Source organism: Acinonyx jubatus, chromosome D3 (assembly GCF_027475565.1).
Source record: "Acinonyx jubatus isolate Ajub_Pintada_27869175 chromosome D3, VMU_Ajub_asm_v1.0, whole genome shotgun sequence".
NCBI lineage: Eukaryota > Metazoa > Chordata > Mammalia > Carnivora > Felidae > Acinonyx > Acinonyx jubatus.
The window spans coordinates 22,216,295-22,360,473 of NC_069392.1; the positions used below are offsets into that span (position 1 = coordinate 22,216,295).

Consider the following 144,179-nt stretch of genomic DNA (forward strand, 5'->3'; position numbering starts at 1 on the left):
TTAGCGCCACTGATGTTGACTAATATGGTGATTAGCTCTGCTGAGTGGAGGTCTCACCACACCGCCTGCCATGTAGGCCTGAAACACAGAAGCTGAAAAACTCTGACAAAGCAGAGGAGTGGGTGTGTGAGCCCTGGGAGGGGCACTGGCTACAAAGGGACATGAGAGAATGTCTAGAAGGGACAAAAAATGCTCTAGATCTTGATTGTGGTGGTGGTTACCCTGGGGTAAGGTTAAAAAAAAAAAAAAAAAACCCACTCAAATACTTCTTTCCCTGACAAACCCTCCTTAATGTACTAGTCCAGGCCCTAATCACTTTGTTTCTGGGTTAATGCAAAAGTCTCCTGGTTGATTTTTTGTCTCTGAGCTCTTCTCTAATTCCTCCTTAATGTGCCCATGCTCACCCCCTCTGGGACCCCTTCAGTAAACAGGCCTAGAGCAGTGTATGTTGCCATTTGTTTAATAAAGAGGGAAAGAAATGAATGTGCATATGCTAGTATGTTTACTTATTTGTGCCTAAAATAGGTCTGGAAGGATATATGAGAAAGTGGTTACATTAGTTACTCTAAGAGGAAGGGAACTGGGTGGCTGGGGACAGGGTGGAAGAGATGTTTTTCATTATATAGTCTTTTGTTCCTTTTGAATTTTACATCATGTGGATGTATTACCTAATCAGAAATAAATAAATAAAATGTAGGAAATAATAAGAACCCTGCCAAGTTCATCTATTCATTCAACAAATATTTACTGGGCACCTACCACTTACCAGGCATATAGCAGAGTTAACGTGTCCATAGCCATGATTGTGTTTCATCAGCAGGATCCTTCATAAACAGTGCGTCACAAGCCCTGTCTGCTTGGTTAGTTTTAAAGCTTGCTTATAGGAGATAGAATGTGCACTGGTTAATTACAGTGGTCATGGCTGGCATATGATTTGGGAAAAAACAAGGTCAGGGTCAATTATGCTACAAAGGATCTCCTTCCATATACTGAAAAGACACAAAAAGGTACAGAGTAGCAAGGATATCAGATAATACCTCATAACTAACATGTACTGAGCATTAATTTTCTGTGTGCCAAACATTCTTCTGAGTACTTTACCTGTATTAACTCACTTAGGTCTCATAATAACTTTGTAAGGAAGACACTATTATTGCCCCCATTTCACAGATGAGTAAATTGAAGTACAGAGAGAACAAATGACCTGACCAGAGTCACACAACTAGTAAGTAGGATGACCAGGGTTTGAACCCAGGTGATGCCTAACTCCAGAACCCCCTAGTTTTAACCTCTTTACTGCTTTTTGGGAAATGGATTTATAAAATCTCCCTTTGCTCCAAAATATCTGTTGAAATTCTATCATTAATAAAAGTGTCATAGAATTTTACAGCTAGCAGAGGCCTCAGTATGTATTGGATTCAATTTTTATCCAAAGGAACAACATCCTGGACAACTTAGCTTGAACACCTCTCATGATGAGGAACTCATTACGTCCAGAAGCAGTCACCAGCTGACAGTTCTAATTATTAATAAAAACTGTAAAATGTTGATTGCCTTTTGTACCAGACATTTTGCTAGAGCATGGGGTAGAAATTCTTCAATATACTGGGCCCAAATCTGCCTCCCTGCAACTGCTTCCCACAGGGTCTGTGGTCTGCTCTTTGGAACATGTCATGCATGTCATGCATGTCATGACATCCCCATATATATTTGAAGACAGCTACAAAGTTCTCCTTAGATTTTATTTTTCCCTGTTTATTCAATCTGTTCTCAGATCACATTCCCTAGGTGAGATTCATTTTTCTTATTAACAAGCTTCTGTTTGAAAATGCAAATGTGGGACAGTAGCATATTAAACCTAATCTGATGCCTCCCTGCCACTGAACTGTCTTGAGAGAAAAGGAGTTTCCATCTGGGGAAAGGAGCAGGGAGGGTGTTGAGAAGAGAGGCGACTTGGAGCATGGTTCGACTGCTAGCACAGGTTTGGAGTGGGTGTTGATACAGGATCTCCAGGTGGGCAAAAAGCATCACAGTGATCGTGAGCTCCCAAGACTAAGGAAGGAGACATGCCAAGAGTTAAAAAACAGCAAAACTGATGAACACCTGTTGAGCACTGGCTTTATGCATGCTTAGGGCAGTTAGCTTTCATCACCTTGCTTTAATCCTCACAACAGGGTCACCAGGTAGGTGCCATTATTATCCACATGTTACAGACTGAGTAATATGAGGGCTGGAAGGGGAAATAACTTGTTTAGAAAAAGGCAGTCCAGTTTTGAAGTCAGCAGCCTAAACTTTTCCTTAACTACTTTGATGAAAGGATGATGAAAACCTAACTTTGCCCGCTTACCCCAAAGCTGATTAGTAATTATCCAAATGGAACTCAGATGCCTGAGACTTCCACAGTCTTAAGGGGTTCCGCAATATCCAAATAATGACCCCCAAAAGTCCACTCTTACACCAGGTTTCTGTCCTAAGTATTTGAGTCCTCGAGGAGTGTTCCATGCTCCATCGGTCTGTCTTGGATGTTTTTGACTATCTCAGTGAGCCTGCCTCTCCACTTCTGTCATGATGAAACCCCTGTACTGCTGAACCTCATGACACAATTAAGACCAGACTGAAATGTTTAATGAGGCTTTCCCCGAGGATGCCCTATGGAGCAAGTCTCACGTGCAGTTTCCAGCCAGGTTGCAGGGATCAACCTAAAATCACTATAGGTTTACCCACCACCTCCCACACAGTCAACCGATAGACTTTGTGAGCCCACCACCTCCTACAAAAGTCAGACTCAACAACTGTGACACTTCCAGAAGGTAAAACCTTATTTGCAAAATTGTAGTGCACCCAAGGGGAAGTTACACGAACAGATTAGTATCTCAAGCCTCTCTGTTTCTGGATAGGATCTTGGCTTTACCATTGTATAACCAAAGAGTCCGTTAATTAAGGCCCTAAAGGGTGCCCTCATCCTCTGCAGAAACTGAAAACTGCATAGCAAGTCTCAGCCAGGGCCTCATTACACAACATACAATCACAGTTAAAATATCGCCTTTAAAAAAATACAAACCAATTCTTTCTAAAGAGGATACATTTGGGATAAACAAAGGCATTTTCTCATTTGTATAGAATCTAGGTTCATTCAGTGTGGAGAACCTTGCCTTAACTCTTACAAGCAGTTTGTTAAACCTCATTTTATCATCTGGATATTCCTTCTGAATGATGATGATTATAACTGAGAATTATTTGTACTTTAAGAATCTGTGGAAATCTCCAAAGATCCAATACTATTGGATTTGCAACCACAAATTAACAAATGCTAAGATACATTGAAATTGGCTCTAATAGTGTCATTTTAAAACCATATACAACTTTGAACTTGTGTGAATGCAACTTTGACACTGATGAACATTTCCAGCCTCTTCCTGGCAGAAGTGAGCTGGAGAATGAAAGAACCAGACACCAGAGGGACCTGCAAGAGGGGAAATGAAGGTGTGGTTTCGGTGCTTGGCTTCAAAGGCTAGCGGCAATCATGGGTCTAACCCCATCACTTTCCAGCTAAACCAATTTTCTGTAAAGACAGAAAAACCCCAAACGGCCAATGTCAAATTTCCCCTGCATCATTTTTAATTTAACAATGTCCCAGTTTCCAAGCTGTCGTCATCTAGTCTTTGTAAGTGCACTGATGAACCAAGCACAGGCAGGGGGAGGGAATGGCTAGAGTGTACACCTCAGACTCTCCAGCTTGGGGTCTAAGTTTTCATTCTTTTCACTGAAGTTCTAGCTCCTTGATGAACTTGTTCACCCATTCCATTACTATTAAGGCCAGAAATTAATAGACTAGAGAAAAGATTCTTTTCCCCCTACCAATAAATCATTCAGTAAATAGAATTGAAACCCTCCAATCTTGACAGCTGGTTGCACATATGAGCTCTGGTGTGTATAATCAGCTAGTTCACATTTTCATGGTTCTAGGATCCTTTTTTTTTTTTTAAGATTTTATTTTTAAGTAACCTCTATACCCAGCATGAGGCTCGTACTCACAACCCTGAGATCAAGAGTTGCATGCTCTTCGGACTGAGCCAGCCAGTCATACCTCAGATCCTTTTATAATAGATCTCCTTCCCTGTGTGCCTGTGCTCAGCCAAGGGCATAGGCCCGGAAGCTTCTCTCTGCTGCCAAACACACATGCGCACATGCACATATACACACACACATTGGGCATACACATTCCACCTAGTGGCCTCAATAAAAGACCGTTCCTTTGGGGAAGGAGGGTTGTTAACAGAGACAATAAAATCACTATAGAAATTTTCTAGACAAATTCAGATTCTAGACTTTGATCTTAGGCCAAATAATGAAAATCGTAAATACAGATCGAGAGCCAAATTCCCCTTTTAGACAAAATGGTTTCTCCTGAAATCCAGATTGACTAATTACTCCATATAACTAATTTGTTTTGAGTCAAGGACTCGTAGGGTCTTTGTAAAGCTCCCTTGCGTTCACTTATAATGGAGGTATGCTCACTACCTCAGAAGGCAGCCCATTTCAAAATTTTGGCAACCTGTAGAGTTAAAAAGTTCCTCCTTAAACTGAGCAAGATTGACCTCCCATAGTTTTCACCAATTTGGTCTTATATCTACCCTCTGGAGGGACACAAAATAAACTTAATCCCTCTACTAGACAGCTAATCTCTTTATATGATTCTCTTAAAAGAAATTGTGGTGACTCAGGCTACAATCCCATGAAGGATATAATAAACCCAATACCTTTCCCTCCTCCCTGCAGTGGCAGAGTAAGCCTAGTGAGTATACTTATCATGCTGGGAGAGGGGAAAATGCTCCTCCCTGGCAGGCCTTGGATGAGAGTCTGGCAAAGGGTAGTGCTGGACAGACAGGCTTTCTCAGATTTTCCTCTCTGTTATGATAACCCGCAGCCTTCTGCTGGCTAAAGTACATGTCTGGCCCCAGAGATTCTCCTCTTAGTCTGGGTCAGAGGTCCAGGGTTCTTACGTGTGCAATAGAATCCTGGGAGTTCTCTGCAGGGCCCCACCCTCCAAGATTTTGATTTAGTAGAAATGAAACAGGCCCGGTAATTCCGTATTTTAACAAGCGCTCCAGGTGCAGATGTCCTTACTACATTTGAAGAAACATCAAACTAAGTGAAGAAAGAGAAGTAAAAAAAATACTGTGCATTTTGGTTTTATTTAACTGGAAAGCACACATATTCAACATTTAGCTTATTGAAGTCCTATCCATTTAAATTAAGTTATTAAATTGCATGTTACTAAATAATAAAAACACTTTCAGTCACTTATTATTCATCTAATACTAATCATTAAGTCTGTCAAAATTCCCTCAGAATGAGGGAATGAACAGTCTGCAGGTTACAGACTGATAAACTGAAGTGTTTGTTGGGAAGCATTCAACGTGGGCCTTAAGAAGGGAGCCAGTCTTCTGCATTGCAGCCTATTGCCTGTCTCAGGTTGGCCAACAGAGCAGGGCATCAGGCCAGATTTGAGGAACTTTACAGGGAGAGTACACTTTGGTCCAACACTTGGCTGATCAATCTCGTGATTGAAGTTAACATAAAAATCACACCTGCATAAGCACCACCGCATACATCCATGCAAGTCTGTGGGAATTCTAATAAAGCTATAGAGGGTTCCAGTACACAGGTTACAACAAGTTACAACATTTCACAGTAGTCTAAATACCTGGGGAGTTTAGTTATGCAAAGAAAACCCTCCTTCCTTTGAGAACAGCTTATGTCTTTTCAAAATAGCTGCTGTGGTTCTTTTACAAATATAAAGGCTGTCTTGTCTCTAACTCAGCCTTAAAGTAATGCTATCCCAAGGCAGCCCCAGTAACCTTGTTTTCTTGTGACAAAGTGAACCCATGCTCTACTCAGTAAGTTAGCACTTAGTAAATTGACTAAAAAAGTTGAGCAACAAATTTAGTAAAAGATTTTGGTGACAGGAACTTACTTTCCTATTAAGACACTTCATGCATGTTTGTTGTAAAATAAAATTATTTTAGAATAAATGCAGTGAAGGTATCTAACTTTCATTTTCTGTCAGGGATGAAGACTTTCACTGGTTCGCTGACCTTCCTCTTCTTCCTGGAGCTCTGAGAACTTTGCTGACTGCACACAAAATTCATTCTTTGAATCTGTGAGAATCACCAGAGAGGCACAGTTCAGCAGAGATTTTGACGTCTGCACAAGGCATATACAAGACAGGTAGACCAAGCATTAATCCCTCTAGCTGCATAACGGATCCAAACCTGCTTTCCTGTGGACTGGTTTGGCCCTGCACAGAGGCCCTGCTGCCAGTATCAGAGTCTGGTATTCCAAGTTTCAGGAGCTGAGGTCCCCTGGAGGCAGCCAGTTTCAGGGACAGTTTCTTGGCTCCCTTCAGTGAATTCAGCACATCCAACTCTTAAGGGAACAGTTGTCAAGGTGTGGGGCCAACAAGGAGCAATTAAGGGTCAGGAGAGATCTAGGGCACTGATTACTTTAGAAGCAAATATAATTGAAGTCCCAATTTCAGTTAGCAGCAACATACAGCCTTATCTTTCCTATCATATGTTCAGATTAATCAATTGGGGAGGACATGACCCTTCTTTCTGCTGGAAGAGAAGTGTATATTATTGATTAGAGGGAAGTTGATTAGTGAACCATCATGGATATATATTTTCCCATTGGGCTCGGATTTAGTAAAGATTTCAAAGCTTATTTTTGCTTAACTGAGAGAACAACTGGATGTGTTATAATCTTGCAAACAATCCCTAATGCCTGTAATTCCAAGAAACACGGAGCTTTTATATTTTCCAGCCACTAGATGGGAGGAAAGGTTTTTCAATATCCTCTCTTCTTTCTTTGGTAGGAAAATGGAATAAAACATATTTTTAAGCAAGATTTGTCAGAATATCTAATAGAGGTTTCTAACACCATCCTGTTTTCTGTTATAGATGTAAGTTTTTGTTATTATTGGTATGTTACTACTATAAAATAGTAGGAGTGTCAAGAAAGCACTTAGGTACCATTTAGAACCAAAGATTGGGTCTACAAATGGCTACTTTAATCACTGTTTTTCTTTAGTTTTAGAAAGCATTTGAATTTCTGATCTCAGAAACCACAAATTCTCTTTGGCTTAAACTAAGACATCGATTGTAAAATTCTGAAAAAATAAAATGAGCAGCTCATCAAATAACTGGTTTGTTTAGATATGTAAAAGCATGAAATGGTCTGCACTAAAGGGAAAGAAATAGCAACATAAAGCACAACAACCAATTTCTTTATCCAGGAGATGAATTTGTTACAGTGTGGCTGTAAAAAAAAAAAAAAAAAAAAAGCACTCAGTAAAATTCAGCTTTTCTAGAAATGTTGCTTGGGTATGCTTTCCATTCCAATGAAAATTTCCTCACTTCTATCAAGTCTGGGTATACTGAGAAGAAAGGAAGATGGATATACAAATCCTCAAATGACAAGTTGCCCTGATGGTTTAATAGTATTGTTTTCTTTTTCTTCTTTACTCAAAAGTAAACCAGTTTTATTACAAGTTTCAGAACTGTATGTTTATTGCAGTGAGTTAATCAAAACATCTTTAATAATGTATACAATTTCAAGGCAACCAGTGAGGCCTGGGAACTCTCAATGGGTTTATGGAAAACTAGTACATTCAAAAGCAAGTATGTGATCGGTCAGGGGACACTTTCTAACATAGACGAATAATCTATATTAACTGTATATAAAACAACAATTTATCCATACATTTTTCTGAGTGTATTTCAACTGGCTGAGTTTGCATATATGATGCCAAAGCCAACCGGGCAAGCAAAGGGCCAGTGATCAGGCAGCCTAGACAGATTATCTGGGTGATCTGAGCAACAATGGATGATCATCAAATGATGTCTAATGCACATCATATTATATTTAAACAGTTAGCTTTAAAATTTTTTTAACGTTTATTTATTTTTGAGACAGAGAGAGACAGAGCATGAACGGGGGAGGGGCAGAGAGAGAGGGAGACACAGAATCAGAAGCAGGCTCCAGGCTCCGAGCCATCAGCCCAGAGGCCGATGCAGGTCTCGAACTCACGGACCGCGAGATCGTGACCTGAGTCAAAGTCGGATGCTTAACTGACTGAGCCACCCAGGCGCCCCTAAACAGTTAGCTTTTAAAGTGTTTCTTTTATACGGACTAACAAGGGGCTACTATGATACACTTACCAATAGGGCCTCAGGAGTAGAGTATCTACATATATGTCTGAAAAAAGCCCTGAAGATATGCTTTGTGCTATAGGAGATTTCCCTACTTTCCATTTTTGGCTTGGTAACATGTTCTCCATTTGAGAAGCCAGAGAACAGGTTTCGCCTTAAGCACAGATAGGATAGCTAGCTGACTTGGTGGCAGTATTTGAACAGCACTGGAAAGGGTCCTTTCTTCTAAATGATTCCATTTACCATTTATTCCTTTATTCATTTACTGAAAAACAAATGTTTACTTGAATGTTCTCCCAGAGTTCTGTATTTGGCCATCTTTTCTCCTTATTCCTCACATTCTGCATATGTCTCCTGGGAATCAGTCACCAATTATAAGCAAAGACCTCCACATTTATATATTCAGCCTAGATCTTCCTTTTGAACTCCAGATCCGTGTGTGTAATCAACTGCCTACTAATAGTCTCCACATGGATGTTCCAAAGAAAACTCAAATGCAATGTGTCCAAATTGGAATTCATCATCTGCCTCTCAAAGCCAACTCCGAATCTTTGTTCCCACTCTCTGTGATTCCCCTAGGGGTGTCCCATTGAAAACCCAAGACTCATCCATGGCTACTCCATCATTCTCACACTACCATCTAACTAACCGCTAATTCCTATTGATCCTACCTCCTTAACAGCTCTCAAATCCATCCATTTTTCTCTACTGCCACTGCCTCTACTTTAGCCCAGGCCAACATCATCTCTCCCAAGTACTAAGTCTTGAACTCCCACTACTACTGCTTCTCCAATCCATTCTCCACTCTGGAGCCTAATTTGTCTTATATGAAATCTGACCATGTCAGTTGCTGTCATCCATCCACTAATGACTTCTCACTGTCCTCAGGATAAAGTCCAGACTCTGTGTGGCCCTTGCCTACCTCCGCAGCTTCATCTTGTCCAGACTTACTGAGAGCTACTTGCAGTTCCCCAAAAGGGCCCTGCTCACTTTGCTCTGGATTTTGCCTTTAATGCCCACTCCCATGCCCTGCTTCCCCCTTCATCACCAGGCCCAGGGTCAGCCCTGGAGTTTCTTCTGCCTACTGGCCTTCTGAGATATCTCTATGGTTGCATTCTGTTCTTACCCCTTTTGTGGCATTTACTACATAGTATTATCAGGCCTATGTATCAGTCTGCTCATCCAGAGGATAAACTCCTTGAGGTTAGTGACAGTATCTTAGTTATCTTTTTATTCCCAGTTCCTGATACCTGGCAGGTGCTCTTAAATTACTGGCTGAAAGAATGAATGATGCATTTTTAAGATGAATGTAAGACAAGCCCTGTGCTGGGCACTAGGACAATATCTCTAGCAATAAAAAGATGAAGACACAGGCATTTTCAAGGATCGGGTCTTATAAGGAAGAGGCATTAAGTGCACGATTATAATATAATGCAATACAATATAATAAAAAATCCATTCAATAGCCACAATAGACATCCATTAATTAATTAAGCAATTATTTATTGAGTTCCAGCTCTGTGCATGGTACTGTTCTAGGTGCTTGGGACACATCAGTGAACAAAAGAGATAAAAATCCCTGCCCTATGGATTTTACAATCTAGCTGTGTTACTTTTTGGCTTCCTATTTTCCAAGGACATCTCACTGTTTTTAGGAAATAGACCAAAGTTAATATCTTGGCTTTTTTCCACACACCACCAGTGATTCTTTACATTTCTAGGGAGTGAGAGGGGTCACAGGCTGGCTATAAGACCCTGATGAAAGCTATCCCCTCTCTCCTCAGAATGCTCACACCTGCAACTCACACACTCATCCACTGTGGCAGGCCATTTGAGGGGGCACCCCCGAATATCTCTCAGTTATAATCACTACCCCCCAGGACCTGGCTCTGCCCAGCAGTACCAACCTCACCTCCCCACTTGACCTCTCACTCTCTGCCCTCAGTTTTCTCAAAGCGTACTTCTTCCTGATTCTAGACCTTTGCATATGATGTTCTTCCTGCCTAAAATGTTCTTTCCCCTCTACTTCTTTGTCTAGTTAGTTCATATTCATTCTTTAGATCTCAGATGAAAAATTATTTCCTCAAAGAAACATTCCCTACCTTAGTTCCAATTAAGTTAGGTCCCCTAATCATATGCTCTCAATAGAGTTCCAGGAGATCAGGGACATGCCTGTCTGTCTTGGTCACAACTTGTACATAGTAGGGGCTCAATATATATCTCTTGATGAATAAATAAGTGAATGAATCTTCAAAGAGTACTCTGCCTGCAGTGTAGAAAGGTACTTGAGGCATCAAGTGGATGCAGGGTGATGAGTCATACTGTGGTAGTAGTAAGGGGATAACTTGGGTGACAGTCCAGATGAAGAGAAGTCAACAGTGAGAGAAATATTTAGAAGATAGAGTAAGAAGGATGCCCATATGGATATGACAGTAAAGAACAGGTAGGTAGGTCAATAGTGACTCCCAGTTTCTGGTTTAACTAACTTTATGGATGAAGGTACTGTTCTTTCAGGTAGAGAACAATGGCAGTTTTTAACTTGCTGAGTTTGGAGAACATGTGAAACCCCCAAGTCGACACATTGAATAGGCAGTGGTATATGGAAGTCTGGAGCTCAGGAGAGAGGTCTAGGATAAGGATAAAAACTTGAGAGTCATCAGCACATGGAGGCTAATTAATGACATGGGTGTGGAAGAGTTTGTTTATTGAGAGATCTGAGCGTGAGAAGGGAAAGGGGCCAGGACACAGCCTTAAGGAACTCCAACATTTACAGATTAGGTGGAAGATAAACTAAGAAAGGAGATTGAGAAAGAGAGAGATAAAAGAAGACTAGCAGGCTGTCATGTAAAGAAAGCCAAGGGAAGAGAGTTCTAAGAAAGACTGGAGAAAATAAAAGAGACAATGGTGGTGGTAAGTAGTGTCAGTTGTTGGGAGGTCAAGAAAGATGAAGACAGAAATATATATAATTAATTTAGCCATATGGAAATTACTAGGTGCATCGGATTTGTGGGGACAGAAGTCACCTTGAAGTCAGTTGAAGAGTATATAAAAAGTAAAAAAAAAATTGAGATGGCAAATACACAAAATTTTATAAAAGTCAAGAGGGAGTAACCAACTCACCCTGGGAAATTTAGAAAAGTCTTCTTAGCAAAAGGGGGACATTGAGTGGGGTCTTAAATAATGAGTAGGAGTTCACCAGACTGGAGACAGTGAGGAGGTGAGGTAAGAAAGTCATTCTAGGCAGAAGATTCAGTACATTTAAAGACACTGAATCATGAAAACACATGGAAGGTATATGGGAAAGTGAGAAATGTCCCTTTATTGGCTCTTAGGGTTAAATACTATGTATCCAATACACTCCTGTTAAAAATATAAATACTCCTGGGATTATTACTCAATATGATGTTAGTGTAAATTAACTCATCAAATGGTCTCCAAGTGGCAGCCTGCTGAAAGCAGGGCCTCACAGGCCTTGGAAAGCAGACATAAGTTTCAATATAGAAACAGCAGTTCAGGGTACAGTACTTACTTTGCATTAGGAGCTGGATCTGCGTGGGGAGCCAAGGGGGGAGGGGGCAGCCCCAGGCAACCAGGAAATATCATGAGTACTTTATGTGCCTGGGGTGAGATGAGAGTGCAGTGAATTTTGCTTACTTCAAAATTATTTGTCAGGTCAGATCTCACAAAATGTTTTCTCTTTAGAAAACCAGTCCTTACCAGTATAGATTTATAATCAAGTGTTAAGCATGGAATCTTTGGATTTGGAAGTTCCCAGATCAAGAAATTTTATGGTTCAGAGAGGGTGTGTGCTCCTATAATAAGTAAGTTAGAGCAGTGATGTTAGTTTTGGTTCCTCTCTCTTAACATTTATCCTTTTTTTTTTTTTCACAATTAAAGGTAAATCAACAACAAGTATAAAATAAATGCTATTAGCTCAAATGTAGGTCAAGTTAACATTGATGAAGGAGCAGTAAGAAATTGAATGCTTAAAGAGAACACATACCTCCAACTCCAGCAGAGCTGTGAGCTCTCTTATATGTTGGGAAGTGTCTCATGTTTTATTGGAATTTGTGAATTCATTTACTTTCTTGATTTCCTAAAATTTATGACCAGGGTTCTGGACCACAGATGTCTTTATTTAGGAGGTAAATATGTATTATCCATAGAGTCATAACCACATATTTCCATTAATATCCAAAAGTTATTATATCAGTTCTCCCTTTCTCCATATTTTCTAAAGCATCATATGGCTTTAAGAGCTCTAGGATTAATTCAGTTATTCAATAAACATTTTGGGGTACCTTCTCTGTGCCAGATATAATGTGCTAAGCACTAACAGTACAAAGCTGCTCAAGACATACTACATGTGTGTAGGTCTGGTAGGGGGAAACAAACTGGCTACAGATGAAATGATAGTCATGTGTAGGGTACAGCAGATGTTCCAAAAAGATCTTATTAGCTCTTCCTGAGGAAGCTTGGCAAGGCTTCAAAAAGGATGCAGAGCTTGCACTAAATAGTGCAAGATGAAGAGAAATTCACCAGGAAAATGGCATTAGAAATTGAGTTTGCAGGGAGACTATTCTAGACAAAAGGAGCCCAAGTCCAGGTATATAAAGCAGAATATTTTGGAGAACTGGGATAGTTCAGTGCAACTAATATAAAGGGGATAGTGTGGTGGGCTGGGTCAGACAACATCCTTCTCTGAAGTTTGGACTTTGTACTGTAATGGACCACCATCAAAAGTTTCTAAAAGCAGATTTGTTTTAGAAAGATTCCTGTGGCAGTAGTGTGAATGGTAGACTGGAGAGGAATAAGACAAGGAGCAATGAGGCTACTTCAGAAGAGAACCGATCTGGGCAAAAACAAGAGCAACAAGGAAGTTAGAGAGGAGAGGACTAATAAGGCAGAGGGCTGAGGAGAGAGAACAAATGCCTGAACCCAAACCTTAATATGACTTAATCATTCACTGAAACAAACACAGGGAAGGCAAATAAAGGAGTAAAAAATGACAAAAATTACGTAAGTTTCTGGTAATGGCATTGACCAAGATAGGAAATAGAGGAAGCTCAGGGGGTAAGTGGTGGGAGCATGGTGGGGAGGTTGGATGGAGAAATAATTGACTCTGTTTTCAAGATTCTGAAATTGGAAGTGAGATATCCAAATGAAGATGTCCACCAGGCCATTGATGATGTGATCTGGAGCTCAGGATGGAGGAAACTGCATTAAGAGCACATACAGAAAGATGTATTCACTATGGACAAAAGATGGGATATTACTTGGGTTGTCTGGGTAGCTCAGTTGGTTAAGCATCAGACATTTGATCTCAGCTCAGATCTTGATCTCAGGGTCTTGATCTGAGGGTCATGAGTTCAAGCCCCACATTGGGCTACATGCTGGGCATGGAACCTACTTAAAACAAACAAACAAAAAGATGGGATATTACTTGAGGTCTGAAAGGAAGGAGGTAAAAGTAGATATAGATATGTGTACATTTTTTAATATAGGGGAAGGAAGTTGAATTATCCATATTTGATGGCCATAATTATTTTTACAGAGTTGAATTTAGGTTATCCACTTACAAAGGGAAGGAATTGATTTTGGGTGGTGCTTAAGACACTTAAGTGGTGAAAGTCTGAACAATGAGAAAGGCAGCCAATGATAGACATTTAAAACTAATGTTAATTGTTGCTTAGGTTCTGGACGGTTTTAAGCTATATCACCTTAAAATTAAAATATGTAAGTTTAACATATTAAATTTTTGCTTTTTTTACAAACATTTGAATGCTTACCATAGACCATATACTGTGCTAAAAGCATCACAAATATGATCTCATTTATTCCTTATGATAACTGTATGAGTGCAGGGAGGGGTTTTTATTCCTCTTTTACAGATGTGGAAACTGAGCTCAGAGAAGCAAAATGACTTGTTCAGTTCACACAGTAAGTGAAAGTCTTGAACCCAGGTCTCCTGATTTCAAATTTAGTGCTCCTTATAATTTATGTTTTCATCCCAAAGGGGAAAGTGAAAGTAGGAAATTGCAGGAGATTTCTATGTAGGGTTCAAATCCTTCTATTTTGGGTCATAACCTAACAGGACCTCAAACTAAACACAGCCAAAGCTGAGTTCACTATTTTTCCTTTGTAACCAATTTTTCCTCATGACTTTTCAATTTCTATTAATCACCATTTCCCAGTCATCAAAGGTGGAAAACATAGTCACCTTACATTCTTCTCTCATCTAATGCCTACACAGAATTCTTGTAATGAGTAAATGGAATAGCACAGATAGACCACCTGATATAGCAAGGCATATGCACAAGTCATTCAGTGACTGACAGCTGTTACCATTTCTACTGCCACAGGCATCCTCTACTCCAGCCAAACTGGATTATTGTAGTCGGCTGAAAAATGAGCTGCCAAAAGATATTCCATGTCCTAATCCCTAGAACCCATGAATGTTACCTTATATGGCAAAATGTGGGGGGGGCAGGGATCTTTGCAGGTATGATTAATGATTGTGAGATGGAGAGGTTATCCTGGATTACCTGGGTAGACCCTGCATATAATCACATGTATCCTTTTTATGTTTTTATTTTTTTAATGTGTACTTATTTTTGAAGAAGAGCGAGACAGAGTGTGAGCGGGGGAGGGACAGAGAGAGAGGGAGCCACAGAATCCAAAGCAGGCTCTAGGCTCTGAGCTGTCAGCACAGAGCCTGACGTGGGGCTCGAACTCACAAGCCACAAAATCATGACCTGAGCGAAAGCTGGACACTCAACTCACTGAGTCACCCAGGCCCCCTAATCACATGTATCCTTATAAGAGAGAAGCAGAGGGAAATTTGAACACAGACAAAGAAGACAACATGACCACCTAAGCAGAGACTGGAGTGATGTGGCCATAAGCCAACGAATGCCAGCAGCCACAAGAAGCTAGAAGAGGCAAAGAACAGAATTTCCCCTAGAGCCTCCAGAGGGAATTTGGATCTGCCTACACCTTGATGTCAGCCCAATGACACTGATTTTGGACTTCTGGCCTCTAGTGGAAGAATAGATTTCTAATGTTTTAAGCCACCAAATTTGTGGTAATTTGTTACAGCAGCCTTCTAAAACTAATACAGTTATATTCTCCAAACATACCTCATTCTTTTCCCTCTTCACTATTTCCTGAATTTCAGAAAATGGAAATCTTCTATGACTTATTTTCTGTTAAATTTTGAATAATTCCTTCAAGGTTAATCTCTGTTAATCTCTAATGGTAGAGGTAGGTAGCAAAAGAATTATTGATACCTACTGTGTGAAAGACATTGAGTAAGGCATTGCACTGCAGAGTATAAAACCGTAATATTAATGCAAAAGAATTCCCAAAGAAATTAAACCCAGACCCACATAAAGGACAAATTGTTTACAAACATTTATGCTGTCAGAAAAACACAATTACAAAAACATAATTTGGGGATTTGCTACCTACCTCTACTGTTAGAGAATAACTGTTCAATTACACAGTTATTCATACATCCTAAAGCCGCACTGTTACAGTAGCCATTAGTCAAATGTAACCATTTAAATTAATTAAGTTTAAATCAATCAATATTAAATAAAATTTAAAATTCACTTCCTCAGTTGTATTAGCCACACTTCAAGTTCACATATTAGACGTCACAGATAAAGAACATTTTCATCAACTTTCACAAAAAGTTCTGTAAGACAAACCTCTTTACAGTGGCAATCTGGATATAATCCAAGTAAATAGAAAGTTTCCTAGGGACCATGGTGATAATGGAAATACAGAAACTAAAAATAATTTTTCTTCAAAATGCAAAGACATTTCTTCAAAATGTAAAAATGACAATTTTCCCAAGATTATTTTATCAAGTTAGTGTAATCCCAATCAAAATTCCAATAGTATGTCTGTTGGAACTTAGTAAACTGATTCTAATAGTCACCTAGAAGAGAAAATGTACAGAAAAATCTTTAAAAAAAGAACTATGGGAGGAAAGGAGTTGCCCTTCCAGATAGCAAAACATAATACAAAGAGTAATTAAAACATAATGGTAATAACTTAGAAGTAGGCATATGGATCAGTGATATTGAATAAGAAGTCTAAAAACAAACCTATGTATGTATGGGGCTTTAATCTATGATAAAAGTGGCATTCAAATTAGCAGGAAAGGAAAGACAATTCAAGTAATGCCAACACAATGGGAAAATGTTCTCATATCAGAAAAAAAAATTCCAGCTAGTTTAAGAAGCCTGATGAAAAAGCAAAACCATAAACTTATTAGCTTATAACTTTAGCACTGGAAAGGCCTTCTCAATTAAGATACAAAATGACAAAACCATGGAAAGACATCCCATGTTTCTAAATTGGAAGATGTAATACTGTTAAGATGTCAATACTACCCAAAGACATCTACAGATTCTGTACAATCTCTGTGAAAATCCTAATGACATTTTTGCGTGTGTGTGGAAATAGAAAATCCACTCATAGATTCATATGGAATTTCAAAGGCTCCCAAAATGCCAAAACAATCTTGAAAAAGAAAAACAAAGTTGGAGGCCTCATACTTCAGATTTCAAAACTTATTACAAAACTGCAGCAATCAAAACATGTACTGGCATAAAGACAGACGTATCAGCCAAGGAATAGAATGGAAAGCCTAGAAATCAATCTTCACCTATATGACCAAATGATTTTCAACAAGAGCGTCAAGAGCATTCAATGGGGAAAATAAAGTCTTTCAACAAATGGTGTTGAGAAAACTGAATATCTGCATGCAGAAGAATGCAGCTGGATCCTTACACCACGTACAAAAATTACTCAAAATGGAGTGAAGAGGGGCACCTGGCTGGCTCAATCAGTAAAGTATGTGGCTCTTGGTCTCGAGTTTGTGAGTTCAAATTCCACAATGGAGGTACAGTTTACTCAAAAAATAATAAATAATTTTTTTAAAAAAAGAAAAGCTAAAAAAAGAGGATTGAAGATCTAAACATAAAAGTTAAAACCACAAAACTCACAGAAGAAAACATAGAGGGAAGCTCATATCATTATATTTGGCAAAATTCTCTTAAGATATTGTTTAGACACCAAAACAGAGACAACAGAAGAAAAAACAGCAGTGCCTGAGTGGCTCAGTTGGTTAAGCGTCTGACTTCAGCTCAGGTCATAACCTCACGGTTCCTTGAGTTCAAGCCCCGCATTGGGCTCTGCGCTGACAGCTTACAGCCTGGAGCCTGCTTTGGATTGTGTGTCTCCCTCTCTCTCTCTGCTCCTCCCAACTCACGCTGTCTCTCTCTCAAAAATAAATAAACTTAAAAAAAAATTAAAAAGAAGAAAAAATAGATAAATTGGCTTTATCAAATTTAAATTGTGCCTCAAAGAATACTACCAAGAGAGTGACTAGACAACCCGTGGAATAAGAGAACGTATTTGTAAATCATTATATCTGATAAGAGATTAATATACAGAATATATAAAGAACTTCTATAATTCAACAACAAACAACCTGATTAAAAACCAGGTGAAGGACTTGAATCAGCATTTCTCCAAAAAAGATATGCAAATGGCCAATAAGCAAATGAAAAGATTTTCAACATCACTAATTATTAGAGAAATGCAAATCAAAACCACAATGAGATATTACTTCATACCCATTAGGATGGCTATTATTTTTTGAAAAACCAAACAGAAAGTAAAGTTTTTAGGGATGACATGGAGAAATTGGAACTCTTGTGCATTGGTGGGGGGAATGTAGAATGGTATAGCTGCTATGGAAAATAGTATGGCAGTTTCTCATAAAATTTAAGATAGAATTAATATATGATCCAGCAATTTCACTTTTAGGTGTATACCCAAAAGAACTGGAAGCAGGAACTTGAACAGATATTTGTATACCCATGTCAATAGGAGCATAATTCACAACAGCCAAAATGTAGAAGCAACCCAAATGTCCATCAATGGATGAATACAAAAACAAAATGTAATATACACATGCAATGGAATATTAATGTCATAAAATCAAAGAAAATTCTGACACATGCGACAACGTGGATGAACCTTGAGGACATGATGTTAAGTGAATAAATAAGCCAGTCACAAAAGGATAACTATTGTATGATTTCACTTATATGAGGTACCTAGTCAAATTTAAAGAGGCAGAAAGTAGAATGTGGTCACCAAGGGCTAAGGAGAGATATAGAGAGTTATTATTTAATAGGTATAGAGCTTCAGTTGGGGAAGATAAAACAGTTCTGGAGATTGACAGTGGTGATGGTTGCACAACAATGGGAAAGAACTTAATGCCACTCAACTGTACATTAAAAATGGGTTGCTCAGTTGGTTGAGCATCTGACTCTTGATTTCAGCTCAGGTCATGATCCCAGGGCTGTGGGATCAAGCCCCACAATGGGCTCCATGCTGAGCATGGAGTCTGCTTAAGATTCTCTCTCTTTCTCCCTCTGCCCCTCTCTCCCATTCATGTGCACACTCTCTAAAATAAATAAAATAAAATAAAATAAAATAAAATAAAATAGTTAAAATGATAAATAAATTTTATGTTATATATATTTTTCCACAATTTTTAAAAGTGGCACTTCTCTTAAATTCAAGATGATTTAAATTAAAGAGGACAGGGGCACCTGGATGGCTCAGTCAGTTAAGCATCCGACATCAGCTCAGGTCATGATCTCACAGTCCATGAGTTCAAGCTCCATGTTGCACTCTGTACCAACAGCTCAGAGACTGGAGCCTGCTTCGGATTCTGTGTCTCCCTCTCTGTGCCCCTCCCCCGCTCACATGCGCTCTCTCTCTCTCTCTCTCTCTCTCTCTCTGTCTCTCTAAATAAATAAACATTGAAAAGAATTTTTTAAAAAAGATAACAATCTGAAAGATCTATGAAAACTTCAGATGACATATCCTCTGAACCCTAGGAAACTACTCTAGAGAAACATTTCCAATATGCCCATACAGAGAGACATTCCCTGAAACAATGTTCCTAAGGAAAAGTAAAAACAATCTAAATGTTCCAGTAATAGCAGAAAATTAAAATAAACCATATCATTTTACAACGAAGGAATACTACGCAGTAGTTAAAAAAAAAGAATGTGGTTAATCTAAATATATTGAAAAGGAAAAATCTCTAAGAAGTGAAAAAAATCAAGCTTTAGAAAAAGACAGTATTATCCCATTTATGCTTTTTAAATGTCCACAAATCAAATATATGCACATTTATATGTGTGTATATGTATATACACTATATATACACATATATTTCTATACATTTTGAAGTGATGTCCAATAGAAAAAGAATGGGGGCACCTGGCTGGCTCAGTAAGAGAAGCATGCAACTCTTGATCTGAGGGTTTTGAGTTCGAGCCCCATGTTGGGTATAGAGATTATTATAAAAAAAAAAACTTAAAAAAAATAAAAAGAATGTAAGAAACTATTACAAGCCACATACATAACTTTAAATTTTCTAGTAGATATATTTTAAAAAGTAAAACAAAACAAAAAAACAAAAAGTAAAAAGAAACAGATGAAATTAAATTTTATTTTATTATTATTTAATGTTTATTTATTTTTTTTGAGAGAGGCAGAGAGAGAGAAAGAGAGGCAGAGAAAGAGGGAGACGAGAATTGGAGCAGGCTCCAGGCTCTGAGCTGTTAGCAGCAGGGCTCGGACTCACTCTGAGATCATGACCTGAGCTGAAGTTGGACATTTAACCAACTGAGCCACACAGGCACCCCAATGAAATGAAATTTGAATTGTTTTTACTTAATCCAACATATTGAAAATACTATCATTTCAATATGTAATCAATGAAAAATTATTGGAATATTTTACATTCTTTTCATTTTATACTGTCATCACAATCCAGTATATACTTTACACTTACAGCACATCTCAATTCAAATAATGTAGCTAATAGCTACCATATTGGACAGCACATCTTATGTCTGTGTGTGTGTGTATGTGTGTGTGTGTGCATGTGTGTATTTTAAATACAAAGTCAAAGGCATGGAATATATTTATGAGTAGTTTTTGAATTATCTATGAGAATGTATTCATGTGTGACTTATATAAAGTTATATTAAAAATAAGAAGTTTCGGGGGCGCCTGGGTGGCTCAGTCAGTTAAGTGGCTGACTTCTGCTCAGGTCTTGATCTCGCGGTTTGTGAGTTCGAGCCCCGTGTCGGGCTCTGTGCTGACAGCTCAGAGCCTGGAACCTGTTTCAGATTCTGTGTCTCCCTCTCTCTGACCCTCCCCCGTTCATGCTCTGTCTCTCTCTGTCTCAAAAGTAAATAAACGTTAAAAATAAATTTAAAAAAAAGTTTCATATTAATTTCCTTATTAATTTTGTTAAAATATGTCTTTTTAATTACTTGATATGTTTATAATCAACATGCTTATTATTTCCTCTTTTGCTTTCCTTTATTTCAATATGATGAAAGTTTCATTATGAAACTATTTTTGTTTGTAAACTAGAAAGGTAATAAAGGAACATAAAATAGACTACAAAATAAAGAATATAAGCATAGCTTTCATAATTTTTTATATTACATGGTATAATCATAATATTTTGGATATATTAATAGTGTATTATTAAATTTAAAAAAGAACATAAAAAATCTTCCAGTTTATTTGATTTACCTTTATAAATTACAAAATATTCTAAAATTTTATTAGATACTTTTCAATAGAAGAATATCAGTTACTTTCTTACTTCCAAATGTCTGAGTAATTAGCTATTAATTCTGTGGTAGCTAAAGGTAGACGTTTAAAACACACAAACAGGGATGTCTGGATGGCTCAGTCAGCAGGGCATGGGACTCTTGAACTTGGGGTCACAAATTTGAGCCCCACTTTGGGGGTAGAGTGCTTTTAAAAAAACACAACACATATAAACACACTCAAGCACATACTTGAAGTAATTATAAAAATGAAAAAGTTGTTTCTTGGTTTGTGGCATGTAGGAGGAAACCTACAGGCAATGACATGATGGTGTTATTAGATGTACTAAATTTGACATGGGTTTGCTGATTCTTCAAAAAAGAGATGAAGAGATAATAGATACAGAATTGGAAATGTGATACCTTGCTTCTTATAGATTTGCTATGTAGGTCATTTGCTTGAATCTGAGTGTCTATAAAGTGCTTTAGCAGGTGTTGAAAGTACAGAAATGACTGCAGAGATAGGTCTCATCGAATGTACAGAAAAAGACCACTCTGGTATGAAGACTGTCTGAAATGGAAGGTCTCTATAGGTGTGATATCCAAATCTCGGTTTATAACTGCCTAATCTCATTGGCAGGAAGGAAAGAATAAAGTTGACAGCACTTAGGGACTCTATCCCCTACCCACAAAAGCTCTTTCATACAAGGTGGAGGCAGAATGGCAAAGATAACATTCACTCAGAAGTCAGATTTCCACTTTAAATTGGCCCTGAGTTCACTTGAAGAGAAAAAGAAAAAAGAATACCTCAAAAGAGAAGTAGCTGGATGTTGACAGGGAGGATAAGTTTTATATGAGGGGCAGACACCTAACCTTAATTTTTTTTTTTTTAATTTTTAAGTAATCTCTGCCCCCAATGTAGGGCTCAAACTCATGGCCCTGAGATCAAGAGTTGCATGCTCTACCGACTGAGCCTGCCAGGTGCCCCCTAAACTTAATTTTTATTTTACTTTTCCAGCAAATGGTGAAACATTTTCAGTTTCTAACACAAAATAAAAAGAATCATACCTCTCTTTCTGATCTACTTTTATTTTTTTTAATATAGTTGAATCCTTTCAGAATTTTCAATGGCATTAGTTTAGTTAACATATAGTTATTTAATTTCCTGCTTCCACGTATTTTGTTTTGTTTCTCTATTTCAATAACTAATACAGTCATATAGTACAAAGTTTGAAAGGTAAAAATAAGGGTATATAGTGAGACTCTCCCTACTACCCCTGAACCACTCAATTCCTCCTAGACGGCAACCATTGTTAACAGTTTCTTGTATACCCTTCCAGAAACTGTTCTGTTTTCATTTTGAAATCACTCAACTGTTGTAAAATTCCCAATGTCATTATCTTCCATTTGTTTTACTAAAACTGGACCAAGTCCTGGCGACAGTAAGAGTACATGAGGAAGTGGAGGGTTGTGACCAAGTAATAGACGTATCTACAAGGTCACTCCTGGTCTACTATCACATGAAGGTGGGCTTTCTTCTTATGGCCTCCAATTATCTTCCCCATCTAGACACCACAAGTTTTCCTCCTGACTAAAGGAAACGAAAGAGGATCAAAGAGTGGAGGGGTAAAAGAGGAGAGTAAGGAAAGCAGAAATTCAAGGTGCTGTGCTAAGTGCTGCTGTGGTGATGGGAGCAATAGGAAGGCATGACAGGAATGGACACTAGTGTTTCAAGGTAGTGGGGAACACAGATATGTAAACGATGAACTCTAACCAACTTCTAACACAGGTAGGATGAAGTAAGGGCTAAATAAAGGTATAAGCAGCATACTGTAGGAATGTAGAGGGAAAAGAAGAATAGGGGGAACGACTTCATAAATTAGCCCAGGGCTGGTTGAGCATGTCTGACAAGCTTCTCAAACTGCACACGTTTTCCCTGACTCATGAAAACCTAGAACTGGGAGAATGCCAGACCAGTGTGCTGCAGCTCAGTCAGTAGGGAAGTCTTTCGGAACCAATATGGAGAGGAAGAACTTGGCACACGAACAAAAATGTTAAGGAATAATAACAAAAGTCCCACTGAAGCTCACAAACTGGTCTTCAGTTGTGAATCAGAGGAAAAAACATGAGCATTTTCAAAAGCTTTCCTAATCAAGGATGCCAGAAATTGCTCACCTCCAGGGGTTGCCATTTACATTGTTGTCTATGTTTTAGGTGTCCTTGGAATTACACAGTGCACAATCAATACAACTATGCATGGCAACCTGCTAGGGCAAACACCAGTTTTTTGACTACCACTTTCTAAACTTTCTAAGCCATCACTAAACTTTTACTTGAGTTACAAGGTATTCCCTTTAGCTAACATTCCTATGACAAGAAAAAACAAACATTTAGAATATTATGAATATATTTTCTTAAAAACCCAAGGTTGTTGAGTATAAACTGCAGTGTAGCTATGCTACAGAATTTGGCTAAATTATATACCTAAAGTATGACATACTATACATATTTTCCAACCTATAAAGATTTTCCATGAGGGGTTAGGGCTGCTCAGTTTCAAATTAAACAACAGTTATTTAGAATATTATTTCGAGTGGAATAGTATTATTGTTGCAGGGCATCTGGCACACTTTTACTCTGAGGCATTTTGAATTTAATGAGTAAAAATTGAAAGTTTCTCTTTATTTTAGAAGAATTTTTCTGATTTTCCCCCAGTATCTCTCTTTTCACGGCTATTGTCTAATTCAGTGATGTATAGACAACCACCAATTTGGAAAACAACATGATTGTTGGGTCATATAAAAGAATTAAAAAATGAGATATGAAACTGATTTTTGTGAGTGCTTAAAGTTATGCCACTATTGTTCCTAATTCCTGATTCTAATATTCCTGATTAGGAAGTGTCTACGTGAAATCAAGAAATATTTATTGTCATTAGATATGACTGTGTTTTGTTCTTCTTGTGTTTTGCAATTAATTGTTGAGTATGCAGGAACTGATTTTTTAAGGGGTGTGTGTGTGTGTGTGTGTGTGTGTGTTTTAGTTTGTGAGTATTGAGCTAATGCCTGGTGGTTTTTAGAATTTAGCCACATGTTCCCTTTTTGTGGAAATATTTATTCTGGGGATTTCCACTAAGGGAATTAGAATTAATTGAGCTCTTTTCTGGGGGATAAAGCAGCTAAGGCCATATTTCTATTAGTGCCTTTTTTTTCTTGCCCTACACTAAGAGAGTGTTTCCACATACACAAGACTTAATCTAACAGGTTCTCATGGAATATTACATATGTAAAATAAGATCATGTATTTAAAAATGTTTGGCACCCCTATCTGGTATATGTTAATCACTCATGACAAACTGGATGTATCTAGTTGATTTTGGTGAATATGTGGTTGCTATAAAGAAATGTATCCTGAGCTGGTCAAGGGATTTTTAAAAAATCTAACTAATCTTGGGGTATGAAATGTATGAAGTATCTCTGACAGATAAGCCAGATTACATATTCAATAACAAAGTCTTTCATTTCAAATTTTAACTACAAACTTCTGGTGTTCCTGTAAATCCAACAGTGGAAGATGAACTACATACGCTTGAAAGTGCTTAACTTAAATGAAAAAGGAAAAGAGGAACACAGAACCTAGAGACACTGAAAATTGAAATGCATATAAACAGACATCTTTTCAAATCCCACCCAAGAAGCAATGAATAAGCTTGAAAAATTATTCATCTGGTTTTTTTCATGGTATAGTGCAAAGACTCAGAACTAGGGGGCTGGGTTCCATCACTGACTTGCAAGTTTCCATCACTTGCAAGTGATGGAAAAAAAAAAAGAAAGAAAAAAAAAAAGAAAAAGGAGGGGGATAATATTTGCCATGTACCAAACAGTGATGCTTTGAGGATTAATGACATAATGTCTGTAAAGAGGTTGGAGCTCCTTGGAAAAAAGACACTACATAAATATAAAGTAGTATTAATATTTAGGCTTAGTCCACAATGTGAGACCTGCTTTCTTTGGCTCATGAGGTCATCAGCAGTTTTGTAAGGTGTGCTTAAACACTCACAGAGGAGCTTTGTTAGCTTCCTCCTAAGTGAACTGTAAAGCTAATCTGACCCACCTGGTCAAAGCAGTCACGGAGCCTGTGTTTCCTTTCCATGGCCTCCGGGAAGCTACAGATAGAGTGCTGGGCTCTCTAAAGGAATGAGACATGGCCATGAGAGCACTTCAACAGCATTTAGGGCTTCTCAGGAATGCAGTGGGAGTTTGGGAATGTTTTGACTTAGAATTAAACAAAAGTTTAGTCATATCATATCTTGATTTAGAAGAAAGGCTAAATTCGCCTTTCTCAGACAACGAAAATTTGGAATAAGAGTAGGAATGAGAAAGCTACTTTGTGGAATGGTTAGTTTATATCTGTAAAGGATTTGTAGGCAAACTTGGGTATTTTTGTCCTGGGAACATTGTAGTCTCCAGGGGTTGTAGCCTCTTTGATGGCAATATCCTGACTCCTCATCATGGCTTTGTCTCTGAAATGGTTATCAAGGGCAATCTTGCAGAAGTTTCAGTTCTGAAGTTTCAAAGGACAATCAATTCAATGTAGACATTGCCTTGCAAAGTCTTGTGGTATAACTGAATGACAGAAATCTTATTGTGATGAAATATTTGCATTTCTCAGTTTTAAAAGATAAAATTAATTTTTATTCAAGGGCCTTAGGCATCAGAAACCACCATCTTCAAAATGTGAGGTTCATGAACTTATTATAATCATTAGTGGTTAATAGCGATTCTGAGGCTGTGTCCATATACCAAAACATCTGAACAAAAGATGAAAACAATGTGAGGGAATTTATTTATTTATTTTTTTTGGTGGATGTTTTGTTTTACATTGATCTAGGTTGGATGTTCTTTAAGAAATGAATTTGGCACAGTGCCTGTGTGGATCAGTCAGTTGAGCATCCTACTCCTGGTTTTGGCTTGGGTCGTGAACTCAGGGTTCATGGGATTGAACCCTGCTTGGGGTTCTTTCTCTCCTCTCTCTGCCCCTCCCTCACTCTCTCACACACTCTCTCTCACAATAAATAAACATTTTTTTAATTAAAATTTAAAAAATGAATTTGGCTTCTTGTCCACTGATTTCTATGGTCTTACAAACTGATTAATATTGATAACATATGCTTTGTTAGGGGAAAGGGAACAAAAATGTTATAGCCTTCTCAACTTGTAGTCAAATTTATGCTAACTAGAATGCATTTTCTAAATAAAATATTGACTTTAGTTCTTCTTCTTCCCATCCCTTGATGAACAGTACTGTCTTAACACCAAACACCAGTGTTAGGTGTAGCAGATCAAGATAAGCACCCTGAACAGGGTAAGGGGCAAAGGCCCAGGGCAGGAGGGTCAGAGCCCTACAGCGGTAAGGTGGGTATCTATATGTGTGTGGGGAAGGTAACGAGGATGGGAGTTTGGTTACATTGGAGGGGACTAATTAAGTATGTTAAGCATAATGGGAGCCAGGTTTCTCACTAGTGGAGAAAAGTTACAAATATGGAAAGTGAGAAAACTAGAATGATTTCTATAGTATTGGATTGGAATTGGCAGTATAGGTGTGAACTCGTGGATTTCCATATAGAGACATAAATATAGATGTATGTGTGTGTGCATGCACAGGTTCATACACATAATTTCCAGCTCTGTCCACTGAGGGAGCCCATGTCTTGGCTCCTAAAATAAACTAATAAAAAAGACAGGTGTCCTGGGGTACCTGGATGGCTCAGTCGGTTAGGCATCTGACTCTTGATTTTGGCTTAGGTCATGATCTCATGATTCAGGAGATCGAGCCTTGCATTGGGCTCTGCGCTGACAGTGCAAAGCCTGCTTGGGATTCTCTTTCTTCCTCTCTCTATACTTACATACACGTGCTCTTTCTAAATAAATAAACAAACAAAAATTTTAAAAAACAAAGAAACAAACACATGTCCTTGGAGAAATAGCTGATTCCAGGACTGGAACAAGGAAGGTACAAGATGAGCCTGAAACAGCATGATGTATCAGAATGTTAAGGAAGTACTCAAAGAATTGAGGGGACATGCCAAAGAACACAGAAGCCAGGGGTGCCTGGATGGCCCAGTCAGTTAAGCGACCAACTTTGGTTCAGGTCATGATCTCACAGTTTGTGGGTTTGAGCCCTGCATGGGGTTCTCTGTTGTCAGCACAGAGCCTGCTCTGGATTCTCTGTCCCCCCCTCTCTCTGCCCCTCCCCCATGCACATGCACACACACACACTCTCTCTCTCTCTCCCTCTTAAAAAAATAAATATATAAATAAACATTAAAGAAGATAAGAACACAGAAGCAAGCTTGAAGGGGCTCCCACTGGCAAAATCTGACACAATGAGAGCATCAAAATAAATAATAATAGTAATGGATAAAAATAGGCACCCATGAGTCTATACTGATATAACTAATGAATGAGAAGTCTGATGAGAAACAGGATAATTTACACAATTTCAAAGAACTTCCCTACAAAACTACTTTAAATTACAAAAGGAGGAGAATAACTCTACGGTAGAGAAGGCTGGTAGAAACCACTTTAGTAAGTGACCAAAATAAACATCTATCAGTAATGGACAGATCAAAACCATATGCCATTTGACAAGAAACAATATGTACTCAGCACCATTTCACTGGTATTTTTGAAAAAGATGCAAAGACCCTGAATCTAATCACGAGGAAACCTCAGACAAACCGACACTGGACATTCTACAAAATAACTGGCCCATTCTATAAGAACTTATCAAGTAGCACAATGTATAGACTTGTTGAATCACTATGTTGTACACCTGAAACTAATGTAACATTGTGTGTCAACTATACTTTAATAAACACAAAACAATTATGGGGCACCTGGGTGGCTCAGTCGGTTAAGCATCTTACTCTTGATTTCAGCTCAGGTCATAATCTCATGGTTTGTGAGTTCTAACCCCAAAACAGGCTCTATACTGACAGTGAGGAGTCTGCTTGGGATTCTCTCTCTCTCTCTCTCTCTCTCTCTCTCTCTCTCTCTCTGCTCCTCCCCCACACTCACGTGCGTACACTCTCTCTCTCAAAATAAATAAACTTATAAAAAAACATACACAAAAGCATGTCAAGGTCATGAAAATCAAAGAAAGATTGAGGAACAGTTCCAAGCTAAAGGAAGTTACAGAAATTTAACAATTACATACAACATGTGATGTAACCTGGATCCTTTTGCTATCATGGACATTATTAGGACAATTGGCAAAACTTGAATGGAGTTTGAGGGTTGGATAATAGTAATGTATCAGAATTAATTTCCTGATTTTCATGGTTGTATTGTGATTATGTAGGAGAATGTCCATGTTTCTAGGAATTGCATGCAATATTTCAGGAGTGATAAAGCAACTGGTTCAGAAAATCATTTGTGTTGTACTTGCAGCTTTTCTGTAAGAGATTGTTTCAAAATAAACATAAATTTATACAAAAAGATTATTTATTTTATTTATTTTTTTAAATGTTTACTTATTTTTGAGAGAGACAGAGCGCAAGCAGGGGAGGGGTCGTGAGAGTAGGGGACAGAGGATCCGAAGCAGGCTCTATGCTGACAGCAGTGAGCCCAATGCGGGGCTCAAACTCACAAACTGGGAGATCACGACTTGAGCCAAAGTCAATTGCTTAACCTACTATACCACTCAGGTACCCCAAAAAAGATTATTTTAGAGAAAAAATTGTATATTTTCTTGTTTTTTCCTGTTGATATATGTTTTACACATATAAACAGAATTATTTATATAAATTATACAGAGACAAATATTGTGGAAACTCACATTTATTCTGTTCAAACTTATCTAGTGATTATTTCGAAATGTGTCCACATGCAAATGAGGTGTCAGTAAATTTGGCTTGTTCTTGAAACAGAAAGAAAGCCAGAGAAGTGGGATGAAGGAGTGAAGGGAAACTGACAGGAGCTAAAATTGGGAGCCTTGGGCTAGAGCAGATCAGGTATGACCTAGAAGACCATCGAAATTGAGGTGACATAAACAGATATATATCTTTAAAAGAAGATTCTGGGTGCACCTGGGTGACTCAATTGGTTAAGCGTCCAACTTTTTATTTCAGCTCAGGTCATGATCTCACAGTTGATGGGTTTGAGCCCTGCATAAGGCTCTGTGCTGACAAAGCAGAGCCTGCTTGGGATTCTCTTTCTCCCTCTCTTTCTGCCCCTCCCCTGCTTGTGAGAGCATTCTCTCTCTCTCTCTCTCTCTCTCTCTCTCTCTCTCTCTCTCACACACACACACACACACACACACACACACACACACACAAAATAAATGAATATTTTTTAAAATATAAGAAGATTCTAGATGTCTTGTGTCAAACAGTGCAAAGGCAAAAATGAAAGCAGAGAGAGCACTGCAGGGTACTATTTACTTGAACTAGAGTGGTAGACTTGAGATAGTGAGAACTGGTCAGATTTGAAATATATATTGAAAAGAGAGCTCACTGAACTTGCTGATGGATTAGATGTGGGTTATACAGGAGATGAGCCAAGGATGGCTGCTAAGGTCTTATTAGAGCAACTGGGTAAATGATGGTTTCATTTACTAAGATTGGAAATTCTGAAGATGGACTAATGATGGGAAAATAATATGAATTGTGTATTGGACAGTGGAATAGTGGGGAAGAATGCCTGATTAAAGTGCATTAAATGCCTGATTAAAGAGAACAGAAGGCAGAGAAGTGGACAGAGCAAACATGGACAGTTCTCTTGCAAGATAGATAGGATTTGGTCAATGGAAAGAAGAAAGGCATGCCAGGTAGGAGAAAAGTATATTTGTTAAGATTTGGAGGCAGAAATGAACTTGGTTTGGGGCGCCTGGGTGGCTCAGCTGGTTAAGCATCCGACTTCGGCTCTGGTCATGATCTCGCAGTTCGTGGGTTCGAGCCCCGCATTGGGCTCTGTGCTGACAGCTCGGAGCCTGGAGCCTGCTTTGATTCTGTGTCTCCCTCTCTCTCTCTCTCTCTGCCCCTCCCCTGCTCATGTTCTGTCTGTGTGTCTCTCTCTCTCTGTCAAAAATAAACATTAAAAAAATTTTTTAAAAAATGAACTTGGTTTGTTTGTGACAGTGAGAAACTGATCCAACTCAAGGAAGGGGAACATATTGGGTAACAGTGGGAAACAAGATGTAAAGTGGAGCCAGATCATGAGCAACCTGAAAGCCAGGTAGAGGTGTGTTAACTTGATGTAGTAGGAAACAGAAGTCAGGAGATATTTTAATTAGGGAAGTGATATGATGAAAGTTATAAAGAAGATTAGACTGGCAGTGGTATGCAGGAAAGTGCAGGAGGCTCAAGTTTTGGCAGTAAAATCAGACCAGAAAGGGAAGGCTTGGGGGAATTTTGATACCTGACTAAATAAGGAAAATGATTTCAAAATTCTGAACTTAAGACATTGAAAGAATAGAGTTGATGCAGAGAGGCAGGGAAACTGGGTAGGAAAATTTATTCTAGATGTGAAAACAGGAGGGCAGTGGTGAATAAAAAGACAAGCATACTGGGGGCACCTGGGTTGCTCAGTCAGTTGAGGGTTGAGCGTTGAGCGTCCCACTTTGGCTCAGGTCATGATCTTGCGGTTCATGGGTTTGAGCCCCACATCCAGCTTGCTGCTGTTAGTGCAGAGCCTGCTTTGGATCCTCTGTCCTGCCCCCCCCCCTCTCAAAAATAAAAATAAACATTAAAAAAAAAAAAAGACTAGCACACTGGATTTGACACAATGGTGGGACATCAAAGTGGAAATTCCCAATAGAAAGTTAAAGTTCTGGGGCAAGAGGACCCTAGATAAGACATTTGGGAGTTAACAGCATGCATGTGTTGCTTGAAGCCAGAGATGGGATAAATCCTCCAAAGGAAAGTATGTAGAGCTTGAAAAGTATATGGTCAAAGACACTGGAGATGTTGGAGTTTGCTTGCAATTAGGGGTGGGGGGAGGAACAAAGTGACAGAGAAATGGATGACAAGTCAGACAGATGCAAAGAATGAGAACAGTATAATATCACAGAAATAAGAAGAGTATTTAAAAAAAATAAATAGGTAATATGGTAAAATAGATCAAGAAGAATGAAAAAAAGGAGTAAAGACTGTGAGAGCTATTAATTAAAAAGTCATTATTTATTCTGAAGAGAGTAGTTAGGAAAGTGAAGATGAGTGAAGTGACCAGCTTTCTGAGCCAAAGAACAGGTAAGGAGGGTGCAGTAAATGGAAGCATCTTGTGAAAAATTTGGTAAGGAGAGGAAGGAAAAAGCCTTTTAACTAGGGGGATAATTAGGATCATGTAAAGGCTTTTTTCTACTTAATGGTTACACCAACTTCACTTAAATTTTCCTCCCCTCCTAACTGAGAAGTTTAAAATCTTGCTTTTGAACAAAGTCAGGGGTTATGACACAAAGCATCCAAACCCAAGTGGAGGAATTTGATTTCTCTGTTGTGTTCCTGTAAACTAACAGGAAGTATCTTTTGGACTTTCAAACTATCCTCTACCAATACTTTTTTTCCTAAACTGAGACTACAATATTCTGAAGATAGAGTATGAGTGAGAAGTTTTAAAACATGCAAATATTTTCAGATGTCATTATTATACCCAGCAGCCTACCCAGCTGATGTATTTATTTCCAAGTGGAAAATTATGAGTTTATATTCTCTTCCTGAGACTACTTAGACTTAAATCTTTAAAATATAATTTTGTAGTAGTTTTTTGGTATTATGAAGTGTTTTTCATGTTTATTTTTTCCCCATAGGTGAATTCTATCTAACATTTATTTTTTTAATATAACTTACTGTCAAGTTAGCTAATATACAGTGTATACTGTGTGCTCTTGGTTTCAGGGGTAGATTCCCTTGATTCGTTGCTTACATATAACACCCAGTGCTCATCCCAACAAGTGCCCTCCTCAGTGCCCATCACCCATTTTCCCCTCTCCCCCACCCCACCATCAACCCTCAGTTTGTTCTTTGTATTTAAGAGCTCTTATGGTTTGCCTCCCTCTGTGTTTGAAACTATTTTTCCTCCTTCCCTTTCCCCATGGTCTCCTGTTAAGTTTCTCAAGTTCCACATATGAGTGAAAACATATGATATCTTTCTCTGATTGACTTATTTCACCATATGATCCCATCAATAGATGCAGAAAAAGCATTTGACAAAATACAGCATCCTTTCTTAATAAAAATCCTCAAGAAAGTCAGGATGGAAGGAACACACCTTAACATCATAAAAGCAATATATGTAAAGCCCACAGCTAAAATCATCCTCAAGGGGAAAAACTGAGAGCTTTGTCCCTGAGATCAGGAACATGACAGGGATGTCCACTCTCATCACTGTTTTTAACATAGTGTTTGAAGTCTTAGCTTCAGCAATCAGACAACAAAATGAAATAAAAGGCATCCAAATTGGCAAAGAAGAAGTCAAACTTTCACTTTTCTCAGATGACATGAGTCTACTCTACATGGAAGATTCTACCAAAAAGCTGCTAGAACTGATACATGAATTCAGCAAAGTCGCAGGATACAAAATCAATGCGCAGAAATCAGTTGCATTTCTATACATCAACAATGAAGCAACAGAAAGAGAAATAAAAAAATCAATCCCCTTCACAATTGCACCAAGAACCATAAAATACCTAGGAATAAACCTACCCAAAGAGGTAAAAGATCTGTATGCTGAACACTATAGAAAACTTATGAAAGAAATTGAAGAAGACACAAATGGAAAAACATTCCATGTTTTTCATGTTTAAATGCACTGCATCTCCTTTAAACAAATCCTTGACATATTTATTTTTTTAGAAACATGTTCACTGACTTCTGGGTAGAGATGGTAGATTGACACATACATTTATTTAGTTTCCTCTCCAAATCCCACCAGAATGCTGGTAAAGAGATATATTTAAAGATCAGAAACCCCAAATTACAGAAAGAATAAAAAAGGAAGACAAAAGCATTGAAATTTTGGGAGCTGGAAAGCAGATACATGAAAGATAACTAACATAGCTGGAAATTTAAACCAGCAGCAACGTGAAGCAAAGACCACCCAAATGAACATCAGTCTAAGGGATTTCCAGCATCGTGTACTTTTGGAAGAGGAGATAAAGAGGATGGGTAGAAGAGCTAAAATAAGATCAACTTAAAGACATTTATGAAGTTGAAATCCTCAGATCCCTTCCTCAATTTTGCAAACCAAACAGTTGCCCCTTGCTCACCAAGGTATAATATCGTAAGTTTATTCTCTAGAGAGGGTGATAGTCTTTGGATAGTGGGATATACAAAGCACCCTCCAGGAAAAGTTATGGGGAATTAAGTAAAATTATACATACTAAGTGCAGAGACCCTTAGGCTTCCATCTCTATTTGGCTGCTAAAACACTGGGGATGAACACAGATTCTGAGCACAGGTTCCTCTGACCAAGAGGAAAAATTTTATTTTTTTTATTTAAAAAAAAATTTTTTTTAACGTTTATTTATTTTTGAGACAGAGAGAGACAGAGCATGAATGGGGGAGGGGGAGAGAGAGAGGGAGACACAGAATCCGAAGCAGGCTCCAGGCTCTGAGCCATCAGCCCAGAGCCCCACGCAGGGCTTGAACTCACAGATGGTGAGTGAGATCGTGACCTGAGCTGAAGTCGGACGCTTAACCGACTGAGCCACCCAGGCGCCCCTAGAGGAAAAATTTTAAAATACAGACATTAAGAATTCTCCCAAAGGCCTGAAGTTCATTCTACAGCGAAGGCCACAATCATAACCATCTATAAGCTCAGGGCTTTCTAGTCTCTCCACTCTTAAATATGAGCAGACAACCGAGAACTAACAGCCATTTTCAGACTTCTGAGGAGAGAGAGGCAGAGGAGATGCACGGAGGTAGAGGTGGAAATGGCAAACAAACAGAGGAAACGGACATACACTGAGAGGAAATCTACTTAGAAATAATTAGTATCTTCTGAGACAAGAGACAATTCTTTGAGCACGAACAAAAACAGGATAGTATAAAAAAGAACATTCAGAAAACAGTAACAAAAGGCTCTTAGAAATGAACAGCAATATAAATGAAAACTCAAAAGAAGAGTAGGACAAAAGAGTACGAGTAAAACAAAAGCAAAAGATACAAAAAATTGGAGAGAAAAGATTTTTTAAAAAATAGGGTAACTGCGTAGAAGGTCCACTATCTATTAGGAGATCTAGAAAGAAACAGAGGAATTTGAGAAGATGACATAATTTTCATCAAGAAAATAATTCAAGAAAATTTCCCAAAACTGAAGGAGTACCCAAGTTACCATATTTAAATGGGCCACATTTGTGTTTGAGTGACGAACACAAGTAATGAATCTGTATATATAAAAATTATATATTCTGAATACAAGTTCTTTGTCAGATGTATGTATTCAGAATATTTTCTCCCAGTATTGGCTTGCTTTATCATTTTGTTAACAATGTCTTTGGAAGAGAAGTTTTAATAAAGTACCTTTGTAAAAATATCACCTGATTACATATGTGTGGGTATATTTCTGAACTCTGCATTCTAGTCCATTGATTTATATGTTTATCTTCACCACAATGCCACCCTACTTTGTTTAGTGTACTTTTACAGTCTTGATATCTGATAGAGTAAGTTCTCCAACTTTGTTCTTCTTCATAAGTTTTATGGCTTTTCTAGGTCCTTTGCATTTCCATTTAAATTTTAGACTCAGCTAATTTTAGACTCAGGTCAATTTCTACAAAAGTGACCTGTGGAATTTTGACTGGGACTTCATTGAATGTATGGATCAGTTGAGGTAAAAGTGACATCTTAATCAAGTTTTCCAATCCATGAATATGGTAAATTTCTTTATTTATTTAGGTCTTATTTAATTTTTCTCAGCAGTGTTTTATGGTTTTTATTGTACAGGTCTTGGCATATGTCTTATTATTTCAGCTCTAAGTATTTTGAATTTTTATACTACTGTAAATGGCATTGTAAATTTCACTTCTAATTTATCATTGATAGAATAGAGAAATAAAATAGATTTCTATGTATTGAGCCTATATCCTGTGACCTTGTTAAATTCATGTTATTAATCCTGAAAGACACTAGTCTTTCTTTTTAAGTAGGCTCCACACCAAGTGTAGGGCTTGAACTCTTCTTGAACCTGAGATCAAGAGTCCGATGTTCGACCAACTGAACCACCCAGGTGCCCCTGCAATCCTGGTAGTATCTTTCTTACATATTTCCTGAAATTTTCTATGTATGTAATCATGTCATTTTCAAAGAAATTCAGTTTTATTTCTTCCTTTCCAATGTGTATACCTTTTATTTCTTATGCTTACCTTAATTCACTGACTAGGACCTCTAGTATAATGTACAATAGAAATGGTAAGAGTTGATATCTTGTTTCATTCTCTACCTTAGGTGCAAAGTGTTTAGTCTTTCACTATTAAGTATGATGTTACTTTTAGGTTCTTTTGTAAATATCTTTTAAAAGGTTGAGGATGTTCCTTTCTATTCCTTGTTTTCTACTAGTTTCATTAAAAAATTTTTTTTTAATGTTTATCTATTTTTGAGAGAGAGAGCATGAATGGGGGAGGGGCAGAGAGAGAGAGAGAGAGAGACAGAGACAGAGACAGAGACAGAGACAGAATCTGAAGCAGGCTCCAGGCTCTGAGCTGTCAACGCAGAGCCCAAAGCAGGGCTCTTAACTCACAAACCGTGAGATCATGACCTGAGCCAAAGTCGGATGCTCAACTGACTGAGCCACCCAGGTGCTTCTAGAAGTTTCTTTTTAAAAAATTACACATGAGGGGCAAAAGTAAACATTAAAAAATTAAAATAAAATAAAAATTACAAATGAATGTTTAATTTTGTGAAATACTTTTTTATTAATTTTTTTAATGTTTATTTATTTTTGAGAGAGAGAGCACAAGCAGGGAAGGGGTAGAGAGAGAGGAAGACAGAGAATACAAAGCAGGCTCCAGGCTCTGAGATGTCAGCACAGAGCCTGAGGCGGGGCTCAAACTCACGAAGTACGAGATCATGACCTGAGCTGAAGTTGGACACTCAACCGACTGAGCCACCCAGGCACCCCTGTGAAATACTTTTTTTGCATCTACAGAGGTGATCATGTGGCTTTCTCCTCTATTCTCTTAATATGGTGAGTTATACTGACTCTTTTTTTTTTTTTTTTTTTTTAGTTACCTTGGTTCTTAAATCTTAAACAAACCTTGCATTGCTGGGATAAAACCCATTTAGTCATGATACATTATCTTTTCCACATATTGCTAGATTCAATTTGCTAATATTTTGCTAAGGACATTTGCATCTACAGTCATGAGGGATATTTGTTAGTCCGCAGTTTTCTATTCTTGTAATGTCTTTGTCTGGTTTTAGTATTAGGGTAATGCTAACCTTATGAGTTTGAAGACTTCTCCTTTATGTTCTTATAGAGTCTGTTTAAGATTAGCATTATTGTTTCCTTATTTGTTTGATAGAGTTCACCAATGAAACCCTCTAGTCTGGAGTTTACTTTATATGAAGGGTTTTAGTTATGAATTCAATTTCTTTAAGCAATACAGGTTTATTAAGTTTATCTATTTCTACATGTGTCAGTTTGGTAATTTGTGTCCTTCAATGAATGTGTTTATATTATATAAGTTATCAAATTTATCAGACTACAGTTTTCACAACATTCCTTTATTTTGCTTTTAATGTCTGTGGAATTGATAGCAATATCTTATCCTTCATGCCTGATGTTGGTAATTTGTATCTTCTCTCTCTATTTCTTAGTCAGTCTAGTTAGAAGTTTACCAAGTTTATTGATACTTTCAATATTTTCCAAATTTTTGTATATTTTCCCAGTATTGTGTTGTTATTAATTTTTAATAGAACTCCATGGTCAGAGAAATACTTATTATAATCCTTTCAAATTTAATGACACCTATTTTATGACCCAGAATGTGGTCCAACTTGGTTTTACAAACACTTGTAAGCAATATATATTCTGTAGTTATTGGATTTTGTAAGATTTTGTAAGATTAATGAGGTTAAATCGATTGCTCCATTATTGAGAGAAGAGTACTGAAATCATCAACCATAATTATTGATTTGCTGATTTCTCCTTTAGTTCTGTCAGGTTTTTTTTTTTATTTTTTTTTTTAACGTTTATTTATTTTTGAGACAGAGAGAGACAGAGCATGAACGGGGGAGGGTCAGAGAGAGAGGGAGACACAGAATCTGAAACAGGCTCCAGGCTCTGAGCAGTCAGCACAGAGCCCGACACGGGGCTCGAACTCACGGACCGCGAGATCGTGACCTGAGCCGAAGTCGGACGCCCAACCGACTGAGCCACCCAGGCGCCCCAAGTTCTGTCAGGTTTTGATTCATGTATTTTGAAACTCTGTTATTAACTGTATATACCTTTAAGATTGACTCATTATTTTGTGATATCTCTAGCTCTGATAATATTCCTTATCCTAAAATCTTCCTTGTCTGATATTAATATTGTCATTCCAGCTTTATTACAAGTAGTCTTTGTGTGGTATATCTTTTTCCATCATTTTACTTTTAACTTATCTGACTCTCCATATTTAAAGTGTGCTTCTTCTAAATAGCATATGTCAATTCATTTGACAACATCTGCCTTTTAATTGAAGTGTTCAGACATCTTACTTTTTTAGTTTGATTTATTTATTTTTGAGAGAGAAAGAAAGTGAAAGTGGGGGAGGGGTAGAGAGAGAGAGAGAGGGAGAGAGGGAATCCCAAGCAGGCTCTGCACCACAGTGCACAAACCGTGAGATCATGACCTGAGCCATGAGTTCAAGCCCCACACTGGGCTCCACACTGGGCCTGAAGTCTACTTAAAAAAAAAAAAAAAATCATAAAAGCAACAAAAGAAAACAACTCATCATTTACAAGGGAACCCAATAAGGCTAACAGCTGACTTCTCAGCAGAAACAATGGAAGCCAGTTAGGCAATAGGATAACATCATCGAAGTGCTCAAAGAAAAACTGTCCTATATTCTATATCCTCTATATCCTATATCAAGCAAATCCATATATGTGTAGATTTATATATACATTAAATAAAAACATCCCTAGATTAGCAAAAACTGAGAGAATTTGTTGCCAGCAGACCCATCTTACAAGAAATACTAAAGAATATGCTTCAGATTAAAAGCAACTCCAAGCGACTCCAGATGGTAATTTAAATTGCCATAATAAAACAAAGGACAATGAAATGGTATTGGTAATTATGCAATTATAAAAGGCAGTGTAGGGGCACCTGGCTGGCTCAGTCAGTGGACCATGCAGCTCTTGATCTTGGGGTTGTAGAGTTTGAGCCCCATGTTGGATGTAAAGATTACTTAAAAGAATAAAATCTTAAAAAACAAACAAATAAATAAATAAACGGCAGTGTAAAAAATAATAAATAAAAGGCACTACAAAGGCATATTTAAATTTTTTTTTTCAACGTTTATTTATTTTTGGGACAGAGAGAGACAGAGCATGAACGGGGGAGGGGCAGAGAGAGAGGGAGACACAGAATCGGAAACAGGCTCCAGGCTCTGAGCCATCAGCCCAGAGCCCGACGCGGGGCTCGAACTCCCGGACCGCGAGATCGTGACCTGGCTGAAGTTGGATGCTTAACCGACTGCGCCATCCAGGCGCCCCTACAAAGGCATATTTAAAAAGCAATTATACAGGGATGCCTAGGTGGCTCAATTGGTTGAGTGTCCAATTTCAGCTTAGGTCATGATCTAGCGGTTCATGAGTTGGAGCCCCACATTAGGCTCCATACTGTCAGTGCAGAGCCTGCTGAGGACTCTCTCTCTCCCCCCTCTCTGCCTGTCCCCCACTTGTGTGTACTCTTTCTCTCTCAAAATAAATAAAGCTTAAAAATAAAGTAAAAAGCATTGTATAAAATATGTAGGTAATGTATTCTTCAACCTATAACATAAAGAAATATAATATATTTACCAATATCAACACAAAGAAGATGAGTGGGAGCAAAGCTGCATTGGGCTAAGGAAATGACTACAGATGATAAAGTAATAATTATAACAATGTATTGTTGGATTTGTAACATTAATAGATGTATAACAATAATACCATATAAAGGGGGAAGGTAAACAATAGAACCATATAGGAGTAACATTGCTACATTTCCCTGGAATTAAACTAGCAAAAACCTGAAATTTATTTTGATAAGATGTATATGATAAGCCCCAAAGCAACCAATAAAATATACATATACAGTTAAAAAAAAAAAAACTAAAGAAACTTAAATGCCTCATTAAAAATATTCACTCAATGCAAAAGAAAGCAATAAAGGAGGAATAGAGGAACAAAAAGAATGAAACGTGGAAAAGAAAAAGTAAAATGGCAGGCATAAATCCAACTCTATCAATAACATTAATGTGAATGTATTAAACTTGTTACTAGAGATAATGAGAGACATTTTATAATGATAAAAGGGCCAATCCATCAAGAATATAAAATAATTATAAACATATATATGTCTAATAATATAACACAAAATTACATGAAGCAGAAACTGATAGAAATGAAGAGAGAAGCAGGCAATTCAACGATAACAGTTGGAGACTTCAATACCCCAATTTCACTAATGAAGAGGAAAACTAGGCAGAAGGTTAACAAGGAAATAAAAGATCTGAACAATAGTATAAACCAAGTAGACCTAACAGATACCTATAGAACACTACACCCATTAGCAGAATATACATTCTTCCCAGGTGCACATGGAACATTCTCCAGCAGAGACCATATGTTAAAGCATAAAATAAACCTCAATACATTTAAAAGAATAAAAGTAATTGAAATTATGCTCTCTTTACCACAATAGAATAAAATTAGAAATCAAGAACAGAATAGAATTGAAGAAACTCACAAATATGTGGAAATTAAACAACACACTCCTAAAAAAAAAAACAGTGGGTCAAAGAAGAAATCAAAAGAGAAATCAGAAAATACTTCAAGATGAATAAAAATGAAGACACAACATAACAAAACAAAACACTGCTAGAGCAGAGCTTAGAAGGAATTGTATAAGTGTAAATGCCTATATTAAGAAAGAAGAAAGATCTCAAATAACCTAAATTTGACACTGGAAAAAGTGTAAACTAAATTTAAACAAGGAGAAGAAAGAAAATAATAAAAATTATATTGGAAAATTATTAAATAGAGAATACAAAAACAGTAGAGAAAATTGATGACTCCACAAACTAGTTCTTTGAAAGATCAACATATTTAACAAAATTTTATCCAGATTGACCAAGAACACTTCCCAACTCATTTTATGAGGCCAGCGTTACCCTGATACCAAAACAGAGAAAGACATCATGAGAAAGGAAAATTACAGGGGCGACTGATGGCTCAGTCAGTTGAGCGTCCGACTTCGGCTCCGGTCATGATCTCATGGTTCACGAATTCAAGCCCCCACAGTGGGCTCTGTGCTGACAGCTCAGAGCCTGGAGCCTGCTTCAGATTCTGTGTCACCCTCTCTCTCTGCCCCTCCCCCACTCACACTCTGTCTCTGTCTCTCTCTTAAAAATAAATAAACATTAATTTTTTTCTAAAAAAGAAGAAAACTAGGGGCACCTGGGTGGCTCAGTCGGTTAAGCATCCGACTTATGCTCAGGTCATGATCTCACAGTTTGTGAGTTCGAGCCCTGCATTGGGATCTGTGCTGACAGCTCAGAGCCTAGAACCTGCTTTGGATTCTGTGTCTCCCTCTCTCTCTACCCCTCCTCTGCTCATGCTCTGTCTCTCTCTGTCTCAAAAATAAATAAACATTAAAAAAATATTTTTAAAAAGAAGAAAACTACAGATTAATATCTCTTATACATATGAACATAAAAATCATCAACAAAATATTAGCAAACCAAACCTAAGAACATAAAATATATATTTACCCATGATCAAGTGGAATTTATCTCAGAAATGCAAGCTTAGTTTAATATCTGAAAATCAACTAATGTAATACATCATATCAAAAGAATAAAAAACAAAAATCACACGATCATCTCAATGGATGCAGAAAAAGCATTTAACAAAATCTAACACCTTTTCATGATTAAAACAAACAAACAAAAAAACCCTATGGGGCACCTGGCTGGCTCAGTGGGAAGAGCATGTGACTCTTGATCTTGGGGTTGTTGAGTTTAAGCCCCACTTTGGGTGTAGAGATTCTTAAATAAATAAAACTTTAAAAACAACAACAACAACACTCAAGAAATTAGGAATAGAAGGGAACTCATTCAATATAGAGCCATCTACAAAAAAAATCGTAGTCCATAACATACCTAATGGTGAAAGATTGGATGCTTTACCCTTAAGATCAGGAACAAACCAAAGATGTCCACACTCACCACTTGTATTCAACACTGTAATGGAAATTCTAGCCAGAGCAATTAGATAACGAAAAGATAGAAAAGGCATCCAAGTTAGAAAGAATGAAGTAAAGTGTTATCTATTTGTATGACTTGATCTTATACAGAGAAAATCTTAAGGAATCCACTACTATTAAATCTAACAAGTTCAGCAAGTATATTAGGACTTCTCCAGAAAAATGTAGAATAGGATGTGTATACATATATAGAGAGATTTATTATAAGAAGTTGGCTCATACGACTATGGAGTCTGTCTGGCAAGTCTAAAATCTGCCCTATGGGCTGGCAGTCTTGAGACCCAGCAAAGCCAATGAAGCAATTTTAGTCAAAAGGCCAGCAAGTTGCAGACCCAGGAGAGCCTATAGTACAAATGAAGTCTGAAGGCAGTCTGTCGGAGAATTCTCTCTTGCTTGGGGAGGATATTTTTGTTCTATTCAGGCCTTCAACGGATTGGATGAGGCCAACTCACATTATGAAGGTCAGTCTGCTTACTCAAAGTTCCCTGATTTAAATGCTAATTTCGTCATAAAACACCCTCCAAATACCCTTGACACATAAAATTAACCATCATAGCAATGTTGCAGGATACAAATACAAAATTCAACTGCATTTCTATATACTTGCAATGAACAATACAAAAAATGAAGAAAAACCAATTATACACACAATAGCATAAAAAGAATAAAATACTTAGGAATAAATTTAACAAAACAAATATAAAACTTATCCTCTGAAAACTACAAACATTCCTGAAAGAAATTAAAGAAAATCTAAATAAATGGAAAATATTCCATGTTCATGGAGCAAAAGGTTTAGTTAGTATTGTTGTCAATAATCCCCAAATTGATCTAGAGATCAATGAATTCTCTATGTGAATCCCAACTGACTTCTTTGTGGAAATTGACAAATTTCTGATTTGAAAATTTAAATGATTCTAAAATTCATATGAAATTGCAAAGGACTCAGATTAGCCAAAACAATCTTGAAAAAAGAATGAATTAGGAGAACTAATACCTGATTGAAAACTTACTACAAAATAATGGTTATTAAGACAGTGTGGTAATGGCACAAAGACAGCTGTACAGAATAATGGAATATAGTTGAGAGTCCAAAAATAAAGCCATGTATCTATGGTCAAACTGATTTTTGACAAGAGCAATAGGGCCATTTCAGAAGGAAAGAGTAGTCTTTTTGAATAAATGGTGTTGGGACAACCAGATATCCACATACAAAAGAAGGTTAGATCCTTACTTCATACCATATATAAAAAATTAAGTTGAAATGAATCAAAGATCTAAATGTAAAAACTAAAACCATAAACTCTAAGAAGTAAATATACAGATGTAAATCGTCATGACTTAGGATTTGTTAAAGAATTCTTAGATCTCTCTGTCTCTCTCTCTCTGTGTGTCTGTCTCTGTCTCTGTCTCTCTCTCTCTCTCTCTCTCTCTCTCTCACACACACACACACACACACGAAGCATGAGCATAAGCAACAAAATAAAAATGGATAATTTGGACTAGATCAAAATTAAAACCTATTTGTGTTTCAAAGGACATCATCAAGAAAATGAAAAGACAACCCATAGAATGGGAGAAAATATTTGCAGGTCACATATCTGATAAGAAATTAGACCCAGAAAAAAATAAATAATTCTTACACCTCAACAATAAAAAGACAAGCAATCTAACTTTAAAGTGAGCAAAAAATCTGAATAAACATTTCTCCATGGAAGATATATAAATGAGCAATAAGCACATGAAAATATGCTTGACATCTGTCACTAAAAAATGCAAATCAAGGGCACCTGGCTGGTTCAGCTGGTTGAGCATCTGACTCTTGATTTTGGTTCAGGTCATGATCTCACAGTTCATGAGTTCGAGCCCCACATCAGGTTCTACACTGGCTCCCTCTCTCTGTGCCTCCCTCACTGGCTTTTTCTCTCTCTCAAAATAAACAAATAAACTTTAAAAAATGCAAATCAAAACCACAATAATATACCACTTACTTCACACCCGTTAGAATGGCTAGAATCAAAAAGTAAGATGATAAGGGTTGGTGAAAAAAGGGAAAACTGGAGCTCTTATACACTGCTGGTGGGATTGTAAAATGATGCAGACACTTTACGAGACAGTTTTAGAGTTCAAATAATTAAACATAGAGTTACCATATGACCCAGGAGTGGCACTCTTTGGTACATACCCAAGAGAATTGAAAATAGGTGTTCAAAAAGAACTTGTACATTAATGTCTATAGTGGCATAATTCATAACAGCCAAAAGGTATAAACAACCCAATGTCCATCAATAATGAATGGATAAACAATATGTGGTATATCCCTACAATGGAATAGTATTCAGCCACAAAAAGGAATGAAGTACAGTAAAACCTTGGATTGCAAGTAACTTGTTCTGTGAGTGTTCCGCAAGACAAGCAAACATTTATAATACATTTTAACTTGAAAAATGAGTGATGTCTTGCAATATGAGCAGTACATGATGCTGACATCATATAATCACAATTGAATCAATGGTCTTTCTCTCTCTTGCTACGGGATTGTGGATGATCATCAATGCAATGTCACATTTCCACAAAATCTTCAAAAGGAGGCAAAAGTAAATATCATTGGATAGGTTCCTTAATAAAGTTGCACTAAAAGAAAAAGATTCCATTGAGCCAATAGACAGCAGTGATTCCATTAGTGATAGTAAAAGTCGCCTTACACAATAACTCTCCTCTCTTCTTGTCTCCCTCACACTAACCACGAAGGTTTTCAAAGGTAAGTGCAGGTTAATTTGTTTTTCTTTATACTTTGTATTTTATTTACTATTTTGTATTATAGTATAGTATTGTAATCATTTTTACATGAATATTTTTGGGTTGTGAAATGAATCATCTGAGTTTCCATTTTTTCTTATGGGTTAATTTGCTTTGATATACAAGTGCTTTGGATTCTAAGCATGTTTCTGGAACAAATTATGCTCACAAACCAAGGTTTTATTGTACTTATACATGCTACAACATAGATGAAACTGGAAGACATAATGCTAAGTGAAAGAAGCCAGTCACAAAATACTACACATTGTACAACTCCATTTATATGAAATATCCAGAATAGGCAAATCTATAAAGTCAGAAAATATATTACTGGTTGCTCAAGACTTGAGGGAAAGGAGAAATGGGGAAATATGGAGGTGATAACTGAAGGGTTTGGGGTTTCTTTTTAAGGTGATGAAAATGTTCTAAGATTGTGGCAATGGTTGCACAATTTTGTGTAAATACTAAAGACCATTCAATCATACACTTTAAATGGGCAAATGGCATAGTATATGAATTATATGTCAATAAAGTTGTTAAAGAAAGAAAAATGTTGTAGGGGTCCCTGGTTGTCTCAGTCAGTTAAGCATCTGACTTCTGATTTTGGCTCAGGTCATAATCTCATGGTTGTGAGATTGAGTCCTGAGTTGCATGCACTCTGTCAGTGCAAAGACTGCTTGGGATTCTCTCTCTCCCTCTTTCTTTGCCCCTTCCCCACTTATAAGCATTCTCTCTCTTTCTCTCTCTCTCAAAATAAATAAATATTTTTTAAAAAGAGAAAAATGTGTAAACAGAATCATACAATATGCAGTCTTGATTCTGGCTTCTTCCACTCAGCATAATGCATTTGCAATTGATCCACGTTGGTGCATGTATTCGCAGCTTGTTTCCTTTTAAGTTTATCCATTACCCCATTAAGAAACATTTGAATTGTCCAGTTTTTGAAGATTACAAATAAAGCCACTGTAAACATCTGTATACATGTTTTTGTGCAAACATAGGTTATCACTGCACTTGGTATAATAGCTGTTTTAAAGTCTTTATCTACTAAATTTATCATTGCTGACATTTCTGGGTCTGCTTCTACTGACTGATTTTTTTAAATGTTTATTTGAGAGAGAGAGAGAGAGTGCATGACAAGTGGGGGTGGGTCGGAGAGAGAGAAAGTGTGCATGGGGGACTGGCAGCGACAGAGAGTGAGGGAGAATCCCAAGCAGGCTTCATGCTGTCACCGCAAAGCCCAATGTGGGGCTCAATCTCACGATTTGTGAGATCATGACCTGAGCCGAAATCAAGAGTCGGACGCTTAACCAACTGAGCCACCCAGGTGCCCCATCTACTGATTGATATTCACTGGTTATGGGTCCATTTGCCGGGGGCACCTGGCTGACTCAGTCAGTAGAGCATGTGACTCCTGATCTTGGCATTGTGAGTTCGAGCCCCACGTTGGGCATAGATACTACTTTAAAAAAGTTCATTCTGCTTTATATGTCAATAAAGTTTTACTGGATTCTGGACAATAAGAATTGTACATAGTTGAGTGTTTGGACTTGGTTGTTTTCCCCTAAAAAGTGTTGAATTTTATTTTGGCAGGCAAGTAAGCCAGATCCTTTCAAGGCTTGTTTTTAAGCTGTTAATAAGATTGAATTTGGAGGACTTCACTAAAGGGTTGGTTTAGTTCTACTGCTAAGGTGTAACCTATCTGGAGTCCCTCCTAAATATTCTGGGTTTTCAACAAGGTCTGTCCACGTAACCGGTAATTTTGTGAATATTTCCCAGCGCGGTGACAACTCTAGGAATTGTTTAGCTTACGAATGGGGAGAAAACTCCCCAACAGATTTCTTTGTCCAAACTTATAGAATTTCTAACCACACTTGAGATGCTGAATATTCAACCAAAGACTCAGGGGACCCCTATGCCAACTTCTGGAGCTCTTTCTCTGTATAGGTCCCTTCCTTCGGATATTCTGTCCCCAACTACTTCAGCTTTCTCAAACTCTAATCTCTGTTTCTTCAACTCAGCAAGATGGTCATGTTCTGCTTGTTTTCCCCCTCTCTGTGGTGGTGGTCCCCAGAGTACCTCCTGACAGGCCAATTTTAAGGCTCATCCTGCTTTTCTTCTCTCAGGGATCACAGTTCTGTATTTTCTGTTGTTTAAAATCTGAAAATAGTTGCTTCACATATTTTTCCTAGTTCCCTAGCTGTTCACAGCAAGACAGCAAGTCTGTTAACACTATTTCTTCATGACTAAAAGTGGAATTTGATCATTCTATTGGATTTTTGCTGTCCTGTGGGATTTTTCACATTCTCTCCCATATGAATGAATATAAGATTTAATGGATTGAGTATGAGCTTTGAAGCCAGAGACACCTAGATTCAAATACTGATTCTGATGGTTTGTAATCTGGCAAACTTAGACATGCTACTTAATGTCTATGAACTTTCATTTCTTCAGCCGTAAAATGTTATGCAAAGTTGTTGTTGGGATTAATTGAAACCATGTATATATAGCTCTTTGTGGGCACTTACTGAATGGTGATATTATTTATATAATAGCTATTTGGGAGCACCTGGGTTGCTCAGTGGTTGAGCATCTGACTCTCAATTTCGGCTCAGGTCATGATCCCAGGGGCATGGGATTGAGCCCCAAGTTAGGCTCCACACTGAGCATGAAGCCTGCTTAAGATTTCTTTTCTCACTCTCTCTGCCTCTCTCTCAGGGTGCCTAGGTGGCTCAGTCAGTTAAGTGTCCGACTTCAGCTCAGGTCATGAGCTCACGGTTTGTGGGTTTGGGGCCCAAGTTGGGCTCTGGGCTGACAGCTCCGAGCCTGCTTCAGATTCTCTGTCTCTCTCTGCCTCTCCCTTAAAAATAAATATTTTTTAAAAAAAGATTCTCTCTCTCCCTCTGCTCCTCTCCCTTGCTTGCTCTCTCTCTAAAAATGTATTTTAAAAAACACAGCTATTTTTTTGTTTTATTTTCCTAAACAGTTTTGAATCAGGAATTTGGTTTATCTTTGTGCACACTACCTTTGTATGATGATTCACACATGATAGGCTTCATATAAATCTGCTGACTGAATAAATGTTGATAGCTTACAACTAGAATACTTTAGAATATTACTTTCAACTTTTTCACAATGAGCTTCATGTAGACTTGTTTAAATATCAAAAATGTGTCATTAGGTATAAAGTTTCTTCTTGTTCTAACTTTGGTTATCAAGGGAGGATCCCTCCATCATGCAGGAAGAAGCTAATTTGAGGTCGTGGCTCCATAAAGTATATACATATAACTTCTGTTTCTAGTTCTTCTTTACCACTATCTGAAGCACCAGTCTTCTGAAGTCTTCGGTCTCAGTTTTGAGATCCTAATATAAATGCTAAAAGAATTATTCTCCCTATGATGCCTGGATTTGTTATAAACCATAATCTTTTCTGTTTACCAATAGACAATTTGGCTTCAAATGGAAAACTAGAAGCACATATAAAAAGTATTAGAAAAATTGGCCAACTGAATATAGTTCTAGATAATTAAGTAACATTATTTTTTTCCAATGTACAATTAACTAATCTCAACAAAGTCTTCACTTTGAAAAAAACCCTAATTTTTTTTTTACTTTTATTTGCATTTATGTTATGCAGTTGACTCTTGGACCATAAATTTTTGTTTCTTGAGTTTCTTCTGGGATATCTTTTTCTTCTATGCAACCTCTTCTTCAGGTTTAGGAAAAATCTGCTCTTTTTCAGTAAGGATCATCTCAGTGTGGCAGGGAAAGCTCATGTATGGGTTAACTTGACTATGAGCCCTGTAAGTTCTATGCCATATCTTGGGGGCTTTGTTCACCTGGATATACTCAATGACCAGAGAATCTACATCTAAACCTTTAAGTTCAGCATTACTGTCTACAGTAAAAATTCACCACTCTTTTTGGGTCACTGACTCTGTGTCCAATCCCACTGTTTGGCCTGGGTACACCTACCAACTCCACCATTATAGTGACTGAATGGCACACATTGCTTCTGCAAAGTGATATCTTTCAGATACTTGGTGATTTTCAGATATGCATATCCTTGATGGCCTGGGCAGTTTCACATGTGTTCTTAAAGTGAACATGAAGATTTGAGCCTCCTGATTTGCATGATTTTTAGAGTTTTCTGGGTCAGGTGAATAGCAAACCATTTTCACAGATCACCTCAGGCCACTTACAAGAAGAGAAAAAAAATCCTAATTTAAATAGAACCTAATATTCGTTTTAGTTTAATGATTTTAGTATGATAATATGTATTATTTCAGGCTATTAGAAGTATCTTTTTTTTTAGGTTTATTTATGTATTTTGAGAGAGAGAAAGCAGGAAAGGGGCAGAGGAGAGAGAGAATCCCACGCAGGCTCCGCACTGTCAGCACAGAGCCTGACACTGGGCTAGAACTCATGAACTGCCAAGATCATGATCTAAGCCGAAATCAAGAGTTGGATGCTTAACCAACTGAGCCACCCAGGCGCCCCACAAGAATCTTTTTTTTAGTGTTTATTTATTTTTGAGACAGAGAAAATATGAGCGGGGGAGGAGCAGAGAGGGGGACACAGGATCCAAAGCAAGCTCCGCACTAACAGCAGCAAGCCCAATGCAGGGCTTGAACTCATGAACTATGAGATCATGAGCTGAGCCGAAGTTGGATGCTCAACAAATTGAGCCACCCAGGTGCCCCTCACAAGTATCTTTTTTTAAACAGAACATTTCTAAGTCTTACTCCCTTTCTTAAAATAAAGTTTACTTATTTACTTTGAGGGGAGAGGGGCAGACAGAGAGAGAGAGAGAGAGAGAGAGAGAATCCCAAGCAGGCTCCAGCATGGAGCCCAACATGGGACTTGATGCCACGAATGGTGAGATCATGACTTGAGCCAAAATCAAGAATTGGACTCTTAACTGACAGAGCCACCCAGGAGCCCCACTCCCCCACCACTGCCTTTTTTTTTTAAACAAAACTTATTTATTTTACTGCTAGGATTTAATAATAGTACATTCAAATTGCTCCTACCTAAGGTTACTCACTATACTCAACTTTTCTTCTGCTATAATAAATATCAATATACTTATTTCTTTATGTAAGTGAAACATAACAGATAATTAGTGTGGCTCTTCCCATTAGAAATAATTCTCTGATAGGTTATAGAATGATTCATATAAAAAAAAGAAATGACTTATAGGGCTGTGGGAAATTCAACCAACTTTCATTCCTCCTTGCATGGTTAATAGAGGATAACATTTACATTCTATAACGTAAAACAAAAATTAATTGAAAAAATGTTCCTATTTGACAAAAAGAAACTTTGTGGAAAGGACTATAGCTCCATGATAGAGAATGATGTGTGGTTTTTAAGTCTGAATATTTTCTGTAGATAATGTGCCTTCTCCAACGTTTTCAATAATCAACTCCATTTCCAAGAATCTAAGATATCCTTGCCAACACTACATTGTATCAAATAAAGCATATATGTTCATGAGATGTGATGCTATGAAAACCACCAGACTATACCTCAAAAATGCAAAACTTCAGTTTAGAGTTTAGTAGGAAAAAATATATTCTGAATGAAAAGGTTCTCATTTCAATTCACTTACTGGAATACAAAGAAATTCTAAGGAATTCAGAAAATATCTTTCTAGTCCACACTTAAATGGTACCATTTACTTTGATGCTAATGTAATTTACATTCTAATTTCTCAAAAACAAATCATTTTCACTAATCAAATGTGTTAGTATAAAAGGGTAAAAAATGGGCTTCATGCAGCAATAAAATGCATCTAAAAATGTTCATTGTAACTAAATAAAATGATAAACTATTGAATTGGTTTTTAAGAAATACTTGTGGCTGTTATATTCTTAAAAATTCTGTCTTTAGCTCAAATTAAAAAAACATCATTTGTATGAATTATTTATCCATCAGTTAAATTAATGTGTCACAGATGAGAAAAATATACCATGCTGGATCAAGATTACTAGGTACAAAGGAAAGGCCTAGAGAAAGATGTGTACAGAATATCTAACTATTCTTTCTAACATGGAGGTACAAAGACTCATAAGGAGCTTGGAAAATTAGAAAATTATAGCATATGGGCCCCTATCTAAAAAATTGATACAAATATGAATTCTAAAATAGCTATAATGGTTTAATAAACTAGGACCATCAGTCTTTAAAGTAGATGTGGGCAACATTAGCCCTCCATTTTTAAAAATATGTATTTATTTTTGAGAGAGAGAGAGCACAAGCAGGGGAGGGGCAGAGAGAGCAGAGGGAGACAGAGAATATGAAGCAGTTTCCAGGCTCCCAGCTGTCAGCACAGAGCCCAACGCGGGGCTCGAACTCACAAACCATGGGATCATGACCTGAGCCAAAGTTGGAGGCTTAACAGACTGAGCCACCCAGGCGCCCCAGCCCTCCATTTTTTTTATAGCTGTCTGTACATGTCAGTAATTACTAGAATCCTTTAAGGAGCCTAAGTTAATTATTAGAAAGTATTTTAGTACTCTATTAGAAAGAAGTACTTTTCCCTCATCATTTAAACAGCATAAAATTTAAATAAGATTCCATATCCAATTCCGGAACATGTGTTGATTGTCACAAGATAGCGAGTTCTTTAAAGAAGCCTGTCCAGGGTTTTCTGTCTAGTATATAGATCTATTGTTATCTGTCCAATTAACTACAACAGAGAAAACAGGCCCAACTTCCCAGTATACTAGGAGGTGCCATTGTGTTTGTGTGCCCTTCCTTACTAGCTAGATATTAAGCCCAAACCATCGCTATTAGGAAAGAAGACCTATCCTGAGGGTGTTGCAGAGGTAGATAAAATGATAAGGACACATTTAGGATGGGGTTTTCCAGACAGTTCTATGTAACCCTGTTTTGTTCTAGGATTCCTTCTGGGCTCTGTGTTCTATTTTCCAAATGGAGTTAGGTTTTAAGAATTCTTATAACTTGAGGCACCTGGGTGGCTTGGTCAGTTAAGCGTCCAACTTCAGCTCAGGTCATGATCTCCTGGCTCTGTGGGTTTGAGCCTCACATTGGGCTCTCTGCTGTCAGCATGGAGGCCACTTTGGATCCTGTCTTCCTCTCTCTGCCCTTTCCCTGCTTGTGTGTGTGCATGCTATCTCAAAAATAAACATTTAAAAATAAAAAAAAAAAAGAGTTCTTACAACTTAAAAATTTTTTAAATTTCAAACCTGTGTGCTTTTATCATTTCTGAATTTACTGCCAAATTACAATCTCACTTTTACATTGTTCCTTGGATCTTAAGGATCGATCATACCAGAAAATGAATATTTGTACTATTCAAATATTGAATAATTTCAACTACTGATGAAAATTCTTCATATTTCTTTTTCTGTGACTGAGATAAGGAATAAGATGAAAAAGAAAATTGTGTGAAAGAAATTTTTTTCCATCTTATAGTAGTCTCACAACAAGATCATATGTTAAATTGCTTCTTTACTATAGATGACTGGTGAAAAAGCAGTATAAGCTATTTGATCAAAATTTTGTAGATTTTCTATTTTAAAAGAAAATTTTATGATGTAAGAAAGTTCTTAAAAATCTTTGAGTTAGAGGGGTGCCTGGGTGGCTCTGTCAGTTAGTTGAGCATCTGACTTTGGCTCAGGTCATGATCTCACAGTTCGTGGGTTCGAGCCCCTCATCTGGCTCTGAGCTGACAGCTCGGAGCCTGGAGCCTGCTTCAGATTCTGCATCTTCCTCTATCTCTGCCCCTCTCCCATTCGTGCTCTGTCTCTCTCTGCCTCTCAAAAATAAAGAAACATAAAAAAAAAAAAAAATCTTTGAGTTAGAGGTTACCAAAAGTAGAGATTGTAGCAAAGACATAGAATACAGGGAAAGGTATGGAAAGTTCAGTATTGGAATTACAAGTCATAAAGACAGAAGTTCTCTACTATACTGTACTTTTCAACTTGTTTGGAACGTCCTCTGCCTTAAAATCTGCCAATTAAAATATAATTCATCCATAAAATCACCAATTCAATGAAACCTTCCCACACAGTGCCAATTTATCTTTATTTCTGTATCATAACAGCACAGGCTTTGGAGTCAAATTGCCTTGATCTGAATTGTGGCCCTGCTACTTATTCACTGTGTATGCAGTCTTGTGCTAACTTCTCTAAGTCTGTTTCCTCATTGCAGGGTAATAATAGACTCTACTTCATAAAATAACTGGGAAGATTAAAAGTGACAATACATGTAAAGCCCCGAGAACAATGCTCTGTTGTTAGTTAATATTATTTCTATCATTCATATACTCTCCATTATTATTTGCCATTATATTATGTAGGTGTTGTCTCTTCAGCCAGAGTTACCAAATGTAGAAAATATATTTTGTACACTTTTGTCTTCTTTACAATGCTCAGCAAGGTATTGCTCTTGATAGGAATTCAAAAAACATCCCAGAGAATCTTAGCATGAAAGGGATCTCAGAGGTCACATAAGTTTAACTTTTCCCCTAAGTCATGATTTTTCTCTTGCAACACCCTGGAGACCATCATCTATACTCTATTTTGAACACAGTGTGTGTGTGTGTGTGTGTGTGTGTGTGTGTGTGTGTGTGTGTGTGTAGTGTGTGTGTGTGTATGAACACAGCTGGCGACAAGAGTTCACCTTTCTCAAGACGGTCAGGTTTATTAAACAATTGTCATTATTAGAAAATCTATCCTGAGGAGGTAGAGAAGCTGGCAAGCTTCTAGAAAATGATTTGGTAATACTCATTAAAGAGCTGTGGAAATTTCAGACTCTGTAAATTTCACTCCTGATACCATATCCTTAAAAAACAAGGAAAATTCTGTCACACATACAAAAGTATTTATTATAACACTATTTATAATAGCAAAATCAAGAACTAACCTAAATGTTTAAAAGTAGGGAAATGGGGGGCTCCTGGTTGTCGCAGTCGGTTAAGCGTCCGACTTCAGCCAGGTCACGATCTTGCGGTCTGTGAGTTCGAGCCCCGCATCAGGCTCTGGGCTGATGGCTCAGGGCCTGGAGCCTGTTTCCGATTCTGTGTCTCCCTCTCTCTCTGCCCCTCCCCCGTTCATGCTCTGTCTCTCTCTGTCCCAAAAATAAATAAAAAACGTTGAAAAAAAAACTAAAAAAAAAAAAAAAAGTAGGGAAATGGTAGAGTAAGTACCTATATAAAACAAAAGTTCATTAAAATTAGAAATATGAAGATTAAGGTGGGACATATTTATAAAGTTAAGTATAAAAGTAAAACAAATTGTATATATAAACCATGATTAAAACCATATACAAATATGGGTATCTGTGGAAAAAGACTGGAGGTGATGGAACATACAAAAATGAACATTATTGATAAGATGGTAGCAGTTAGAAGATTTGCATTGCTTTTTAAATTACCTTAATGTCATTATAATAATGCCTTCAAATTTTAAAGAGAAAGTTCTTCCTTCTAATGATTCAAAATCAACCTCCTCTCACCCCTGTGATTTTCATTTCCTGTCTCTCCTTCTGCCCTTTGAAGTTACACAAAATAAATGAACTTGAAATATTTGAAAATGATTATTATAGTTTTACTACCCTCATTCTCTGGTACTCTAGAAGACAGATTAGAGAGGCAATGCCGACATCAGGGAGACTCAGTAAGGAGACTTAGCTGTCAGTCACAAAGAAAGCAAGGATGACAGCCTGAATCAGCACAATGGCAATAGAGCCAAACTTGAGAAATATTTCAAAGGCAAAATAGATGGAAATGGTAACCAAAGGAAGTGAGAACACAGAAGTTGAACACATTCCTGGTCAGGCTGTTTGATAAAATGATGGTTACAACACCAAGATAAGGAACCTGAGGAAAGAAAGAGCATATGTGATCAGAAGTTGAAATTCTATTTGGAGATGTTGAATTTGAGGCACTTGTAGGATATATATGTCTATATATTGATAGAAAGATCAATTTGAAGTTAGGGAGACAAAACCAAACCAGACAAAACATGAATGAAACAGAGAACAAATAACGTCATACCAAAATATACAAATATTTGAAGGTGGGAGAGAGAAAGGTATTTATATTTACGTTATATTTTATATTTATATTTTTTGGTATAAAGTTATTCATGGGGGGCTTTTATAATTGAAAAATCTCTTCTGTTTCTGTAATTATGTCCCCTTTTTAGAGAAGAACATAGAGAACATCTCTAAACTTCCGAATAGACAAAAATTTTTTTTAAAAAACTGCACACAGTAGTTTTTTTAAAAACTATTTGCCACAGCACACTCTTAAGAGACTAAAAAGGCAACTCATAAAGTCAAAGATACTGACAATACATGTATCTGATAAAGGACTTATACATGGAATATATATGCAGAACTACAAATCAGTAAAAATGAAAGATGATAGATCCAATAGAGCCCAATAAATAAAAATGACAACTTGGAAAGACACTTCACCAAAGAGGATATCCAACGTGGTCAATAAACATATGAAAAGATGCTCACCTTCATTAGTCATCAGGGAACTATAAACTAAAACCACAGTGGCATCCCACTATACACCCATCAGAACGGCTAAAATTAAGACAGAAAATGCCAAGGGTTGGTGAGGATGTGGAGCAACCACAACTCTCATACATCGCTGATGGGAATATAAATTAGCACAATCACCTTGGAAATTGTTTTGTAGTATCTATTAAAACTAAATGCAGGGGCACCTGTGTGGCTCAGTTGGTTAAGCGTCCAACTTCAGCTCAGGTCATGATCTCACCGTTTGTTGAGTTTGAGCCCAGCATTGGGCTCTGCTCTCATCATAGAGCCTGATTTGGATCCTCTGTCTCCCTCTCTCTGCCCCACCCCCACTCATGTGCACACACTTTCTCTCTCTCTCTTAAAAATAAATAAACATTTAAAAATAAAATAAAATAAAAATAAATGCACACATATTCTTGACGCAGCAAATCTGCTCCTAGCCGTTCTATTCTCACTGGAAATATGTACATATTTCATTGAGAAACATGTTCGGAATGTTTAGAGCAGTACTATTCATAATAGTCAAAACCAGAAAATTATCTAAATGCCCATCAACATTAGATGAATGAATAGTGAGAACATGCAAGAATATGGATAAATATCACAACATAATGTTGAGAGAACAAATGGCTCATACTCTGATTCTACATCTATAAAATTAAAAACAAGAGAAACTAATCTACGCTAATAGAAGTCAGGATAGAGATATTCTTATTGAATGACTACAAAGTAAGACTTCAAAGTATTTTGTTTCTTCACTGGGTTTTGATTTCACACGTTTATTCAGTAGGCTGGGACAAAGGTGAGACAAACAGGTTACCTAAGGAGCAAAATTTAAGAACGTGCTTACTCTCACCATGCTTGCTTCACCCTCATCCCAGTCCTGATGTTCAGTTTGTGAATACTTATTGAGCAATATCATTATGATGTGTTTTTCCATATGTAAGTTACACTTGGATTTAAGAATGTTAAAGGGGGGGCCACCTGTGTGGTTCAGTCAGTTAAGCATCTGACTCTTAATTTCAGCTCAGGTCATAATCTCTCAGGGTTGTGAGATCAAGCCCTCCACACTAGGCGTGGAGCCTGCTTAAGATTCTGTCTTCCCTCTGCCCCTGTCCTGCACTCTCTCTCTCAAAAATTAAAAATAAGGCGTGCCTGGGTGGCTCAGTCGGTTAAGTGTTTGACTTCAGCTCAGGTCACAATCTCATGGTTCATGGGTTTGAGCCCTGCGTCAGGCTCTGTGCTGACAGCTTGGAGCCTGGAGCCTATTTCAGATTTTTGTCTCCCACTCTCTCTGCCCCTCCCCTGCTTGCTCTTTCTCTCTCCCTCTCAAAAAAAAAAAAAAATTAAAATTTTATTTTATTTTTTTTATTAAAAAAAATTTTTTTTAACATTTATTTATTATTGAGAGACAGAGAGAGACAGAGCATGAGCAGGGGAGGGGCCGAGAGACTGGGAGACACAGAATCCGAAGCAGGCTCCAGGCTCTGAGCCGTCAGCACAGAGCCCAACACGGGGCTCAAACGCACAAACCCACAACCCACAAACAAAACTGACGGAACCACCCAGGCACCCCTAAAAAAATTTTTTAAGAGTAAAAGTAAAATAAAATAAAATAAAATAAAATAAAAGCAAACAGAATTCTGAGTGACAAACTGTGAGTAAGCTCTTCTCTAGACTTACTTAAATCCTTTCACATAATTGGCTGGCTGAGGAAGGAACTTGAATTGACTGAGTTTACCACAAAATTCTGATCTTTGTATATATAGTTCCTATTAAACATATGCTTGACAAATGTTATCACATGTATTATTTAATCTATCAATTGAATTATTCATTCTCAAGTTGTCTGGTTTCATTTCCATTGGTAAAAGAGAAAGAAATTCTTAATTTTGAAAGATAAAAATCCAGTTGAATCGTGTTCATTCTTTTCCTAACCTTGGTTTTTTGGGGGCACCTGGGTGGCTCAGTCAGTTAGGTGATTAACTCTTGATTTTGGCTCAGGTCATGATCTCACAGTTTGTGAGATCAAGCCCCACATCAGGCTCTGCTCTAACAGCACAGAGCTTGCTTGGGATTCTCTCTCTCTCCCTCCCTCTCTCTCTGCTCCTCCCCCGCTCACTTGCTCTCTCTCTCTCTCTCTCTCTGTCTCTCGAAGTAAATAAACATTTAAAAAAATCTTTATTTTTTTAAAACTAGCCTATGTTAGCTATATCTTCCTTGAACAGATTCAGAAGAAAGTTGCATCAGACTCTAAAGCCATTAGCATGTATGACATTGTGAAAATACTAAAGATGGAAAAAAAAATATTGTTTGGTTATATTATTTATATTAATTGAAATAAGACCTCTTCCAATATATGAAATACACCAGATTTAAAGAATCAGAAAGAACATTCAAAAGTTATTTACTATAGTTATCCCTTTAAGGAAGACTCAAACTATCTCAGGCAAACAAATTAGCATCCTAATCTGAAAATAGTTCCTGAAAAGATTTTATAGCATCACTTCCCACTAAGTATTCTAAAAACCCTTTATGTCTAGCTCAGAATCCTTTTAATACAATGTTGACACACATTAAACTTTGTTATCTAGATGACAGGGTGTGGATTTACCTAGGACACAGTGGGGCCCTCGCAAGTACTCAACTCTAGTCTCTACTGGAGAAAGTAGGAAGGTAAAAGGCTGAGTCCTATCTATTTGGTCCAGTGGCTCCAAACAAGCTCCCTGACTTTTCCCAGGGACCTAACCCAAAGCTTGTCTCTGTCCACATAACCAACAGTTGACTATCATTTTGTTTTCACTCTGACTTGAGATTATCTGTAACTTCTTTTCCACCACCTCTGACCACTCAATTATCCCAGTAATCAAGAACTTATTTATACTTCCAGTGAGTATGAATAAATACCTAGAATATTTTTTAAATCCTAAAAATGTTACCTATAAATGGAAGAAAGAAATTCATGGGTACCTTTTATAAAATTCATATATTAGAAAGTCTTTTTCTTCTCCTCATAATGGACAATTTCATCTAACAAAGTATATGCCCTTCTTGAAGACAGTACATTTTTACAGTAAAGACTCCCTGAGGTCAGAAGCTAGTTTTGTTTTAGGTTTTATACCTGGCATACTCCATTGGACTGTTACTGTGATATAACCTGTGTAGGAACTGGAAAATGTTAGCTATGTTTAACTGAAGCAACAGAGTCTCACTAAAGCTTTGTCTTACATGATTGCTGCATTCTTCTTCTTCCTCATCAAAGTCTAGACCCTGATGGGTAATCTCAGTTGTGCTGTTCTCCTGAAAGAGATTGTTCTCCAAATCAGACACTCTGGTGGCCTCAGTTGTGACTTTTACTTTCATGCTATGAAAGCCAGTGGAGACCAATCCCACTTGCAGGTTTACAGGCTCCCCCTCAAACAGCAGGAAGTGTGAATTTACCCCTTCTTTAAAACCAGGGGGTTGGTAATCATGAGGAGTCACTGCAAAATGAAAAGGGCAGAAAACCAAGAAAACTGTGTTTCAATTTAATCAAGAAGTTAGATTAATCTTTCATGTATAGCAACAGATCTCTCAGATGCTTACAAAATCTCTCTATATAAAATATTACTTCAACGCTTAAGAAGGAATTTGACTAGGGGCGCCTGGGTGACTCAGACCAGTAAGCGTCTGACTTTGGCTCAGGTCATGATCTCATCATTTTTGTAGGCTCAAGCCCTGCATCAGGCTCTGCGTTGACAGCGTGGGAACCTGCGTGGGATTCTCTCTCTCTCTGTCCCTCCCCAGCTCATGCTTTCTATAAATAGATAGATAGATAAACAAATTCATAAATAAATATATAAATAAATAGAAGGAATTTGACTAGTGGTCTCCACCTACCTGCATTATAGTAGTGGAGTTTCATAGTAAGTATAACATCATTAGGAAGGGGTCCAAGGTTCTGCATTAGTATGTACAATTTGCGGATCAGTAGAACACTGGCTTTCTTAACATCTTCACTGTTTGTCCCACTTTCGAAGCTTGTACTACTACTATAGCCAAATAGAAAAACAGCATACTTTTCAGTCATATACAATATTGAAAATCTATTTCAAAAAGAACAAAACTCTTTACCATATAATCAAGTAAATATAAAGTAAACATCAGGACACTTGAGATATCTGTAGAATGTAAATTAGAGCAGTGATTGTACTTTTTGCAATGTATATACAATGGATTTCTTAGGTAGCAAGTTCCTAAGGCATTTTAAATATGACCTGATTTCTTAAAAATTTGAGTTACAAATAACCACATAACAGTGAGAACAGTGGATTTAGAATTAAGAGACTTGACAGAGAAAGACAGATACATGTTTTCACTCATATGTGGAATTTGAGCAGAAGACCATGGGGGAAGGGAAGGGGAAAAAATAGTTAACAAACAGAGAGGGAGGGAGGCAAACCATAAGTGACTCTCAAATACAGAGAACAAACCTCTGGGTGATAGGCATTGAGGAGGGCACTTGTTGGGATGAGCACTGGGTTTTGTATGTAAGCAATGAATCACAAGAATCTACTCCCAAAACCAAGAGCACACTGTACACACTGTATGTTAGCCAATTTGACAATAAATTATATTTAAAAAAAAAAAGAATTAGAAGACTTGATTGGGTCTGTGCTAACTAGCTGAATGACCTGGGTCAAGTCATTTAGACACTCTAGGTCAGTTAGCTCACTTGTGAGATAAGCTTTTACACATCTCTACACATCTCCAAATAGAAAATCAGTCATCAGCTCTGGGCCTTTCTACTGTCTGGTTATCTGTCAGAGACATCCCCTCCCCTACATGGATTGCAACAATGGCGATCTATTCTTCTAGCTTTTCTTCTTGTCCACACTGCAATAAGATTCTCTATATTACTGCTGCAACAACACACCTATAGGAAAATCTGCTCATATCACTCTTGCTTAAAATTCTTCTATTACACCTATCACCTTTCAATCAAATTCAAGAATGGTATGTGTGCAATGCCTTTCATGACCAGCCACACCCTCACCTCCAACCTCATCTGCATTTACTACTCAGTTTCTTTTCACCTACATGCCTTTGCACATGCTGCTCACTTTGCTCATATTGTACTTTTCCCACTTTTCCCACTTGTACTTTTTCTGACTCTCCTAAATTCATCCTTTGATAGCTAGCTCATGTGTCACCTCTTTAAGGAAGTTTTTCTTGATAATTCCCATACATTACTCCTGTTTATAACTGTTTGTATGCTCCCCTTTAGATTATGCATGGCTATATCTTCTCATGCCCACAGTACTGTTTTGTGCCAGCTACAGTAAATACTCAATAAATATTTGTGGGATGAATGGATGAATAAGTTGAACCAAATTACCTTCTAACCCTAAATATTTTTAATTTCTCTCCAAAATTCTCTTTTCAAATAGGTCTCATATTTGAGTAGTTTCTAGGAAGAACTATCACTGCAATATATTTGCACAATGCCTTTCACATAGTAATCATTCAATAGTGAAAAATAATCTTAATTGAGTACTGGAGGAAATGTAAATTCATAAAACAGACATTATTAAATGAATACATTTGGTCCTCTTTTGATTTTGAATATATTGTCTACTAAGATTTAACCAATTTGAAATAGGTAGCCTGAGTGAAGGGGCATGTAGCATGTAGCTTATGGGATCTTTCAGTATATATCATATTCATAAAATCATATCATGTAAAATCATACTCAAGACTCTCTTGCACTCTTTTAAAAGGGAAGCTATTTTTACCATGGAAGAGGTGATAAGGTAATTTTGTATGATCAATCATTTAAATAAATGTTTACCTTTAGTTTCTAGGAAACTAGTAATATGCATTACCTTCTCTCCTCCTTAGTAGCTGAAAGATTTGGCCATTTGTGTTACTGCTCACCTCTTGGCATATATGCCTTCATAAAAGAGATTAATCTGGTTGCCAGTAGTACATTTGAATTTTAGAGAGTAAAAGGCAACTGTTTAATGTGGGAGAATATGTATGAAAAGTGTATAATCTTTCAAATGATATATATACATATACATACATATATATATACATATATATACATATATATATTAGTTTATGATGATTAATATTTTAATTCTCATTCTTAGAACTTACTTCCTCTTCACATCCTAGTGCTGTCTGTGTTTTACAAATAAGGGAATAATTAAGGAAGTGAATCTCAGAGAGAAATTCTCAAACTTGCAGTAAATGATAAGACAGAGCTAATAGCACAAAAAATTGAGAATTAGGCCACGTTTCTCTTCAGAGTCATTCCTTTCATGGGCACTCATTCCCCTGACTTGGAGCCCTCTACCACCCAGGGCTTTTCACTATCATCCATCCTCTCCACTTCTATTCTATCTCATCAGCAAAATTAGATCTTTCTGAATCCAAAAGTTACTGGGATAGGAATAAATGTTGCTTTCCAATAAAATATCTCCATCTATACTGGGGACTCTCTGAAGCAAATACCCACGTCTTTGCTCTTTAACCCATTAGTGTATCTAAAATTTGGCACTTTAGGGGCGCCTGGGTGGCTTGGTCGGTTGGGCGGCCGACTTCGGCTCAGGTCACGATCTCGCGGTCCGTGAGTTCGAGCCCCGCGTCGGGCTCTGGGCTGACAGCTCAGAGCCTGGAGCCTGTTTCGGATTCTGTGTCTCCCTCTCCCTCTGCCCCTCCCCTGTTCATGCTCTGTCTCTCTCTGTCTCAAAGATAAATAAACGTTAAAAAAAATTTTTTTTTAATTTGGCACTTTAGACTTGATAGGAAAATACAGTGCTTTCCAGTCTTTTTTCCATACAGGGACACACACACAGAAAATTACATTTGTATGACATACTGGGACAAGCAGGTGAGAATATTTGTGTCTATAGGCAAATAGTTCAGGGATTTCATCTACTCCAGGCCCAGGCTAGCTATCTTGAGGGCAGAGAAGATCAATATCTTGGCACAGCAATTGAGAAACTTTAGATTAGTGGCTAGATAGAATCTTACAGAGTTCTTCAATCAACAACATGTAGACAGCCTCATTAATATTTCGACTACTGTGCCACCCACCAACCACCATTGCCTCCAAGGACCACCACCATCACTGCCACTACCATCAGGTACCATTTACAGCTTTTTAAAATGTGCCAGGCATGGGCCAAGTTTTGTCTATGCATCGTAATTTAATAGTCACAGCAACCATATGATGTAAATATTATTCATTCCACTGTACAGATGAGAATATTAACATCTAGGGAGGTTGAGTAATCTGTCCAAAGTTAGACCAATAATAGAGTGTCCCAAGCTAGGTCTCTCTGCCTTAGGAATTGGAACTATTAACCACCAAACTTGACTGTCTTTAGACCCCACTAATATCACCTATGAGAAGAGGAAAAGAAGCAAAGGAAGACTCTACTCTTACCAATTTCATCCACAGATTTCAGAAATTTAAATGATTATTACAGTCTCTTTCTACAATAGAGGATATTTTTGTAGGATTGGTGGGGAAGTTACAAAGGAAATATAAGGCCTATCTATGGCTTCAAGAAGCTTATGTTTACTTCAATCCTATTTCTCATGTTTATTAAACAATTAATTAGATTCTACCTGTCAAAATCCATAGTGGCTCCTTGTTTTGTGTATTTGAATTTGAACTGGTATATTTCAGTCACTTTCTAGAAACATCAAATGAAACAGAGAAAGAAATTACTTAAAAAAAGGAAATCCAGAACCTTACCTGATGATAGGTGGAGAATATTTTTATTGTATACCTACTACAATACCATATACCTGTTTGTTTCACAGCATTACATCATTCAGGAGTAATATTTCCAGATATAAATATAGCTTAATTTTTCTCCTCCATGCTAAAAATTAGTTAGATGGCAAATTCATTTTGTTAAGTTGACTTATTATTTTGAGAGACAGAGAGAGCAAGGGAGGGACAGAGAGAGAGAGAATCCCAAGCAGGCTCCGCACTGTCAGTGTAAAGCCCAATGCAAGGCTTGAACTCACCAACAGTGAGATCATGACCTGAGCCAAAATCAAGAGCCAGCCACTTAACCGACTGAGCCACTTGGGTGCCCCAAGATGGCAAATTCTATTGTTAGTGTTTCAAAGATGGAGAAACTAAGACACAGATTCAAGTATCTGACCCAGCACAGGTAAATGACAGAGAGACCAGTTGAGAATGCATTCATTCATGTAACAGATATTTATGGAACGTCTACTTTGTGTTAGGCACTGGAGTTAAAGTGGTGAACGTGACAAAAAAGGTCCCTGTTTTCCTGGAATACAAAGCCTAGTGAGAGAGACAGTCAATAAGTAAATAAACAAATAAAATAATTTCAGATAGTAATAAATTCTGTGCAGAATATGAAGAAAAAGCTGTTACAGAGAATTGAAGGGAGAGGTGCTAATTTGGTTTAGAAGGGCCAAAGATGGCCTCCCTGAAGGGATGATGATTGAATTGAGCCTCAGTGACAAAAGGAGGTCATGTACAGATCTGGGGGAGGGGGAGGTATCCTAGGCAGAGGCAATAGCAATGAAAAGTTCTAAAGTAGGGAAGTAAGCCTCTTTCAGGGTCAAAGAGGAAGCCAAGTGGCTGGAGATGAATAAGCAAGTGAGAGAGTGTAGGAGATGAGGACTGTGGAGACTTATTGGCCATGATAAGGGGTTTGGATTTTATTCTAAGTAAACCAGAAGTATACTAAAGTGTTTTAAAGCATGGTAGTGATTCGCATTTTTTTAAAGATCACTCTGGTTATTTTAATAGTGCAGAGGGAAGAAGAGAAACCATGAGAGCAATTAAGAGGCTACTACAGTAATTCCAGGAAGACTAGAATGGCAACAGGAAAACTAGAAAAATTCAAAAAGGAACCAGGATCCGGGTGCCCAGGTGGCTCAGTTGGTTAAGTGTCCAACTCTCAGTTTCGGCTTGAGTCATGATCTCATGGTTTCGTGAGTTCAGGCCCTGCATTGGGCTCTGTGCTGACAGTGTGGGGCCTGCTTGGGATTCTCTCTCCCTCACTCTCTCTCTCTGCCCCTCCCCTACTCACACTGTCTCTGTCTCTCTCAAAATAAATAAATAAACTTAAAAATTTTTTTTAAATATTAAAAAAAAAGGAACCAGGATCTATGACTTCAGATCTTGCTTTTTGATTCTGCACTAAAAACTAGATACCACTGCTATTTGTTCCCCTCACTGTTAACAAATCTAGAAATAAAAAGGGGCACATCCTCATGAGAAACATACTCCATGTAAAATAAAATGATTGTCTAGTAGTTGAAGCAAACGTTTGGTCCAGATACATTGTAAAGTTTGTCCACATATCTAGAGAAGGTCCTAAAGACAGGTAAAGGATATAAGTTTAAGTTAGAACACAAAAAATGCCCTTCATTCATCTGTTTAAGTATTTGTTCCTTGACACTGTGGGAGTGAGGATGTTAGATTGATCAGAAAACGTCTCAATGTTTCTGTTACTTTTCTCTACTCTAAGACTTGGTCTTCCAACTCTGCTGTTCTTAAACCTTAGCAAACAACTTAATCACAGGTGATCAGGTCCTGGGGAAATTGGCTCATGCTGCTTAAACTCTAAAACAACTAACTCACGTGGACTTAATTTAAAAGAAAAAAATTTTTCTAGCAAGACAGTCTACTTGGGAAATCAAAGAAAATTTAGAAGACTATTTTATGAGTACAGTAGGAGAGGTGTGTGACACTAGAGGTGCCTACAGTGACACGTTTCCCCCAGACAGGCTAGATACGCAACATCCTCTCTTGGCTAATGCTGGGTGTAATTGCCCTGTCAAGCAAACAATGCCTATTCTTCCTGCCTGCCCATGTTTCACAAAGACTCTAGCTTTCTGATACTCTGAGTTCTTCTATTTTTTTAATTATAACAAGAGGAGATCCTTTAGCAGCTGATGATTTTATTAACACTTTATTATTTGGCCCCTGAAGCAATTAATAAAAGAGTTATGTTTGTAATTTTTTACACAGAATGCTAACCTCTTATAACTTCCATCTGACTGATTTATGACAAAAGATATATTTACAGCAGGCATTAGTCTCTTCTTAACATTTCATAAAATATTTTCCTGCTTTTCAGATTAATGTGTTGCCTAATAAAGATGGGCCTTTAAACCACTCAGTGATGGTTTCTGTTAATCATACTGAATCTATTCACAGATACCAAAGCAACAGCAATGTATAACCTTTCTCCTCCCTCCACATTCCGATACACTGGCAAGACCTGTCAGGCCTTTCTCCAAAGCATATCCCAAGTCTACCCATTATTATCTCCCTGTCCAAACCACCACTATCTCTTCTCTTCTCTTCTCTTCCCTTTTCTTCCCTTTTCTTTCTTTCTTTCCTTTCTTTCTTTCTCTTTCTCTCTTTCTTTTTACCACTTCTCTTTTCATCTGACCTGCTTACTTGTAAACTATTCGACCAGTAATTCATTCTCTATTCTATAGCCAGAGGGCTTTTGAAAACACAAATCAGACCATGTCACTCCTTTGTTTAAAACACCCCCCAACAGTTTCCTATTGCCCTTAGAATAAAATCCCAAACTACCTTAGCCCACAAGACCTTACACATCTGTCCCCTCTCTACCTTTCTGACCTTATCTTCGGCTTCTTTCCCTCCCACCTGCCAAGTTCCAGGCTCAGGGCACCCTTTCTGTCCATGAACACACAAGATGCCTTCCTGGCTTAGGGCCTTTGCACACCTATACTCTGGAACATGCTGTCTCCAGTTGATGATAATAATATTTGGGCACTGCCCTAAATGCTCTACATTTATTCATTCTTATGCAATCAATGCTCTGAGGTAGTTATTATTATCCTCACTATACATGAATCTAGTAAGGATTTGACTTCAACACCTACAGTGTTAACTTCTGTGCTATTCTGCCAGTTATGTGCCATTGCCTCTCACAGACCTGCACAGGCTGACTCCTCTGGCCCTTCATGCTTAGCTCTGAAGGCTTTCCATAGACTTCCCTCCAATCCTTCCTCTTCCATTCCCCGCCTTGGCACTCTCCAGCACACTACTTTTCTTTTATTTTCTTCATAGCATTATGACTATTTGAAGCTCTTTTGCTAGTTTTTGTTTATTGTTTTTCCTCCCGCATAAGAATGCAAACTTCCAGAGAACAGAGACCTTATTTATCCCATTAACTCCTGTGTTTTTATACCTTGAACAGTGTTAGGCACATAAAGGGAACCCAATTAATATTTGCTGAATTGGGGCACCTGGCTGGCTCAGTTGGTAAGGCATTCAACTCTTGATCTCAGGGTTGTGAGTTCAAGCCCATGTTGGGCCTGGAGCCTACTTTAAAAAAAAATGCTGAATAAATAAATATTCAGCCAGAATAGAGTTCATATTCAATAGGATTTCATTCTTATAAGGAATTTTTTAACACTGAGGTTTCTTTCTTGTTTTTTAATGTTTGTTTATTTTTGAAAGAGAGAGAGAACAGGGAAGAGGCAGAGAGAGAGGGAGACAGAGAATCTGAAGCAGGCTCCATGCTGTTAGCACACAGCCTGCCACAGGACTCGAACTCAAGAAATGTGAGATCATGACCTGAACCAAAGTCAAGAATCAAATGCTTAACCGACTAAGCCACCCAGGTGCCCCTCTACAAGGGTTTTTTTTTTTTTTTAATGTTTATTTATTTTTGAAAGAGAGAGACAGAGTGTGAGCAGGGGAAAGGTAGAGAGAGAGAGAGGGAGACACAGAATCCAAAGCAGGCTCCAGGTTTTGAGCTATCAGCACAGAGCCTAATGTGGGGCTCGAACCCACCAACTGTGAGATCATGACCTGAGCTGAAGTCAGATGCTTAACCAACTGAGCCACCCAGGCGCCCCAAGGATTTTTTTTTTAAACAAAGTCTCTAAAAGCAAATTGTGACTAGAAACAGGAACCGTGTATAGTTCAGTTCTTGAAGCAATCTATTAAAAGTGGATGCTGACCACCTTCAATAGGCACATAGGAATAGATGGTGAAACAGTAAGATACCTAGCCATTCTTTTTTTAAAAAAAATTTTAATGTTTATTCATATTTGAGAGACAGAGAGACACCGAGCATGACTGGGAAGGGGCAGAGAGAGGGAGACACAGAATCTGAAGCAGGCTCCAGGCTCAGAGCCATCAGCAAAGATGCCCAATGCGAGGCTCGAACCCACAAACAGTGAGATCATGACCTGAGCCAAAGTCAGACGCTTAACTGACTGAGCCACCCAGGTGCCCTGAAACCTAGCCATTCTTTACAGTTTTATCATGCATTAAGTCGTGTAAACCTTTTCTTAACATATTCACATTTTGGTTTACACATCTTATTAATACTCTCCACATATTTTGTAGTATGGGTCTATAGGAAAGCTATACTATACCTCATCACTATTTTAGTTATCTCTGTCAGTTCATCTCTGTCATGAAATGGAGCAACCAGAACAAAACTGCAAGTATAGGAACACCACAACTTTGTACAAAACTCCATTGGCCCTTGGATTGGGTAAGCACACTTATTTAAGACAGAGGTTCGCGACTATTATTCCATGAGAGACTCTTCACAAAATCACTACAAATTTTAATCCATGTGTAAAATGCTTTTGCCTCAGGTATATATTAATATTGCTATTGTTTGTTTAGTTTTGTTTAGGGAAGAATATACTTCTATAGATATGAATCAAGAAACATGGCACAATATCAGATAAACGCCAAAGAAAGACTGTGTTTATGTGGGAATGTGGTTTTGTGAGTATATAAAAAAATGAGATTAGGGAGGTAAGTAGTTGTATCAGTGGCTTGATGTTAAACAGCAACTACAAAATAGTACAATCCCATGGATACTTTTAGGCATTATGAACATTGCTATCCCATAGTTATACTGTACTTATTGCTGACTGGTTTCACCTTCTTTTGAGTCTTTTAATACCCTCAAACATGACACTAAAATTTCTAGTAATCAAAAGTGTGCCATGAACACACAGAAGTTAGGGATCAGTGCTATACGGAACAATCTGCAAGCATTCAAAATATTAAATATTTTTTCTTGGTTATAAATGATAGTTCAGCACCTCATTTTATAAGCTTTTGTTTTCTAACTTCATTATTTTACTTGTATCAAAGCTCATCTAACAGCACCCCCACATACACCCTCCACTTTAAGAGTTTTCTACAGTTAAGCCCAATTTATTCAGCATTTCACTATCTCAAAAGCACTGGTTTCAGACTAGGAGTTTTGTATACATAAGAAAACAAAATAATTAATTGCATTAAGAAAATGACCAATTTATTAACAATTTATCAGAAGGTTTTAGTTTGGGAAACTTCCCTCCAAACCTACAAGGAAAAAAAAAAACATTTTGAAACTAAATAAGAGAAAGATAAAAAGCGGTAGTTTGGGGATTGAGGAATTGTTACCCACCTGTATGTACCAGCTTTCTTCCACCTTGCTAAAACAGCTATTTATGATCTTCCCCAAAAAGGATATTAAAAGCTAAAAATGCTTAATTTAGTCTTGAATGCCATCAGTTAGGCTAAATTCATAGGCTTAAGAAAGAAAATTGAAAGCAAAGAAAAGGGAAAGGGAAAAGTAAAAAAAGTTAGGAGGGAAGTAAAGAGAACAGAATGAAAAGAAAGAATAGAGGCCTTCACCTTCCATTTCTGTATCATTGCCACAGCTGCCATTCAAGGTAGCACAAGGAACTATTACATGCCCAGGACTATGAAATTCACTTTGGGACACAGAATACAAGATAAGACACTTGTCCTAAAGAATTCAAAATCTGGTTGGAGAGATAAAGTAATCTACATGAATCAACTGAGAATGTTAAATTGTGAAGTCTTGCTAGAAAAGAAATTTAGAGAAGGAAGAAATTAGTGTGAACAGCATAGGCCAAGAGGCTTTTATGGGAGATTTGAACATAAATTGGCCTTGAGTATGAGGATTTGATAGGAAAGACGTTTAGAGATAAAAGAAGATGTAAAAATCTATGAAAAGGTCAAAAAGAAGAGAATTTAATTGGCAAAAAGGAGAAAAGTTTAGAATTCTGCCATATTTTCCGGAAGGCCACAAACAGAAAGGATTCAGAATCCTTTAAATAAAGGATTAAAGGTTAAAATAAATAATAAAATGTGATTTTATACAGGCAGAGATTTTTAATTTTAACATGTTAGGGAATAGGCTTTCCTCTATGCTTTTTCTTTAATACCCCTAAGTAGTTTTTAAAATCTCATAATAAATAATTGGTGAAGTTCATAACAAAACACACTGAAAAAGCTCATAATGAGTTACTCTGCTCACACAGTAAGCTAGTAACATAATCAATAGCCTCAACCCAGGTAAACATGTAAATATAAAGCATAATCACATCTCAATGTGTGTTCTTACCTCAGGTTCCTTGGGATTTGTGTAAAGCTGTTTAAGGAAAAATAAACAACATTTAATTTCTGAAACTTACTAGATTATTCCTCACTGAATACTGAATTAAAAATGCTTAAGTAAATCAAATATCTAAGACTCCCAATAGTATCTTCTCATTTTCTTTCTATTCTTAACTATACATACCATGTTATATCCAGAAGTGCACAAAACTCCAAAAAGTCTACAAAACTGCAAAAACAAAAACCTCCAAGTCTTTAAAGTAACTCAAAAAACGAAATCCTGATGGCCAATATATGAAGCAGACAGTATATCCTATATACTTCCCCATGTATTATAACATACCTAAGAAATACATAATTTGTGATCTTTTATTAAAACTTCTGATAGGGGCACCTGGGTGGCTCAGTCGGTTAAGCGGCCGACTTCGGCTCAGGTCACGATCTCGCGGTCCGTGAGTTCGAGCCCCGCATCGGGCTCTGTGCTGACAGCTCAGAGCCTGGAGCCTGTTTCAGATTCTGTGTCTCCTTCTCTCTGACCCTCCCCCGTTCATGCTCTGTCTCTCTCTGTCTCTCTCTGTCTCAAAAATAAATAAATGTTAAAAAAAATAAAAATAAAAAAAATAAAAAAACTTCTGATAGATTCGGGGCACCTGGGTGGCTCAGTCGGTTAAGTGTCTTACTCATGGTACCAGCTCAGGTCATGATCTCACGGCTCGGCTCGTGAGCCAGGGCCTCATGTCACAGTGCAGAGACTGGTTGGGATTCTGTCTCTCCCTCTCTCTCTGCCCCTCTCCCATTCCCTCCTCTCTCTCTCTCTCTCTCTCTCTCAAAATAAATAAACATTAAAAAAAAAAAAAACTTCTGACAGATTCTATTTTTTTTAATTCCAAAATGTCATAGGACAGATAAAGAAATTCAGGGAGAAGTGGGGATAGTACTATTTTAATGTTTTACTTGCCAAAAGACAACAGAGACATGGGCTTGGTCTTTAAATGTATACTTACTGTAAGTACTGCCATGTGTAGCTTCAAGAGAAAAGAAAACTACTGTTATTATATACTTGTACAGTTATTTTCAATAAAAGCTAATTAAAATATGATTTAAGAGACATTCAAAGATTTGGGTAGAAGATCTGAAAAAGGGATACAAATTCACTCATGTATTCAAATGTGTATAAATTTACATACATAGGGTTCTGCTGGGGAGAGGAAGGTTGCAAAAAAAAATACTATCTGTACTCTCTAAAAGTTATATTTTAGTTGAAGAAGCAAAAGATACACAAAATAATTCATTATTATTAAACATTAAATATGCCACAAGTATCTCCAAAAAATTGTCTTTTGAAACTAATCTACTAAAGAAAAAATTTTAAAGTCTGGTATGTCTATAAAACCCCTTGCCCTACCTGCATATATATTACTATAAACAGATTCTCTCTGCTTGAAAGAGTAATCCAATATATAGACAGAGATACAATCTAGCCTCTGATAAAAATTTAAAAACTAGAATACAAATTAGAAATTTTCCAGACCAGGGGTGCCTGGCTGGCTCAGTCAGTAGAGAATGAGACTCTTAATCTCAGGGTTGTGAGTTCAAGCCACACATTGGGTATGGAACCTAGTTAAATTTTTTAAAAAAAGAAAAAAATTAAAAGAAAATTTCTGGACTGATGATTTCATATCAAATTATTCACCTATTTCACCCTGAGGAATAAAACTTTAGTGACACTGTGTGGCTATTTTGGTTACTGCATACAATTTATTTTTAAGACTATACAGTGAAACTTTATATTAATTATTTGATTAATAGTTCATTCATTCATTCAAAAATAGAAATGGCTACTGATCTCAAGGAACATGCAGACCAACAGGAGAGAAAACATTAAACAAAAAAGCAAACAGATAGGTACATCATTACAATCATGTTAATTGCTATGACAAAGCATCACGAGGTGCTTGAGAACATTAAACAAAAGGACAATCTAGGCTGGGGTAGGGGGCTGTGTGCCAGGAAAGACTTCTCTGGGTAAGTAAATATTTAGGCTGAGACCTGAAAGATACATTGGAGTTAGCCAGGTAAAAGGTATGGGTAGTGAAGAGAATTTTGCAGGCAAAAAAGAATACTACAACAAAAGGAAAAGGCATTTGGCATGTTCTAGAATCCTTGTGTGGCTTGACTATGGTTAGCAATGGTGAGAGTGATGACTTGGAAAGGCAGACCAGATTATACAGGTTCTCTGTGAAGGACTCTCAATGTTATTTTAAAAGTCATGGAAATGGGGTGCCTGGCTGGCTCAATTAGAAGAGCATGCAACTCTTCATTTTGGGGTTGTGAGTTTGAGCCCCACTTTGGGTGTAGAGATTACTTAAATAAATAAAACGTACATACATACATACATAGCCATGGCAGATTTTCAAGCAAGAGATTGACATGATCAGACAGATTTCTGAAGAATGTAGTGTGGACACTGGGTTAGAATGGTAGGGGATTGAAAATGGGAATGAGACAAATTAGGAGGCTATGTACAATATAGTCTCTTTTTTATAGCTATCTAAAAATACGTACATGCTTACTTTAAAGAATTTAAGCACAATAGGAACTGCAAAGAAAACAGGGTAAAATCACCTAAAATTTCACAACTAGAAAGAATCATCATCTTCAACAGAACATCTTTCAAAATCTCTAGATACTCAAACTTGACTTTACTCAAACTATTTAAAACATTTTTTTAATATTTTTATTTATTATTCAGAGACAAAGAGAGACAGAGCATGAGCAGGGGAGAGGCAGAGAAAGGAGGAGACACAGAATCTGAAGCAGGTTCCAGGCTCCGAGTTGTTAGCACAGAGCCCGGCGCGGGGCTCCAACTCACAAACCGCGAGATTATGACCTGAGCTGAAGTCGGACACTCAATCGACTGAGCCACCCAGGCACCCCTACTCAAACTAATTTTAAAACATTAACTATTTCCTGGGGCACCTGGGTGGCTAGGTCAGTTAAATGTTCAACTCTTGATCTTGGCTCAAGTTGTGATCTCACAGTTTGTGAGTTTGAGCCCCACATCGGGCTCTGTGCTGATGGCACAGAAGCTGCTTGCGATTCTGTCTCTCCTTCTCTCTGCCCCTTACCTGCTTGTGCTCTCTCTCTCTCTCTCATAAATAAAAACTTAAAAAAAAAAAAACCAACAACATTAACTATTTCCTAGTAGGAAATTAAGATACTAACAACTGAAAAACAAATATAAATACTATTAAGAACCTAGGCCATCCGTCTAAGGTGTTGTCTTTTAATCTCCCAAAACAATAAATTTAATTGATTCAGTCATACAGGTAGTCATTTAAGTAAAATAAATCCATCAAACTAGGTAGATAATCTTTTTACATCACACTGCTATTTTAGTACACCTAACATTGTAATTATTTAAGAAGTGACTCCATTAGACTGTAACCTCCTTGAGTGGAGGAATCACATTTTTCTCTCATCCAGTATTTAGGTACAATGTCTGGCACAGATTAAATAGGTAAGAAAGGAAGGGAGGAAGAGAGGGAATGAAGAAAAGAAGAAAGGAGGGAAAGAAGAATAAGAGAAGGTGGGAGGAGAGAAGGAGGGAGAGATGAAGGGAAGGGGAAGGGAAGGAGGAAAGTAGAGAGGGAGGGATGGGGGGAGGAAAAAGAGTTAACACTTTCATAGTGTTTATTATGTGCCAGGCATTGTACTAAAAATTTAAATCAGTGGTTTCAAAGTATGGTCCCTAAGCCAGCAGTCTCAATATCATCTGGAATTTATCTGAAATGCAAATTCTCACACCAGAAATTTTGGGGAGTAGAGCCTGGCAATATGTGTTTTAACTGTCTTCCAGGTGATTCTAATGCAAGCTCACATTTGAAAACCGGTGCTTTAGATTAGTCCATTTAATTCTCAACCCTAAGGAGTAAGTTCTGTTATTATCCCCATTTTGTATATAAAGAAACTGAGGAACCAAGATGCTGGTACTTGCCCAAGATTATACAGGTGTTAAGTGGCAGAAATGGGATTTCCTTCAGACTGATTCCAAAACTTGTGCTCTTAACTATATTGTAGTGCCTGTCAATGATGGATGCTGAAGAATGTTGGAAGGAATTCATTTGAAGGAAAATGAATGAGCACCATTCAGTATGCATTCTCCATTTAAACCTGTCCAAATACTAAAGGCTTTCAAAGTTCAAAAGCCATTTTCTCCCGAAGATTTCCTTCATGCTCCTCACTAGATATAACCCCTCCTTTTCCATATTTCCATTGTAAACAATCAGTATCTTTCCTTTAGCATGCAACAATTTCTAATGAGTATTATGGTTACTTATACTTGTGATAGAGGTGTAGTCAAAATATTTCTGATATTTTTACATAAAAATATCAAACTAATATGAAAAAAATAAACATTTAACAGCACAATATGGCACAGGTATGGGCCAATCGGAAAGGATGCTAATTTAGCCTTGGAGCTGGGTTTCTGGAAGCTCCCCCTGGGCCAGATGTTAACCTTTTAATTGCTAGATTATGAATCAGTCTGGGGAGATCCCAAAAGAGACAGTGATGAGGTGAGGGGGACGCCATGGTGGGGGTCATTCTGGGTCTCAGCGAAGCAGCTATTTACCACCTGATATTTCAATATTTTAACAGGCACAGCTGGGCCAGTGTATCATGGCTGATCATCAGCCGTGCACATGATATCATTTATTTTCTGCCATGGTCTAGAAAATCTTTGTGTGCACAATCCCATATCTGTTTTAATTTTGTATCCCTCAGTCCCCCAGGTCAGTGTTGAATAAATCATAAATAATAACTGTTCAGTGAAAAAGGAAATGTATGAGTGCAACTAAATAATCCTATGTAAGGCTTAGTCACCTCAAAATTTCTTAAAGGGATAGGAATTGAGGAAGTTAAAAGAAGATATAGATGGGGAAAAGGAGGGGACGCAGGCAGAAAGTTAATTTATATACATCTTGTCTCTTCAACTAGGACCAGGGCCTCTAAATTTTACACCCTTCATAGCTGTCTTGGACAGCAAGAAAGATCTGATGCACTTAAAATTCAGCTGCATTTTTTAAAACTCCAAGTTACAATACTAGCTATTTTGAGGGAATGTATTATATACATGCACCAAACATAGTTAACAAAATAACCAACATAGAATAAAAACTATACTTATTCAAGTCTATTTTTTCCTTTCATATCTGTGAATTTAATCACAACTATTTTGAACATATTCAATGTGCTAAATGCCAGATTCTTGTCTCCCCTGTCCCACATCCTCTGGATCTCTTCCAGTGACTTCAGAGGAAATTCTGTGGTCAAAAAGATATGAGTATGTAAAAGAGAAAAGTGAGGGTTTCCTTTCTAATTAATGAAAACAAGACATTAACGAGACAACAAAGACATAAAATAAAAAGAAACTGTTTCAGAAATGCAAATGTAGGCAATGGTACACTTATTACACAACAACAAAATAAAGGCTAAACTTTTTTTTTAAGGGATAAAAGATGAGTCTTTAATCTTGGTGTAAATTTAAAAACATTCTTACGTATCTCTTTTCCAAAGCATCAAAACAGCCTTGAATCCTGTCAAGAAATAAATGTTTGATGTCAATTTGGACCAGATGCAAAAGCCAAAAAAATTTCCAGTACAGCATATTCTTTGCTTTGAGGTACGTTAAATTGGTAATCATTTTACCTCTTACATTTAAACTTTTTTAAAACTCCCAGTGTCATTTAATATGTTGATAGAACTTTATAGGTAATAGGTAAGCAATTTTAAGGTAGGGAACTACATCTTATTTTTCTTTTTGCTTCCCATAATGTTTAGGATACTGATATGCATCTGATGAGTAATCAAATTTTGACTGCTATTTTTCTCTCTTTTTAAAATTTTTGTTATTGAAGTTTAGTTGACATATAGTGTTGTATTTGTTTCAGGAGCCAAATATTTTTCTATCCTTGTACAAGTCCATTTTCTTCAAAAAATAAACTAAATCAATACCTTAAAACTATATGAAATAATTGTTATAAATTTCTAGGAAATTGTGGAAAAAAAGATGGAAGGAAGGAAGGAAGGAAGGAAGGAAGGAAGGAGAAGGAAATGGAAGGAAGGAAGGAAGGAAGCAAGGAAGGAAGGTGAGAGAGAGAAAAAGAGAAAGAAGAAAGAAATGGTTTTAAGGAAATGATCTTCCCAAATAGTCTTATGGGTAATTTCAACCACGATAAAAATAATGTTGTTCTACTTTTGCGAATTTCAATTACTTACCATTTGATAATATGCAGTGACCCCGGACATTTTTTATCTTCTCGAAGTATTTTTAAACTGAGGTCTACAAAAATAGAAACACAGTCTATTTTCCTCTACTAAATGATTGCTGTACTAAAATTGTCCATGCTAAATAAGGATATTTCCTTTAACTATTTTATATGCATAACTTAGTTTTATAGCTTATAAAAACATTTTGAATCTCTAAATATCTACTTTAGAAATAAATTCTATGTTGATGATTAGCTTAGTTCCAATTTTGATTATAGTCTAGCAGTCTCCCCTTCTACAATGCAGCACAACTGAGTTGGCTGCAAAATCAATTTGTGTTACTTCTTTGCTTCCGTTGAATTTCAAGTAATCATAAGGTATTACTGAGACCATTTCCATTAACCAATTTAAAACATGTACCTCAATTCTCAAGTCACTTCTCTCATATTTCTCTCCCTCTCAATGAAAATACAGAAGAAAATTCTTCCCATGGATTATTCTCAAATATTAATTTCCATCTGAAATTCAACCACCTTACTATAGTCAGAGAACAGGAAAATCATATTAAAAGAGTTTTAGCTTAGAGGTGCCTAGGTGGCTCAGTCAGTTAAGCGTCTGACTTTGACTGGCTCAGGTCATGATCTCGCCGTTCATGAGTTCCAGCCCCACATTGGGCTCTGACAGCTCAGAGCCTGGAACCTGCTTCAGATTCTGTCTCCCTTTCTCTCTGCCCCTCCCCCACTTACGCTTTCTCTCTCTCTCTCTCTCTCTCTCTCTCTCTCTCTCAAAAAGTAAATAAATAAATAAACATTAAAATTCTTTTTATTTTTTTATTTTAACGTTTATTCATTTTTGAGAGACAGAGACAGAGCATGAGTGGGGAATGGGCAGAGAGAGAGGGAGACACAGAATCCGAAGCAGGCTCCAGGCTCTGAGCTGTCAGCACAGAGCCCCACGTGAGGCTCAAACTCATGAACAGCGAGATCATGACCTGAGCTGAAGTCAGATTTTCAACCAACTGAGCCACCCAGGCGCCACCCCCCCAAAAAAATTTTTTAAAAGAGTTTTGGTATAGATCACTCTAAAATCAATCACTGATACGGGTATGACTTTACATGTCACTTCACCTTTTCATGTTGTTTTCCTGTTCTAAAATTGATGTCTCCTCTATCTCTATTGAGATACATGAAAATTACTCCATACTGGTATAATATTTAGAGATTACCAAAAAAAGTGACATAGGAGAACTGAACATATTTATGATGTATGCTACTTTAAGTACAAACATTGAGAGGGAAACATATAACCTCCACTAAAATTATCACAAAAAATAAAGCCATAAGTAATAGTGTTACCCATGCTGAATGAAAGAAAGAGAGAGAGACAGAGAGAGAAACAGAGACAGAGACAGAGAGAGAAAGGGCCTGAAATGGAAACACTTGCCCCCCACAAAGAGCAAACCAAGACTTAATTGCAGGAATGTAAACTTTAACCAGTCAATCTGGAATTTCCTGATCAACCCTAGTGAGGTAATCTGCAGGAAAGACCCCTGCCTTTTCCCACCCCCCCCCAAGGAAGGTGACCCTGCCTGATACAAACTTTTCTTTTCTTTTACTAATGACTTCCTTGTGCCACCCTGCCTATAATAGTTTTCCATTTTGTACAGCTTCTTAGAACTATTTCTATTTGCTACATTGGATATTGCACTATTCATGAATTATTGAATAAAACCAATTAGATCTTCAAATGCATTCAGTTGAATTTTGTTTTTTAACATTTCATCCCCTTACCATGCCTAGGGTAGTGACTGACGCACAATAAACCCTTAATTAATTACCCCAAAAATGTCTTTTTCCAATTTTTCCCAATTCTGTTCCAAATGAAGAGAAATGCAACTCTGTGCTACATATAAACATATTCACAATTACAGATTTATTTTCTATAGATCAAAAGAAGACATGACACAAATGAAGTTGTCATGACTGCAAATATGTTTTTGTATTTATAGCACCACATGCCTTTCATTGATGCTAGTATAGAGAATCAAATGTTAAGAAAATTAAATTGGAATGAGGCCAAGGTATATCATTAAATACAGATGTGAGGAACTTTAAGTTAGATCTTGAAAAATACGATCTTACAAGGAAACTTCTAGCTCTTTACATTTATTTTCCTAAATGATAGTTCCCATTTTAGTGACAAATCAGCAAGATTTTTTCTGAATTGTTATCACAATTCAGCTTTTAAAGCTAATAAAAAAGATTCTAAAAAATTGAAGAGTCCTAGGTACATTTTTTTTTTCTTTCAATACAAGAGAAGGAGCCAGAAACAGCTTGTAATATAAGGAAATGAGATCATAAGTTTAAGACACAAGAAATAAAAGAGAGGAAAGTAGGAGACCTGGCAATTGAGAAAAGAAAAGCACTATTAGAATAATAATTGTCTCTCCATGTTTATCAACAAATGGGTTTGGCATGAACATGCTTTTCTTCCAGCATATTTATATGTGTCAACAGTATGAAGAGTTTTTCACCTGGCTGCATTAAACTTCCTCAATGCCAAAGTAAACCTCAGAAAACAAACTCAACTGAGGCACAAAATAGTGCAAATCTACAGCGCCCAAATAGATTTTGATCCAGCTGCTGCTTTTATAGGTATGGTTTAGAATTACTGGGCTTGTCTATACAGATTTATTTTCTTCTCAGTCTGTCATTTGGTATCCAGCTAGGAAGTAATGATTCCTATAAGTAGAACCACTAAACATAGTTAAATTAAAATGGAAAATGAGGGGCGCTTGCCTGGCTCAGTTGGAAGAGCATGCAACCAACTCTTGATCTTGGGGTTGTAAGTTCAAGCCCCATGTTGGGTATAGAGATTACTTAAAAATAAAATCTTTAAAAAAAAAAAGGAAGGAGTGCCTGGGTGGCTCAGTCGGTTGAGTGTCTGTTGATCTCAGCTCATGTCCTTGGCCTCAGGGTTGTGAGTTCAGACCCTGTGTTGGGCTCTGCTCTGGGCTCAGAGCCTACTTATAAACAAACAAACAAACAAACAGATAAATAAATAAATAAATAAGTAAATAAATAAATAAAAATTAGCAAACTGATCTTGAAGAACATGCTCATGACTTGGAATTAGCACACTCTGTGAAAAATGAAAGGTTTACTCTTACCAAGTAAAGAAAAAGGCTACAACAGCCAAGATAATCACTGAGTTAAACTTTACCATCCAAATGGCGTTCTCCATAAGAGCTCTCTGGAAACAGGCCCCTTAGATATGTTATACATGAGATAGAAGTAGCAAAAAGTTTCTTCACCATTATCAATGACGCATGCTCATTAGTGATTTGGGATGGAAAAACTGTTTCCTGGGGAAAAAAAGAAAAAGATGAAAAAGATTAGTATTCTTTAATATATTCAGCCATCATGCCTTTACCACAGATATGATGGAAAGATTTTTCAAGACTTCAAATCTGATACCTTTACAGATAATCAAAAGGAAACAGGGCTTTGAAAACTGCATTAAAGTTGATCTTTATAGGTAAGGCAGAGAAGAAAAGCAGGGACAGTTACCCAAGCAATTCAAGACTAGTATAATTTACTTCACAATGATCCATGGGTTTGAGGTGAAACTGGAGCTTTACTATGATTACATAATCTCCTTCCTTTTCACATACTCCTCAGATCCCCAATGCAATCTTTTACCCCCTACATTCTCTCCAAAGTCATCAAGTACATCCTATCATCAACCTCTTCTGTCCTCTTACTATGTAACTTCTCTGCAGTGTTTGACACTTCCCACATCTTCCCTCTTCCTTTTCAGCTGCCATAACAGTTTTCTTTTGATTTTTCACATATCCCTCTGTATCTATCTCAATCTCTTATTTTTTCCAGTTTTTCTGCCCTTTAAATTCTCTCTTCAGTCCTTTCTCTTTGCATAGCTCTCACTTCTTGGGTAATCTCATCTAGTTTCACTGCTTCAGCTATAGCCCATACAGAGAAGACTTCAAATCTTTATTTCTGTTTAAGCCCTACTTCTGTGTTTCTGTTTCATGAACATCTACTCCTAGGCCACTTTGTAGAACCCTCAAACTCAACTTATCTCTATCACCTTTCACTGAAACCTGATCCCAAGTTTCATTCCCAGACAAATTAATCAGCCTCCACTCCAATCATCCAGGGTACAAGTTGAGTCATCTTTGGCTTCTCTTTCTTGTTCATAGTTCATACCCCATTTCCAAGCACTAAACCCTATAATTCTCTCTAAAAGAGTTTTCAAATATATCTTCTCCTTTCCCTTCTCACTGTCATTGCCTTGACTTAGGACATATTTACTTCTCCCGTTTATTACATGCTGTAGCCCCGATCTCTCTGCCAACAGTTACTTTCATTCACTCTGTCCTTCATATTGCCATCATTAACTTTAAAGAATATAAATCTTATTATGACATGACCAGTGTTCATATAGGATAGAGTTCAAGTACCTTAGTGGAGCATTTGAGAACTATCAGTCTTGGGGCGCCTGGGTGGCTCAGTTGGTTATGCTTCCGACTTTGGCTCAGGTCATGATCTCACGGTCCGTGAGTTCGGTCCATGAGTTCGAGCCCCACATCGGGCTCTGCTGACAGTTCAGAGCCTAGAGCCTGCTTCGGATTCTGTGTCTCCCTATCTCTCTGCCCCTCCCCTACTCATGCTCTGCCTCTCTCTGTCTCTCAAAAATGAATAAATGTTAAAAAATTAAAAAAAAAAGAACTATCAGTCTTATCTTTGCCTAGCTCTCTTGCCTCATTTGCCACCCCCTCCTCTCTGCCCCTACTCCCTATCCTCTCCTATGCACCCTACTCTACCTGTGTGGAACTACTATTCATTTACTATTCTACTACCATGTATCTCCATGTTTTTGTACTTTGATAGAGTTTTGCAGGATACTAAGGTAAGAAGTTAGAATACTAAAGTTCTGTAAGATATCAGATAGCCTTCTATAAAATGTATGAGTGCTAACAATAGCTTCCTTCTAAATTATATGTGTGTATGTATGATATATTGAAAAATTCATACAGTTATTCTTAACTGATTGGATAATCTGCCCTAAGAAATGGTATGCCATATTAGGAATGTCAGAAGAGAGTGACAGACGCATAAATTTTACTTCAGCATATAAGAATTTTCTACCAACTTAAATTCATGTAGAATATTTGCTGATAGTTTGTTTTGCATCTTGAGTTATCACTTCAACATGTTTGTCATATTCAGTATTTACTGTGTACATGTATAAAAATAAAAATGAAAATTTGATCATTTTTGTAACAATTAATTAGTCTGAGACTGTTTTTTGCTCTTATTTAATCCAAGCACAAAATATGTCTCATGAACTCCAGCTGGCATTTGTCAATACATTTTATTTTTAAAGTATTTTCTAAATATTGATGAATTAGACTATATCAAACTTAAGAACTTCTGTTCAAAGAGAACATGGGAGAAGATATTCTCAATACATATATCTGCAAAGGACCCATATCCAGGATATAGGAAGAACTCCTAAAATTCACTAAGGAAAAGACAGACAACCAAAAAGAAAAATGGACAAAAGACTTGATAAGACACTTCATAAAACAGGATATCCAAATGGCCAACAAACAGCACTCAAACTTCATGAGGGAAATGCACATTAAAACCACAATTAGATAACACTACACTACCTACCAAAATGGCTAAAGTTTTTAAAAATCAGAAAATACCAAATGTTGACAAGGATATAAATCAATCAAAACTTTGAAACACTGGTTATAGGAGCATAAATGGGTACAACCTCTTTGGAAAATTTGCTCAGTGGTATCTACTAAAGCTAAAGATACACATGTTCTATGACCTATATTTCACTCATAGATATACACCTGGCAGATACGCATACCTATGCTCACCAAAAGAATGTTCATAATGGCATTATTTGTAATAGACCCAAAATGAAAACTACCCAAATGCCCATCAACAAAAGAATGGATGAACAAATTGTCATATATTCCTGTAATGGAATAATATACGGAAATGAGAATGAATGATCTACAACTATATTTAACAATCTCCAAATATATTTAACAATTTAATAACATATTTAACAATATGATAACTCTCACAGACAAATCTGAGCAAAAGAGATCACATACAAATGAGCGCTACTGTATGACTTCATCGATATAAAATACAAAGTAAGTGAAACTACTTCCATGCTGTTAGAAGTCAGGATGGTTAAGTCTCTGATGATCTTAATCAAATTCAGAGGTCTTTTTACTATACTACACAGTTTCATCTGTTGAAGTTTTAATAATCCTGTTACTTAGAGGCAGGTACTACCCGCAAATATGCCTTTGATGATGAAGAACTCACAAAAAGCTTTTCTATAGCTATATCCAAAAGACATTCTAGTCATGATTTTGCTATATAAACTTCGTTCTTCTTTGGCACACTGGCAATGAATTATCAAATTATATTATATTCCGTTGTTAAAATGTATATAATAAAATAATAACATATAATAAGTATACAATAAAATAAATAAATAAAAATATATAATAAAATAAAATAATATAAAATTATAATACTCTTGCATGTATGCTAGGAACTTTGGGGACAAATCAGTATGGATCTTAAAAGCCAGGCTAAGGAATTTATGGTTTATTTTACAATCAATGGGAAGTCAGTGGATTTGATCAGGAAAGTGAGTAAAAGAATTGTTTTAGGAATATTAAGCTATAGCAGAAGTAGGAAAACTTAAAGCTGAAGGGGAATTAGGTATGTATGTGGTGTGCATGTGTGTGCATGTAAAATTTTACAGAAAACCGCTTTTTGTACTGACAGAGCCTCAGAAATTAAGGTCTTTTTGAGTAAGTGGGTAATAGTTGGCATGGCATCTATATATGGCACCTTACTGAAAACTTGCCAAAACTTAAAGGTAACACTTGAGTAATAACCATTTGTAAAATTAAATAACCTGGAAGTATAAAGACATTTACTTTAAATATAGAATCTAAAAGGCCATTTGCAGTAATGAAGATCAATAGTTAGAAAAGCCCTCTAAAGTTCTGTTATTTTTCTATACCCTAGGGATTATTTTTCTTAGCTCAACTGTTCTTATTTTTCTTAGCTCAACTGATCTAATACCTTAAGGGTCATCATTGATGTTTTCATAAATGTCAAATACATGAAAATACTGACTTGATAATAAAAAACACTATGTCAAGCTATTTTAATAAGACAGTGTGCTAATGACATACGCAATGTTTGACAGCTCAGCTGTCAAGTTACATGACCTAAGACAATTACTTTACTTCTCTGAGCTTTAGTTTCCACCTTATTGTGAGGTTTAATTGAAACAATAATATAAAGCCCTTGGCACAGTGCCCAGTACATGGCAAATGCTGAATAAATGTTAGCTTCTAGAACTGTTATTATTGTTGTTTTAAGTATTAAATAACAAAATCTTACAGTCACTTAAAACTTACTGGAAATAGTTCATTCAGTCCAAACTACAAAGATCTGTTTATATTAAAACATCAATTTGTTAATTTACAGAGAGAAAATAATTCCCAAGCTGACTGTAATTCATATATATATATATATATATATATATATATATATATATATATATATACCCAGCTCAGCATTTCCCCCCAGGAAGGAAGCACACTTAGGAAACCAAATGAGATCAGGAATCCAGTGAGTATATTGAATTCAAGCCAGAAAGATGACTACTTTCTCTCTGCCCTAATTCTCCTTCAGCTGGAATCTTGCCTTTGTTTGCTGCAGCTTAATATTCCTGAAACAATTATTTTATTCACTCTCTTTTTTAAATAAATATGTATTTATTTACTTTGGGAGAGAGAGCAAGTGTGAGTGGGAGAGAGGGAGAGAGAGAATCCCAAGCAGGCTCCCTGCTGTCAGCCCAGAGGCCAAAACAGGGCTCAATCCCACGAACCTGTGAGATCATGACCTGAGCTAAAATCAACAGTTGGATGTTAACCAACTGAGCCACCCAGGTACTCCAATTTTATTCACTCTCCTGACTGAAGAATAAAGAATGGGCGCCTGGCTGGCTCAGTAGGAGGAGCATGCAACTCTTGATCCTGAGGTTGTGAGTTTGAGCCCCACACTGGGTGTAGAGATTAAATAAATTTTTTTAAAAACTTAAAAAAAAAGTAAAGAATAAAGCATAAATTCCTTAGCTTGGCTTTTAAGATCCATATTAATTTGTTTCCAAAGTTCCCATTCGGTTTTATTTCCTTTTTCTGCCCAACATGATGTCTCTCCACTCCAGTAAGGATACGTTCTTCATTATTCTCTAAAATGTTCATTTCTCATTTTGAGCCAAAGCATGTTGGTAGGTTTTCCTCATAGAGTTCTCTTCTCTCTCCTCTACTCAAATCCTTTTTATTATTCAAAGTCTACCTTACATCACGTTTCCTTCATGAGTAATATACAAACTATTCCAGTCTATACAAAATCTCTAACTTCCTATAATTTGTATTGTTTTACTCTTTTTCACATATATAATGTATATACTGCTTTCTATATTGGCTTGACTCCTTTAAATCTTATTTCCTTTACCAGATTCTAAACTTCTGGGAGATAAAGATTTATTTATAATATGTATTATATAATACCAAGCTCTTAATTAATAAATGAATGATTCATTAATGAATGTCATGGGACAAGACAGACCTGCCCTTGTGAACTCGGGAAGGATGCCTGACTCTGGCATGCTCCCCCAGGGGCCCAGCCTCCGAGTTCTTCAGTCCTTAAAATTACATCATGGTGCATATCAAAAATTTCCTAATTGCTTCAGGAAATGAGGATCTAACAGAGAACTGTTCTCTTTAAACATCTTTTTTGTTCCTGATTTCTTTTACTCTAGAAAATCTAAACATATGAGCATGAAACAAGCACCCAGTCAGTTACTTTGTAGGAATCTATTCTAATTTCTTGAACATCCTCAGCCCATTAGGCAGTTAAAATGTAGACATACTCTGCCAGAATATTATGTGCCAATTAACTGATAAAACTGCTATTTAAAAAAACACCGAAGATTAAAGTCATGATTCTGAACTCACTAAATAGTCATTGATTTTCGTTTAATTCTTGGTAAATACCTTAGATGCTTTGTGAATTTTGATAGAGCGAGAGAGCTGAGCAGTGGCCATTGTAGTAATGTATCAAGATTCTTTTAACAAGTCAAACCTGTGGGAGTGAAAAAAAAATTAGAGACTTTGCCAAAATAACCTTTTTTGTGACTTTTCCAAAAGAAGGACTATATAATTAGCATTGACTATATTCTTTGGAAAATTAGTTTAATAACCATTTTTATCTCCACTACCAGTTTTCTATAAATTTGGCTTACGATCTCTAGATTAGTATTTCCAACCACCCAGTGAGAATTTAAGTTGATTTGCTTGTTCCCAAATACATTTGAAGGAGAAAAATACATGGTAAATTACCTAAAGATTCAACAATATATATTTTTTAAAAATTTTTAATGTTTATTCATTTTTGAGAGAGAGAGACACAGAGTGAATGAGTGAGGGAGAGAGAGAGAGAGAGGGAGAAACAGAATCCGAAGGAGGCTCCAGGCTTTCAGCTGTCAGCACAGAGCCCAATGCAGGGCTTGAAGTCACCAGCCTAGCTGTGAGATCATGACCTGAGCCAAAGCCAGACTGACTGAGCCACCCAGTCATTGCTCAAGAATATATTTTCCTCATCCTTTTTATTCCCTTAGAGGGCAACTGTGTTCTGTGTGTGTGGCTATATAAATATATATAGCAGGAGTTCAAAACACTTCTTTTTTTTTTCCTTTTTTGTTTTTTAGAGAAACAGAGGGAAGGAGAGAGCACGAGTGATAGAGGGAGAGAGGGAATCTTAAGTAGACTCCGTGACCAGCTCAGAGCCCAACACAGGGCTCAATCTCATGACCCTGGGATCACAACCTGAGTGGAAATCAAGAACTGGACATGCTTAATTGATTGAGCCACCCAGGTGCCCCAATTCGAGAAATGTTTTTGAGGGGCGCCTGGGCGGCTCAGTCAGTTAAGCATCCGACTCTTGATTTTGGCTCAGGTCACGACCTGGTGGTTCCATGCATTCGAGCCCCGCACTGGGCTCTGTGCTGGCAGCATGGAGCCTGCTTGGGATCCTCTCTCTTCCTCTTTCTCTGCCCCTTCCCATTCGCGTACATGCACATGCACATTCTCTCTCTCGATAAATAAACTTAAAAAGATTTCTTGATTTAACTTCATGTGTAATTGGCTTTCAAAGGTAACTCAAAAGTTAAAGTTCACACTTCACACCCATTAGGATGGCTTTTCTAAAAAAAATGGAAAATAGCAAGTGTTGGTGAGGATGTGGAAAACTTGGAACCCTTGTGCATTGCTGGTGGGAATCATACAGCTACTGTAAAAAACATTTTGGCAGTTCCTCAAAAAGTTAAACAGAATTATCATATTATTCAGCAATTCCACTTCTAGGTATACCCAAAAGAACTGAAAACAGAGAGTCAAATACTTGTATACCAATGTTCATAGCAGTATTATTTACAATACCCAAAAGATGGAAACAACCCAAATGTCCATCAACAGTTGAATGGATTTTTTTTTAATGTGGTATATACAATGGTATATACAAGTCTTAAAAAGGAATGAAATTCTGATACATGGTACAACATGGATGAACCTTGAAAACATTATGCTAAGTGAAATAAGCCAGACACAAAAGGACAAATATTGCATGATTTCACTTACATGAGGTAGAGGTGCCCAAAGTAGTCAACTTCATAGAGACAAAGTAGAATAGAGGTTACAAAGGGCTGAAGGATAGAAGGAATGTGATGTTTAAAGGGCATACAGTTTCTGTTCAGGCTGATGAAAATTTTCTAGGACGGACAGCAGTGTTGTTTGCACAACGCCATGATGCGCTTAGTCGCCACTGCATTGTATACTTGAGAATGGTTGGGGTGGTGAATTTTATATTATGCATATTTTAATATAATAAAAAAATGAATGTTGAAAATACATCTAGTTTTGAGGTGCCTGGCTGGCTCAATCGGTAGAACATGTGACTTGATCTTGGAGTCATGGGTTTGAGCCCCACATTGGGGGTAGAGTATACTAAAAAAAATAAATAAAACAGAGGGACTTTAAGTTATAAAAAAAAAAGAGAAAGAAATACATCTGGTTTGCACTTCTATTGCTTCACTGGCATAAACAAAGAAGCAAATTCCTGTTTTCTTTTCAAAGATCTTTATTTATTTAAAAAAAATTTTAATGTTTATTTATTTTTGAGAGAGACAGAGACAGAATGTGAGTGGGTTAGGGGCAGAGAGAGAGGGAGACACAGAATCCAAAGCAGGCTCTAGGCTCCGAGCTGTCAGGACAGAGCCCGACGTGGGGCTCGAACTCACGAGCTGTGAGATCATGACCTGAGCCAAAGTCGGACGCTCAACCCACTGAGCCACCCAGGTGCCACTGATCTTAATTTAATTTGTATTGGGGCTGCTTTTCAAGTTATGGAGTTCTGACCAAATAACCTATTTAAAGTAATTCCATTCTGGATCACCCAGGATAGCCTGTGACCTTCTTCTGCGTATTGAACAATGCAAGATTCTGGATGATTTTGCAAAAAAAAGGCAGAATTATTTGAGGACACGGCCACAAGATGGTGATAGAGATTACAAACAAGTAATATTTAATTTCTCTCAAATTACTTCTTCAGATCAGCACTAGGGGACACTCTTTTACAAGATCCTGTAGGACACTGAAAACCACCTAACAGTCCTTTAGTCCTTAAACATTGCCAGGTGTCTTTTGTTGACTTCAAAATATAGCTTTCATTTCTGTGTATAACCTTCAAATCTGACTCAACACATCAATTGTTTCCCTTAAAACTTCAAGAAATAAAATGAGCAAAATAAGGAACTACAGAAGTTTAAGCCCTAGTTCTGGTCCATTAAGCCATGTAAATGACCCCCTCCTGGGGTAGTTATTAGTCTTAGAGACAATACATAAGAAGAATAGGGGCACCTGGGTGGCTCCGTTGGTTAAGCCTCCAACTCTTGATTTCAGCTCAGGTCATGATCTCACAGTTCATGGGATGGAACCCCACATTAGGCTCTGTGCTAACAGTGCTGAGCCTGCTTGGGATTCTTTTTTTGCCTCTCTAAATAAATAAATAAATAAATAAATAAATAAATAAATAAATAAACAAACATTAAAAAAATAATAAATAATAATGAGAAGAATTTTTAAATAGATTTCTTCATTGATTAAAAAAAAAAATCTATGGGAGTGCCTGGCCGACTCAGTCAGTAGAGCATAATCTCGGGGATTGTGAGTTTGAGCCCTGCGTTGGGTGTAGAGATTACTTAAATACATAAACTTAAAAAAAAATTTCTATGATCATAAGACATTCCGATGTCATTTCTAGAGAATCAAGTGCTGAAAAAAGCATCATTCAATTAGGACATAATGGCTAGGACATTATATCTATATAGGAATGTACAGAAACCTGGATTAAACTGATACTATCACTGAAAACTCTGAGACAAATCAGGGCACTTGTTTTTGAGAAAGGATTCAAAGCTGGTTACTATTAGCATTTGGTAAATACCTGAGGAATTAACATTTCTAAAATAAGTAAAGTTAAAATTTATTTACACATATGTGTGCGTGTGAAGAGAGAAATAAACAGCAGTATAATGTAGTAGAAAGCAGCTCTGGAGTTAAGGAACCTAGGTTCAAATTCTGTTCAACTATCTAGTAGCTTTGTAACTTGGCCATATCACACAATCACCCTGGGCCTCAGTTTCCTTTTTTGTAAAACAGAGACAATAAATCCAACTTCTCAGGGCTCTTACAATGTTTATATGGGGATGTGTACGTCCAGAGAGCATACCTAGCATAATGGTTAAGTACTCGCACTCTTCTGGAGTCACACTATCTAGGATCAAATTTCAGTCTGCAATTAACTTGCCATATCATCTTGGGCAGATTGTGTGCCTCAGTTTCCCCATCTTAAAACAAGGATAGTAATAGTACCAGCTTCACAGGGTTGTGGGAGGTCTAAATGAGTCATTATATATAGGGCACTTAGAACACTGACAAATATTTCATTATAAGTAATAAAGCATGTTTATTTTTTTTTAATCTTATGTTAGTATTTGAACTCCTAGTTTTCTTCCAGCCTTCCAGTTGTTCCTTCTCATTGTGTATTTCAGACTTTTTTCCCCGCCCATTTCTTAACATTTGTGTTCAGGGTTCTGTACTAGGAGCTCTTTTTTTTTTTTTTTTTTTTTCTTACTTCTAAACACACTCCCTGGATGAACAAACACATTCCCATTGTTTCAATTACTATATCTATTCACATGATTGGATATAAGGAGCCCAGGTCTCTCTGAGGAGTTAGAAATCTATACCTCAGTCTATGAGACAGTTCCACTTTGATGTTCCCAACACATTTAAATGTCAGCTCTTTCCCCCCAAAACCTATTTCTGTTCCCTAGCTCAGTAAATGACATCATCAAATACCTAACTGTTCAAGCCTAAAAACTATGACTCAACTCTGTTCCCTCTCTCATTTCCACATCCAGTCTCCTTAACATTTATCAAATATGTCCATTACTCACTTTATACATGCTGTTATCTCTGCTTTAGATCAGATTAGCCTCATCTTTTGTCTGGACTGCTACAACCACCAGTCTAGTCTGCCTGTCATCGATCCTGCCCTTCTCCAGGCTGTTTTTTGTACCGTAGCCAAAGTTTTCTTTCTAAATTGTGAACTTGATTATGTAACTTCTTAGACTGAAATTTTCAATGATTTCCCACTTTGCTCAGGATAAAATCCAAACTCCTTACCATGGCTTCAAGATCTGGCTCATGCCTTCTTAGCCACATCTCTAACCATTTTCCCTTACACTTTTATGAATCAGCTATTCTTATCTACTTTGATTACCCTAAAGGACCATATTCTCTACAGCTTCCAGGCTTTTGCAATATTCCTTCTGCCTGAAACATTCTCCTCCATTCTCAATTCTTACTTATCTCCTGGACATGGTTTAGTATAATGTTCTCAAGGAATATTTCCTGATTCACTACAGCGAGCAAGTTGGGTTATGTGCCCATTGTAATATATACTGTACCATGGTCGTATTTATGTATCCATCCCACCCTACTGTGAGCTAACGATGAGAGTAAAGTTGTGTCTGTCTAGCTCATTTATTTTTCAAAGTTTTTTTTAAGGTACAATTTAGTGGATCTTGGTATATTCAGGGTTTTGCAACTGTCGCTATTAATTCTAGAAGATTTTTGTTCCCCAAAAAGAAACTCTGTCCCCATTACCAATCACTCCCCACTCTCTCCTCCCCGACACCTTGCAACCACTAATCCATGTTTCATCTCTATGGATTTGCCTATTCTGGACATTTCATATAATGAAACCATGTAATATGTGACCTTTTGTGTCTGCTTTACTTCATTCTTTAAAAAAAATTTTTTTTTAATGTTTATTGTTGAAAGACAGAGAGAGACAGAGAATGAGCATGGGAGGGGCAGAAAGACAGGGAGACACAGAATCCAAAGCAGGCTCCAGGCTCTGAGCCATCAGCACAGAGCACGCGGGGCTCGAACTCACAAACTGCGAGATCGTTACCTGAGCTGAAGTCGGACACTCAACCGACTGAGCCACTCAGGCGCCCCTGCTTTACTTCATTCTTGAATCCTCAGCACGATTACAGTATTGAAACAAAACAGATGCTCAAAAAGTATCTCCTGAACCAATAGAGAGATACTACAAGAACAAGGAAGAATTAAGCATCTAGAAAAGAATTACAGAATATTAATATTAATAGGTAGAAGGAACTTTGAATGTCATCTACTCCAAACATCTAATTTTCTAGATGAGGAAATCAAGGTCCAGAGAAGTCAACTGACTTAGGGTCAATCAAACATTTAGTGGTAGAACTGAGAATAAAACTCAAGAAACTCTGACTCACAATTTAGGGGTTTTTCTACAATGACTCCCCAAAATAAAATCCCTTTTTGCTTTCACCCCACCTAAAATAACGCACTACCCAGGAAGCTAGGTGGCTCAATCCGTTAAGTGCCCGACTCTTGATTTTAGCTCAGATTATGATCTCATAGTCATGAGATGGAGCCCCACGTCAAGCTCCGCTCTGGGCATGGAGTCTGTTTAAGATTCTCCCTCTCTCTTCCCTCTGCCCCTCCCCCACATTTCATGCATGCTCTCTCTCTCTCAAAATAAATAAATACAGGTAAATAAATAAAATGATGCACTACCAGTGCCTTCCTAGTTGTTGGGCTTGCTTGCTTATTTCTAAATACAGTAGTGTCTTTGTGTCTTTTTCTGTTTTTCTAGAATGAGTTCGCTTTAGGAAGGCAAAATGTATCCAATTTTTTTTTTTTAATAGCGAGGCTCTTTTCAACCTCTAACTATTCTGTTGTTACTGTTGTTTTCCCTTTGAGCAGGTGTTTTGTGGAAGTCTCCTATTCAAGTACAAACTCTGCTTAATTTTGAAAGCTCACAAGCTAACAGCCCCAGGAGGTATGACACTACAGATCATGCACTCTTAGAGAATAACCCTGATTGTTTTTTATCACCTTGTTCTAACTCATTATCTAAAAACCTAGGAGAGATTTCATAACTATGGATTTGAAGAACAGAACTCTAACTTTCAAATGTCTTTCACTTATATATTTGCTTGCATATTTGACCCACAAACATCTGAAACTTCACAGGGCATCAATATCTTTCATTTTTATGCTTGTCTACTCTGTGACAAGAATTATGATCTTGAGAAAGAGAAAAGATTTCTGTGCTTTCTCAGATAAAGACTCATGCTAGGCTTACCTCTTGACCTACATCTCAACTGCCCTATTTAAAATGGTGATACAATTGCTTACTGTTTTACCCTTTTATGTGTGAATCCAAGATTCAGATAAAGATTAACCAGCTACTGTTCAGCGCATTAAAGCCTAAGCCACTTTTTTCCTTCTTTGGCCATTGTGAGTGAAGCAAAAACCAGTTTTATTATGTTTGCCCAAAGACAATAATAGTTGATTTCCTAACACTCCCCACCCATCTTTCTCAATCTTCCAAAACCATTTTTTCCCAACAAATCCCCTTTCTCTCAAATGAGTAATATCGAATAGCTGGATTCTAATAAATGCAACTAGATGATCTTTCTTGCCTGATTGGAAGGATGGCTTTACTGAAAGGAAGTACATTTTGACCTAAATGGGCTCAGCAACATAGAATTGGAAGGGAAAGGACACATCCTCTACAGATAATCCAATCTCTTCACTTCAAAGAAAAGGAAAGTCAATTTAGTGGAGGAAAGATAGTCTTTTTAACAAATAGTACTGGAACAATAGGACATGCATAGGCTGAACACCCCCCCTCCCCCCAAAAAAAGAACAAAACAAAGAAAACCCTCACACTGTAAGGTGGGTGTAAATTTCACACTGTATACAAATATTAATTCAAAATGGGTCATGGATTTTGACAATAGAGAAGAGGAAAACGAAGTTCAACAAAAGAACTTGGTTTGTTGAGGCACCTGGGTGGCTCAGTTGGTTGAGCGTCCAACTGCAGCTCAGGTCTTGATCTCTTTCATGGTTGGTGAGTTCAAGCCCCACAGTGCAGAGCCTGCTTCGGATTCTACCTTCCCTCTCTGTCTCTCTGCCCTCCCTCGCTCACATACTTGCATTCTCCCTCTCTCAAAAATAAACATTAAAAAAAAATTTTTTTTTAAAGAACTTGGTTTGTCAAAGGTCACCCAGTTACTCAGAGGTTTCACAGAGTTTGCTTCCACAAATTATCATTCACCGTTTTAATAAATCCCATCTGGCTCTGGTAATTTCTTCTCCCAGCTCACTCAGAATAAATGGTTTCCACTATATTAACTGGGTATTTGTACATGCTATTTTGGTTTTTTAATATCTTCTTCAGGCTATTTCAATTATTCATGCATTCAACATTTACTGGGTGACCACAATGTGCCAGTCATCATCTAGGATTACAGTGATGTAAAATAATACTGTTCACATGGCAAGAGATTGATGATGATCTAATGGAGGGAGACATTAGACTCTCAGCCTAATTAAATAAAAAATTCCTATAGGGGCAGGTGCCTGGGTGGTTCACTTCATTAAGAGAGGGACTCATCATTTCTGCCCAGGTCATGAGAACCGTTGGGCTTTGTGCTCACTGCGCAGAGCCTGCTTGGGAGTCTCGCTCTCCTTTTCTCTCTGCCCCTCCCCTACTCGCTTTCTTTCGCTTTCTCTCAAAATAGACATTAAGAAAAAGAAAGAAGGAAAGCAAGCAAGCAAGCAAGCAAGAAAATTCCTTTAGGGGCAAGCACCCAGCTTTATCTTCATTTTCACCAGCGAGTACATGATGTACTGCACACCCCCTCCCATGCTCTGCACATCCGGACACACGTCGGTGACTGGCTAATCTCGCGTTTCAAGACACTTTCTCCCCTGTACTGTTTGGGGAACTAAAGTCCACGGAGATTAAACGGCACGTCCCGGTTAAGGTGGAAAAGGAGTCAAGGTCATTCCGTGCGGACCCATCCCCAGCTCTGTCATCTCCTGATGATTCTGGCAAGAACTGGTTCTGGCAGAACACCTCCATGTCTGGAGAAAACCTGGCCTAGCTAAATTCACCCCCAAAGCTCCACACCCAACGCACTCCCCCACCCCGCCCCTTCCTGACTGGCCGCTGATTACCCTTGCAGCTTCCTCACCAAGACTCAATCCTCCTTTTCCACCGAAATCTGAATTCAATAGCTACTTTGGTGTTCACAGTACAATTATCGCCACTCTTTTTTTTTTTTTTTTTTTTTCCTGGTATATGCGAAAATTTTCGAAATCGAGCCCTGAGGGCGGCGGGGGTGGGTGGGGAGGGTGTTATCTAGAAGCTTCTCTTTTTTTTTTTCCTCAGCCCTCCCCCCACCCCCTTCGCCTTCCCGCTTCTCCTCAGGGCACTTCGGGGCTCAGCGAAATACTTTCAAATCAAACTTAAAGCCTCAAGTAAAAGGAAAGGAAAAGAAAAAAAAAATTAACCTAAGAACACGGAAGTAACAATGCTCAAGCGCGCTCTTTCTCCGGGCACCTTGGCTCTGCACAGCCCTCACCTCAGCTCCTCGAGGTCTCTCTCAGGTCTCTCAGAAGGATGCCCAACGGCCTTTTCGAGCCCAAACCCTTTCGGGCTCATGAATAGTCAACGACGCCTTTCTGGGTGGGGCGAGAGACACTTACTCATGAATAATTCATAACCTCTCCAAGTCAAGCCCGGGCGGCCCGCCTTGTTCGGCTTCATGAATATGCAAAAAGCTGCCAGAGGCTGCTAACGGCCCCCTGGAGATCCCTGCCCCCTCAGCGCCGGCGTCGTCCGCGCCTGGCCTCCTTCGCTCTGGGTTACCCGCCACATGCCCCCCGGTCGCCGGCGCCGCGTCTCTTCTGCCGCCTTCTCGCCCTTCCGAAGGCTGGCCACGCGCTCCCGGGCCTGAGGGACCCGTGCCTGGCCCGCGGCGCCGCACGCGAACCCCGACGGGGCCTTCCGTTCAGGACCACTCGGCTGGCGCAGCCGGTACGTCGAGAACAGCCCGCCGCGGGGCTTGCTGAGGAGACGCCCGCCGGCCCAGGTGAGGCGGCGGCGGGGAGGCCGACGCGGGCGGTGCTGGGTTAAAGCCCGGAGGACCGCTTTTTATTGCGTGCCTGGGACCGGGACTGGCGGCGGCGGCGGGGGGGGGGGGGGGTGAGGCGGACAGAGAGGCCTGAGGCCACTGCAGAGCGGGATGAGGGAGAAGCATCTAGAGCTTTGGGGGCCGGCTGTCAACCTGGAAGCGGGAGCTAGAGGTCTAGAGACAGACGTTTTCATCCTTGAGGGTATCTCACTTCTTTCCTAGCATAGACCCAACTTTGCGTTATTTCGAACGTTGATTTGTAATTACGCAAATGAAACCTCAGCGAGGTGATCCCCGTAAGCAGTCGGGTGTTGGTCTCCTCAGACCCTTTCTCACGCGTTCAGGGACATACTCAGTGCCTTGTGGAGCTTTTCTAAGGTTCGTGAAGTCCTTTGAACCTCTGCAATGGGATTTCTTAGAAAATGGGTAAAGGAAGCACGGGGTCACTTGAAACCTAGTTTTACTTTGTTTCTGCAGTGAAGGAAAAAAAGATACCAGTTGGTAAAAACATGAGTTTATAACATAATGACTGAGCCATAATTTGGGCTAAAATTGTTCTTTAGCGTAGGTTTTTTTTTTTTTTAATGTTTATTTATTTATTTTGAGAGAAAGAGCATGTGCGAGCAGGGGAGGGGCAGAGAGAGAGAGAGAGAGAGAGAGAGAGAGAGAGAGAGTGAGAGAATCCCAAGCAGGCTTCCCGTTCAGGGCAGAACTGGACCCAGGGTTGGACCCCACGACCGTGAGAACATGACCTGAACCAAAATCAAGAGTCTGGGCTTCAACCGACTGAGCCACCCAGGTGCCCCAAGTGCAGGTTTTCTCATCCTCTCCCTGCCGAATTGTGATAGCCCAAAATGTCTGCAAATGTGGTCAAATGCAAAATCGCCCTTGGTTGAGATCAACTGATTTAATCCCAAACTTTCCAGAAGTAATTGCTCTTTAAGCTCCAGCCTGGCAGATGGTCTCTCTGCTCCAGCCCTTTCCGTCATCAGTATTTACCAGCTTCCATCTGGGGGGACCACTAGTCCCTCCGTGGTAGCTGTTCTCGTTCTCATCTGCCCTCAAGTCTCAGCTTTGGTAGCTATGCAAAGAGCCTTCCCCCTCTTCCCTATGCTAATGAAAGTTTATCTCTCTCCACCGTGCTCGCAAACGCAGTTATTACCTCTCCTTACTACTTTTCCTTCCTCAAATGTATCACAATCTGGATTTCATTTATTTGTTAATCTGTTTTTCTTCACCACCTGGAATACAGGAAGCCGTAGTAGAGTCCTCATCCGTCTGGGTCACTCCTGGATGTCTAGTGACCATCCCAGTGCCTGGTACACAGTGATCACTCAATAAACATTGGAGGATGGAAATATATAACCCTCTCTTCCTCCTAAGTACGTCTGTGGAGTTTCTCCTACTCCTTTCCATTCTCATTCCCTGCTGGGCTCCTTGTGACCTTTGTTTAGAACTTGAATGGAAGAATGAACGCCTAGAAGCTGTGACTAAATTCTTCACTCTTCCCACTGACTTATCCACTCCTTGAGGGCAGAAACTGTCCTTTATAAAGTTTACTGAAGGTATTCATATAGTTGAATGAACCAATCTATGACTTTAAGGAACAATATTAGACAATTAAAAATTGATAGGAACACTGGGGGCTTTAGAAATTATCAGTTTAGTGACACCTGGGTGGCTCAGTCTGTTGAGCCTTGACTTTTTACTTCAACTTTTGTTGTGATCCCAGGGTTGTGGGATGGAACTCTGTCTCAGGCTCAACGCTCAGCACAGAGATTCTCCCTCTCCACTCCCCGCCCCGCCAAGTGTGAGACAGAGAGAGAGAGAGGAAGGGAAGGGAAGGGGAAGGGGAAGAGGAAGGAAGGAAGGTACTTTAGGGATGAGAGCTTAAGTAATTTGTGCAAAGTCCTCAAGCTTGTTAAGAGACCAAGTCACAAGTCTCACACCTTTCTTTCAAGTCTCTTTTCTAATCTCCAGCCAATCTAGTTTCTTATTCCTTTTCTGTGAACATGACTTAGAGCTCAAACATGAAAATCCCAAGGCAAAGACCTGCTTCTTGTCAACTAAAAGCTTTTGAGCTTGTATCCTTCATCTTTTGATTAAATCTACCCTGGGGATAATGGCCTAATGAGCTCAAAAGTGTATGATATTCAAACGATTACCCATCTTCTCTTGTACCTTTCAGTGATTAGAGATTGGAAATTGTCCCTGTCAGAGCAAAGTACCTTGTTTGTTTTGGAAGGAAAAATGTACATTGTGGGAGAAATTGATCGTTGTGTATAAATTTCCAAATAACCAGTTAAAGTTTGGCCAAACCCTGTATCCAGTAGAAAAATAACATGTGAAACAAATTAAAATAAGGTGGGGAAGGGGAATCTTATTTGAGATGACTTTCCTTGCCTATCACTCTTTAGACATGTATGTTTCCTTTTACTCTGTGTTCCTGAAACAGTTGTCACTCCTCATTAATCAGTCTCTGGTTAGACCTTTGTTTTTTGAGAGCTAAAGACCATTTTTCCTTCTCAGTTAAATTCAGGGTTCCTTCTTTTACCTTCTTGATTATTTTATATAGGCAGCACCTGGTTAGTAGAGTCTTGTGGCATCCTCTCAGCTGTTAGGATTTTGTATTTTTTTTTCTGAGGCATCTGACAGCACTTTTAGTCACAGGGAATAAATAGATAAATGTCTGACAGATTGGAACTTTCCCCATCAAGTTCAGTTTAAGCTTGGAAGTCTTCTCCGAAAGATGGTTTACATGAAGGTTGTCAAAAATAGACATATTGAATATAAAATATATTTTCAAGAGGACATCTCTAGATGCATTTCCCTTTTCAGTGTACACAATCGTGATACCAAATACAGAGAAAAGAAATTGGGGTGGAGGGAGAAATTAAGAGTAAAGTGTGGTTTCTTTATCCTCTTTACTTTCAACTTTCATTAGAACTCTTAAAATCAACTTACAATCTTCATAAAGCTAACACCACCATATACATTCATTCATCAAGCATTTATTTTATATCTGCCATTTGTAAAGCACTCCGCTTGGCATTGTGGGGACCAGAGAGATAATAATTTGGTCTCTGAGCTGTAGAAGTTCACAGTTTAGTAAGACTACCTGTAAACACATTACTCACATAGAAAATATTAATGCAATATTAATGGAAGTATAAATTATAAGATGGAATGTAGAAAAGGAAGCTATGCATTCTAAATAATGAATCAAGACAGCTTCACAAAGAAGGTAACATTTTAGGAGGAGAACATGTATATATAATTTCCTTTGCTCATTCTTTGGCAATGGTTAGACAATTTCAAACCGGTAAAAGCAGACATTTTGCCCACCACTTTAGAACTAGGAAAGAAAAGGAGGTGTAAGATTCTTTTTTTCCATTCCTGGTAGCAGCATGCTTCTGAAAGCTGGATGTTACCTTAACAATCCCAAATGCCTCATTCATAGTTAAGAGGAGAGTGCCAGCTGCATTATTTCAAGCCCTTATTTCCACATTATGTTGTTATTTTATTCTGGTCTCCATTGGGGCATATAGTAGCCATGAGATTTTTAATTAATTAATTATTGTCAGTGGTGTTTATAAATGTTTTTATGAATGTGACTCTGGAGTCCCAGAATTTTAAGTATCACTGAGAAGAGAAACAAAATGATTTAGAGAACCGAAGTGTTTTTTTTTTTTAATGTTTTTATTTTATTTTTGAGAGAGAGACAGCAAAAGCAGGGGAGGGGCAGGGAGAGGGAGACACAGAATCTGAAGTAGACGCCAGGCTCTGAGCCTGACGCAGGCCTCGAACTCATGAACCATGAGATCATGACATGAGCTGAAGTCAGATGCTTAACTGACTGAGCCACCCAGGCACCCAAGAACTAAAATTTTGAATCAAGCCTCTATGTGTAAGCTAGCTATATTGCCTAACTTATTTAGGGTAATTTTTAGAGAGAAAGGCAAATGGAAAGGATTACCAACGTGGCTTTAACTTTTGAACTTGATCCATTCTTTGGCAGCCAAAGAGAAGCCAGTCAGTATGAAATAGGCCTTTCAAAATGAAATAAGTCCAACTATAAGGTTTTATTATAAGCTTCTGCTGCTTCTGCCCATACCCTGGCTACCTACAAAATACAGTTCCATGTGTAGGTGACAATTTATCATGGCCTTCATGGCCATTTAGAGTTGCGTATTGATTTCTACATCCTTTGAATTGATCTTTTTCTGACTGGCAGAAGAATCTTCATGTGGGTTGTATGTTTCTGAGGAAAACTTAGTGTTTAATGAATTGGAATAGGAAATGACAGTGGCTATAAGGGACATGTTGCTGCCTGCTTGAATGCCCTAAGAAATGATGTCAGGGAAGGTAATAATTCTGAAACATTATAGAAATGTTCTATTTGGCTACTTGTTTCTCTTTTCTGCTGACTAAGGAGTTTTGGTGACATGTAAAATGATGTTATACTTCCCTTAATGTTTATCATTTAATAGGAAAGATTTCAAATGAAATAGATTTTAAACTGGTTTTTCATAACTGCTACTTGGTACATCTTCATAGAGATCTGAGATGAGGTGATGTTCAAAATTTACCACAGTACTGACAGCCTGTATTTTGAAATTCTTTATTTCTACACATTTTGATGCTTGGAACGTGACATTTACCACAAAAAAGGTTTAGAACTCCTGTGAGACCATAGTGCAGCCTCAGCCCTTTGAGAGGCTTTTTTTCTTCCTTTATTTTATACTAACTCAGTGATAAATGTGTATTAATGACCTCTGGTTGAGAAGGTTATTAATTTAAAATTCAGAATACTTATGATCTTAATCTTAGCACAAATTGAATGCAAATATAAGACGTTTGAGGCAGGATGTTCTTTATTTCTCTTTTTATTTAACTTATTGCCCCTTTATTTTCCTTTCTCTCTCTTTCTTTCTTTCTTTCTTTCTTTCTTTCTTTCTTTCTTTCTTTCTTTCTTTCTTTCAAGTAATCTCTACATCCAGCATGGGGTTTGAACTCGTGACACACAGATCAGGAGTCACATGTGCTACTGACTGAGCCAGCCAGGTGCCCCCAATGCAGGCTTTTCTATCTCTTCTCAAAAAACAAACAAACAAACAGCAATTTCTTTCTGCCAAGAGAAAGATTTAACAAGTGGAAAGTGAGTAAGACATTAACAGGAAAATCACGTATGTACATAGCTTTTAAAAATGGAAGGGAGGGGGCGCCTGGGTGGCTCAGTTGGTTGAGTGTCCAACTTCGACCCAGGTCATGATCTCACGGTCTGTAGGTTTGAGCCCCGCATCGGGCTCTGTGCTGACAGCTCAGAGCCTGGAGCCTGCTTCCGATCCTGTGTCTTCCTCTCTCTCTGCCTCTCCCCCATTCTCACTTTGTCTCACTCTGTCTCTCAAAAATAAATAAATGTAAAAAAAAAAAAAATTAAAAAAAAATGGAAGGGAGAAAGAATTTCAAGAAGACCTCATTTAGAGATTTACTGTGACTCACACCTAACAAAACTCCCAGAAAGCCAGATTCCTGTGAAAGTCATATTTTCAAATATGCCAGGGGTTTGGGGCTATGTTAATCTTGGTCACATTAGTGCACAGCACAGAAAGATTTACTGTAGTAAGAGGCATTGGAAGAATTCAAAATATCACCTTATCAGTCCTCTGTGGACATCCCTCTCCCTTTATTTTTTGAAGAGTGCCTAGACATAAGACATAATAAACACACATTGAATGAATGCATAGATGTTGAAGAACCCCAAATATCCCAGTGATGAACTGGATGTGTTCAAATTATGCCTAATGGAGTTGATCTTTGAAAAGGTTGCATTGCAAATTTTCTGTTTTTGTTGTTAGTATTATTTTTCCAATTATCCTAATTTGAAATCATTATCTTTTTTTGTTACCTTTTTTTCAAGTATAGCGTATGTACAGAAAACCATCCTCTCTTTAAAATGTACCTTTCATTGGGGCACCTGGGTGGCTTAGTCGGTTAAGCATCTGACTTTTGGTTTCAGCTCACGTCATGATCTCACAGTTCATGAATTTGAGCCCCACATCGGGCTCTGTGCTGAGAGCATGGAGCCTACTTGGGATTCTGTCACCTTCTCTCTTTGCTCCTCCTCTCCTTACTCTTTATATCTTTCTCAAAAAGTAAATTTAAAAAAAAGGGGGGGCACCTGGGTGGCTCAGTCAGTCAGGTGTCCGACTTTGGCTCAGGTCATGATCTCACAGCTCGTGGGTCTCTCTCTGCCCCTTCTCTCTCTGCCCCTCCCCTGCTCACACTTTGTCTGTCTCTCAAAAATAAATAAACATTAAAAAAATTAAAAAGAAACAAAAAATAATGAAATTTACCTTTTATTTACATATACATAAAATTCACCACTTTAAAGTGTAATCAGTGTTTTTTAGCATATTTATATAGAGTGGTATAATCACCACTAATTCAGAACATTTTTATCACCCCAAAAAGAAACCCCATGCTCAGCAATGACTTCTCATTTCTTTCTCCCCTAACCCCTATAAACCATTAATCTACTTTTTGCCTCTATGGATTTGACTGTTCTGGATATTTCACATAAATGGAATCATACAATATATAGTCTTTTGTGTTTGGTTTCTTTCATTTAGTATAAAAATTAAAGTGTGATATTCATGTTGTAGCATGTATCATATCAACACTTCATTTCTTTTTATGGCTGAACAATATTCCATTGGTGGATATACCACATTTTGTTTATCTGTTCATCAGTTGATGGACATTTGGCTTGTTTCCACTTTTTGGCTATTAAGAATAATCCTCCTGGGGTGCCTGGCTGGCTCTGTCAGTAGACAGTGTGACTCTGTTTTGTTGTGTTTAATGTTTATTTATTTTTGAGAGAGACAGAGTGCAGGTTGGGGAGGAGCAGAGAGAAAGACACACACACAGAATCTGAAACAGGCTCCAGGCTCCAAGCTGTCAGCACAGAGCCTGACACAGGGCTCAAACTGACAAATCACGAGATCATGACCTCAGCTAAAGTCGGATGCTTAGCTGACTGAGCCACCCAGACACCTCTAGAACATGTGATTGTTGAGTTCAGGGTCATGAGTTAGAGTCTCACATTGGGCATGGAGCCTACCTAAAATAAAAATTAAAAAAAAATCCTCCTGAATATACATTTTCCAAAAAAAATATACAGGTGGCCAAGAGACACATGAAAAAAATGCTCAACAAGTCCAGTCATCAGGGAAATGCAAATCAAAACCACAATAAGATATCACCTTCACATGGGTTGGAATGGCTAGTATCAAAAAGACAAATAACAAGTGCTGGTGAGCATGTGGAAAAAAGAATAAAAACATTTTTTTTAAGTTTTTATTTTAATCGGGGCACCTGGGTGGCTCAGTTGGTTGAGTGTCCAACTTTGGCTCAGGTCATGATCTCATGGTTTGTGAGTTGGAGCCCTACATCAGGCTCATGTTGTCCGTCTGTCTGTCAGCACAGAGCCTGCTTTAGATCCTCTGTCCCCTTCTCCCTGCCTGTCCCCTGCTGTGCTCTCCATGGGCACCCCCCCCAAATTTTTTTAAGTCTTTATTTTAATCACCTGGTGCTCCTCATGACAAGTGCACTTCTTAATCCCCATCACCTATTTCACCCATCTCTCCCCCCCACCTCCCTTCGGTAACTATCAGTTTGTTCTCTATAGTTAAGAGTCTGTTTTTTGACTTGTCTCTTTTTCCCCCCTTTTGCTCGTTTGTTTTGTTTCTTAAATTCCACATATGAGTGAAATCATGGTATTCATCTTTCCCTAACTGACTTATTTCACTTAGCTTTATACTCTCTAGCTCCATCCATGTTGTTTGCAAATGGCAAGATGTCATTCTTTTTTATGACTGAATAATATTCCATTGGGTGTGCACATGCGTATATATGTATATACACATATACACCACATCTTCCTAATCTGTTCATCTATCAATGGATACGGGCTGCTTCCCTAGTTTGTCTATTGTAAATAATGCTGCAGTAAACACAGGAGTGCATGTATGTATCCCTTTGAGTTAGTGTTTTTGTATTCTTTGGGTAAATACTCAGTAATGTGGTTGCTGGATCATAGGGTAGTTCTATTTTTAACTTTTTTTTTTAAGATTTTATTTTTAAGTAACCTCTATATCCAATATGGGGCTTGAGCTTACAACCCTGAGATCAAGACTTGCATGCTTTATGCATGGAGCCAGCCAGGTGCCCCTATTTTTAACTTTTTGAGAAACATCCATACTGTTTTCCATAGTGGCTGCACCAGTTTGCATTCCCACCAAGAGTGCAAAACGGTTCCCTTTTCTCCATATCCTTGCCAACTTGTGTTGTTGATTTTAGCCATTCTGACAGGTGTGAGGTGATATCTCATTGTAGTTTTGATTTGCATTTCCCTGATGGCAAGTGATGATAAACATCTTTTCATATGTCTGTTGGCTAACTGGATGTCTTCTTTGGCTAAATGTTTGTTCATGTCCTCTGCCCATTTTTTATTTGGATTATTTGGTTTTGGGGCATTGAGTTTTATTAAGTTCTTTATATATTTTGGATTCTAACCCTTTATCAGATATGTCATTTGCAAATAGATTCTCCCATACTGTAGGTTGTCTTTTGGTTTTGTTGATTGTTTCTTGTGTAGAAGCTTTTTATTTTGATGTAGTTCGAATACTTCTTTGCTTTTGTTTCCCTTGTTTCAGGGGACCTATGTAGAAAAAAAGTTGCTACAGTTGATGTCACAGAAATTATTGCCTTTACTCTTTTCTAGGATTTTTATGATTTCAGGTCTCACATTTAGGCCTTTAATCCATTTTAAATTTACTTTTGTGGATAGGGTAAGAAAGTGGTCCAGTTTTATTCATTTGCATGTTGCTGTCTAGTTTTCCCAACACCATTTGTTGAAGAGACTGTCTTTTTCCCACTGGATATTCTTTCCTGCTTTGTTGAAAATTAATTGACCATATAATTGTGGGTTTATTTCTGGATTTTCTATTCTGTTCCATTGACCTGTGTGTCTGTTTCTATGCCAGTACCATACTGTTTTGACTATACAGCTTTGTAATATAACATGAAGTCTACAATTGTGATGCTTTACTTTTGTTTTTAAAGATTGTTTTGGCTATTTGGGGTCTTTTGTGGTTCCATACAAATTTGAGGATTGTTTATTCTAGTTCTGTGAAAAATGGTGTTGGTATTTTGATAGGGATTGCATTAAATGTGTAGATCGCTTTGGGTAGTATAGACATTTTAACACTATTTGTTCTTCCAATCCATGAGCATGGAATATCTTTCCATTTCTTTGTGTTGTTTCAATCTCTTTCATCAGTGTTTTATCGTTTTTAGAGTACAGATCTTTCACCACTTTGGTTAGGTTTATTTCTAGGCATCTTATTATTTTTGGTGCAATTGTAAATGAAATTGATTCCTTAAATTCTCTTTCTGCTGCTTCATTATTGGTGAATAGAAATACGATAAGTTTCTATACGTTGATTTTGTATCCTGTGGTTTTAACTGAATTCATTTATCAGTTCTAGTAGTTTTTTGTTGGAGTCTTTAGGGTTTTCTTTTTTTTTTTTTTAATGTTTGTTTATTTATTTTGAAAGAGAGTGGTTTGCATGAGTTGGGGAGGGGCAGAGAGAGAGGAAGAGACAGAATCCCAAGCAGGATCCGCACTGTCAGCTCAGAGTCTGATGCAGGGCTTGATCTCACAAATTGTGAGATCATGACCTGAGCTGAAATCAAGAGTTGGACACTTAACCGACTGAGCCAACCAGGTGCCCCATAGGGTTTTCTATGTAGAATATCCTGTCATCTACAAATAGTGAAAGTTTTATTTCTCTGTTACTGATTTAGATGCCTTTTATTTTTGTTGTTGTTGTCTGATTGCATAGTACTTCCAACACTATGTTGAATGAGGGTGGTGAGAGTAGACATCCTTGCCTTATTCCTCACCTTATGGGAAAGGTTCTCCGTTTTTCCCTATTGAAGATGATGTTAGCTGTGGGGTTTTCATATATGGTCATTATTATGTTGAGGTATATTCCCTCTAAACCTACTTCGTTGAAGGTTTTTATGATGAATGGATCTTGTACTTTGTTACATGCTTTTTCTGCATCTCTTAAAATGGTCATATGGTTCTTATCCTTTCTCTTTTTGATGTGATATATCACATTGATTTGCAATTATTGAACCACCCTTGCAACCCAAGAATAAATCCCACTTGATTGTGGTGAGTAATTTTTTTAATATATTGCTGGGTTCGGTTGCTAGTATTTTGTTGAGGATTTTTGCATCTGTATTCATCAGAGATACTGGTCTGTAGTTCTCTTTTTTTTTGTGGTGTGTTTATCTGGTTTTGGTATCAGGGTAATGCTGGCCTCATAGAATAAATTTGGAAGTTTTCCTTCATTTTCTATTTTTTGGAATAATTTAGGAAGAATAGGTATTAACTCTTCCTTAAATATTTGGTAGAATTCACCTTTGAAGCCATCTGGTCCTGGACTTCTGTTTGTTGGGAACTTTTTGATTACTGACTCAATTTCTTTGCTGGTAATCAGTATGTTCAAATTTTCTATTTCTTCTTGTTTCAGTTTTGGTAGCTTATAGATTTCTAGCAATTTATTTCTTTTAGGTTGTCCAGTTTATTGGTATATACTTTTAAAAATAATATTCTGTTATACTTGTTTGAATTTCTGTGGTGTCGGTTGTTATTTCTTGTCTCTCATTTGTGATTTTATTATTTGGATTCTTTCTCTTTTTTTCTTGATAAGTCTGGTTAAAGGTTTACCAGTTTTGATTTTTTTCCCCCAGAGGCCCAGCTCTTGGTTTCTTTGATCTGTTCTATTGGGTTTTGCTTTGTTTTTTTTTTTTTTTTCCTATATCATTTCTTTCTGCTCTAATCTTTATTTTTTCCTTCCTTTTGTTTTTAAGTTTTGTTTGTTCTTTTTCTAGCTCTTTTAGTTGTAAGGTTAGGTTATTTGTTTGGGATTTTTCTTGCTTCTTCAGTTAAGCCTGTATTGCTATAAACTTCCCTCTTAGATCAGTTTTATTGCATCACAGAGGTTTTGAACCATTGTGTTTTCATTTTCATTTGTTTCCATGTACTTTTTATTTCTTCTCTTATTTCCTGGGTAACCCATTCTTTGTTTGTAGCATCTTATTTAACCTCCATGTATTTGTGGCCTTTCCAAATTTTTTCTTGTGGTTGACTTCTACTTTCATAGTATTGTGGTCAGAAAAAATTAATGGTATGACTTCAATCTTTTTGAATTTGTTGGGGCCTGTTTTATGGCCTAACTTGTTATTTCTTCTGGAGACTGTTTTGTGTGCACTTGAAAAGAATGTGTATTTTGCTGTTTTAGGATGGAATGTTGTGAATTTAGCTGTTAAATCAATCTGCTCCAGTGTGTCATTCAAAGCCATTGTTTCTGTGTTGATTTTCTGTTTACATAATCTGTCTGTTGCTGTAAGTGGGGTGTTAAAGTCCTCTACTATTATTGTATTTTTATCAATTAGTTTCTTTGTTATTAACTGTTTCATGTATTTAGGTACTCCTATATTGGGTGTATAAATAATTACAATTGTTATATCTTTTTGTTGGATTGTCCCCTTCATTATGATACAGTGCCTTTCTTCATCTTGTTACAGTCTTTGTTTTAAAGTCTGTTTTGTCCAATAGAAGTATTGCTACTCTGGTTTTCTTTTGACATACATTTGCATGATAAATGTTTCTCCATCACCTTACTTTCAATCTGTAGGTGTCTTTAGTTTTACAATGAGTCTCTTGTAGGCAGCATATAGATGGGTCTTGCTTTTTTAATCCATTCTGTCATTCTATGTCTTTTGGTTGGAGCATTTGGTCCTTTTACATTCAGAGTAATTACTGATAGATATGTATTTATTGTCATTTTTTTACTTGTTTTGTGGTTGTTTGTAAGCATTTTCTCTGATCCTTCCTTGTTTTTCTCTCTTTCATTGTTTGCTGGTTTTCTTTAGTGATATAATTGGATTTTTTCTTTCATTCTTTGCATATTTATTAACGTTTTTTGATTTGCAGTTATTGTTAGGTTTGTATATAATATCTTCTGCATATAGCAGTTTATATTAAGTTGATGGTCCTTTTAAGTTTGAACCTATTCTTCAGTCCTGTCCTTTGCACACTTTAGATATATTGTGTCATTTTTACATCTTTTTTTTAAATTAAAACAATTTTTTTTAATGTTTATTTTTGAGAGACAGAGACAGAGCATAAGCAGGGGAGGGGCAGAGAGAGGGAGACACAGAATCTGAAGCAGGCTCCAGGCTCTGGCCTGTCAGCACAGAGCCTGATGCGGGGCTCTAACTCACGAACCATGAGATCATGACCTGAGCTGAAGTCAGATGCTTGACTGACTAAGCCACCCAGGCATCCCTTACATCTTTTTATTTTATGGTTTCCTTGAGTGATTTTTTTTTTTTTTGCAGAAAACCAATATTTTCTGTAATATTTTTCTGCAATATTTTTGCAGAAATATTTATTTTTACTGCTTTTGTTGTTCCTACCTTCATATTGTCTTTTGACCTTTCTGCTCAAAGAGTCCTCCTTTTTTAAAACTTTTAAAAATTTTTATTTTTGAGAGAGAGAGGGAGGGAAACGGGTAGAGGGAGAAAGAGAGAATCTTAAGCAGGCTTCACGCTTAGTGCAGAGCCCAATGCAGGGCTCAATTCCACAACCCTGGGATCGTGACCCGAGCTGAAATCAAGAGTTGAACTCTTAACTGATTGAGCCACCAAGGTGCCCCTTGAAGAGTCCCCTTTAATATTTTTTACAGGGCTGGTTTAATGGTCATGGACTCCTTTAGTTTTTGTTACCTCTCTTATCTCTCTATTCTGAATGATAGCCTCTTTGGATAGGTTTTTTCCATTCAGCACTTTGAATGTATCTTGCCACTCCTTTCTGCCTTGGAAACTTTCTGTTGAAAAATCTGCTGATAACTTTATGCAGTTTCCTGTGTACGTAACTGTCTTCTTTGGTCTTGTTCTTTTAACATTTTTGTTTTATCACTATATTTTGCCATTTTAATTACATTATGTCTTGGGGTGGATCTTCTTTTGTTGATTTTGTTGGTGGTTCTCTGTGCCCCTTAGATCTGGATATCTGTTTCCTTCCCTAGATTAGGGAAGTTTTCAGTTATTATTTCCTCAAATTTCCTACCCCCTGTTCTCTTTATTCTTCTTCTGGGACTCCTATCATTTGAATGTTACTATGTTTGATGGAGTCACTGAGTTCCCTAAGTCTATTCTTGTTTTTGTATAATTTTTTTTCTCTCTTTTGTTCAGCTTGATTACTTTACATTACTGTGTCTTCTAGGTCATTAATTTGTTCCACCGCTTATTCCAGTCGGCTGTTCATTCAATTAAGCATGTTTCTCATTTTGTTTATTGAGCCCTTTATCTTTGCTATGTTATTCCTTATCTCTGTGTTAATAATCTCACTGATAGCCTTCATTCTTTTCTCCAGTCCAGTGAGTATCCTTATGATCGTTGCTTTAAATTTTCCATCAGTCATGTTACTTCTGTCTGTTTCACTTAGATCTCTAGGCATGGCCTTGTCCTGTTCCATTTGGAACAAATTCTTCTGTCTTTTCATTTTGTCTAAGTCTTTGTGCCTGTTTCTGTGTGTTAGGAAGGTCAGTTACATTTCCTGTTCTTGAGAGTAATGACTTTATGAAGAAGAGATCCTGCAGTGTAGTGCCCCCTGTTCCCCAGCACTTGGCATTTCTGGAAGTGTCTGCAATGTGTGTTGCATGCACTCTGCTGTTGTGTCCTATCTGCTTTATCCTTCAGTCCATCATCTGCAGAAGCTCTCTTTGCCTGTTGTAGGTAGTGTTTGGTCCCTGGCCTGAATGTGGTGCATTTTTTACTAGATGTGCTGTGGTCTGCTTGTAAAATGAGACCTGTCACTGCCACCACTGGAACCAAGGCCTCCCCAAACTCAGTGGGGAGACATGATGGTAGGGGTTTGGTCTGGTCTTCTTGGACAAGGAACTTGCTGCACTGGGACTGAGGCAAGTGTGACTGGGAATGGTGGTTCTTCTGGAGCATGGGGAATGAAGGGCTTGATGTAAACAAGTTAGGCAGGACATGTCTGTGCTGGTTCCTGCAAGTGGCCCTGTGCTTATGCTGAGGGGTAGGGAAGGGAAATGGCACCAGCCAGTTCCTTTGTTCCTGGAGGGGTCTCTCTGTGAATGCTGACTGTCTGGGACATGCTCTGAGGGCAACTAACTTACTACTCTGTGCCCTAGGTGCTTTTCAGATCACTGAAGGGCTATTTGCCCTGGCTTTTCTCCAAGAGCAGTGCCAGTGTCTTCCAAGCTCTCCCAGAGTCAAGTGCACTGACCTTTAAAACTCCAGGCTTTGGGGGCACCTGGGTGGCTAAGCCGGTTGAGTGTCTAATTTCAGCTCAAGTCATCATCTCGCAGTTCATGAGTTCAAGCCCTGTGTCAGGCTGTGTGCTGACAGCTCGGAGCCTGGCTCCTGCTTCAGAATCTGTGTGTCTCTCTCTCTGTCCCTCCCCAGCTCAAAAATGAATAAACATTAAAAAACAACAACAACAACTACTCCAGGCTTTAAGCCCTGCTGATTGCAAGACCTCATGAAATTTGAGCCCTCTTGCCTTCCAAGCCAATTGCTACAGGGATTTGTTTTCCCTGAGCACTTCCCTGTGTGCTAGTCTGTCTCTTCCTCATTCACCACTGCTCCCTCTCCACTGCAGTGGCCACAATCCATTTCTTTCCCCAGCCACATCCCTGTACTTTCTTTCTTTGATGTGTCCTCTTCTCTGCCTTTAGTTATGGAGTTTGTTCTGCCAGTCTTCAGATAAATTTCTGGAGTATTTTGGATATTTCATAGTTATCTAATTTTGGGGATGAGGGAGGCCGAGGGTTCTCCTACTCTGCCACCATCTTCCTCTCTCATCTATCAAAAGAGGAAAATCTTGCCATTTGCAACAACATGTATGGATCTAGAGGGTATTATGCTGAGTGAAATAAACCAGAGAAAGGCAAATACTGTGTAATTGCATTTATATGTAGAATCTAAAAAACAAAAATGAGCCAATAAAGCAAAACAGAAGCAGACACATAAATACAGAGAACAAATTGGTGGTTGCCAGAGGGGAGGGGGTTGGGGAATGGGCGAAGTGAAATAGATAAAGGGGATTAAGAGGTGGAAACTTCCATTAATAAATATGTAATAGTGATGCGAAGTACAGCATAGGGAGTATAGTCAATAATATAACTTTGGTGACAAATGGTATTACACTTACCATAGTGAGCATTTTGTAATGTATCTAAATGTTGAATCACTATATTGTATACCTGAAACTAAATATAATGTTATATGTCAACTATACTTCAATTTGAAATAAGTAAATAAGAATAATCTTGCTATGAATATTTGTGTAGAAATTTTTTTCTTTTTTAAGTTTATTTATTCAGAGAGAGAGAAAGACCATGAATGGGGAAGGGGCAGAGAGAGGGAATCCCAAACAGGTTCTGCACTGTCAGCATAGAGCCTGACGTGGAGCTCAAACTCATGAACTGTGAGATCATGACCTGAGCCAAAATCAAGAGTTGGATGCTTAACTGACTGAGCCACCCAGGTGCCCCAGAGTACAAGTTTTTGATTGGGTGTATGTTTTCGTGTCTCTTGGGTGTACACCTAGGAGTGGAATTGCTGCATCATATGGTAACTCTGGTTTTAACTTTTTGAGGAACTGCCAAACTGTTAACAAAGCAGCTGCATCATTTTACATCCCCATCAACAGTATGGGGGTTCTGATTTCTTCACATCCTTGCCTTGTCATTTCCATCCCCCCCCACAACTTTTTTTTTTTTTAATAGCTATCCAAGTGGGTATGAAATGATATGTCATTGTGGTTTTGATTTGTATTTCCTTAATGACTGATTGTGGTGAGCATCTTTTCATGTGCCTTTTGGCCATTTGTATTTCTTATTTGGAAAAAAGTCTATTCTAATCCTATGCCAACTTTAAAACTGGGCAATTTGTCTTTTTATTGCAGAGTTGTAAATGTTCTTTATATATTCTGGATATAAGTGCCTCCTCAGATACATGATTTTGAAATATTTTCTTCTATGAGTTGTCTTCAGTTTCTTGATGGTGTCCTTCAATACCCAAAAGGTTTTAGTTTATCTGTTTTCTGTTGCTTGTGCTTTTGGTGTCATATATAAGAAACCATTGCCAATCCAAGATTACAAACATGTATGCCAGTGCTTTTTACCAAGAATTTTATACTTACATTTAAGTGTACTTACATTTAAGTCCTCGGCCCATTTTGAGTTAATTTTCGTATATAATGTGAGGTAGGGATCCAACTTCATTTTTTTGGTATGTGAATATCCACTTATCTAAGCATAATTTGTTGAAAAGACTATTATTTCTCTGTTGAATTATCTTTTCATTTTTGTCAAGAATTGACCATAACTGTGAGGGTTTATATCTGTACTTAAGCTTTTATTCCGTTGATACATCTGTCTGCTCTTATGCCACAACCATACTGTCCTAACAGTATATAGGACTTAAAAAATATTTTTGACTGTAGTAACTTAAAAAAATATTTTTTTAATGTTTATTTATTTTTGAGAGAGAGTTGGGGAGGCGGGAGGGCAGAGAGAGAGGGAAATACAGAATCTTAAGCAGGCTCCAGGCTCTGAGCTGTCAGCATAGAGCCCAACATGGGGCTTAAACTCATAAACTGTAAGATCATGACCTGAGCTGAAGTCGGATGCTTAACCGACTGAACCACCCAGGGACACCACTTTGTGGTAGCTTTTGAGATCACAATAGTGTGAGTTTTCCAACTTTTTCAAGATTGTTTTGGCTATTGTCATTTCTTTGACAATTTTTTGAGTTATTACCTTAGTGGTTTCTTGGGGATTACAATTAATATCTTAATTTATAGCAATCTAGTTCAGATTAATGCAAGTTCATTTCAATAGTTTATAAAAGCTTTGCTTATTTGTAGCTCCCTTTCCTCTCCCTCCCTTCATGCTGTTATCATCACACATATACATTATACATAAACGTTGTAAGTCTGCAACACAGCTTTATAATTACTGCAGTTGTCTTTTAAATCAGATAGGAGAAACAATTTACAAACAGAAAATACATTTATGTTCTCTTTATAATTGTCTGTGTATTACTTTACCAAAGCGGTTTCTATTTCTCCATATGAATTTGAGGTACTGTCTGGTGTCCTCTCATTTCAGCCTGAAGGATTCCTTCTATTTTAGATCAGATTTTTTTTTAATTCTTTTTTTTAAGTTTATTTATTTTGAGAGAGAGCACGCACATGCAAGCAGGGGAGGGGCAGAGAGAGGGGGAGAGAATCCTAAGCAAGCTCCATGCTGTGAGCGCAGAGCCCTTCATGGGGCTCAAACTCACCAACTGTGAGATCAAGACCTGAGCTGAAATCAGAGTCGGATGCTTAACTGACTGAGCCACCAGGTGCCCCTATTGTAGAGCAGATTTGATAGTGAGTGATTCTCTCTCCAGCTGTTGATCTAGAAATGTCTTAATTTCTCCTTTGTTTTTGAAGGATAGTTTTTCTGGATATAAATTCTAGCTTGATGGTCTTTGAATGGTCTAGCTTGATGGTCTAGCACCTTGAATATGCCATCCCACGGCCTTTTGGTCAACATGGTTTCTGATGAAAAATCACTCATTTCCCTTATTCAGGATACCCTCTATGTGATGATTTGTTTCTCTTTCATTGCTTTCAAGATTCTCTCTTTGTCTTTGACTACCAGAAGTTTGATTATGATGTGTCTAAGTGTAGATCTCTTTCATATTATCCAATTTGGAGTTTGTTGAGCTGCTGGGATGTGTAGATTAATGTTTTTCATTAAATTTGAGATGTTTTCAGCCATTATTTCTTTGAATATTTTTTTTCTTTTTTCCTTCCCCTTTGGGACTCCCATTATGCATATATTGGTACTTTTAAAGTGTGCCACAGTCCTCTGAGGTTCTGTCTGTTAATTTATTTTTTTGGTGATCAGGCCAGACAACCTCAAGTGATCTGTTTTTATGTTCACTGATTCTTCTTGCAGCTCAAGTCTGCTGTTGAGCCTTCTAGTGAATTTTTTATGTCAGCTATTTACTTTTTTTAATATTTATTTATTTTTGAGAGAGAGAGAAAATGAGCAGGGAAGGGGCAGAGAGAGAGGGTGACAGAGGATCCAAAGCAGGCTCTTTTCTGACAGCAGTGAGTCCAATATGGGGCTCAAACTCACTAACCATGAGATTATGACCTGAGCTGAAGTTGGACACTCAACTGATTGAGCCACCCAGGCACCCCACAGCTATTTACTTTTTAACTCCAGAATTCTAATTGTGTGTGTGTGTGTGTGTGTGTGTGTGAGAGAGAGAGAGAGAGAGAGAGAGAGAGAGAGAGACACATTGTGTATGTGTATAAAATTTCTATTCCTTCATCAATATTCTCCATTTGGTAAGACATCATTCTCATACTTCATTTTAGTTCTTTAGTCCATGGTTTTCTTTAGTTACTTAGACATTTTTATGAGCTGATTTAAAGTCTTTGTCTAGTACAATGTCTGGGCTTCCTCAGGGACAGTTTTTCTTGACTGCTTTGGGTGTGTGTTGGGGGGGCGGTTAATTCTTCTTTCTTTGCATGTCTTGTAATTTTTGGTGAAAAGTAGACAATTGAATATAATGTGGCAACTCTGAAAATCAGCCCTCCCCACCAGAGCTCACTATTTATTTAGTGACTTTCCTGAACTAATTCTATAAAGTCTGTATTCTTTGTTATGTATGGCTATAGAAGTCTCTGCTTGAAAACTATTCTATTTTATTGTTCCATCCCTCTGTCTCACATTCATTCACTTGCCAAGGTTGATCAGTTTTAATTATATAATTTTTTTAATGTTTATTTATTTTTGAAAGAGAGAGCAGAGGAGGAACAGAGAGAGAGAGAGGGAGACACAGAATCTGAAGCAAGCTCCAGGCTCTGAACTGTCAGCAAAGAGCCCAACATGGGGCTCAAACTCATGAACCGCAAGATCATGACCTGAGCTGAATTCGGATGCTTGACTGAGCCCTAATTACATAATTTTCTTTTATTATTCACCCCTTTCATCCTCATGGCACCACCCTAGCTCAGGTCCCAGCTACTTCTTGTCTTGATTACTATAGAAACATCCAAACTGAACAACAACATTTCTTTCTTTTTTAAAAAAAATAATCTCTACACCCAATGTAGGGCTCAAACTCACAACCTCAAGATCAAGAGTTGCATGCTCTAGGGGCACCTGAGTGCCTCAGTCAGTTGAGCGTCTGATTTTGGCTCAGGTCATGATCTCACGGTTTGTGGGTTTGAGCCCCGTGTCAGGCTCTGTGCTGATAGCTCAGAGTCTGGAGCCTGCTTCATATTCTGTGTCTCCTTCTCTCTCTGCCCCTCCCCCCACTCGCACTCTGCCTCTCTCTCTCTCTCTCTCTCTCTCTCTCTCTCTCTCAAAAGTAAATAGACATTAAAAAAAAGAGTTGCATGCTCTACTGACTGAGCTGCCCAGGTGCACCTGAACAATTAATTTCTAGCTCACCCTCTTTCTGATTTAAACTACCCCACTACTGGTTTTCTTTCTAAATATGTTTGTTGTTTTAAGTTTACTTATTTTGAGAGAGAGAGAGAGAGAGAGAACACACACAGGAAAGGGGCAGAGAGGGAGAGATAGAGAATCCCAAACAGGCTCTGCACTGCCAGCACGGAGCCTGATGCCAGGTTCAAACTCATGAGCTGTGAGATCATGAACCAAAGTCAGATGCTTAACTGACTGAGCTACCCAGGTGCCCCTCTAAATATGGTTTAATCATTATCTTTTCCCTAACCAACTAAAATTTTTCCAAAAAAATTCAAGGACAATTATGTTTGAGAAGACACAGGTGTGTTTGTAAAATGGGAAGAATCTTGTGGCAAAAGAGCGACTACAGATAAGATAATATAGGGAGTGACTTATGGCATAAAGCCCTAGATGAAGAGGGAATATCTGGCGGTACCTGGGTGGCTCAGTTGGTGAAGTGTCTAACTCTTGGTTTCGGCTCAGGTCATGATCTCATGGTTCGTAGGTTTGAGCCCCGCATCCAGATGTGTGCTGACAGTGCAGAGCCTGCTTGGGATTCTCTCTCTCCTTTTCTCGTTTCCCCTCCCCCACTCATTTGTTCTCTCTAAAATAAATAAATAAATTTAAAACTTAAAAGGAAATTTAAAAAAAGGAATATCTGACATGGGAACAGAGCCAGGGTCTTTATCCTCTGAGACAGGATTGAAGGTGCTAGGGATGTATAGATATAGTGCAGTGATAGAAGGCAGGTAAGAGAGAGAATGAAGATTTTCTTTCCTTTTTTTAGAGTTTGTTTGCTTACAGTGAGAGAGTTAAGTGTGTTCTAGGAGTGTGAGAGAAACTAAAGTTTTAGCACAATAATGGGTAAGAAATTAGGATTTCTCAGTTGAGAAATGTAAAATCGTATTAAGAACCTAGTCTTATGAAACATTCTTTTTTTTTTTGTCTTATGAAACATTCTGAGTAATACTGTCACTGTGTCCTAGGAGTTCTTAGTGACACTGGTCTTTATTGAAAAAACCATCTTGTATCCTCTTTGAAGATATCTACTTAAGGTTAATCCTTGTGGACTAGGTGTATTTCTTATATAGTCTTTACAAACTTTTCTATCACATGCCAGACAGATGAACTAATAATAATGATAATCATGTTTTAAATATGCTTTCCCATATATGTTCTCAGACAACACAACCACCAACAGTGACAGGCAAGGCATTAATTGATTCTGCCATTTCACTAATTAGGAAAGACTTAACTAAAAGTTCATGTACCTGACCAGACTGCATACATAGTGAATGTGAAACCAGGAGTTAATCACATTTTATAATCTAGGCTTAATGCTCTAAGTTCTGCTTTGTATAATGTGTACATTAACAACTATATGAAAACAGGCCATGTGGGTCAGAAATGCTGTTTTCAAGCTGAAACATATGACGTGGAGCACCTGAGCAGTGCAATAAATAGGGTAAGAGTGAGTGCCAATGAAGGCAGAGCAGAGGGCAAAGAATAGTGACATCCAGGCTTCCAGTTTAAAGGGTCCTACCTAATATTTTATTTGATCCTACAACAGTTTTATGAAGAAATTATGATTGCTCCATTTTATTTATTTACTTTTTTAAGATTTTAATTAATCTTTACACCCAACATGCGGGCTCGAACTCACAACTCAAAAACCAAGAGTCACACACTCTACCAACTGAACCAGCCATGTACCCCATGAATATCCCATTTTAAGCAGTTTAGGAAATGGAATTGCTGAGAACTTAAAATGTTTATCTTAAGGTCACGCAGCTAGTAAGGGGTAAAGTTGGAGATTCAAACCTAGGTAAACACATCATAAATCTCATATTCTTTCTACTAACTTTGATCATCCTTGGAATCATTTGCCAAATTTTTTTTTTTAACATTTCTTTATTTTCTGAGAGAGAGAGACAGAGAGATAGGGTGTGAGCAGGGGAGGGGCAGAGAGAGAGGGAGACACAGAATACGAAGCAGGCTCCAGGCTCTGAGCTGTCAGCACAGAGCCCAGTGCACAGCTTGAATTCACAAACCACCAGATCATGACCTGAGTCTAAGTGAGACGCTTAACCGACTGAGTCACCCAGGCCCCCCTCATTTGCCAAATTCTTAACCCTTTATTGTTTTCATTTGTCTCAAGATATTTTCTGATTTCCCTTGTGATTTTTCTTTGGCCCAGCGGTTATTCAAATGTATTGTTTAATTTCCACATATTTGTGAATTTTCCAGTTTTCCTTCTGCTATTGATTTTTAGTTTCATTCCATTGTGCTCAGAAATGATACTTGGGTAGGGTGCCTGGCTGTCTCAGTCAGAAGAGCATTCAACTCTTGATTTTGGGGTCATGAGTTTGAGCTCCATGTTGGGTGTAGAGATTACTTAAAAATAAGATCTTTAGGGGTGCCTGGGTAGCTCAGTCGGTTGAGCGTCCAACTTTGGCTCCGGTCATGATCTCGCAGTTGACGAGTTCGAGCCCCGCATCGGGCTCTGTGCTGACAGCTCAGAGCCTAGAGCTGCTTCTGATTCTGTGTCCCCCTCTCTCTCTGCCTCTCCCCTGCTCATGCTCTGTCTCTCTGTCTCAAAAATAAAGATAAACATTTAAAAAAAATTTTTTTTAATACAATCTTTAAATTTAAAAAAATGGTACTTGGTCTGATTTCAATCTTCTTACATTTCTTAAGACTTATTTTGTGGCCTTGATTTGTGATCTATCCTGGAATATGTTCCATATGCCCTTCAAAAGAAGGTGTAGCTGCTGTTTTTGGATGAAGTTTTCTTTATGTCTCTTAGGCCCAGTTAGTCCATAGTGTCATTCAAGTCCATCTTTCTTTGTTGATCTGTTGATATCCTATCTGGTCATTCCATCCAGTATTGAAAGTGGGATGTTGAAATTTACTACTATTCTGTAGTGACTATTCTGTTACTGTCTATTTTTCCCATCAATTTAATCAATGTTTGCTCCATATGTTTGCTTGGTGTTAGGTGCATATATATTTATAGTTGTCATATTTTCCTGATGAATTGCTCCTTTATCATTATATAATGTCCTTCTTTATCTCTCATGAGAGTTTTTGACTTATAATCTCTTTTGTCTGATGTAAGCATAGCCACCCCTGCTCTCTTGGTCACCATTTACATGAAATATATTTTTCCATCCTTTCACTTTCAGTCTATGTGTCCTTATATTTCAAGTGAATCTTGTGTTGGATCTTATTTTTTGTTTTGTTTTGTCTTTAATTTATCCATTCAGTTACACTTTGTCTTTTGATTGGGGAGTTTGATCCATTTATATTTGAAGTAATTTGAAGTAATAGGGAAGGACTTATTGTCATTTGGTTAATTGTCTTCTATATGCCTTGTAATTATTTGTCCCTCTTCTCTTGCTGCCTTCCATTGTGTTTCACTAATTTTTTTATAGTGATATGCTTTGATTCCTTTCTCATTTTTTTGTGTATCTTCTGTAGGTATTTTCTTTGTGGTGACCCTGGGGATTTTAAAAATCATCTTATAACACTCTGTTTTAAACGGATAACAACTTGAGGCACCTGGGTGGCTCAGACGGTTAAGCATCTGACTTTGGCTCAGGTCATGATCTCATGGCTCATGAGTTCAAGCCCCGTGTCGGGCTCTGTGCTGACAGCTCAGAGCCTGGAGATTGCTTCACATTATGTGTGGCCCTCTCTCCCTACCCCTCCCCCGCTCGTGCCCTGTCTCTGTCTCTCTCTCTCTCAAAAATAAACATTAAGAAAATTATAAACTGATAGCAACTTAACTACAGTCATGTACAAAAGTTCTATTCCTTTACATCTCCCTCGCCACTCTGTTTTTGACACGTGTCATCAATTACATTTTTTTATTTTATACTCATTGACATAGTTTTATAGTTATAGTTATATTTTATACATTTATCTTTTAAACTATGTCCCAGAATTAAAAGTGAGTTATGTGCCATCATTACAGCATTACAGGATTCTGTATTTGCCTATATGTTTACCTTTACCAGAGAGCTTTGTATTTTACATTTTGTGCATTTTTGTTCTTATTTATCAGGGAAGATATCTTTTTCTCCTACACTTTTGAAGGAGAGTTTTGTCAGATATAGTATTCTAAGTTGGCAGTTGTTTTCTTTCAATACTGTGAATATATCTTTCCACACCCTTCTGGCCTGCAAGTCTTATACTGAGAAATCTGCTGATACTCCTAAAGGGAGCGTCCTTGTTTGTGATTTTCTCTTGCCGCATTCAAGATTTTCTCCTTGCCTTTGACTTTGTACTGTTTCATTATCATATTTCTTTGTGTGAACCTCTGTGGGTTCTTTGTTGGAGTCCTTTGATCTTCATAAATTTGGATGTACATTTCCTTACTCAGATTCAGGAAGTTTCCAGGCTTTATTTATTTATTTAATTATTTAATTTTTTTTTTTTAATGTTTATTTCTGAGACAGAGCATGAGTGGGGGAGGGGCAGAGAGAGGGAGACACAGAATCTGAAGCAGGCTCCAGGTTCTGAGCTGTCAGCACAGAGCCCAACGCGGAGCTCGAACTCAGAAACCATGAGATCATGACCTGAGCCGAAGCCGGTTGCTCAACCGACTGAGCCACCCAGACATTATTTCTTTAAATAAACTCTCTCTCCCTTTCTCTCTCTTCTTCTTTGGGGACTCCCATAATGCATACATTACCCTGCTTGTTGGTGTTCCATGAATCCCTTAGGTCTTTTTTTACTATCTTTTCCTCTTTCATTGAAAAAAAAAAATTATTCCTCTGACTCAGTAATTTCAAATTCACTGATTATTCTGCTTGATCATGTGTGCTGTTGAACTCTAGTGAACTTTTTATTTCAGTTACTCTTTTGCTCTAGAATTTGTTTGGTTTTTTTCATAGTTTGTATTTCTTTGTTCTCATTTTGCTTATCATTTTTCTGATTTCATTTAGTTATCTGTGTTCTCTTGTAATCCACTGAGCTCCTTAAGATTCTTATTTTGAATTATCAAGTAATTATGGATCTCTAATTCTTTAAGGTTGGCTCTGGAGACATTGTTTTCCTCTGATTAGGCCACACTTCCCTGTTTCTTTGTATGTCTTGTAAATTTTTTTGCTAGAATTTGAGCATTTGAAAAAAATAACTAACTCTTCCAGTCTTATGGACTGGTTTTATATAGGGGAGGACCTTCACCAATCAGCTCAAGTAGAGATTCTAGGGGCTTTACAATCCTTCTCTGGGGATGCATCTTCTCTGAGCTTGTGCATGTAATTTCCCAGTTAGAGAGGTTTCCTGGTTTCTTTTTCAACAGTTTATAATTCCTTGCTCTCTCTGGTGCCTCTCTGTGGTACTGCAGGTTCTCTGGTGCTACAGGTCACTGAGTTCTGCTTTGTTCTCCGTGGCCCCCAGGCATCCAAAGTATGCCGGAGCCCTGTCTGGATTTTGAGTCTGGCAAGAAAGGAACCAGTCCTGCAGGCAAACCCTCAAAAGCCAGACTGTTGAACACATGTTCCACTCATCCCTTTCCCTCCCAGAGAAAAAGCTTCAAGTTGAATATTTTCTCCTGATCACACCAAGCTATGTTGGCTTGGAGTAAGGGCTATTACTGGTGAAATGTAATGACTTTTTCTTACCCATTTCAGTTCAGCTGTCCTTGGCTTTGTGCTTACTTGGGGTACTGTGACTTTTTAACCAGTTTCTGAAGTTTTCAGAAAGGCTTTCTGGACTATGGATTATTTTTAAGTCAGTGTCTCTGTTGGGGAACAAGATGTGGGGCATCCTGTTCCACCTTCTTGCTGATATCACTCCAGATTCTTAAATATTTTGAGTTGTGGGTTCTTTGGTAATTTGATAAAAACAAACTTCTTTCTGGGAAAAAATATGTACTTATGTACATACATACATACATACATACATAAAATACAAAATATGAATTTTGGGAGAGTTGTATGTATACTCATAAGTCCTATCCATGGACTCTGATTTTAAAATCTTGGTATATTGGGGCACCTGGGTGGCTCAGTCGGTTGAGTGTCTGACTTCGGCTCAGGTCATAATCTCAGAACTTGGGAGTTCGAGCCCCGCGTCGGGCTCTGTGCTGACAGCTCTGAACCTGCAGCCTGCTTTGGATTCTGCATCCCCCTCTATCTCTGCTCCTCCCCTGCTCACACTCTGTCTCTCTCTCAGAAAGAAATGAACATTGAAAAAAAAATCTTGGTATAGTCCATTCCTTGAGTGTAAACTCAGCAGGCATGTATTACTCTAGTCCTACACATTCCAAAGAAAGGACTGACCCTTGACCAGCTGCTGGTACATAATCTCTCAGCCTTTGGAATGTCTTGCCTGATAAGAGTGTTTTTATACACCTGAAACCTTGAGCCACATTGTATCAGTTTGACCAGATAGATCTGCGAACAGTGTGACTTATGGTGAACACTTGTTTCTGTACACCTAAGACCCTGGGTCACACTATATCAGTTTGACCTATGTGGGGCTGGAGACTGTTAGGTAAGGTTAGGCAAAACATGCCTGTGTGACTAACAAATAAAAATTCAAGACACACACACACACACACACACACACACAGGGTGGCAACCCTTTGCATGTGTTGTCACACATCATTGTTGGGAGAATTAAGTGCTGTGTGTGAGACTGGCAGGGTACAACTGGTAACCTGCCCCTGGTTTATCCTGAACTTGGCCCTATGTGCCTTTTCCCTTTGTTGGTTCTAATCTGTATCCTTTCACTGTAATAAACCATAACTATGAGTGTCACTGTTTTTCTGAGTTCAATGTGTCCTTCCAGTGCATTATTGAAAGTGAGAGTAGTCTTGGAGAAATTCATATTGAACTAGACGATCTGTTATACCCACTGCTGCAATAAGGCCACATGTCTAAGTGCTAGGAAAGTATAAAAGCTCATAGATAAATAAGATTGTGCCTTGGGCTTCAACCTTGGCCCTCTCCAGCCTTCTAAATCTAAGTGATAGAAATCATTTACATGGGAGACATTATTTTCTTTCTTATTGCTTCCAATTTATTTCACCCAATATATCGTTCTATATCTTATTCTTTGCATTCTGTATCAGGCTATACTTAAAGAGAATAATTTTTTTTAAGATTTTATTTTATTTATTTATTAAAAAAAATATTTTTAATGTTTAGTTTTGACAGAGAGAGACAGAGCATGAGTGGGGGAGGGGCAGAGAGAGAGGGAGACACAGAATCCGAAGCAGGCTCCAGGCTCTGAACTGACAGCACAGAGCCCGATGTGGGCTCGAACTCTCGGACAGTGAGATCATGACCTGAGCCGAAGTCGGACACTCAACCAGCTGAGCCACCCAGGCGCCCCTAAGATTTTATTTTTAAGTAATCTCCACACCCAACATGGGGCTCAAACTTACGGCCCCAAGATCAAGAGTCACTTGCTCTACTGACTGAGCCAGCCAGGCACCCATATAGGGAATCTTTTTGTGTGTTTCATTTTAATTCTTGAAATTAATTTATTTTTAAAAGATTTGTCGAAGTGTAATTTATATACAATAAAATTCACTCTCCATAAGTATATAGTTCTGTGAGTTTAGACAGATGTTTACCACATCAAGATATAAAACATTTCCTTTACCCTGTAAAGTTCCTCACATTCCCTTTTAGGAAAGTCTCCTCACTCTCCCCCTCCCATGTTCCTAGCAGCCGCTGATTTGTTTTCTGTTCCTATAATCTTGCCTTTTCCAAAATATCGTGTAAATGGAATTATATGGTATGTATTCTTTTGTGTAGGATTTTTTTTAACCTATCACAGTGCTTTTGTGATTATTCCATATTGTTGCATGTATCAGTAGTTTGTTCCTTTTTATTACCTAGTAATATTCCATTGCATGGAGGCACCACAGTTTGTTTTTCCATTCACCAATTGTTGGACATTTGGATTGTTTCAAGTTTGAGGCTATTATGTGAATTAAGCTGCTATGAACATTTGCATTCAGGTGTTTGTGTGGACATATGTTTTTGTTTCTTTTTTTTTAAATTTTTTTAATGTTCATTTATTTTTGACAGAGAGACAGAGCACGAGTGGGGGAGGGGCAGTGAGAGGGAGACACAGAATCTGAAGCAGGCTCCAGGCTCTGAGCTGTCAGCACAGAGCCCCACTCAGGGCTCGAACTCATGGACCACGAGATCATGACCTGAGCCAAAGTCGGACACTTAACCAACTGAGCCACCCAGGCGCCCCTTTGTTTCTTTTGAGTAAATACTTAAAAACAGGATTGCTGTGTCACATGGTAAGAGCATGTTTATAGAAAATTGCCTAATGTTTTTCCAAATGGCTTTGCCAGTTTTGCATTTCCACCAAAGTATGCGATTTCCAGTTGTTATGTATTCTCACCACTACTTCGCATTGTCAACTTTTAAAATTTCAGCCATTTACTAGGTGTGTAGTAATAACTCACTGTGATTTTAGTTCATATTTCCCTAATAACTGATAATGTTGAACATCTTATGCTTATTTGCCATTTTAATATCTTCTTTGGTGTAGTTCAAATCTTTTATCCATTTTTTAATTGGGCTGTTCATTTTTTTATGGAATTATAAGAGTTCTTTATATGTTCTGAATACAAGTCCTCTATCCTAAATATGTTTTGCAGTTATTATTTCCCAGTCTGTATCTTGTCTTTTCATTTTCGTATCTTCATATCTTCATCTTTTGACGAATGCTCTCTAGTTTGTAGAGATAGTTTATCAATTTTTTTAATGGTTTGTGGTTTTGTCTCCTAAGAAGACTTTGCCTAACACAGAATAAGAAATCTTTTTCTTGTTTTCTTCTATATGTTTGAGCCCACACTTTAGTAGCTCTCAACCTTTTTGGTGTCAGGACCCCTTTATTCTGAAAAATGACTGAGCCAAAATGTATCTGGACGTACAAAGGACCTAGAATACCCAAGAAATCTTGATAAAGAAAAAAAAAATTTAAGTTTGTTTTGTTTATTTTGAGAGAGAGAGAAAGAGAGAGCATGCATGCACATGGGAGGGGCTAAGAGAGAGGGAGAGAGAGAGAATCCCAAGCAGGCTCCACGCTGTTGACACAGAGCCCAACTCGGGGCTCAGACTCACAGACTGTGAGATCATGACCTGAGCTGAAATCAAGAATCAGATGCTTAACCAACTATCCACACAAGCACCCCAAGAAAAACATTTTTAAACTAAAAAATCACTGATTTTCAAAGTTGGAGGATTTAACCAGTGTATTTCAAGATTCACTATAAAGCTACAGTAATGAATACAGAGTGCTTTTGGAAGAGGCAGGGTCAGATACACCACTGGAACAGAATAGTCTATAAATAGACCCACAGATGTATGCTTTCTTGATTTACATCAGAAGTGCCACTGTAATTACATAGGGGAATGATGTTGGAACAACTGGATATATTTGAGGAAAAACGAGGCCTGACTCTCTATATACAAAATTTCTTATGTAAGTATATCATAGATTAAATTCAAAAGGTAAAACAATTCACCTTCCAAATTTTATTTTATTTATTTTTTTAAGTCAGCTCCATGCCCAATATGGGGCTTGGACTCATGACCTGAGATCAGTAGTCACATGCTCTACTGACTGAGCCAGCCTAGCACCCCCCACCTCCCCCAAACAATCCAACTTCCAAATAAAAGCATAGGAGAATATTTTCCTGATATTGGGGTAGATAAAGATTTCTTAATCTGGTTACAAAATGAACTAAACTAAAAAAGGGAAATTGATACATTGGACTTAATTAAAGTTAAGAACATCTGATCATAAAGAGACATCATTAAGAAAGTAAATAAGCAAGCTGTAGACTGAAGAACTCATACACAGAATATATGAAGAACTACAAATCAATAAACAAAAGATGTTCAGTTTTAAAATGAGCAAGATTTGAACAAGCATTTCATGAAAGAAGACATTCAGGTAGCCAATTAACATATTTAAAGGTAATCAGAATAACATCAAAGAAATACAAATTAAAACCATAGTAACACATTCAGCAGAATGGATAAAAACATGTTAAACTGCAATTATCAAATGTTGCTGAGGATATGAAGTAACTGGAACTCTCATACATTATTATTTGGCAGTTTCTAATAAATCCAAACATACACCTACTGTGGGACCCAGTAATTCTACATCCTGGCATATGCTGAAGAAAAAGTAGTTCATATATCCACTGAATACTGCTGGAATATTGCTGGCATACTACCAGCATTAATAAAAATGAAAAGACTGTAAGTACACAGAATGACATGTATGAATCTCAAAAACACTGTGTTGAGAGAAAAAAGCCAGTCACAAAAGAATACATACTATATGATTCCATTCATGTGAGGTTTAGGAACAAGCAAAACTAATCTATGATGATTGGGGTGCCTGGGTGGCTCAGTCAGTTAAGTGTTTGACTTCAGCTCAGGTCATGACCTCACAGTTTGTGGGTTCGAGCACCACATAGGGCTCTCTGATGACAGCACAGAGCCCACTTCAAACCTTGTCCCCTTCTGTCTCTGCTCCTCTCTCCACTGTCTCTCAAAAATATAAAATAAACATTTTAAAAAAACCTTAATCTATGATGATAGAAATCAGAATAATGGTTACCTCTGTGGATTTAGGTAGTGATTAAATGAGGCACAAGGAATCCTTCCAGGGTGATGGAAATGGCCAATATCTTGAACTGGGTAGAGGTTTATATATGTATATGAAAATTAAGCTGCATGTTTAGTTTGTGTGCTTTCTGTATGTAAATTATGCCTTAGTAAAAAAATAATTTTAAATAAAAAAAATTACTGAGGACCCCCAGAAAACCTTTATGTGAGTTATATCTATGAAATCTTACCATATTCAAAATTGAAATGAAATTTTAAATACTACTAACTCATTTTAAATAAGTCATTACATACTAATATATTTATAAGAAATTTATAAGAAATGGGGCGCCTGGGTGGCTCAGTCGGTTGGGCAGCCGACTTCAGCTCAGGTCATGATCTCACGGTCCATGGGTTCGAGCCCCACGTCGGGCTCTGTGCTGACAGCTCAGAGCTTGGAGCCTGTTTCAGATTCTGTGTCTCCTTCTCTCTGACCCTCCCCCGTTCATGCTCTGTCTCTCTCTGTCTCAAAAATAAATAAAAACGTTAAAAAATTTAAAAAAAAAAGAAATTTATAAGAAATGACTATTTTCTAAAAAATTATAGAAGTGGCATTGTTTTACATGTTTGCAAATTTCTTTAATGTCTGGTTTAAAGAAGACAGATTCTCAAAACTGCTTCTGCAACTAATTGGTTAAAAATACCATGTCATGCAGCCTTTTGGAAACTCTTCTGTACGCATATTGGAGAAAATTAGTAAAAAGACAAATAACAGCTTATGATAACAGTTTTGACCTTATGATCCCCCAAAAGAGACTTTGAGCCCCTAGAGTGCCCCATCACTACATATTGGGAGCCACTGCTCTGACCTGTACACCTATGCTGCCTCTTTAGCATGTTGTGAGAAGAGAAATACCCAAGTTTAGAATGGGTTTCACGTTAGCTACTATTTATTATTAGTATCTTTCTCATTTTTCACAGTTCTGTTCCCTACCTCCCTTACATCTTCTAGGTTCAGTAGCTATGGAAACTTTTTCCTCTCACCCTGCCCTTCTCCAATGGAGGCCATAGTCCAGCAGGCAGGGAGATGAAAGCACTAGGACATATGAGCATGGCAGGAGCTGAGCTCTATTTCAAGGTGACCTTGATCACTCCACCCTCTTAGCTTAATTATCATAATTTGCTTCTAGAATAAGACTTTGTTTTATCTTTGAACTAAAAGGTCACCCCTGGAACCAAATGGGAAGCACCTTAGGCAGTGACTGGGTAACCTCAGCTTGTCTCATACCAGTTCACATCATGTCCTTTCCAGAGTCAGTGCTGCTGTAAGGTCCTTGACTTGGCATGCCCTTGCTTTCTTAGTGTGTTTTTAGTTACAGTTTAGAGCTGCAGCCATATGACTGTTAGAAAGATACTGGCTGGCTTTCTGAAATGTATCTTATGTGAGAGAATGGGACATATACTTCAGAATAATTTTTTCTAATATTTTATTATGAAAAATTTCAAACATACAAGAAAGTTGAAAGAATTTTATAGCATATACCCATGTACTATCTAGATTTTACAATTTGTATTTTCCTATTGTTGCTTTATTACATATATGTATCTACTTATCAATCCCTCTATCCATTCCATAAATCATCTTATATTTTATGCATTTCAAAGTAAGTTACAGACATAAATACACTTCACCCCTCAACAATTCATGCATATATTTAGCTAGAGCTTAACATTTGTTTATAGGGTGTTTTTGTTTTTGTTTTTAATTTTTTTTAATGTTTATTTACGTTTTGAGAGAGAGAGAGAGCAAGAGTACAAGTAGGGGAGGGGCAGGGAGAGAGGGAGACAGAGGATTGGAAGCAGGCTCCTCACTGACAGCACAGAGCCCGATGTGAGGCTCGAACTCACGGACTGTGAGATCATGACCTGAGCCAAAGTCGGATGCTCAACTGACTGAGCCACCCAGGTGCCCTAGGGTTTTTTTTTTTCTGTAAAGTAAAATTCACATACAGTTTACCCAAAGACTTGAAAACTTATGTTCACACAAAAACCTGCACACAGATGTTTACAACAGCTTTATTCATAATTGCCAAAATCTTGGAAGCAACCAAGATGCCCTTTAGTAGGTGACTGGGTAAATGAACTGTAGTACATCCAGACAATGGAATATTATTCAACACTAAAAGGAAATGAGTTATCAAGCCATGAAAAGACATGGAGGAAACTTAAATGCATAAAAGCTTCACACTGTATGAGTTCAGCTCTATGGCATGCTGGAAAAGGCAAAAACCATGAAGACAGTCAAAAGTTTGCCAGAGGGGCAAGTATGGGGGTGGGGTGGAAGTGGGATGGTGAATAGGTGGAACACAGAAGAGTTTTAGAGCAGTGAAAATATTCTGCATGATACTATAATGGTGAATACATGTCGTACATTTATCCAAACCCATAGAATGTAAAAAAACAATAGTGAACCCTAATGCAAACCACAGACTTCAGGTGTTTATGATGTGTCAATGTAGATTCATCAGTTATAACAAATGTAGAATTCTGGTGACTGATACTAATAATAGGGGAGGCTGTGCATGTGTAGGTACAAGGGATATATCGGAAATCTCTGTACCTTTCTTTCAGTTATGCTGTGAACCTAAAATTACTCTAAAAAAAATTAAGTCTTTAAAAAAATTAGTCAAGTCAAGAGAATGAGCACTATAGAAGACAAGGACTACTGTTCATTAATTAAAAAGAAAAATCATGTCCAGTGAAGTGGACAAATCATAATTGCACCATTTGGTGAATTTTGACACCATTTTGTGAATTGTATTCACATAGGTATCCTATATTGAATCATTAAAATATTACTATCACCCCCGAGAATTATTTCATGGCCCTACTCAGTCAGTCTTGTCCCCACCACACTCCCAGAGGCAGCAACCTGTTTTCAAAATAATTTTTAAAATATTTTTGGGAGGGGCGCCTGGGTGGCTCAGTTGGTTGGGCGACCCACTTTGGCTCAGGTCATGATCTCACAGTTTGTGAGTTCAAGCCCCGCGTCGGGCTCTGTGCTGACAGCTCAGAGCCTGGAGCCTGCTTCACCTTCTGTGTCTCCGCTCTCTCTACCCCTGTCTTGCTCACGCTCTGAGTCTCTCTGTCTCTCAATAATAAACGTTAAAAAAAAAATTTTTTTTTTAATATTTTTGGGAAATTTCTTTTTCGGGAAATCTCTGGATTATTTAGGTCCATTGTACTTGGTCACAGGCTCTATAAAAGTTATAGAAAATTTCCAGTCTTAACTTAGATGATAATAGATACTTTGTGTATGTGACTCTTTTTTCCTAAAAGTCATTTTAAATTATGGAACAGAGAACTGATCTTCAAGCTGCAAAAGGTGTTCAATTCAAGTATTTTATTTCCATAATACTGAATTGCATAGATCTTGGGAAAAGTAAATTTAATGGGTAAAACTTTCAAAAGAAAATTAAACAGGTCACAATCACTCATTCCCATATATCAATAGTCCATTGAAAGTGAAGCTTTCAATGTATCGTGCATGGTGAAAAGGAAGCTCTCAGGCTTCAGAGTTGCAAGATACTATTAAAGCCCTGTGACAATAAACCAGACTGGCCCCAGGGCCTGTTTCCTGGACATCAGCACTCCAGGCAGGTTGGAACCTTTCACAGCTAGTGGAAAATACTTCCTGCAGTGCTTAATTATACATGTCTTGAGGTTTGAGGATAAACTCCATATCAAAAGGCTTGAATCCCAAACAAGTATTGAGTGGCTCTCACTTATTCCTTCCTTTGTCCCACTAAAATGGTTTTGTAGTGCATGGATAATTGTGTGAACACTTATTTATTAAGTCCTCCTGTAAACCTATCCCTCTGAAGCATGTGAGAATGAAAATAGAATTCCCAGTTTCAAGGGGTTTGCAGTTGTCAGAGAGGAAGAATTTCCGGTCCTTCTAGCTGGACTAAAAATCAAATTGATATGAGACAGATTAACAGGAGAAAATCAAATTTAATTTCATATGTACTGGGAATCCACACAGATATAAAATTCCAGAGACAATCAGGCAAAATAAGGTATATATGACATTCTGAACTAAAGATAAAGGGGTAGGGGCCTGGGACTTCAAATGAAGGAATGTAACTCACAGGAAGATGAAAAAGAGTAAATGTTTGGTAAACAAATGTTTTCTGGGCCAGTGGGAAACAATAGGACACAGAAGACTTTGATCAAATAGGCCTTTGCTGCATTCCTTCCTGTCTGCCATACCTGGTTCATATCATAATGTAGTTGTCTATGGTAATAACGCTCTTCCTGGAGCAAGTCCTCTATCTAAATTCTTTCTAGGCTGTTGAGGGGAGAGATAAAGAGTTTTTCCTGAATCTGCTGGCTTTTGATTGCTTTTTAACTCGAAATAACCTTCATGCCAAAGTGGCCCACCTTGAGGTGGCCTGCCCTTTGGCACTTCCACTAAGTAGTTCTGGGCTTTATGGGGTGAATCAGAGAAGAATTCTGACTACAAGGATTGGGAATGATGGAGAGGGGACTCGTGGAAGAAGGAAAATTTGAAACAGGCCTTGAAAGATTGGTAAGATTTTTGACAAAAATGGATGAGAAGAAAGAGCCAACCATTTTTCATACTGCAGTCTGAATGATTTTTCTGAACCACAAATCTAATTATTGAATTCCTCTACCTAATGCCCTTCAGTGATGATAAATATCAACACCACTTTGTTTTGTGAGACAATGGTGCCTGGCACAGTGGATGAGGAAACTGAGGCCTAGTAGAGGCCATGTCATCCTCAAAGCCAGTGATTAATGGTACAACCATACTGGAGCTCAGTGCCCCTACAGAATACTCCTCTCCTGAGGCACTTCAACAGCCATTCTTGGTATGTACATATGTATGTATGTATGTATGTATGTATGTATGTATGTATAAATAAATAAATGAATGTAAGTGTGTATATGTATACATGTGTGTGTAAGTATGTATGTATATAGCATCCTGAGAATAGAAAGAAACTTCATAAATTGCTAAAAAAATATTTTTCATAAATCATTAGCAAATCTTACAGAAAACATAGAGGGACTTTTAATCAGATTAGTCAATAATGAGATAAAGGTGCTTGCTAGTGCTGTTCTTTTAACATTGTTTTAGATTCTAGGATCTGGGGATGAGAAAAGGAAATGAGGTCTAAATATTAGAAAAGACCATAATATTTGCAGGTGACAGTTATCTAAATAGGAGTCCAAGGAAACTGAGTAAAAACAATCTTTAGAACTAATAAGATTTAGGGGCACCTAGGTGGTTCAGTCAGTTAAGTGTCCAACTTCGGCTCAGGTCATGATCTTGTAGTGTGTGAGTTCGAGCCCCATGATGAACTCTGTGCTGACAGCTCAGAGCCTGGAGCCTGCTTCAGATTCTGTGTCGTCTTCTCTCTCTGCCCCTTTCCCACTTGCGCGCGCTCTCTCTCTCTCTCTCTCTCTCTCTCTCTCTCTCTCAAAAATAAATAATAAAAACATTAAAAAAAAACTAGTAAGATTTAGCAAGAAGTTAGAAATATGATAAATATAGTTTTCCTATGTATTAGCAACAACCAGTTACAAATATAACAAGAAGAAAATCTCATTCATAGTATCACTAAAAACTAAAATATATAGGAACACATTTTAAAAGAATAATCAAGTTTTTAATGCTTACTGAAATACATTCCTGGACAGTAAAACTTTACTTATTTTTTTGTTGTTGTTAAGATTTTAAGTAGTCTTCACACACAACATGGCACTCAAATTTACAACCTTGAGGTTGCATTACCCACCAACTGGGCCAGTCAGGTGCCCCAAATATACCACTTAAAAATTTTTAAGTAATTTCTACACCCAACATGGGGCTCAAACTCACAACCTCTGAAATCAAGAGTTTCACGCTCTACTGACTGAGCCAGCCAGGTGCCCCTGGATAGTAAACTTGATCTTGTAAAGCTATTACTTCTTCCTTAAACTATAAACTGAATGCAGTTCTAATAAGTCCATTTTATTTTAAATTAAAATTGGGAGTTGACAATTAAGTTCTAAAGTTTATCTGGAAGAATAACAACACATGAAAAGAAGGAAATTCTGAGGAAGGATAATGGAGGTGTGGAAGACCTATCCTTTTATTTATTTTATTTATTTATTTTTAACATTCTTTTTTTTTTAATTTTATTTTTTAAAATTTACATCCAAATTAGCATATAGTGCAACAATGATTTCAGGAGTAGATTCCTTAATGCCCCTTACCCATTTAGCCCATCCCCCCTCCCACAACCCCTCCAGGAACCCTCAGTTTGTTCTCCATATTTATAAGTCTCTTCTGTTTTGTCCGCCTCCCCATTTTTATATTATTTTTGTTTCCCTTCCCTTATGTTCATCTATTTTGTCTCTTAAAAGTCCTCATATGAGTGAACTCATATGATTTTTGTCTTTCTCTGATTAACAAATTTCACTTAGCATAATACCCTCCAGTTCCATCCATGTAGTTGCAAATGGTAAGATTTCATTCTTTTTGATTGATGAGTAATACTCCATTGTATATATGCTACATCTTCTTTATCCATTCATCTGTCAATGGACATTTGGGCTCTTTACATACTTTGGCTATTGTTGATAGTGCTGCTATAAACATAGGAGTGCACGTGTCCCTTCGAAGCAGCACACCACAGCAGTATCCCATGGATAAATGCCTAGTAGTGCAATTGCTGGGTTGAGGGTAGTTCTATTTTTAGTTTTTTGAGGAACCTCCATACTGTTCCAGAGTGGCTGCACCAGCGTGCATTCCCACCAACAATGCAAAAGAGATCCTCTTTCTCCGCATCCTTGCCAACATCTGTTGTTGCCTGAGTTGTTCATGTTAGCCATTCTGACAGGTGTAAGGTGGTATTTCATTGTGGTTTTGATTTTTATTTCCCTGATGATGAGTGATGTTGAGCATTTCTTCATGTGTCATTTAGCCATCTGGATGTCTTCCTTGGAGAAGTGTCTATTCATGTCTTTTTCCCATTTCTTCACTGGGTTATTTGTTTTTTGGGTGTGGAGTTTGATAAGTTCTCTATAGATTTTGGATACCAACCCTTTATCTGATATGTCGTTTGCAAATATCTTCTCCCATTCCGTCGGTTGCCTTTTAGTTTTGCTGATTGTTTCCTTCGCTGTGTAGAAGCTTTTTATTTTGATGAGGTCCCAGTAGTTCATTTTTGCTTTTGTTTCCCTTGCCTCCAGAGACGTGTTGAGTAAGAAGTTGCTGCGGCCAAGATCAGAGAGGTTTTTGCCTGCTTTCTCCTCAAGGATTTTGATGGCTTCCTGTCATACATTGAGGTCTTTCATCCATTTTGAGTTTATTTTTGTGTATGGTGTAAGAAAGTGGTCCAGGGTCATTCTTCTGCATGTCGCTGTCCAGTTTTCCCAGCACCACTTGCTGAAGAGACTGTCTTTATTCCATTGGATATTCTTTCCTGCTTTGTCAGAGATTAGTTGGCCAAACGTTTGTGGGTCCATTTCTGGGTTCTCTCTTCTGTTCCATTGATCTGAGTGTCTGTTCTTGTGCCGATAACATACTGTCTTGATGATTACAGCTTTGTAATACAGCTTGAAGTCCAGTATTGTGATGCCTCTGGCTTTGGTTTTCTTTTTCCAGGTCGCTTTGGCTATTTGGGGTCTTTTCTGGTTCCATACAAATTTTAGGATTATTTTTTCTAGCTCTGTGAAGAATGCTGGTGTTACTTTGATAGGTATTGCATTGAGTATGTAGATTGCTTTGGGTAGTATTGACATTTTAACAATATTTGTTCTTCTTATCCAGGAGCATGGAATCTTTTTCCATTTTTTTGTGTCTTCTTCAATTTCTTTCATAAGCTTTCTGTAGTTTTCAGTGTATAGATTTTTTACCTCTTTGGTTAGATTTATTCCTAGGTATTTTATGGTTTTTTGTGCAACTGTAAATGGTATCAATTCCTTGATTTCTCTTTCTGTCGCTTCATTGTTGGTGTATAGGAATGCAACCGATTTCTGTGCACTGATTTTATATCCTGCAACTTTGCTGAATTCATGAGTCAATTCTAGCAGTTTTTTGGTGGAATCTTTTGGGTTTTCCATATAGAGTATCATGTCATCTGTGAAGAGTGAAAGTTTGACCTCCTCCTGGCCGATTTGGATGCCTTTTATTTCTTTGTGTTGTCTGATTGTAGAGGCTGAGACTTCTAATACTATGTTGAATAACAGTGGTGAGAGTGGATATCCGTATCTTTTTTTTTTAATTTTTTTTAATGTTTATTTATTTTTGACAGAGAGAGACAGAGCATGAGCGGGGGAGGGGCAGAGAGAGAGGGGGACACAGAATCTGAAGCAGGCTCCAGGCTCTGAGCTGTTAGCACAGGGCCCGACACAGGGCTCAAACTCACCGCGAGATCAGGACCTGAGCCGAAGTCAGACACTCAACCGACTGAGCCACCCAGGCGCCCCGGACATTCCTGTCTTGTTCGTGACCTTAGGGGGAAAGCTCTCAGTTTTTCCCCATTGAGGATGCTATTAGCATTGGGTCGTTCATATATGGCTTTTATGATCTCGAGGTATGCTCCTTCTATCCCTACTTTCTTGAAGGTTTTTATCAAGAAAGGATGCTGTATTTTGTCAAATGCTTTCTCTGCATCTATTGAGAGGATCATATGGTTCTTGTCCTTACTTTTATTGATGTGATGAATCACGTTAATTGTTTTGCAGATATTGAACAGCCCTGCATCCCAGGTATAAATCCTGCTTGGTACAAGACCTATCCTTTTAAACATGAAGATGTTGTATAAAGCTATAAAAATTAAAGTAGTGTATTATAGGTCAAGAACAAGCAAATCAGTGGAATAGAAGAGAGATCCAAAAGCAGAGCCACACATATATGGTAATTCAGTGTATGACTAGGACAGCTTTCACATCAGTGGGGAAAGTGTGGACTAGATGATGTTGGAAGATGAGGTAGTCACTTGGGGAAAATGATCACATTAAATCATAATTTACTACTAAGTGCAAAGATAAATTCCAGATGGATTAAAAACTAAATTTAAAATATAAATCTGTATAAAATATGGGGTGCCTGGGTGGCTCAGTAGGTTAAGCAACTCTTGATATCAGCTCAGGTCTTCCTCTCAGGGTCATGTGTTCAAGCTGCATTGGGCTCTGCACTGGGTGTGGAGCCTACTTTAAAAAAAAAAACTATGAAATATAAAGCTATATATAACTGGAAAAAATTGATTAAAAAAGATCTTGGAATAGAGACATTCTTATATAAATTACAAAACCAAAAAGCCAGAAAGGGGGAAAATGCTAAGAGATGTGACTATAATAAAAGTAGCAAAGTTCTGTGTCAGATACTGAATTAGGAAAAAGGCAACCAACCACCCTAGTTATTTTAGTGGGAAGAACTTATTCCAGGGGTTCATTAAAGAGGTATAGAAGACTCAAAATACAGAGGGGAACCCTGAAGTACCATGTAAATAGTACCCACAGGAAACAGTTACCACCCATAGGGCTGGGAAAACAAGGGGAGAATTTGGAGTAATGGATACCTAGAAGCTTGGAAGAGGGTCCTGACAAGAGCTGGAACCCAGACCTCTGATGTTGGGGTATATATTAGTTTTCTATTCCTATTTCTATTGTAACAAACTACAAATTTAGTGGCTTAAAACAGGTTATTTTATAGTTGTATAGGTTAGAAGTTTGACACAGATTTACACAGATCTCACTAAGCAAAAAAATCAAGGTGCCAGTAGGGCTGTGTTCCTTCTGGAGGCTCTTGGGAAAACATTTCCTTGCTTTTGCCAGCTTCTGGAGGGTTCCCATATTGGTTTCTGACTCTTTCCTTCATCTCCAAAGCCAGCAATGGCCAGCTATGTCCTTCACACATTGCACCACTCTGACATTGACCTTTCTGCCTCCTCCTTCCACTTTTAAGGACATTTGTAATTACATTGGGGCCACCCACCGGGATTATGGAGAATAATCTCCCATTTCAGCATTCTTAACCGTACCTGCAAATTCCTGTTTGCACTGTAAAATACCATATTCAGTAGGTTCCAGCAATTAGGACGTGGATATCTTTGATATTATACTGTCTATCACAGAGTACTTCCTGGCTGGTACCTCCAGAAGGTGTAATAAGTCTCATTCTGGGAATGCTATAAGAGCCTGGAAACTGGAACAGAATATTGCCTTAATGGTAAAGAACCAATCCTAGAGCAAACACTGACAGTAGGTAGCAGCAAGCAAAACAGGAAGGAGCAACTCTCTTCTCTCTTCTCCTGTATTCTTGTCTGTCTCTAGTGCTCCCCTGTTGGTGGGATTTGTCAGGAAGCCAGCTGGGTAAGGAGACCTATGGTTTTGCAGAATTTCATTTCCAGTGTTGCAGAGCAGAATGTAGAAGGATGGGCTTAAGGCTAAAAACAATAGCTTAGTAACTAATGAAGATGCCATTAAAAAAATAAAGTTAAGGGACACCTGGGTGGCTCAGTTGGTTAAGTGGCCGACTTCAGCTTAGGTCATGATCTCGCAGTTCATGAGTTCAAGCCCTGCATCTGGCTCTGTACTGACCGCTCAGAGCCTGGAGCCTGCTTCAGATTCTGTGTCTCCCTCTCTGTCTGCCCCTCCCCTGTTTGCACTCTGTCTCTCTCTCTCTCTCTCTCTCTCTCTCAAAAATAAACAAACATTTAAAAAAAATTTTTTAAGCCAAACTTCTAAAAACAGAGGAGTATAATGGTGGTTACCAAGGAGTAGGGTTTGGGGGAAATGGGGAGATATGGTCAAAAGTTAGACTTTCAGTTATAAGATGAATAAGTTTGGGGATCTAATATACAGGATGATACTTATAATTAATACCATATATAAACTTAAAAGTTGCTAAGAGAGCAGTGGTAATCATTTCACAATATGTTAAGTGTATCAAGTCAACATGTTGTATACCTTAAACCTACACAATGTTGTATGTCAATTATATCTCACTAAAGCTGGGAAATAAATACTTACATTAAAAAAGAAGAAAGGTTTGTTATCACCTAAGAAATTAAAAAGGATAAACAGAAACCCAAGATAATCAGAAAGAAGAAAATAACAAATTAATATAGAGAAAACAAACCAGAGAGAAAATTACCAAAGCTAATAGTTGGTTCTTGTTCTTTGTAAAAAGAGCAGCCAAATTGTTAAGCTCTAGCTTGATGGACCAAGGAAGGAAAAAAGGAAGAAAACATCCATTACAGAACATAAATATCAGAAATAAAAAGGAGTTATTACTGATAATTCCTAGCAAAATTTTGAGGAAGAAGTAACACCAATCTTACACAAATTTTATCAGAGAATGGAGAAGAAGGTAACACTTCTGAATTCATTTGATGAGGCCAGTATTACCTGTGTAAAAAGACCTGATGAGAACTTACAGAAAAACACAGTTATAGACCAACATCCCTTATGAATATAGATGCAAAATACTTAAATCTGTCAAAGGAAGAAGGATAAAAAAGTAAGTAGAAGTTTTCCTGGAGAGGGGCGCCTGGGTGGCTCAGTCGGTTAAGCGTCTGACTTCAGCTCAGGTCATGATCTCGCGGTCCGTGAGTTCGAGCCCCGCGTCGGGCTCTGGGCTGACGGCTCAGAGCCTGGAGCCTGCTTCCGACTCTGTGTCTCCCTCTCTCTCTGCCCCTCCCCCGTTCATGCTCTGTCTCTCTCTGTCTCAAAAGTAAATAAAAACGTTAAAAAAAAAAAAAAAGAAGTTTTCCTGGAGACAGTTCAGTATGTGGAAGAAAGTAAAACTAAGCAAAGAAGGGATAGTGGTCTTAGAAAGTTGTAAGGTGCAAGTAATAACAAATCTAGATTAAAACACCAGTGAAATTACCTTTTTTTCATCTCTCCAAATGGAAGAGATTTAAAATCATCACCTGATATTAGTTAGGGGGAATATGTAAACGTTATTGGTGGAAGTGTAACAGCACAACCTCTTGGAGGATGATTTGGCAATGCCTATTAAAAGTGAGGATTCAGTCCGTGTGTTTTCCATGTTTAGATCCAGCTTCTGAACACTGGAGAATGGCAAGTCCAAGTGAGCATAGGTGTGCATAATATAGTGTTAGATGTAAAAGAGCAGGTTTTATACTAAACATTATATAAAACATGATTCAATTTTTATGAATTACATTTATGTATATGTCCATAGGAGAAAAAAAGACTGTTCAAAAATATAAATAGTGATTATTTCTGGATCTTAGAATTATGAATGATTTTTATTTTCTTCATTTTGTTTGTTGGTATTGTCTGAATTTTAAAATGATGATAAACATTGTTTCTGTAGCAAAAAAAAAAAAAAAATTAAAGGTTATTAAAGGAATAAAATTACCAAAGTGGTTAAAGGCACTCCCAGGTTAGCATATAGTTGCGGAAAGAAGCGTTTTATTCCCAAACCAGTACAGTTTGCCTTCAATCACCCTCACTGAAATCTTTATACTGGCAGTTAGTGAGTGGGCTTTGTCTTTTCTAGAGGATAGACATAAATGCTAAAAGTATCTGAAAGAAACCCAGATAAAAACTCTGAAAACTGAAGAAACCGTTTTTTATGTCAAAATCCTACTTTCAGACGCCGGTAGAGGTTCATTATCCAAGACGTTGCAGAATGGAATTGTAACCCTGACATGTTGCCCTGTCACATCTAGAAGAAACTTTTCATCTCCAGAGAGAAAAGCGCCTTCTTAGAGCCAATCTCCAGCATTCATGGATCCCAGCTAGAGGTAAAACTGTTTCTTCACTTCCTCATTTGATTACTTTTTAGTCTCTGTCTAGAGTCACCTTCAAAGGATTCCTGGATACTCCTTTCTCTTCCAGGTTGACCTCCCCTTTCTCTGCCCAAGTCTGCCCCACTGCCAGCCCACCCCAACCTGGGTTTCTGGTTCCACTGTGGACTGTAGACACAGTCCCAAGCCCTTAGTTCTTCAAAGTTGAGCATGTACCAGACCAAGAAACATTTCTCTTAAGGTTTCTGATAGCTCCCAGCACATATTTCTTCTTCTTCCTCTTCCTCTTCTTCCTCTTCTCCTCCTCCTCCTCCTCTTCCTCCTCCTCTTGTTCCTCCTCCTCCTCCATCTTTTTTTTTTTTTTTTTTTTAGAGTAGTCTTCACACTCAGCTCAGAGCCCAATGTGGGGCTTGAACTCATGACCCTGAGATCAAGACCTGAGCTGAGATCAGGAGTCAGACACTTTACCGACTGAGCCACCTAGGCATCCACTCCCCCTTCCCCCTGCCTTTTTTTTTCCCCAGCACATACTCCTATGACTTGTGCTAAGTGGCTCTCTTTCAGGGTAGAAAAGGGAAGAAATATAGGGGTCTTATGAAATAGGGAAGCCTTTACTTCCACAAAGTCAAACCACATACTGTACCTTTAGGGCTGACATAAGAGGTAATTGCATGTTTGGATACTGCTAGGCTTTCACCGTGATGGATGATAATGTACACTTTGTCTCAGAAAAAAACTATGATCACTTAGGGAACTAAATTTGCTAACAGATTATGACATACTACACCAAGGGAATATTAAGAGACAGTAGAAATTGTTGGATATAGAAATATTTATATATAGACATATATACATGGGTTAGTATACACATATGTATTTCCTAGCTCTGCTGCTGAGAGTACCAAACAGCAGTGACACTCCAGTAGCATTGAGTACATCTAATGCCCAGATCTTGGTTTCCTTTTTTTTTTTTAATGTTTTATTTATTTTGAGAGCAAGTGACAATGAATAGGGGAGGGACAGAGGAAAAGGGAGAGAAAGAATCGAATCCCAAGCAGGCTCCATGCTGTCAGTACAGAGCCTGACATGGGGCTCCATCCCACCAACCGTGAGATCATGACCTGAGCCAAAATCAAGAGTTGAATGCTTAACCGACTGAGCCACCCAGATACCCCACTTTTTTTCTTTTAAGCTCTGTGGCCAACATGGGACTTGAACTCATGACCACAAGATCAAGAGTTGCATGCTGTCTTGACTGAGCCAGCCAGGCGCCCCTAGATTTTGGTTTCTAATTCTGTTCTCTAATAAAAGAAACCAGGGCACCGTGGAGAAATGGCTGATTTTAGGACTGAGGTAGGAAATACACAAGATGAGCCTTTTGTAAGGAAGAAAAGTAAGGAAGTGCTCATCAGACAAAAAAAAAAAAAAGAAAAAGAAAAAGAAAAACAATAAAGATGGCATATGTCAAAGGGCACAGGAGACAACTGAAAAAGCTCCCAGTGGCCAAAACTGGAACAATTGAAACAACATAAATAAAGGGGGGAATTAAATTTGCCATCAGGATTAGAAAAGTTTATTACTACACCATAGAATGTCAAAGAGACTGTAGAGATTGTCACATGTAGAAATATTATGATCCATCAGTGCAGAAGCCTAATAGTACCCAAGCAGGTGAATAAACTTTATGTCAGGGGCGCCTGGGTGGCTCAGTCGATTAAGCATCCGACTTCAGCTGAGGTCATGATCTCACAGTTTGTGATTTCGAGCCCCACGTCCAGCTCTGTGCTGACAGCTCAGAGCCTGGAGCCTGCTTCAGATTCTGTGTCTTTCCATCTCTCGGCCCCTCCCCTGCTCATGCTCTGTGTCTCTCTGTCTCTCAATAATAAATAAACATTAAAAAAAATTTTTTGAAATAGTAATAAACCTTATGTCAGCCCTAAAGGAATATAACCCAAAGTGTAAGTAAATATCTGTGAGTCAATACTGATGGTAATCAATGATTGTATAAATGGAGGAGACTGGACAAATCCCCTTTGCAGAACTCTGTGTAGATACTTCGCTCTCAGTGAGACAGACCATAACTTCCTGCACATAGTGATTTCCTTCCAACCCTGGAAGTATGAAAAGGGAGGAAAAGAGACACTTTGCAGTGGAGAAACTTGACAAATACTACCTCAGCCAGGTGCCCAAGCTCAACATCAATAGTGACATGTTATAGTATATACCCTTGAGTGGCTGTCATGAGAATGGCACCTAAAAACCCTAGTCTAAGCATGAGAAAAACATCCGACAAATTCTAATTGAGGGACATTCTACAAAATACCTGACCCGTACCTCAAACATGTCAAAGTCATCAAAAATAAGGAAAATCTAAGAAACAAGAAAAGCCAAGAAAAGCATAGAGCTGTGATGACTGAACATAAGGTGATATCCTCCATGGGATCCTGGGACAGAAAAAGGACATTAGGTGAAAACTAAGGACATCTGAATAAACTTTGGACTGTAGTTAATGTCACCATGTAATAGAAGATGTTAATAATAGGGGAAAGTAGGTGCAAGGTACATGGGAACTCTGTACTATCTGCTCAATTTTTCTGTAAACATAGGTTAAGCATCCGACTTCAGCTCAGGTCATGGTCTCATGGTTCATGGGTTTGAGCCCAACATCAGGCTCTGTGCTGACAGCTCAGAGCCTGGAACCTGCCTCAGATTCTGTGTCTCCCTCTCTCTCTGCCCCTCCCCCACTCATGCTCTATCTCTCTCCATCTCTCAAAAATAGATAAACGTTGAAAAAAAATTTTTTTAATTTTTTTTCTGCAAATCTAAAAGTTTATAAAATAAAAAGCTATTTTTAAAAATCATATGAGAAATCACACATAGAAAAGGAGTCTGTAGAAAATTATTCCAAGTTAAAAGTTTTATTTATTTTTTAATTTTTCTTTTTTTAATGTTTATTTTTGAGAGAGACAGAGTATGAGTGGGGGAGGGGCAGAGGAAGAGGGAGACACAGAATCTGAAGCAGCCTCCAGGCTCCGAGCTGTCAGCACAGAGCCCAATACGGGGTTTGAACCCATGAACCATGAGATTCTGACCTGAGCCGAGGTAAAAGTTTGTTTTAAAAAGAACTGCAACAGGGCGCCTGGGCGGCCCAGTAGGTTAAGCTTCTGACTTTGGCTCAAGTCATGATCTCACAGTTTGTGAGTTTGAGCCCTGCATCAGGCTTGTTGCTGTCAGCATGGAACCTGCTTCAGATCCTCTGTCTCCCTCTCTCTCTACCCCTCCCCCACTTGTGCACACATGCTTGCTCGCTCTCAAAAACAAACAATAAATTAAATTTTAAAAAATTAAAAAAATTAGTGTGATTATTGTTCAACCCACAAATGTCACTTTTTAAAACCCAACAAAAATGTTTATTTACAAAGCATACAAAATATATGCAAAAACTACTAATTGGAGCTGTTTGCAGAAAGCAAAACGTGGAACACATATTGGAAGGCAATTGTATGGTATTGTGGTTGGCCAGATTCTAAGATGAGGACACAGTGACCTTGAGTGTGGGTGAAACTTGTGATGGCATGAATTCCGTTCCCATGAGTAGCTTATCAGATGGCCAGCTGACCTGAAGAAAGAGTGGTTATCCTGAGTGGCCCTGACCTAATCAGGTGACTCCTCCAAAAGGACTAAGCTCTTCCTTAAAAGAAGTATAAAGCTTGAGGTATTATTGGTTCTGAAGATGAAGGAAACCTCTAGGAACCGAGAGTGGCCCTGACTGAAGCCAGCAAGGAAATGAACTGCAGTCCTAAATCTGCAAGGAGGTGAATTCTGCCAACAATGTGAAAGAGGTTGGAGGATGGCTCTAAGTCTCAATGAGAGAGCAACCCTGGGGAGACTCTGAGCAGAAGACCAGCCACTCAGTGCCAGCCTCCTGACCCATGGAAACTGTGAGATAACAAATTTGTATCATTTTAAGCTACTAATTTGGTGGCAGTTTGTTACACAGGTATATCCAGGTTGTGGTTAGCCATTCAGACCAGTGGAGCATATCTGCATATACTCACCCAGAAGGAAACCCAAAATTACTGATTGAATAAGGGCAGTTGCAAAAATTATATGTAGCATGATCCCGTTTACACAAAACTAAAGATGTTTGTGAATGACAGAAAGTCTGGAATGGTAACACCAAAGTGCTAGCTGAGGAGTAGGATTCAGCAGAAGAACCTTCACTTGTTAATACATTTCTATGCTACTACAGAGTTTGTTTGGGTGGAGGGTGGTTCTTTTATTTACAAAAATATTTTTATAAAAGGCCTCCTTTGCCACCTTGCCCCCAGCCACCTTCCAGTCCCACCTGCTCCAGCTCCAGGAACTCCCTGTGCTCTGCCTTCTAGACTAGGAACTTCTTTCTGCCATTCATTTCCCCTTCCCTTTGTGGGGCTCACTTGCCCTTCAGGGCTGGTGCTTTCTGAAATACTTTCTTCCCTGTTCTTTTAGCACCATGTCCTCATTTTTTTCCTTCTTGACTCTCTTTGCCAGCTCCATTTCTCCTTCCTGATCTTTTTTTAAGTTTATTTATTTTAAGAGAGAGAGCACACAAGTGTACAGGGGAAGGGCAGAGAGAGAGGGAAAGGGACAGAGAGAGAATTCCAAGCAGGCTCCGCACTGTCAGCAAGGAGCCCAACATGAGGCTTGATCCCACAAACTGTGAGATCATGACCTGAGCTGAAACCAAGAGCCGGAAGCTCAACCGAGCTACTTAGGCATCCCTCTTCTTGATCTGTAGGTTAGTTTTTGCCTCCTATTCTTTCTGTCACACATCCACCTGCGGCCCAGACATCCCTTTGAGCACAATATTTGGACAGCTTTCTTCAAAACAAGTCCCCAGACTTCCCCGGGACTCACAGACACTCACTAGATGACACCATGTCCTTCCCACTGTGCAGGACAAAGATCTGGCTTCTCCCCTCTCTATACCCCAAACACTTTATTGCACTGTTCCTCCCTTTTCACCTGATCCCCCTGCAAGTGCCCTGTACCTCTTCCAGAAGCTCCGTAAAAACACAGCTCTGATGAGGGTGCCTGGGTGGCTCAGTTGGCTAAACATCTGACTCTTGCTCTCAATTTAGGTCACGTCACGATTTCACAGTTGAGCCCTGCATCAGGCTCTGTGCTGACAACTCGGATCCTGGAGCCTGCTTTAGACTCTGCCCCTCCCTCCTCTCAAAACTAAAATAAACATTAAAAAAAAAAAATCCACAAATCTGATGGGGCACCTGGCTGGCCCAGTTGGTAGAGCATGTGACTCTTGATCTCTGGGTCAAGAGTTCAAGACCCACATTGGACACAGAGTCTACTTTCAAAAAGTGGGGGCAGCTGCCAGAGTGGCTCAGTTGGCCAAGCGTCTGACTTTGGCTCATGTCATGATCCCATAGTTCATGAGTTCGAGCCCTGCATCAGGCTGTGCACTGACAGTGAGGAACCTGCTCGGGATTCTCTTTCAAAATAAATAAAAATAAAACTTAATAATAATAATAGAAGGTCCTCTGATGTTACTTCTGAAAAAATCTTTCAAAGGCCTCCCATGGCTCTAGGGATGAAGACCACATTCTTTAAGTTCAGACTCGGCTTATCTGAGTCTCCCCTTGCCCTCTGCACTCTAGCCTCCCTGCCCTTTCAGTGTCTTCTTTCAAATGGCCTTGCATCCAGGGCCTCTGCTCTTGCTAGCCTGGCCTGGAGCCTGCCCTCCACACAGCCTCCCCTGTCTACCAGTGATGCCTAGTTACCACCTCTGTCTCTTTTCACAGAAATCATACTTCTCAAGGAAGCTTTCCTGATGCCCCAACTATACCAAACCCCTAATGTGGGTACTTGGAGCCTCCTTTCCTTCATAACCCTTCTCACAGTTTGCCGTGAAGGTTTGCATAATGCATGGGTTTACTAGACTATAAGACCCCAAGGCTAGGGACTGAGCCTGCTTTCCTCCTTTTGTATCCCCTGGACCTAGCAAGGATAGGCACTCAATAAATACAAATATAAAAGTTGAGGGAGAGGAGATAGACATGGGATACATGGGGTAAAGTACATGGGGTAAAGAATAATTAGGTGTGACTGGAATGCAGGCTTTGGTGAGATAGAGCTGGAAAGCCCAGCTGTTGTCAGAATGGGAAGCATGCAGATACCAGACTAAAGAATTCAAGTTTTTTTGTGAATCCAGGGATGTCAGCTAAGCTTCCTGAACAGGACCACAGTTATATGATCAGTTCAGTGGAGAATAAATGGGATGACCTAGTACATTCTAAAAGCCTTTCACAATAAGTTTGAATTGATATTGGCTATGGAACAAGGAATTTGGGGGGGAGGGTGGATTATATTTTCTGTGTGCTATGTCCATTGAGTCTTAGGTATTACTGCTGTAAGTAACACTGGAGACTTTCCACTCAGTGGTCCTAGTGCTTCATACATTAGCTCATCAGGATGAAAAGGGCTGTGATAATAGGCAGCAGAGCATTTCTGCATCCTTTTTCAGCTAGGAATCCAACATTTTTTTGATTCAATTTTTTTTTAAATAGATATTTACTGAAGTGAGCAAGGATTTGTAGCTGTTTGGAGCCTGAGTGGCAGATGAAACCAGCTTGGAGACTTCTTGGAGCACAAGTATGAGTTCCACCCCAGAGGCTGCTGCAGGGTGCCCAGGCTGCACACTGACCACCTCCACACTTGCAGAGCTGAGGGGGTCGCAGGTAAGAGGTCCCTAATCATGCAATGATTAGGCTTGTGAGAGATCATACTCTGACCAGAGGTATGGCCTTGGTGGAGGTTTCAGCTTCGAAAGCCAGGCCGGGATTACTCAGTTGCTCCTCCCTCCACCTCCTGAGGGACGCTGAGTTGTATTTAAACAGTCCCACATCGCTACCTGTAACTGTGTATGCCAGAGTAACTCAGCCATGCCTCTACCTAAGCTATAAAGAACTAATTAACCACATTTAATAGCCCATAATTTGTTATTTCTGTATTTTATTCCCAAGGTTCCCTCCTAAGTTATTACCCAGGA

General features: G+C 38.1%; 1 protein-coding gene and 1 pseudogene across 10 annotated transcripts; both read right to left on the reverse strand.

The window, feature by feature from the left end:
• Positions 1-1,767: 1,767 nt before the first annotated feature.
• On the reverse strand, positions 1,768-93,787 carry HORMAD2 (HORMA domain containing 2). 10 transcript variants are annotated; one of them, XR_008291598.1, is made up of 14 exons: positions 93,527-93,664; positions 84,477-84,564; positions 78,560-78,701; positions 75,347-75,410; positions 74,628-74,664; positions 70,072-70,092; positions 69,075-69,101; positions 62,281-62,348; positions 58,540-58,691; positions 57,889-58,142; positions 24,995-25,069; positions 5,978-6,161; positions 5,004-5,148; positions 1,768-2,052 (listed from the first exon to the last, which is right to left on the reverse strand). XR_008291598.1 is itself a non-coding variant. In XM_053205881.1 (13 exons), the coding sequence occupies exons 2-13, from the start codon at positions 84,525-84,527 to the stop codon at positions 6,057-6,059; spliced, it is 855 nt and encodes a 284-aa protein (XP_053061856.1). In that variant the 5' UTR covers positions 84,528-84,564; positions 93,527-93,664; the 3' UTR covers positions 5,173-6,056. The 10 variants fall into 10 exon arrangements, 9 of the variants coding, with proteins under 9 accessions (XP_053061856.1, XP_053061851.1, XP_053061853.1 ...); XM_053205881.1 differs by lacking the exons at positions 1,768-2,052; positions 5,004-5,148 and having other exon boundaries at positions 5,173-6,161; positions 57,889-57,960; positions 58,102-58,142; XM_053205876.1 differs by lacking the exons at positions 1,768-2,052; positions 5,004-5,148 and having other exon boundaries at positions 5,173-6,161; positions 93,651-93,787.
• On the reverse strand, positions 45,253-50,128 carry LOC128312379 (60S ribosomal protein L17-like; annotated as a pseudogene).
• Positions 93,788-144,179: the final 50,392 nt, after the last annotated feature.

Excerpts from the sequence above, each read along its gene's own strand:
- HORMAD2 (XM_053205876.1), bottom strand. The coding sequence starts at position 84,527 with ATGGCCACTGCTCAGCTCTCTCGCTCTATCAAAATTCACAAAGCATCT. Across the intron at positions 74,665-75,346 it reads TCACTGCATATTATCAAATG|GATTCAAGGCTGTTTTGATG; the intron begins GTAAGTAATTGA and ends ATTTCTTGACAG. Across the intron at positions 25,070-57,888 it reads AAGAAGAATGCAGCAATCAT|AGAGCCCAGCACTCTATCTG; the intron begins GTAAGACAAAGC and ends TCATTCCTTTAG.